At 38.0% G+C, this 103,904-nt stretch overlaps 2 protein-coding genes across 2 annotated transcripts; both read left to right on the top strand.

Annotated features, from left to right (window-relative positions):
• Positions 1 to 46,004: 46,004 nt before the first annotated feature.
• UFL1 (UFM1 specific ligase 1) lies at positions 46,005 to 69,485 on the top strand. Its single transcript, XM_067293969.1, has 19 exons — positions 46,005 to 46,081; positions 46,903 to 47,048; positions 48,136 to 48,164; positions 49,044 to 49,141; positions 49,992 to 50,106; positions 51,327 to 51,457; positions 52,098 to 52,156; positions 55,538 to 55,684; positions 56,851 to 57,026; positions 57,735 to 57,914; positions 58,301 to 58,421; positions 61,077 to 61,199; positions 62,534 to 62,654; positions 63,530 to 63,696; positions 64,823 to 64,953; positions 65,089 to 65,169; positions 65,947 to 66,032; positions 66,506 to 66,686; positions 67,309 to 69,485. The coding sequence occupies exons 1-19, from the start codon at positions 46,005 to 46,007 to the stop codon at positions 67,519 to 67,521; spliced, it is 2,382 nt and encodes a 793-aa protein (XP_067150070.1). The 3' UTR covers positions 67,522 to 69,485.
• Positions 69,486 to 73,195: 3,710 nt separating this feature from the next.
• On the top strand, positions 73,196 to 102,335 carry FHL5 (four and a half LIM domains 5). The gene is made up of 6 exons (XM_013949008.2): positions 73,196 to 73,272; positions 89,114 to 89,295; positions 92,928 to 93,102; positions 95,230 to 95,399; positions 98,601 to 98,787; positions 99,798 to 102,335. The coding sequence occupies exons 2-6, from the start codon at positions 89,137 to 89,139 to the stop codon at positions 99,947 to 99,949; spliced, it is 843 nt and encodes a 280-aa protein (XP_013804462.1). The 5' UTR covers positions 73,196 to 73,272; positions 89,114 to 89,136; the 3' UTR covers positions 99,950 to 102,335.
• Positions 102,336 to 103,904: the final 1,569 nt, after the last annotated feature.

Raw genomic sequence — 103,904 nt, 5'->3', positions numbered from 1 at the left:
CTGCCCACTGTGCTGAGCCCCTGTGGGGCTGTGCCTCATCAGTACAGGCCAGCGCTGGGTTACTTCTGGCTCCTGGCTCATCCTTCCTTTGGAGGACACCCACAGGATAGAACAGAAAACATCATCAGTTTATGTATCTATTCATTCTTTTTACAAAAATTTTTACTTTTCTGTTTTCAGTTACTCTACATGAGTAGGGTGACTAAGCAAGGCCTTCTAAGGATACAAGCTTAACTCAGTCTGAGAAGGACTCGATATACTTAATGGAGCACAAAGGCACAAAAGAGGACTTAGATTTCAGATAATGTTTTTTCCTTTTGAAACAGAAAATTCACAATTCAGTGCATTTAGCAACAGATCCTCAGCTTTGGAGTTGTGTATTATTTGGGAGGAATCATGCACCAAAGCTCAGGAGGCTGGGAAACAGAGTCCATCAGGGAACCCCTCATTGTGCCAGGCAAGCAAACTGGCAAAAACTTTGGCAAATTTCCAGCTGAAAATTATCTATCAAGAAAGATTTATTAGGTCTATACCTCAGTTTCATCAGAACTTCAACCAAAAAAAAAAAAAGAGAGAAACATTTAGATTTCACTAAATCAGGATGTATTGTCAAAAAAAATTTCCATCTGGTCCATATCTTGAATCAGCTCTTTTTTTTTTCTATTGTTTACCACAAAGAGAAGAGGCCAGCATCACTGTAAAGCCATCATCTGGCAATAAAGCACCGTTTCTGGATCCGAATTGGAAAGAAAAGACACCAAGTTAGATGCCAAAAAGGAATGAGCTAAATGGTCAAGGGAGAAAGAAAGGAAGAAAACAGAGAAAGAAGGAGTGACACAGCCTCCAGATAATGCTAACATTCAGAATGTCATGAACTAAGCTTGAATGGAAGACATGTTAAGTGCATCTTTCTAGTTTATATTAAACCACCATATTATGAAGCCTGTAAAACTTGACTTTTCTGCCCCTGAAGTTACAGATACTCATCTGTTTAAACATCTGGAAAGCTGTTTTCAAAAACACTTAAACAGAATCCAGATGAAGGCATACAACTTGAGATGAATATATTAGGAATAAAGATTCATCTCACTATTCGCAATACTGCTTCCTCTGATCATGAATGGCAAATCAAATTTGCTTCTTCAAAGCTAATTTCTCATGGCTGGATGTAGATTACAAAATCATGATCTTTAGTTCATACCATGCTTGACACTTTAGTGAGAATATCACTAGAATATATTATTAAATATCTACCTTAATACTGTATTGAATTTAGTGTTATTAGCAATGACAAATTCAATAAAAGACAAACTGAAAATTTGCAAAACATCAAACACTTTAGCTTCAAAGAGAATGAGACAACATGTTCTTTGTTGCTGTTAATCATCATTTTGCCTTGTCAATCTTTAATGGCAATCTGTCACTGGCAATATTTGGCATAGAAAAGCACACCACACATTTGCAAGTAAGTCTGACTGTGCATATGCATATATCAGCATGCAGGCATGTGCCCCTTCCCTCCACCCCAACACACACACATACACATATACAGCAAATCTGAAGTGGTCTGAGAAGACTGTAAATAGAGAAAGTAGCATTTTAACTTTCTTCTCAGGAAAAAAGAAAGAGAGCCAACCTCAACAGACTCTCTCTCGCTATATTTTGCTTTTGCTGTGAAAATCTACCAGAAAATGAGTGGTATTATACTTTCATATGCTTCTCATTTGCCTTTATCTCAGAACATGCTTTGAAACTTGGACTAGCCCATCCTCAGATTTCTCCTCTTTAGGCAGGTACTATCAGTTCCTTCCTGTCAAAGTTATCCTGCTATTCATTACATTGCTATTAGGATTATACTAGTCCTAAGGATCAGCCTCTAAGAGTGGCTTTTCCTTCGAACCAAGACACATCCATTTTTAGATTGGTTTTCTGATGTAAAGAGGCCTATGGGATCTTGTCTGTGTGTTTATACCTATATATTTGCGTTGATCTACATGTCTATCTTTGAAAGTATTAGAAGTCAGAAGCCGGGTTCTACCAAACTTGATATAAATGTAAAAGCTTAAAGATATTCACTTTTGACATGATGGGGGGGGGGGGGGGGAGAAGCCATGTAGAGGACACATCTCCCATTTGTGTCTCCACTGCAGTGAAGTTCACCTCTTATTAGACATCAAAAGATCCTCATGAATTCTTAAGAAATAAGAATAGGAAATCATGACTTTGCTCCCATCAGTGATGCTTCTGTCAGTAGCAGAACAGAATTCATTTTATTCACCACAGAGCAGGGGCCGGGACAATTTAGCAGAGTTCATAACAAAATGGATGTGAGAGATTGTATTCTTTCTCTTCATGGTAATAAAACCTTTGTTTACATTTGCCAACCTGTGCAACAGGAACTTCTTGTGTCACAGAATTCAGAACATGTATTCTGCAAAAAACGAGGGTCCTGCAGTAAAATTCAAGTCCAGCTTGCTGCAGAGTAGGCAGGGCTTTGTTTTGTGAAGGTACAGAAGACAAAATAAAGAAGTAGCTAGAAGATTTACAAGTGAGGGCACTGCTGATGCCTTTGAGAGCTAACTTATTTCCTGGCTACCTGTTAGTACTAGTCAAACAATGCAAAAAAACATATTGTGAGTAATGTATTTGACAAAATAGTAATAAAATTGTATATTGTGTTGCATTAGAGCTTGTTTCTATACATAGACAAGGTCAAGGTCAGCTGGATGCAGAAAGCTCAGAGGCAGCTGAAGAAATGAGAGACCTATTTCATTCTCTGTACTGAGTCTACAATGACAGTTTCTAAGAAATACTATGACTGGCTTTTACATCATGTGTCAGCTTCCCTGTCTGCTCAATCTTTACCAGTGGCAAAATCTTATTGTTCAGACTGACATACAACTGAACTTGACTTTAAAGCATTAGGGCATTGTATTTGAGGGCAGTTCTAGCCAATTTAAGTCAGTGAGTTGCAGCACCCCTAATTCCCCTGACCCTGTTGTTTCCCCCACCCTTACACTGGCATTTATGAAACCAAGCAGCCAGATCAGGGAACAGATCTGGCTAGGAACTCAGGCTATATTTATATATGTATATATTGTGGAGTCAAATCAGCTATATAGTCAGTTTTCTACACAGCTCCCCAAGCACAAGTGGCACAGGAGGGGGAAGCGGGAACCACATGACTGGGGGGAGAAGGTAGGACCCTGGCATCCCTATTATGGCTGGTTTAAAACATAGTGGTAGCACATCCTGAGAGCATGTTCCAGCATAGCTAAACTGAACAGAGGAAAAGAATTTAGCACACAAGCACAATATTCAGGTACACAAGAAAGTATGCTAAACAGTGTTCATGTCCACTGTTCATGTTTGGAGAATAGTTGCTTTCCATCACAAACTTCTTTGAAGGGTATCTTATCCTTTGCATCATTCACATCAGCCATGTTCCTGGTTGTACTACTGAGGTCTTTCCCTAAGAAGAAAGCCCATGCAATAGACATGCTTGTTCTTTTGTGCTTTCTTTGCGTGGTCAAAAAATCTGGAAAAGAGAAAAGAGTGGTGCTCTTTGAGTGCCAGTCACACTCAGAATCTCAGTAAAAAAGTTTTTGCTTATGTTTAAATAAAATTTCTTGTATTTCAGCTTGTGCCCATTGCCTTTTGTCCCATCACTGGGCACCACTGAGAAGAGTCTGTCCTGTCTTTTTTATATGCCCACCCATTAGGTATTTATACACATTAATAAATATCTCCCCCTGAGCCTTTTCTTCTCCAGGCTAAACAGTCCAGCTCTCTCAGCCTCTCCTATTATGAGAGATGCTCTGATCCTTTAATCTTCTTTGTGGTCCTTCACTGGACTCGCTCTGGTATGTCCCTTTCTCTCTTGTACTGGGGCATCCGGAACTAGACCCACAACTCCAGATGTGGGCTTATCAGTGCTAGAGTAGAGGAGAAGGATCACCTCCCTCTACCTACTGGCAATGCTCTGCCTAATTCTGCCCACCGTTGGCCTTAGCCACAAGGGCATGGTCAAGTTGTCCACTAGGAACACCAGGTCCTTTTCTGCCAAGCTGCTTTCCAGATGGTTGGCCCCCAGCATACACTGGTGCGTGGGGTTATTACTCCACAGATGCAGGACTTTGCATTTCCCTTCAAGGCATTAACATGTAAAAGAATACTAGACAGGAAAGTCACTCATAAAGCTGCATCATATACCTCAGAGTTTTAGGTACTTGAAAGGGGACAAGCTGTCTGACCATATGGATAGAGTTTTCTGACTGTAAATAAGCATAGAGTTAAGTCTCTATGTGTCAGGATATAGTTGGCAAGAGTAAAGAATTGGCAGACTCTGCAAATATCTTTTCTCCTCTTGTCTTGCATAAAGGGAAGGAACTATGGGGTTATAAAAGGGAAGGAATTATGGGTTTCTAAATAATGCCAAGAAGGAGAAGAAATCAGAAGAAAGTGATAAAGAAGGTGGTAAAATATTGCCTGTCCAGACTGTAAACAAAGTCGGAGCTCTATTGCTACCTTAATGTAAACCTGAAGTGGGAAAAAAAAATAAGAAAAATGTGCTGTGTGCCCCAGTTTAATTCCACAGGGGAAAAATGTGAGAATAGTTGAAAACTAAGAAAAAAAATCAAATTCTATTGATTGAGAATTTCAATTTCCAAGACTTTCCTTTTAATGGAGCTAAATGAGAAGATGAAATCATTTTTTCTGTTTCACCTTCCTGGGGGAAAATGCTGAAGCAGAACCAAACACCTATTCACTGAGATGGTGCATGTTCTCAACCCTCCCTAAAATGAGCTTCTTACTAGACAGTGTCCTAATTGTTTTATATAGAATACCAGAGAGGAAAGCTTAATGCACCTTTCTTTCCATATGGGAATACACAGATGGGACACCAGAAGAATATGATGTACAGGAATTCATATATTTTTGTCAGAAAAAGGATACGCTCTCTCACTCTTTGTGGCTAAGATGCGCAGATAGTTGCATTTTCTGGAGGAGGACTTTAATTTCATCTCTATTTGCATTTGTGGTGCTTGATAGAGAAATGATATACCCACAGCTCAATTCCATAAAGATGTGTGGTGCATAAAGACAATAGATAAGAGAAGATAGATGGGATAAAAAACCTTGAAGGCTTTTCACTTTCATGTTGATGCTTTTATGTTGAGCCTCAAAAACTCTTAACTCTGGGAGGCTGGTGCAGCCACAGGGAGCACCTGAGACTCTAGTTGCTGAGCAACCATCATCCTCTCAGGCGGCTGGCATAAAAGAAACCAGCTGGTGCCAAACAGACCTTCACTTCCCTCTTTACAGTAAAAATTAAAGTGAAAGAGTTACCCAGAAGAGGTTAAAAGTCACTGAGCTTAATCAGTCTTTTAAAATGACGAGCATGAGAAAATTTTTTATCATCATGAGGACCCTTTACAGAGTGGTGTTATTGCTGCGATGACTCATTCCTCTTTCCCTTGCTGCTTCCCCAGGTAATATCAAGTCACTGGATGGCCAGTGACACTGGGAAATGCTTCCTGCCTCTCTGCTCAGCTTTGCAACACAGTGGAAAAGAAACTAGGATAACTTTGTACATTGAGTTTCTAGTTCTGTCCTGGAAGTCCGAGTCTGAGTTTTCCTGAGCAGAGTCTACTCCCTAGTTCTTTCCATGTGATGGACCTACCTAAAGGCAGAATGAGTAGATCTAAGTAAGGTGGAAGTTACGGCACCTGGCTTCCCAGGACTCTGTGCCCTGTTCTTGAATGAGCCAACATTTATTGAAAATGTGAATTTTGGTAAAAGTTTTTCCTGCAGTTAATTCCTACTTCCTTCTCCCATGTAGATTCTTTGGTGTCTTTAATATAATTCATCTTTGGCTTCAACCTTTCCTTCAGTGGAGAACTACTCTGGTTCAGTTTCTTCTTGGCTTTCTATTTCATAACATGTATAGGAAATTAATATCTTCCAGACCTTTACCTGTCTGTCAAATTTAATTAAAATTGGCCACAATTACAAATCTTTGGGGGAGGGTGGGAGGGGAGGGCCAAGAGCAGCTGACAAATAAGCATTTTCTGTATAGAATCTGGATAAAAGCTTTTAAAAATACACAATACTCTCAGGAACTCTAAAGTATTACATATGCAAGATGATGGAATCAACTAATTTCTGATATTTTAAAGGACATAAGGAAAAAAACCTGCTCCAAATTCCATAAGAAAATATCATTTCATTTATTTGATGCCTGAAACTTTGGAGTGAAACCACAATGGCAGGTTCATTTTTTCCCTTTCTTAACCCAAATCATAGAAAACCACCATTGTCAGAAACCTTTATCCTTTTAATTTTAAGGCCTGAGTGGCAGTCAAAACTGCAAATTGCAGTCTGGATGCAAAAACAGAACTGTAGACTGTGCATTTTCTGATGCAAGTTTTAAGCATTTTAATCTCTGCAGTGCACTGTTCTAGTTCATGTTACTTTTCATTAAACAGGAGTTGGTAATGTCATTTGTTGACAGCAATAGTTATCACTATTTGACAGTCATTATCCTGCAGCAAGGCTCCTCAGACCTTTTTTGGACCCTTTCCCTGTGATTATGCTGTACTAAATTTTTTCTACTACAGCAGCTGATTTATCATTCCAGTTGGGAATTACCACAGAGGCCCAATTTCCCATTATGAGTTATTGGTTAGGAAGCAAAAGGAAAGTAGCAGTTTTGAATGAAGTTTGGTCCTTCATATCTTTCAAATGGCAAAAATACAATAGTCTCCATGCAGACTGGTAATTTCCCTTAACAGTGTTTCAACAATGGTCACATTGCTTTCAAGGTGTACCAACCAAATGTTTTTTGGCATGGGCGGAGAAGGAAAGAAAGAAAGGCATGACTCCTGACATCTGCAAAATTCATCACCTGAGTAGTAGGGCGAAGACAACACAGAAATGATTTATTGGGATGGTGGAGAAGGAGGGAATAAAATGATCTAAGAATCTGTGAGTCAGGCTGCCCTTTCAGTAGGATTTTGTAGCCCTTAGATTATCACATTATACTGCCAAAATACTGTGAGAATTTCTAATCCATGGAAATGCATCTTTTCATTCCAAATCAATGTCATAATATTGAGGTTTTTGCTCATCAGAAAGTTCAGAAAAACTCTGATTCAGAAATACCCAAATATTTTATTATGAGTCAGTTTGACATTAAGTTGGATTATCTACCATCCCACATGGTCTCATAGGAGCTGTAGCATCACCAGCTCATAATTTACTTCTTCATAAGCAGTGCTCAGTGTCAGAACTTCATCTATCACAATGCACTGACACTTAGGATTTTTCACATGCTTCAATCAAATGGCTATGCTACGGCATCATGAGAGTTATAATCCAGCTGGGGAACATAGATTATAGGCAGACTAGAAGCAGGAAGCACCTAATCTACAGATGTGATGAGACTCTTCAGTCACAGAAGGAGATTCAGGTTAATCCTGAACTGAAGCTAGCACTTCAAGTTTGGAAAAAGAAGTATTTAAGTATTTATTCCTAATGGAAATTAAAAAAAAAAAAAAAGGCAAGAAATAAAAAATGCTTTTACATAAAATTTCTATCATTTAGAAGTTGGTCTTCTCTATTAAAAAGAAATAAAACAAAAATTTCCCGTCCAGCTCTTGGTGTGATTCAAGCTGATGATTTTATAATATGCAGGAAAGTGGGTGATAGTTATGAAGAATCAAAGAACTTTATTCCCTTTGATTCTGGCAGGAAATAATTGTCTAGAATCTCTATTTGAGGCTCTGCTTCAGAAAGGTAATACAAAGACAAGGTTAATAGCTGGAACATTAAAGAAAGTCAGATGGCAGGACGTAAGGCAACATGGCTGAAGTATTCTGACACTTGATAACTCTGTGTAACTGGAATTACCAATTTCACATTGGATTATTGACTGATTTAAAGCAGCCTATCTCAGTCAATTTATCTGAGCTACATTGAGTCACATCAAGGAAAGAATTTTAGGCATCAAAGCACAATAAAATTGAGTGTATGTTGAGAACCCAGGATCACTGAGGTGTTGCTTTACATTTTGTCCCTGCTTAGCAAAGAAAAGGCTAGGAAAGATAATTTTCTAATCAGTCCAATATGAAAACTGGGCATGAGAGGTCTTACGCTCTTTGATACATTTCCTATGTATTTTCATTTTCAACAGAATTCACTCTCAAAATCAAGACGATTCCTGAAAACTTTCATCAATGTTCTGATTATAAAAAGGTATACTTAATAGAATAATTTTCTTGCTTATGTTTTTTTGTTTGTGTTTTGGAAACCATATGGAAGACAACATGAAAGAGTCATGTCTCTTTTGTCACAGTACATTCTTCTAAAGAATTTCATCCTCTCCTGTATCATGTTTCCAATCTGATGTAAAAAAGTAACTCAGCATTTCTTAATCATCACCCTTGCCTCTGCTGTTATGGAAATGTCGGAACAAGATGCAGCTAATAAGAAATTAAAGGATAAGACTACAATTGAATTAAAGGATAAGAGTACAATTAACACCAGTCAGTGCAGTTTGAAGGAAAATAGGTCTTGTCAAACACATAAGATGTGTTTATTTTTAACTTGTTTACAATCTCTAAAAGAAAGTCCCAGTTATTTTAAGGTAACTAACACTCAAAGTTTTTGAAGATTTTTTGTTTTGAGATATCAGAATTATCTATTGGAAAAATTGTGAATAAAAAGTTTTTCCCAATCTCTAGCAGATTTTTTATATGAGCTTCTTATTGATATCTTTCTTTGTCCATGGCATTTATAAATAGCAACAGCACATCATCGTATTTTTCTAAGCTGACATTACCACTTGTCATTATTGCCGAGATGATGTTACAGCTGGCTGAACCGTCTAAAAAATCTAACTGATCACTGAGCTTATGGTACAGTCTTAAATATGTCAGTAGAATTGCTGGCAGCAAAGTTTGTGCGCTGAGAACCTATAGATCTGCTAGACACACACTTCTGTTTATTATAAAGCTCTGCATTTCAGTCAGTGTACACAGCTGCTTATTTATCCTTGGGCTACCTGCAGTTTGGGATCAAACCTGGATTTTTGTGCTACCCCCTATAAGATAGCCCAAAGGCTAGTCTTTTTTCTTCCTGAATTTTTGTGGCTCTGTTGCTCTTTCCAGCACAGTAACCTACAAGGTTTATTTTCTGTTATTCTTTCTTGGTCTTATTTCCTGTCTTCCTTTAGCCTGATATACTTGTTCTACTTTAATGAAGTCCCTGAAAAATTCAATAGGAGACATCTTTATAGAGATAAAGCTGCCCCTCTCATAAATCTCCCTAGTAAGCTGAATTTACACTCCACAAAAGTTTCAGCCTTTGATTAGGGATTCCTTTCTCCAAAATTATATGGGAATGGAAAACTTCTTAACTATGTAAGTTTTAGAATGTTTTTTGATCTGCAGTCTTTGTCTGGGGTCATAGAAATTCATTAGATTACTGTCTCCTGTGTTCAGACACTGTTTTTAACAACAGGGTCCCATTTATTTGTTTTCCTTTTTCTTCCATCAAAATAGTTAAAAGGTATTTTCTACATTTTTTAAATCTTTGTTTCTCATGAGGAGCTCTGTATGCAGACTGATCTCTTGCATCCATTGCTTTCATGAACAGATCTTTGGTGGTTTGCCCTGAAGCTGTTTGATTTGTTTCTCAGGACTGTAGCATTCACCTGTTAATCACAGTCTATTCCTTGACATGAGCCTCACCAAACTAACTATTGCTACTGTGTTTCTTGCATCATATGTTAAGCAATATATAAGAAGATTCCTTTTTTTGATGGCCCACTGTCCATTTATTAAGACTTAGATTCTACAGCTGTAGCTAGTAATCTAGCCCTAGGCTGGCTTCTTAATCTCCCTTTCAAAAGCTTGCTCCTACTAGCTGGATTCTTTCTCTAAGAATTTTCCATACTAGTAGTTCTTCATTCATGCAAAGTTTACCACAGGGTAAAAGCAAAGAATAAATAAATTGGAAAACTCCTTTAAAAAAAAAATTTTTTTTCAAGGTTTTCTCACTGGGGAGCAGAGTTGGCAACTTTTACTGGCTTTGGTTTCCCTTATGGATCAATAATTTAGTAATCCCCTACATAGCCAGTACAAGATCTTCCCTCTGCAGCAGCAACTGAATAACAGCTGAAAGGGAAAACTTCTGTTGAGCCTTCCTAGGAATGCCACAAACCTGCCTGGAACTATGAATCTCTGTAGTAAAATATCCACAAAATTTATAGATGTGAGGACCTACCAAAAAATCAATCTCATATTGCCAGTTAGTGAAATTACATCTTCTTTTACTCTCTCTGCATTTGGGGCACAGATATTATGGAACAAATGACTGATCTCATAAAACAGCTCTGCATCGCAGAACTAGAAAAAGACATGAAAGTACAATGATATCTGATTACAGCGAACACTTGTGAGGTAGTTATGCACCAATTAATTATTGTACGAGTGCTTGAAACTGCCAGCACTTTGAAAGTTCGCTATTTGTAGTATTAACTAATAATTTTAAAATACTTCAAGGCACTACAGATAAGTGCAAAGCCTCTTCACTACTTTCCCAGTCCCTGTCCCAAACTGACAAAACAGAACATACCTCAGATACTTGAAGAACATAAATAGTAAGCACACATGATTAGTAGTATAAAAATCTAACAGTACCATGGAGGAGTGAGAAAAGGTAAAATACTGGGCACCTAAGAATTGCCTAGGAATGGAGTGTTAATTTTTTTGCAGAAGCAGGATCTAAGCTAAGGTCAGAAAATTGTGCTCACAGTGAGGAGGAATGTGAAGATCCTGTTGGCAAAAGATGTTTCAAGGAATGCAACAAGCAATCACACATGCAAATCGCTGCTTCAGCCTGTCACCATCCTTTTTCAAGCTGATGCTGCCCATTTGGGTGTACAGCTGTAAGACATGCACATTTCCTTATAAAATACACATCTTTAAATTACTTACCAAACTGAAAACAGTAATGCAGCGAGTCAACGCCTCAGCTGGCATGAGCTAGTGAAGCTCCTTCTCTGAGAAACTGAGATGCTGGTTTCAAACTAGTGTCTGGAAGCCCTGAAACTCCCTCATGGCCAGAAGTTGCAAAATGTTGTGCTTCTTTTCCATACTTCAACTTTATACACTTTTTCGTTTGAAGGTAGGCAGAGCTGAGGGAGTGGTAAAACCTTGCCCTACCTCTTTTCTTTCTGCCTCTGTTCTCTTTTGTTTTGCTTGACAATTATTTTTTTTTGTTCTGTAAGTGAAACCATGACGATGACCTTTGTTCGACAATGACCGCTAAACCTATTAGCATCGGAACAGAAACAGAGCCTGAGATATAGGCCTTAGAAAACAATCAAGGTGTATATTTGTTCTGTTTCTCTTCACTCTGTTTTTTATCATAAAATTGTCACATCATATGTCTTTCCTTAAAAATATTGCTTTTTGCCTTCAGCAACCCGCAAATCACAAACATAGATTGCTAATGATAATTCTGTCTTCCTTTCTTCCTCTCAGAAATAAACTTTTTATGTCTGATATCCTTTCCTCAAGAGAAATGATCCTTTAACAACCATTTAATCTCATAATTCCAAGATAGTCTTGTCTTGTCACACACCTCACCCATGACTGATTCTCCATTTTGTTGACTTTGCTTTTTCTGTCTTGTAGGATGTCAGAAAGCTTATGGTAGGCAGCAGGACTTGCATGAGCACAGCAGATTCAGATGGCACAAATTACATTTAAGTCCCCGAGCCTAGCGTTTCCCATTCCCTGATGCTAGGTCTTCACAGCTGAGTGGCTAATAGGAAGCACTATACAATGAGACTGAAGTGGAATTCAGGTTGCCAGAACCTGCATCATTATCCTTATAAACTTGAAATCTCAAGGACGCTCTTTCTTCTGCCAGAACTGAGAGGGCTTTATATTGATATATAATAGCTAGCACCCTTCATATCTACAGTTAGCTCTAAATGAGTTAGTAATCTTTATTAGACTGTTCTCCTTTCCAGGTTTCTCAGGGCAAATTAGCAAGGAGTAGTATGCTAGATCATTATTGCTTGACTGCCTTCTGTATCTTAATTGACTCATTAAAGGCCAGTTCCCTTACCACCACCTAATCCTGTGTGGAGCACGCTAAACTCTTATTATCAAGCAGACATTTTGCATGCATTCATTTAGTAATATCAAATGTAAATGTAGTGCAAGTAAACCAGGAGTAAGAATTTTTGTTTACTGATTTTGTGCTCCTGATTAGAATTACCGTGATTTATGCAATTCAGATTATGAATCCAGCCACATTTTTGGTTATCGAATCATCCCTAGCAGTTGTGTCACCGAAAGGGCCTTTGGTAGCAGTTGGACAACTTGTGTTGTGCAAGGGCTCTCAGCAAACCAGTTTAACCTTTAAACAGGGTTTAAAGGATATCAGACTCACTGCAGCTGTTAGACTCTTTGATACGGATGGACTTTGCAGCTCAGGAAGCTTCCAACACTAATGGGTGATAGAAGGCAGGAAGAAGGAACAGTTTCTGAAAATTTTTGTTTTAGTCGTAGCCCACCACATAATGGAAACAGGACCTCCAGCTGTCTGGTCCTTTGGTTTGGTCAGTATTTCCATTCTTACTGTGAGCTACATCTGCACTTGGGTATTATTTCAGCTCCTTAAAATTTTCAAAGTATGAACAATGATAAAGATATTCTGATATAAATTAGTTTAGTCAGGTTACTGACTATTATATGAATTATCTGGGCAGGGTTAAGAAATGAGAAGGAACGGGCAAATCTTGATAGAAGAGTGCCACTTCTGTCAGCTGGAAGTGATTACACAGTGGGTGGTCGAATTTATTTTTAATAGAAAGCAGGAGACTCGTTGGGATTTTTACTTTTCCTTCCTTGATCAGTGAAACAGAAGAGAATAAACAGAAGACTCTCAATTAATGACAGGACATAGCATGAATGAGCACTTGTGGTAAAATTCATAAAATCTGTGGGATCTGCAAGACTTTTCACACAAACTGGACAGTCCTCATTTTTTGCAAATATTTAACCTGCAAAGCCACACCTAACGTATTATTCTTTGAGGTATTTGTGTCTTTTTTTCATTTATTGATAGATGTGGTAGTAGTCATTTCTAATATTTAAAAAGCTGTATTCAAACCGATGATATTTTTGAACTCTGGGAGCTCAGCTTTTCCTTCAAATAGCAGAGGAGCCAGACCCACATACCCTGTTCTGTTAGAGGAATTCTAGCATGTACATTTATCATTTCCAGGTAGAAATCTGTTCTAACTCTTCTGAAGTTCCATCCTCAGCAATGCCACTCCAGCTTAATGCCCATACTGAATAATACAAGCAGTGAATAAAGTCTTTATGTTTTCTCCATGGAATACAAACTGTTAGGCACTTAAATCTTCTTATAAATAAAGACGCACCAAGAAAAAACAGCTCCTCAGTGGTCGTTACAAGTGAATTAATCTCCTTTATCATCATCCATAAATATTGTTAATGCATTAGTGTTTCACACATTGAACTCAGAGATGAGAAAACATAAATCATGAATACATCCTGCATTTTCCAGCCAACTCATAACTCAGTGGTCTGATATCTCTGTACAGTACCCTGGAAAAACTGAGACACTGCATATTCTATAGGACTGAGACCTATGTAAGGTTATTTGCAGACAGGCAGCTGGTTGTAGGAGGACTTCCTAGTAAACTAAGTTCACAAAAGCACATATTCTTCAGTGTTTGTTAGCCAGCTGGCATGAAAAGTAGGCCAGCTTGATCCTTTGTACATGGTATAAATCTGAGACGCATTCTCAGGCATGGTATTACACAGGTGTGAAGAGTAGTTGTACTGTGCTTAAGGGGGCTGCATTTCTCAGTCCTCCAGCAATGCCATACGGCTATGTGGTTTTTGCTTCCATCTGAGGCCTCATTCTGCTTTTGCTTATTGCAACCCTTTGATGTTCATCCTATTCCCTTCCATATGCTTTTCCATAAAGTATGTCCTAATGGAGAACTCCCCTCTTCCTGGGAATTCTCTGTTGCTCCTTTTGAGTGGCCTTCTGCTGGCTTTTGCTGCTGATGGATGAGACAAATTCAGCAGTCAAAGATCTGGCTCTCTCCTTTCGCTATAAGCAATATGCCAAAGGTCTGGAATTTATAAGAAATGAAACTTTAACTAGAAACGACTGCATGTATTTCATATATATCCATAGTAACAGAGCTCACAGCAGACTTTTTCGCTTGGTCAGACACCCTGACGGTTGTTGCTATGGATGTTTTGATGGTTTCTCTCTGACTACTTGGCAATTAAAAGGTTTTGTAGAAACTGATTTCTTTGACAGTATATAATTTCCCTGAGGTGAATTTACCATTTGACTACATGCTATTCTGGCATTCCTGTAAGTACCACAGTAATCATTACACATACACACATACCTAGGCACAAATCGAATAGCAGAAGATGCTTATTTCAGTCAGGATGTTTCCAGCAAATAGCTAATGAAAACACTCCACATGCAGATAATAACTGAAAGTGAATATGGGCAGTCTAGTTCAATATAATTGCCACCCATCTTCACTATAATAACTGTCTGCATGGCAACAAGGCATCACACAGCCCTGAAGCAGGTCAGAACCAAAACCATGCCTCTAGAAATGAAAAAAAGAAAAAATATATGAAAATGTTTATAGCATCTGATATCATTTTCACATTGTTGTATAGCACAATGGGACATTTTGTGGCTTTTCATTCCAGCACAGGAATTAAATTGGAGAAAGTACCAAGTGATGTGATGCAGATTTGGGGCACATACAGATAAAAAATATCCTGTAGGGTTTTTGGATAAAATGAGTAACTCCTAAGCTGCAGATGACTATCATGAAAAGGTTGGTACACTAACAAATTAATTAAAATCTGACTTTATTGGACAGATAACTTTTATTAGTTGAAATCTCACCTGATTTGATTCATTCCTTTCTAAGTATCTAATTAAAATAATATGAGCAATTAATATTAATCAGATAAAAGATTTGAATAATTCAATCAAATAAATCTTCCACAGTTTTTCTCCTCCTAATAAGCTCTTTATATTGTAGGTGTTCCATCTGAAGAGCACAAGAACCATTCTGCATGTAACCTTTGTCTCATTTAAATGTCAGGAGAAATTTTTTTTTAAATAATGAATAAAAAATCATTAGCATTCATAGAGATCCAAAAAACAACAATCAGTCAGTCATGTTATTGTGCAAATCAGATTATTTCCTTCCCATTTTTATTATAATCATCCAGAAATAATTATAAACATATAGCATACTGAATACTCTGGCCACAGAAGAGATTTGGGTGCAGCAAAAAATAGCAATTTCATCATCATTTGTGGTCGTAAACTAAAAATGAAGATAAATTCATGACTGATAACTGCTATTGTTGGCTTCTATTATTTCCACTCATTTTGCTGCCTGGCTAGAGTGCAAATAGGTATTTGTATACTAGCTACAGAAGCCAGAGAAAATATAAATCCCCCCTCAGTGATGAAACTGAAACGTACTCTATACTGTCTACAGCTCATATTAGAAGACTGATTTAGAGGCATGATGCTGATTTCAGCAGACAGGTATGGAAGGGCTGGCTTCATTCATACTTGGAAATGAGCAGGAATATGGGAAAAAGAGTTAAACTGAAATTGCTTTGAGAAATCATTCAAATGGGATAGAGTAGAAATGGCTATCAGGTGGGTTAACAGAAGCAAAACAGATGCAAAAGGAAATAGTCTACTGACTGGCTTTGGAGATCAGTTAGTGCTGGTTTCAGTTAGCTCTTCAGGGATGATCAGGTAGATAAAATGAACAAGACAGGAACTTGAAAATGGTCTTGTTGAATGGAGCTGTGAACACTAATGAGTTTGATGACGTGACACAAAGAGACTTAGAGAGATTAGAAACCTGAGTCAAAAGGATCAAAATGAGTTTTCTCTTCAAAAAAAATGCAACCTAATATATCTGGGGAAATCCAATTAAAAACACAGACAAAAATGTTCAGTCTGGTGGAGAGGTCTGGGCAGGATTAATGATATAGGAGGCCCAAGGGTGAAAGCTAAAAGTGAATGAGACAGGGGCTGGCAATGTGATATGGCTGCAAAATAGATTTATACAATTTAGGGTTGTATTCATGAATGCAGCACATCATGGAACGAGGTGGCACGGGCCCTTCTCTCTGCTGATCTGCTTTAACAGCACATGGTGTATTCCATGCTCGTTTCCCAAGACAGCATTACTAAAAAAAGAGATATTGACAAATTTGAAGGAGTTCATAGAAAAGCAAGCACATTTCCAAGTAAATTAAAGATTTAAAGAGCATAAGGTATGTTGCTGGAGAAACATAAAACTGCAAAGACCCTTTACAGGCCTGAGTTTAAAGGGAAACAGTGGTAATTCTTTCATATTAAAGGAGTAGTAACTTAACCTAGGAGAATTACATGCAGAACTTATCACCACTAGGAGACAATGTGAATAACACAGTTCCTTTTTATGACAGTTCTGGAGTCAGCTTTAGTAACAAAATTAATTCATGAACTTTTCCTGAGAAATAACTTGATATGTAACAGGAAAGAACATTAGCATTGCTCAAATTTATGTATGTCTATACGTGTACCTCATACAAACATGCAATACATACTTCTTGTATAACAGAAGATAAGATTTTTCGGCAATGTCTTGTGACAAAAATTCTCTGCACACATTCTTTGCAAATATAGCCCATGAAGGGGCAGTATATTCTTAACTGATACGCAGTTTTGTTATACATCTATCAGCTGAAGCCATTTAAGAATTCAAGTCATATTACATCTGAATTGTCATGCTATTATCAAGATCTAATCAATATTTCATGCCAAGAGAAACTAAAATCACATCAGCGCGTTCCCCAGCGGCTGTTGGAGTTACTGTGTCAGAGGCTTGGACCCAGACTGACCCTCTGACAGTAGATGTGGCTCTACAGGTCTCAGGCTGCAGGGAGTGCTTGGGGCCTCTCCGGGAGGCCTGGGCTGGCAGCCAGCTCTCCTGCAGGAGGTGTGCTGCTGTTGATGAGCTGTGTCGTCAGGTAAGGGAGTTACGGGAGGAGGTCAGTAGGCTGCGCAGCATCCGAGAAGCAGAGCAAGAGATAGACAGGGTATTCTCGGAGACTGTGCAGCTCCAGGAGTCCCAACCCCCCACAGCAGTGGAGTTGCCAGAGGGCTCTGTGCCGTGTGAAACGGTACATCATAACATCGTAGAAGAAGGCTGGAAACTGGTCACTGCTCGTGGGAGGAGAAAGGCTCCTACTCCTCCTGAAGACCTGAAGCTGAAGAACAGGTTTAGTGCCCTCCAGGATGAGGAGGAGATGGGCATGGCTGCAAGGGAAGTACCTGGGACAACACACCCTGTGCCCTGCCGGAACGCCCGGAAAAAGCGGCGGGTGATTGTTGTGGGGGACTCCCTGCTGCAGGGGATGGAGGCATCTATCTGCCGACCTGACCTCTTGTCTAGAGAGGTTTGTGGCCTGCCAGGGGCTCGTGTGAGAGATGTCATGCAAAGACTGCCTAGGCTCGTCCATTCTTCGGACTATTACCCACTGCTGCTCTTCCATGTGGGCGCCAATGACACCAAGGGCAAACTGGAGACCATCAAGCAGGATTTCAGAGCTCTGGGGATGGTGGTCAAGGGTCTGGGAGCCCAGCCAGTGAGGGGGATGGATGAGAGGAGGAGGAGACGGACTTCCCAAGTTAAGGACTGGCTGTGCCGCTGGTGTTGGCAACAGGGTTTTGGTTTCTACGACCATGGGACCCTGTTTGAAGATCGACAACTGATGGCAAGAGATGGGATCCACCTCACGAGGCGGGGCACGCGTGTCTTTGCCAACAGGTTGGCCAACCTGGTAAGGAGGGCTTTAAACTAGGAAGGATGGGGGAAGGGGAGAGTTATAGTGACAGGGCAGTTGGCAAAAGACTGCTCAAGTCAGGATGCCTCCAACAGGTGAATGCAGCCAGGGAAGTGCGCATGGGATGTGGCTATGGAGGACCCTCTTTTACCCCTCCTGGGAAACCTGCATGCTCGATCACCTCCCTGAAATGCCTGTACACCAATGCACGCAGCTTGGGGAACAAACAGGAAGAACTAGAGATATGTGTGCGGTCACAGGGCCATGATCTCATTGCCATCACAGAGACATGGTGGGATAGCTCGCATGACTGGAGTGCTGTCATGGATGGCTACGTGCTTTTTAGGAAAGACAGGCCAGGCAAGCGAGGTGGTGGAGTTGCTCTTTATGTGAGAGAGCAACTGGAATGTATTGAGCTGTGCCTAGGGGTGGATGAAGAGCGAGTCGAGAGCTTATGGGTAAGGATCAAAGGGCAGGCTAGCATGGGTGACACTGTTGTGGGTGTTCACTACAGGTCACCTGATCAGGATGAGGAAGTCGATGAGGCCTTCTACAGACAGCTGGAAGTAGCCTCACGATCCCAGGCCCTGGTTCTCATGGGGGACTTCAACCACCCCGATATCTGCTGGAAAGACAACACAGCTAGGCACAAACAGTCCTGGAGGTTCCTGCAGAGCATTGGTGACAACTTCTTGACCCAGGTGGTGGAGGAGCCAACAAGGAGAGGTGTGCTGCTGGACCTCGTACTAACAAACAAAGAAGGACTGGTTGAAGATGTGAAGGTCGGGGGCTGCCTTGGCTGCAGTGACCATGAGATGGTGGAGTTCAGGATCCTGCGAGGAGGCAGCAGGGCACTAAGCAGGATTGCAACCCTGGACTTCAGGAGAGCAAACTTTGTCCTCTTCAGGGACCTACTTGGAGTAATCCCATGGGTGAGGGCCCTAGAAGGAAGGGGTGTTCAAGAGAGCTGGTTAATATTCAAACATCCACTCCTCCAGGCTCAAGAGCGGTGCATCCCTATGAGTAGGAAGTCAAGCAAAGGAGGCAGGAGACCTGCATGGATGAGCAAGGAGCTCCTGGCAAAACTCAACCAGAAGAAGGAAGTATACAGAAAGTGGAAAGGGGACAGGCCACTTGGGAGGAATATAGGAACGTTGTCAGAGTATGCAGGGATGCGACGAGGAAGGCTAAGGCCCGTTTGCAATTAAATCTGTCAAGAGATATCAAGGACAGCAAGAAGGGCTTCTTCAAATACATCAGCAGCAAGAGGAAGACTAGGGAAAATGTGGGCCCTTTGCTGAATGGGGTGGGTGCCCTGGTGACGAAGGATGCAGAGAAGGCAGAGTTACTGAATGCCTTCTTTGCTTCAGTCTTTACTGCTCAGGCCAGCCCTCAGGAACCCCAGACCCTGGAGACAAGAGAGAAAGTCTGGAGAGAGGAAGACTTTCCCTTGGTGGAGGAGGAGTGGGTTAGAGATCATTTAAGCAAACTTGACACCCACAAATCCATGGGCCCTGATGGGATGCACCCACGAGTGCTGAGGGAGCTGGCGGACATTATTGCTAAGCCACTCTCCATCATCTTTGAAAGGTCATGGAGAACAGGAGAGGTGCCTGAAGACTGGAAGAAAGCCAATGTCACCCCAGTCTTCAAGAAGGGCAAGAAGGAGGACCCAGGGAACTACAGGCCAGTCAGCCTCACCTGCATCCCTGGAAAGGTGATGGAGCAGCTCATCCTGGAGGCCATCTCCAAGCATGTGGAGGACAAGAAGGTGATCAGGAGTAGTCAGCATGGCTTCACCAAGGGGAAATCATGCCTAACCAATCTGATAGCCTTCTATGATGGAATGACTGGCTGAGGGAGAGCAGTGGATGTTGTCTACCTTGACTTCAGCAAGGCTTTTGACACTGTCTCCCATAGCATCCTCATAGACAAGCTCAGGAAGTGTGGGTTAGATGAGTGGACAGTGAGGTGGATTGAGAACTGGCTGAATGGCAGAGCTCAGAGAGTTGTGATCAGCGGCGCAGAGTCTAGTTGGAGGCCTGTAGCTAGCGGTGTCCCCCAGGGGTCAGTACTGGGTCCAGTCTTGTTCAACTTCTTCATCAATGACCTGGATGAAGGCACAGAGTGCACCCTCAGCAAGTTTGCTGACAATACAAAACTGGGAGGAGTGGCTGATACGCCAGAGGGCTGTGCTGCCATTCAAAGAGACTTGGACAGGCTGGAGAGGTGGGCAGAGAGGAACCTCATGAAGTTCAACAAAGGCAAGTGCAGGGTCCTGCACCTGGGGAGGAATAACCCCAGGCACCAGTACAGGTTGGGGGTTGACCTGCTGGAAAGCAGCTCTGCCGAGAAGGACCTGGGAGTGCTGGTGGACACCAAGTTAAGCATGAGGCAGCAATGTGCCCTTGTGGCCAAGAAGGCCAATGGTGTCCTGGGGTGCATCAGGAAGAGTGTTGCCAGCAGGTGGAGGGAGGTGATTCTCCCCCTCTACTCAGCCCTGGTGAGGCCACATCTGCAGTACTGCGTCCAGTTCTGGGCTCCCCAGTACAAGAGGGATGTGGCACTACTGGAGCGAGTCCAGCGAAGGGCCACAAAGATGATGAGGGGACTGGAGCATCTCTCTTATGAGGAAAGACTGAGAGAGCTGGGCCTGTTTAGCTTGGAGAAGAGAAGGCTGAGAGGAGATCTTATCAACGTGTACAAGTATCTGAAGGGAGGGTGTCGAGAGGATGGGACCAGACTCTTTTCAGTGGTGCCGAGCGACAGGACGCGAGGCAATGGGCACAAACTGAAACACAGATGCTTCCATCTGAACATGAGGAAAAACTTTTTCACTGTGAGGGTGACAGAGCACTGGAACAGGTTGCCCAGAGAGGTTGTGGAGTCTCCTTCTCTGGAGATATTCAAAACGCGCCTGGATGCAATCCTGTGCAATGTGCTCTAGGTGACCCTGCTTGAGCAGGGGGGTTGGACTAGATGATCTCCAGAGGTCCCTTCCAACCTCAGCGATTCTGTGATTCTGTGATTATATATTACTATATGAGCATAATTAGTGCAATAATTATTCCCCATCTTATAAATTAAGAATTTACATCAATTTTGATTACTAAGCCTTTTATATTAACAGAATATAGGTAATTCAATTGTACAAGGTTATACTGATCTTTGGGAAAAGTTCAGGATCAAAATTGAATGTAGAAAAGTCAGGAAATCATTTTGCCACTTTTCTTATAATTATAATAGTAATCTGTGCAAAAAGCGTTTCACAAACATTGTTCAATAAATTAAAATAAAGAAAACAAATTTTCTGGATGCAATCATTGCTAATAAAAAGCAGCTTAAGTTTTATTCTCCAAGCAGTTCATGTAATACATATTGTAAATCTTTGCTATCAAGTGAATAAATGTGCCACAGTGATATCGAATATTAATAAAAATGTTGAAACATTTTAGAAGGTGAAACAAAATACAGTTGTAGTTTGCTTCCATGAATGATGATTCAATACATAGCCAATTTTTACTGTTATATCTATTTTGTGATGAAATCACAACTAAAATTTAAAGTATGATTTCAAAAAAACTATGAAAGCTTCAGATTGTCTTACTTGTTTCACAGGTGCTTGATCCAGCTTACAAGTAAAGAAAATCTTTGAGACAAGCAAGGACACAGATACCTGGTAAATTAGCTTTCATTTTCATCTGAGAATCCTAAAATAGGATGATTTGGAAATGTAGTATAGAGGAAAGATATTAAGTGTTCCCAGTTTTCAACGACAATAGTGCAGGTTTCTCTTGTCAGCCTGAACTAGCTTTCTTCAGGTAAATGATGAAGTATTTTTCTTTCTTTTCCTGTACCTGTCAGCAAAGAAAAATCAACTCTGTCTCATCACAGGTGAGAATTTACACACCCTGTATAGTATCTGCAAGTAATCTACAATTACAATTCTGTAATTCAGAAAACCCTACTTGCTCAAAATAATAACCTCTGCAGGAAGTTAACACCTCCTCAGAGGAATAACATGCATGAAAATGTGCAGGCATCTGAACAAGTTATGCAAGCTTAGGCATGGGTGAAATGACAATGAATTTACCATTTGGAAGGAACCTCACTGTGGCTGAAATACTGACTTCCTTAAGATTCTAGCAGTGGACTATTGCACCTGAAGACAGGAAGATTATATTTTGAAGAAATCTGAATGGATGGGGAAAGAGATGGGGAAAGGGAGGCAGGAAAAGGGACAATATTCTTTGTTTTAATTGTCTCTATTCTCACAAAGATTTTGAACAAAAATCCCACTGACACTACTAAAGTGTCCTGCCTAGGGATCCAAATATCCAGATAGATCCAAATAGTCAAATATTCCCATAGGCAAACCAATCCTCCCTCAGCTATTAATATAGTTAGTCTTTCTTAATCTCCCTGCATGTTCAGGTTGTATTTCTCCCTTCACACTGGTCAAATCTTCAGACAACAACTGAGGAGCAGTTGCAGCACAGTCTTACCTGCTCCTACCAAGAGAGAACAGGAAAGGGCAAAGATCTTTCCTATCTGGGAAGGGGCTAGACACGAGTGTGTCCATTCAGTCACCTTCCTACCTGTACCATTTGCTGCAGAGAAGGAGCGGCACAAAACAAACTCCTTCTGCAGGCTTTGCTCTGTGCCTGATACCTGAAATCTCCACAGCTCCTGCTGTGGCACACCTGGCCTGCCCTGAGCTGGACCAGAGTTTGCAACATACAGCTGATGTTAGGTCCAAGTCCCAGCCCCTTCCCCTGGGAAAACTAGTTTTTTCAGATACTTATAACCTTGCCATTTTTTTAATCTGGTTTCAACAGAGATTCTTTCTAGCTTGTTTTGTTCTAATGTGTATGTATCATTCATAGGTCTCATTTTGTAACTTTGCTTCACACTTTGGAATCTCATGAAATTCAGTGTGAGTAAGTGAACAGTCTCTAACACAAATAAACCTAAACCATTCCTTCAATAAAATTTTAACAGAATATTTTCCATGTCATTGATTTTATCTAATGGCTGACAGAGAAAGATTATTTAAACATGCCATACAGCGCTGGCAACAGTCACTGTCCAATCCATAAGTCTCTCATAAGCTTCATAATACTCAAGACACTTCAACAAAATATGACATTCTAGTTAGTTATGTAGCAAAAGAATAAAAATTTAATGTGAATACTATTAAATATATTGCTTAAACACAGCAAAATACTTTGTATAACATTATTTCTATGAAATTCAGAAGGAAAGAAAATATTTGTGTCATTTTTACTCCACCAGAAACTCATCCCCTCAAGTCAAATTGAAAATATCATAGATTCAGATTTATGAATACTTAAACTGGTTCTGTACAGATAGCCCTAGAGGTTTGGGCTATCCTAGAGATGTTAGGCTATTGAATTTAACTTTCTGGGAGTTAAATGAGAAGTGGCATTAACTAGTAATTTGACAATGGGAAATCATTCATAAGCAGATAATGAAACAAAAAGAAAACAGGTGTTTTATTGTAAGAAAAAATATTCTGCATACTTCTCTACCCATATATCAAGGAGCAAGAAGTATGTATATTATTCAAAAATCGGTATCACTTTCAACATCTCAGATGTTGATGTTGATGTGTCAGAGAACACACACTGGCTAGGTGGTAGGGTAGGTTAACAAATAGGTACACATAAAAGATAAAAACAAAACAGAGAGCTCCAGCTGAAAGAGTCCGGAAAGGGGCTGCCAACAGAAAGTGTGATCTCTGAAGAGATCTCTATAGAAATTTTTGTCTGGGCAAAGGTTGGACTTCCCTGCCATATGCTCTATCTATTTTTAGGGTTATGGTTGGGGTTGAGACAAAGAGAAAGCTCAGGGCTACATTTGTAAGCAAATGATCTTCCAAAGGAAGAGTTGAGGCTGAATGGACAGAACAGCCCTCAAATGAATATAGCGCCTGTGATGGGACTGGTATCCTTTGCCATAAAATTAAGCCCTGGCTACAAGCTGAGGTCAAGACCATAGTCAAGGGTTAAGGTAATAGTTAGGAAAGGGACAAAGCCTACAAATGCAGTTGGAGTGGGGCTGCAAAAGGGCTACAAAAGGAAGGTGTGGGCTCCAGAAAACTATAGTCCCCTGAAAACTCATTCAGCTGGGTTGTGGCACTGGGACATGAACTAATGCTCAGCTGAGGGCAAGGTCTAGGCTTATGGTTAGGCATAGGGTTAGGAAAGAGAGAAAGCCTATAGTTGCAGTTGGAGTGGGGATGCAAAGAGACTACCAAAGCCAGGTGAAGGCTGCCAGAAGAATTCTCCCTGGAAGCTTGCTCATCTTTGCCATAGCCTGGCGGATGTTGAGCCAAGGCTCAGCTGAAGCTAGGGTTAGGGTTAGGTTTGGAAAGAAAGCAAGCTGAGAACAGCAGTTGGAGTGGAGCTGCAAAGGAACTGCCAAAGCAAGGTGTAGGCTGCAAAAAGAATTCTCCCCTGAGGACTTGTTCACCTGGGCCATTGCCTGGGGGACACTGGGTGAAGGCTCAGTGGATGCTACAGGTGGGATTAGGACAGACCCTAACACTAACCTTGGCATCAGATGAACCTTCACCTAAGTTCCCCCAGGCTGTGGCCCACATTAACCTGTTCTCTGGGGACAATTCTTTTAGGAGCCCAAACCTTGATTTGGCAGCCCTTTTGCAACCCCCCTCTGACTGGATTTCTGTGATTCTTTTTTCTTGAACCCTAAGAAACCCTAACGATAGCCTGACTTCCTTGGCCATGGTTCCTACTTCAATCAATATTCCAGATTGGAAAATTCAAGTTTCAGCTCTTCTTTTTCTTAGAGGGTTTTCCAGACTCCTAACCACAGTCACCCAATACTTTCTCTGCGTTTTTCTCTTAATTGTAATTTTGTTCCTAAATGTAATCCTAACCATAGGCTAAACCTAAACGCTGCCCTCCTCCTTACCCAGAAAAAACTTTACTCAAGGGGTAAATCTAGCCTACAGTTTTTCTGACAGCTCTTTCCTGCACCATTCAAGTTGTAGCTCTAGGCTGTTTTTCTCAATCATTAAAGAGCTGTTAAAGGAAACCTAGTGGTAAAAAAATAATCATTTCCTTAGGAATTTTTCATCTTCACTAGCATGTTTTGTCTTAGTTTCATTTTAGGGTTTGGGTTACGATTATTTCTGACTGAAAGAGAAAGCCCAGAGCTAAAGTGTGATTGCATCTGGACAACAGCTGAAAAAGAAACCCAAGGGCTGACTCTAATATTCTCTTCTGAAGAATACTGAATCTTTGGATGGAGCACTGTCTTTGGCATATATGTCAGAGAAGCATTTGGGTTAGGGTTAAAGTAGACTTAGAGACAGAGCTCAGAGATGAATTTGTAGTGGGGCTGCAACATATCCTCCACTGTTAAGTAAGAGCTGATGCTACAGCTGGGGAATTGCATCATATTTCTGAAAGCATATGTAATGGATGGATAGGGTTTCCTTTCTTATGGGTCAGCTTAGGCTTAGGGTGTAGGGTTAGGGTTAGGTCTGTTGAGGAAAATAAGAAGCCCAGAGCTTCAGGTGCAATGGGACTTGAAAAGGGCTGCCAAAGGGATCTGGGAGTTGCAAAAAGAATTTTCTCCCGGGGAATTTTCAGTATGGGCGAAGTCTATCTGGCCTTTTGTGATACTCATCCCGGGATTAGGATTTGGTGTTAGGGTTTTGGTTACTGTTACAAGAAAGAAATCCTAGAACAATATTTTGGAGGCATGTTTTAAAGTTAAGTAAAGACATTAACATTCTTTTCTTAGGAATATTGATTCCTTTGTTGAAACATGGTCCCTGTCCTAGGCTTATGCCTAGGGTTAGGGTTGGGAGAAAGAGAAATCTCAGAGTTGCACTTGTAAGGGGACAGCAAATGGACTGCCAAAGGAAACTGAAAACTCTCCTGTAAGGAACTTTCTGTCGTGATTGGGCTGGGATGCTTTTTTCTGAGGCTCTCCTTAGCATTAGGGTTTGGGTTGAAAGAAACAAAACAATTTGCTTGAACATATAAGATGCTTCCATACATACATTTTTTTACTAGCCTTAATGCATTCATGTGTCTGGATAATAATTACCAGTAAGGATTACTTGTGCTATCCACAGACTTGCAGAACAGGCATGCATTAACTTAGGCTAAGTACAAAAACGGATGTGGAGGAGAAAGTTACAAGGTCCTCTACAAAGGAATGGACATTTTGCTTTGTTTTCCAACTTGCAGCAACTAAATTTTTTCCTCTTTTCAGGATTATTTTGGCAATGAAAAAATATACTGTTCTTGGTTTGTATGATATTCTTTTCTTAATCCTCTGTATGTCTGCTCACGCACACACACATGCACACAAGTCTACTCCAGAATTTTGTGCTGAGATCTCTATCAGCTAAAAAGGACTAGAACTGCCACTGGTGGTATCTAGTACAATCCCAAATTTCATCCTAATAGTGTTTCTACTAAATCTAGGGCAGAAATAATGATTGACCAAGTTTTCAGCTGGAACACTTGGGCCTAAGACTGAAGGTAATAAAGTTACAGCAACTGAAAGTATAGCCCAGCATATTGGCAAATTTGTGAACAGTAAGGGTTGAATGGGGCTAGAAAATGAGAAAAATAAACAATTAAAACACTGTCTGAACTGCATCTGGCTTTTCTCCTCGCTAGAAGCATGTTACAATACCCATCAGAAGTCATCGAAAGTGTTTTCAGTGACTTCCAAGGAAATATGATATTCTGTATAATTATTCTACATAATTATTTCATACTATAGTTTCTCTCATGCACATCATCCCAGCATCTATGTGTTTGTGTGCGCTATTTGCTACAGCAAAGTATCAAGCCAACAGCTTCAAGACTGTAAATCAAGCACACACACAGCATAGCTTATATTTGAGAGAACATAAATATAACTTTTTTTTCCTCCTGGATAATCTTTCATAAACAAATTGAGGATGACTGAGCAATGTAAGCCTGAGTCTATCTATTTAGGAGGTCTTTAGTATAAAAACCTCTTCTCTCAGAAAGAGAGACACTTATGTCTTTGGCTCTCCTCAGCAAGAACCAGAATCAAATTTTCATAACTTGAGGGAGTTCATATTCTGGTTTTTAGTTTAGTTCATTAAGAGCAACAAAGACTCACATCCAAATGTCACCAAGGGGTTAGCGCACTCAAACTGGAACTTGATCGAGACCAATTTCACCTTCTTGTCTAGGAATGAGTAAATTAGTGTACGTGAAATAAGGAGCCTCTCTGTAAGGCTCTGACAGAAATAAGGATGTTTATAGGAATAATGGCTATGGGAATAATCTTAACAGTATTTCACTGACAGCTCACATTTAGTTTGCTTCTTTGGACTAGCCTCTTCCCATGAAGCTGACCCAGTTTATGCCTACACAGCTTACTGCTTCCTTGAGCGTGACATCCATTTATCAAGTCAGAATTCAGACCACTGTTTTGCATTCTGCTGATCAGGCACCAGTTGAAATCCTCTTCTAGCTTGTACATGCCAATTTTTAGAGCTTGAAAGTAAAAAATATATGAGCCTGTTTCTTCCCAAGAAATGGTTGTTGTTACCTTTCCCATTTAATCATTTTTTCTATTATTTAAATATATATAGGTGTATGTATGAAATATTTTACATCCTTATATTAAGTATCGTATATATTCAAATGACAGTATATATGTATAGACTGTGCTAACAAAATAAATCCTAGAAAAGAGTTTTTCTGCTTGTTTTATAAACATGCAACACATCCAGGACTATAAGTCAGTTCTAGGCTGTTAATTGCCCAGAGCAGAAGGCTAAAACAAAAGTAGGTATATGCTACGTTTTGTTGCTCTTCCTGCTTAGGAACAGTGAAAATTCTAGTCTGTAAATCTACAGATGCCCAGCCATGTGTTAATGACTGAAGCAAGAGTATCACAAGGAAAAGTCTAAACAGAAGTTAACAGCTGGAAAAAAAAGCATCTGTGCCACCTCCAAACCCTTGCTTGTTTGGTAGTGATAAGAAGGACAGAGCTCCTGAAAAAAAGCACAGTTTTTAAGGACAAATGTGAATTTTAGCATATTCTATATTTCATATTTTATAGGTTATACAGAGTAACTTTCTATTTATATAGATGTAGAGTTAGGTGAGCAGGAATGTTAGCTGAAGATAATCGAAGTTTAATAGATTTTGTTCACATATCAAGCTCACTCCTCTCTCAGTGCCCACTCTAGCACGTCAAGCAAGTAAATTTCATAATTTGTTTTATTTTAAGTTACTGTATATATGTGCACACATGTGTGGATAGAGGTTTGGACTGGTATCCCTATCCACATAATTTTTTCCTGTCTTTTTTTCTGAGTGCCAGTAGACCTACTACTGCTGCTGTGTAGCACTGTAACATCAAATTGTTACAGCAAAACTATTTTGAGTCTGTGCTCATTGCACCCATGGATCCAATTGTCCAGGCAGAAGGGAATAAAATTGAAATCCCTACAAGTGCTCTAAGGAAGCAATTTAATCGCTGCAAGATATCACTGGAGCCAACAGTCCAAAAGAGATTTACCTGGGCAGTGAAAGTGGTCGTGTCTATACTGTACCAGGGCCCAGGCTTGTCCATGCATCTGCCCTGTGTCAGTAGGGTTATAATCAGAGCTACAGCTCCTGGAGTAAGAGATGCTGTTTACATTCAAAATCTTGTTATGGGCAAAAGGGAACATACCATATAAATGGAGCTAAGAATTTATTGTTATTCCAGTTAAATATTTTAATATCTCAGGCCTCCTTAAGTGGAAGCGGAATGTGTTATAACATTTTCAGCATCCTGAGGCCTCTGCTGAGAGGAGAGTGATACTTATGGCTGGGGCAGGAGGGTCTTCTTCTTCAGTCTTGGGTATTTGTGGGTTCATTTTTAAACACTTTCTTAACAGTCTGCTTACTTCTTATATGTTCCCAGCTGTAGTTTAGTGCATTAGCCTAGGACATTGCCAGCTTTTATAGGATAAAAATACAGAATAGAAAGAGTGAAAAATGGAGTGCTTTTAAGTAAGACTAGTCTACAATGGCTATCAATTCAGACATGTTTGAAATGAGTTAGTAGTTTAGCACAAACATCCAATATTCACTCACATATGCTGCCACCTAGAGTCCAACACTGTGGCATTATGGAAACAGGGGTAACAGGCTGTCTTTCAAGCAAAATTATTGTATTTGTGTGGTTATTTTAGGAAGGGTGGTGGAGGTGTTGATATTAGGAGCAGTATGTGTCAGGAAAAAGTGAAAGAGAAAACAAGCAAGCTAGATAAACTTGAATTTTGTAAGTGTCTTGCTTACAAAATCTTCAATGGACAAACAAATTCAGATCTTACATTTGAAGGTTGAATTGAGTATAGGAAAGCAAGTCAGAGATACTATTCCATACATTTTAAAAATATATGCATTCCAGTTCAATTTCCGGGTCTGCAAAATAATGGTCAGCAGACTAAGAGATGTTCTACCTCAGCAGCCTTGCCATCATTTTTTATGAAAAAGCCTGCCAGTTTTCAAGGAAGTCTTAAAGACAGTATACTTAAGCTTCTCTGCACCACTAGAATATTGCAGAAGACAAAATATCCCCATGTGTTAGCCTAGCTGGAAATCCACAGCAACCTGGAAAATGAGCTATCCTATGCTTTAGAAATTGCAAGCAGCAGCAACACGGTTTCTCAGCTAACCTAAAGGAGCTGGCAGCATTTGCTACAAGATGCCTAAAGCAGCGCCTGGACTTTCACAGTGTGTGTAATTTGTTTAGAAATGAGATATGAACTTGGATCTCAATTTGCACAACAGGATATGGTTTGATTAAATGTGTCTGGATGCATCTGTAAAGGGATTATAGATTTCAATTAGGAGTAAGCAACAATCATTACAAGGTAATACTTTTTCATGCATGTCTTAACAGGCTGATTTGGGGCAAGAAATAGGAATGTGATGGAAAAGTCTTTTGTCTCTTTCTCCCCTCCACATCTTTCTTACTGCTTCCTCACCTCAAGTACTTTTTTTCCAACCTAACCTTACAGGTCTTTCCTTTCCCTGTGCTGGACTGCTGTCGAAGCAATGGTTTCTAGTTCCACTGAGATCTGAATGCTGCTGTGACCTCAGTAACAGTCTAACCTGCAGCTCTTCTGCCTGTTAATGAATGACAGTGACTAGATCTTTACTATATTTGATTGCTGAGCCAAGAGGATTAAGCCAATGTGTCCATACCATCAGTAGGGGTAGTACTTGACTGTACTAGCCACTCCTTTACCTGGGCTTGTGTCCATACTGCAAAGTGGACAGCAGGCTTCAGAAGAAAGTTTACGTTCACTGAGACCTGCCATATTGGGTGCTTTCAATCCTCACAGCCAGTGGTAGCTCAAGAAGCGCTAACTCCAAATACTTCCAGCTCAGTGGGTGATTAAGCCTCACTTATACCTACTCTGTCCTGACCACATGTAAAAAAGTATGGGTCATATTGCTGAACCATGCATACTCACGTTCTCTCTTCACCAGGAAACTCTAGAGCTTGGACTGGTCTGACTTCTTAATGTACAATTGAGGCTTCACAGTAGGGTAATTTCTCTTCTAGAGAATGGACTCAAACATCTGTTGCCTGGACTAGAGAGAGAATACCCTGTCACAGAAGGCATGTGCCAAAGCACAACTTGCAGCTGTGCAGCTAAATTTTCCTTACACCAGACAAGATGGCCTCACTCAAAATGCTTACTGGAAACACTCCCTGGCCTGTGCTTTTCTCCAAATCATGTCCACAAAGTCTGAAAAGATGTTATCTGACATGGGCCAAAACCATGCCAGAAAGCATGTTAACAATGCTGGACATTGCTTGGATCTGTGCCTTGCTCCTATGTAGTTGTGTCCTCAGAGAGCACTAACTTAAGACAGTGGCGAAAGTAGAAGTACAGCTTCTTCTGACTAGGATGCTCGTCCTTTGGGTAAGAAATACTGTTAGTTAACCGTGCTTTAAGTGTCCTGATTCTTTCTGTGGAAAAATAGGAATCATGGATGGAGACGGCGAAAATAGGGCAAAGTAGATTATTCTGCATGTTTCTTTCTAGGGCTTTATAAATAACCGTTACTATAATAACCTCTTGTGACAAGGCAGAAGAGTAAGTTGCTAGCATATGTTTAAAAGCCATGCTGTCAGGAAATCCATTCAGTCCTATCCAATATCCTCCAGGGGCTGCTAGGAATGGGATAAGGAGAGTAGGTATATATGTTAATAAACTGTCAACAACTTTCCTGACACATTCCTTGTGGGAACTGGGTGAAGATGGGATGTCATGCATAGCAATTATTCCTTTACCCTTCTCCATCCCACCTAATCACTTGAACTTTAAAACTACTAAACGTACTAAATCATTAGGGTTGAGATAAGAACTTACACACCTAACAAAACCTATATTGCCACTACTTATTTCAGGCAGTACCACCCCACCTTGAGAGGTACATAAGCACTGAGGTGGAACAAATGGGTTTGCTCAGTTATGTCACAAACCTGACCGACTCTTCTCCTCACCACCTAATGGTGAGCAGCACTGTAGCATGCACTACAGTACACACTTTGTTTTCTCATGAAGTGTGTGAATGCACACAAGGAACTTTACAGAACATGGCAAAGAGTCCTACTTTAGCAGACTTTTTATTCTAAATAACAGCTACCCAAGAAAACGGAGAAGAGACAAAGTTTGACTGTGCAATGATTAATGCACATATCTAGGTAGAGTTATCTTTTTTCCTCATGTACTATTGCAGTTGTTGGGGTGTTTATTATATAGACATCTGGCCTGGTCATAGCAGAATCAGTGAATGGATTGCACATGCTTAGACTCTATTCCAACCTAAAGAACCAGTCCGCATCAGTTAGCACTGTACTGAAAAACCTTGTTTGTGTACACTGCCAACACACTGGCTCAAACAGTTTGGAAATGACTCACAGGCAATGCACTAAACTTACATTTTTGCCAAATGGGGCAATGGAGCTACAATTTTATTGCATTCTGCTACAATATTCAGGCTATAATATTCTTCTTTTGCAGAAGAAAGCATATGGTCTTCTAGTCCAGCTGAATTTAAAAGGAAATGTGACAAATTCTGCCCATTCATCCCATTCTCATATTTCTATTCACTAGTTACAGTATGTTCATCAGTATTTTATTTATATCCTGCAGAGTTAAAGGAGTAAGCGAAAATCTGGTGCATCTTTTGCACCAGTGTTCTGGATAGCTATTACTAGCACATAGAATTAAGCAGACTACTAAGATCAAACCTTTTTTCTACAAGAATAGCATCAAAATATGCAATAACTCTGGGCTGATCATCTAGTCACTTGCTAATCCCTTACTTGACGAAGTCTCAGCCTGAGTGTGCATTTCATTCTTTGAAATATACAGAAAAATATGGAAATAAATTGGAGTTTAGAGCACAGATAGAGAAATGGAAAGCCAAGGGAGAAAAGAAGGACAAGAAAGAGCGAGAATACACGTGTGACATTTCCAAAGCCTCCTAGCAGATTCACCTGTGGAATTATCATTAACTATAGTATGAAGGAATTAACCATACCCAAAGACATCTCTGACTATTTCAGTAAATGAAAGGGTGGGAGGACAAAGAGCTGAAGGGCTGCAGTGACAAGAGTGGGGCGAGATGAACTTAGTCTGAAAACCAGCCCACAAAGGAAAGATATTTTAAAAGACACAGGGTGTATTTCTGAAAAGCACCTGTCTCCCATCTTCCAGAATCACAAAGCACATAAAGTTAGTGGTATTCTAGCCATGATTGTTAGAGGACATAAGCAAAACAAGAGTTATATAAATCTTAGGGTTATCAGGACAGATGATATCACTGAAGAAAGGGTATCACTGCTGGTTATTTTCCTTATGTCTGAAACTGAGACGTTACCTACAGATCCTCCATTCTACCCAACTTCCTAACCCTCACTCTATTACTCTCTGCTTCCTGTTTACCACTCATGGAAACCCTCCAGGAGAAGGATGTCAAAGACCCAAAGATCAAAGGCAAGCTTGAGTGTCTCATATGTAGTGTGGCCAATAAGTTCAGAGGAACTCCAGCAACCAGCAGACTGACAAGGAATGCCTTCAATGGCCCGTGTGATTCTTCCACTCAATTTATGCGAAGCTGTTTGACTCAGCACTGACACACAATCAGGGAAAGATGAGAGGCAGCGGAGACAATGAGAGAGCTTTGACAAAGACAGCTCTTACCCTCCCCTTCCTCTTCTTCCACATGCCAACCCTCCAAACTGATAGTTCCAACCTAGTATTTTCCTAAGACTTCCATTTATATTGCAGTACTGTTTATAACAGATGCTCTGTACTCAATGCTTTTCTTCACTGAGTTAAAACTAAGAGACAAGGAAGTCTGAATATGATGGGATTCATACAGTAATGGGATTAATGTGTAATATCCAAAGGGTAGATGCCTGGAAGAGTTAAATGCCAGCAGTCAAGAGCAGCAGTAAGTTCTTATCACAGTATGTAGAAAAGCTTTTTTAATGTTTTAAACTGGAGTATGTTCAAGTTTGAGAAGTAATACTTTTTAGTTTAGAGAAAACAGAATGAGTTTAGAAGATTGCACACTAAAAGGAATATTCATTTTTCTCCATCGTACTCAATCAGAGAAGAGACCATTGGGTCTATGTTCCCAATAACCCTTGTCTGCTTCCCCTGAGCAATTCCAGTACTGCTGTATTCCACGTGACAGTGCAATGAAATGAAGTTCTTCAGAAACTCAGATGGCCCCCATTTACTTCAGTGTACCATTTCCTAGTGCTGTTCCAGATAACAGTTTTGATCTATAATTCCCTGTGTGCTTAAAAGCAGTTGCTGTTCTTGTGTCTTACTCCATCAGTTGAAATCAGCTAAATAAACGGCCATTCAGGTGTGTTCGTCCGGATGCAGGGCTGGGGTTTTTCAGCAATCAGCCTCTGAAACTTACCCTTGATTCCATGAAGCTGAAAGAGGCTTGATTTTCAGTTAATAGGGTGAGGCACAGAACATTTTTTATGGGATTGGAAGGCAATTTCAGTGGGATTGCAGACACAGAAAACATTGTTGTGTTTTCTTAGGAAAGATAATTAACACATAAATGTGAGTTAGGACATTTCAGGCACATACATTCCCTCTGTACCCTCACCTCAAGGAAAGGGCTCGGCAGCTATATGGCCAGCAGAGCAGAGGCAAATCCTAGTGTGGTTTTACAGAGGCATTAGCTCCCCAATAAGTCTACATCCAGAAGACTGTGCTTAATGTGTCCATGCATGGGCATATTTAAACTATGTACAAAAGGGCACAAAGTTAATAGCTATTTTCTAAACTTGCACTTAATAAAGCATCTGAATTGCTCTTTGCCTTGCATGCTAGCTACTTCCAAAGGTTAAAAAATTTTAGCACGCTTATTCTTCATATTCATATTCTTCATGCTCATCTTTGTTTTGATTCTTTATTCAGCAGAGGAATTGGAGTACAGCAGAGCATTGTTAGTGCCCTTTGGGCCTGCTTTAAGGGAAATTGAGATGATCAGTTTAATATTCCTGATAAGCACTCTATCAAGAACTGAAATAAATAGAAAAAGATTACCAACTTTCTACTCCAAGCCAACTATGCCTGTTCAACACTCACAGTTTTATGGTTACTGACAATGCTGTGCTAACAGGAAACACACAGTGCTTAAATGAAGAGCATCTCTTATGGATCTTGGGTAACTTGAGACTGCATGATCCAAATCAATTCTCTCCCAGTGGGAACCATGGACAAAATAAACAGCTGCAGGACTTGGGGATTCTGGCTTCTGAGGTACAGGAACTTGGTTTACTCTATGACACATCTTGCATTTTAGAAGATTTAAGAAAATATGCATCTGTTCTCTGGGGATGCAGATCATTCCATCATATTAAGGTATGATCTTGCACAAAGTCTTTGGTCTCAGATTTCCCTTTCTATTCCTCTTACACAATGTCTGTTCCTTTCATTGGCAGTCTTACTATCCAGGTCTTATATGATTCTACTAAAGCAGCTAACTGGCCTAGTAAAACATTAAAAAAATAAAAACAAAAAAAAATAGATGGAAACATATTCCCTACCTCAGGGACCTTTCATTCTAAATAAATAGGCAATGTGATTTAGATTCATGGAATGTAAGAATCCAAGCATTTTGGCTTCAGTTTACAGAGATTACTTCATCCAGAAAAGTGAACGTGCTTAAGTGGTAACTCCTTTGATTACAGAATTAACTGCACAGGCAACTCATAAATTTATAAATAGCATCATTTTTCCTCTACTTTTAAACAGTGAGACATAAGGGAAACTTTTCTCTTGTGAATTAATTTATATTTTTTATATATTTTTTTATATATATATACACACACACACATACACACATACACACACAATTTATATATATACATACATATACAATTTATATATATATATATTCACACATATACATATATACATATACATATATATGAGTTTCTTAAAAATTTGGGGATGAAAAGCCATAATATAAGTGTTAAACTGCAGTTACTCAAAATCTTTGGCATTTAAATTACAGCTTTCTTCTGTGCAAAATCCAAGGATAAAATAGTGGAACTTAATGTGCATTCCGCTATCACTTGGATGGGCATAAACCATGCCTTTGATTTCTGTGTATTTTGCTTTCTAGTCTATTAAAAGATTATTGCCTCAGCTACCTGCAAGCTGCATTCTTGTCATGTAACCTACAGATCTCATAGCCCACTTCAGAATAATCAGAGTTTTATAAAAGCATATTGAACCCACTGGCACACACATTTTGCTTCATTTGGTATTTCATACCTCATGCCACGAGGGTTTTTTTATTATATGGAACTAGATTGCCAGTCATCTTAATAAATATCCAGGTCCCTGAATTCATTAAATAAACTTTGTTACATGGAAGGGAAAAAAGGTTTGAAGAAGTGACAGCTGATTTCTGAAATTTCAAAGGAGCAGCACACAAATCTTGGTGCACACAAATCTTGGTTTGCTGGATACATATGAATTGAAATATCAGATTTTGTCTCTACATGTAGTTTGGTTATGGATTCTTATGGCTGAGTAATGGACAAACTTGAATCATTTCCTGTGATACCTACTTTGGAAACAATACCAGAAGACGAAGTCTTCTTTTAGAAGAAGATCTACCATCTGGAAGTTAAATGTGAGCATTCAGTGTCAATGCAGCTTTGATGAAAAGCCTTAGATCTTGTTAGCACATCTCAGTTGCACACATTCCAATTACAAAAAGGAAGACTAATATCATTAAATTCAGTCACCTTAAAGTTAGTTGACTACTTCAAAATGAGTAACCTTAAGCTCTCCATATATCAAGGGAATGAATGAGGCACCTCCAGAGGGTAATTCATCTCACTCTAAAACTGGTGTTTTAGACAAGATGAATCTTTTTCTGCAGACACTTGATTCATTTCACTGACTACAAAGCTCAGAGTTTAAACTTAGACAACTTCCAAGATTCTAAGTAAAATAGGATAAAGCCTAAACAAAATGTTTATTATCTGAGCTCTGTTATACCAGACTTTTACCCAGGCATTTTCTTTGGGAATGTATGGAAAAGTAGGTTCCTTAGTGATAGATAGGTCCTGGGTGTAAATCTTTCCAAATGCAGCACAGTTAGTATACAGCCGGTAGTTACTGATCTCTGAAGGCATTATATAATGCAAAACAGAACATATGAGCCTTCAGGAAACAAATCCAATTTTGCAGAATTCTGCTCATGGATTTTTCAGATATCCTATCTCAGACATTGCAAAATGAGCAAACAGAAATTTGCAGGAGAGGAACTGTTGATAATGCTGCAGTAGTTAGAGGAACTAAACAAAGCGCAAACTCAAAATTTTAAGTGCCCAATTTATTTGTGCTTTTACTATTTAAAATGTATTCCTCATTTTTGTATCACCGTGGCAATGCTTGGAATTTTGCAACTACAAGGTTAAACAAGGTAATTTCTCCTTCCTTAGGTAGCTGAATCAAGTCCTAGCTCTCCATTGACTATAGAAGCAGCTTAGACAACTATGCCTGCAGCTCCCTACATATGGATTGCAAATCTAGGTATATTATTCTCAGACCAAATTCCATGCAAGGTTTCTTACCTAATACTTACAATTAAGGACTTCAAAGGCTGTTACGAAGAAAAAATATGTATTAGGTGCTCAGGGACTTTCAGTTGGAGGGCATTTTTCAAGAACACTGCATTGCATTGTTATAGAAAGAAGAGGAAAATTTGGACTTAGGTTATGAGATACAATGTAACGCACAGAGCTACACTTGCACACCTGTGTGTCTTTTGGCTCTTTCTTAGACAACAGTGCAACCCTCCATTTCTAAAAAGCAAATAACATTGTTTTATTTCTTTGTGTCATCACAGCTATTAGGTACTCTTTTCCCAAACTGAATCTTCATTTTGTTATGTAATATATATAGCCAACAAAAGGATAAATCTCTGCCCAAGGAGCTTGCAATCTAATTGTAAGACAAGACATAGCAGATAGAGATTGACTGGCACTCAAAGAAAGCACAGTGAAACCATGACACAGTATTGAACTTCATGACATCAAGTGCTGTCAGCATACCAGCAGTCTAACTATTAAGGAACTCTAACCCTTACTCTAAGGAAACATAATTTATCTGAGAAGGCTAAGTTCCTAAGTTCCTAAATGCATCTGAAAGCTTTTTGCCTAAAGGAAATTTTAAAAGCCTACCTCAGAAACAAAGACATGGAGTTATACAGATTTAAACAAATTAACAAATTTTAAACCCTAAATTGGTACCAGAAAACACACAACTCTTGACATGATTCCTCACTCTGGAATAGAGGGATAGGAACATGAATTCATGAATTTTATATATATATATACATATATATATATGGCTTTTAATCCTCTTATCACCCTCCAGCAGTAGTTTCCCCTGTGCTCTTTCATTAGTCTGATACTATATTAAACCAGGATGATTGCCATAACAAAAGAGTTAATTGTGTCATATCCAACATACTGGGAGGATATGACATGCAGAGAAAACAGAAGAGGAAAATCTTTATGATTTTCTGAGATTCAAAGTTTACAACAGTGAGATAACAGATATAATACCACACAGAAGGCAAATCTAAGGGATATTTTTCCTACCTAAATACGTGATTCATTAGCTTGATTAGTTAGCACTTCAGCACTTGGGAAGAATTTTTTTGTCAAATCTAATATTTGCAGATGCAAATTTAGCAGAAGAAGGTTTGAATGTATTTTTATTTTCTTTTCTGCTGTGTTTGCTTCTAACAGAAGGATGCATTTGCTTCTCAGCATGCATTGGCATTTCATACAGACCCATCTGAAAAATACTGAAGTTTTTTTATCCTAGCACATCTGTGCTATTTGCAGTGTGTGCAACATGAAGGCACCCTTTAACAAAATGATACAGAATGGAGTGGATTAAAATGTTGAGCTAAAATAGAACACAGTTGTTCTGCTTGAGCATTCCTATAATTTCAGAGAATTGGTGCAGAACTGAAATGTAACAAAAAAACATAAAATTCACTTTAACCCTTTAAATGCTGCCTTCATAAACACACTTCTTTGTGTCCATTTAACTAGTGACCTAGAAAGATGTTAAGATTAACTTTAAAAAAAAAAAAAACTGTTCAGTTCATAAAATAAAAGTAAACCTAATTTTTGGTTTATTTAGCTTATAAATGTAAAAGAAATTTTGCTAACTGTAGTCACAAATGACTTAGCAAACTGTATGTAAGAGTACAGTCAGAGGCATTTGGGCTACTGCAGCTTGGCAAGTTACCACTCATTAGCTGAGATGTGATGATTAACCATCGCAAGCTTTTAGCTTGTCCCATTTGTATCATAAAATATAGTTGCTCAGACCTTGAGTTTACATTATTTCACAGTTGGAGAGGGTCAGAGGACACCCATCCACAGACATTATCATGCTTTTTGACTGTGTCTCCATTCACAGAACCTGATTAGATGAAACCACGTAACATATTAATGTCATTAGATTGATTTACTAGAGAATTCAGACTTGCAGCACTTTTCAAATAATCACATTAGATTGCACCTTGAAATGTGCTGATCATCCTCAATTTCTGCTGCTCAAGTTTACAAAATTATCAGATCTCTGAATCATATGAACTTTGAATCAGATTGTTTTTCCTGCAAAACCATCTAACCAAATATAAGGCTGATAAAGATCTCCTACAGTGATTCAGACCCTGGATATTTTAGACAACTGAATCTCATAATTCTCTATTAGAAAATCTCAATATATAACCAGTTCAGTTGTTTGCCACATAACTCACATCCTGAAGTAGTTCCAGAACCTCATTGTTCTGGTTTTAGAAATGTTTTTTTCTCTAGCTTCAACCTAAATGTATTCATACCTCGTTCATATTAATTCATTTTGCGGCCAAATTTGCCTACAACTTAATTATAGCTTTTCCCTAGATATCAGTTGTTTATTTTCTCATTTAAGGATCAATCATATTTCAGCCTTTTTTAAAAAATAAAACAAGACAGACGCTTCTCATAAAACAGACTTTCCATTCCCCTTTCTTCATAAATCATCCCCACAGATCTTATCAGTTTTTTTCTTTTTAACTTGGACACTTAGAATTGTACCCAATTCTGATAAAGTCTAACCAGTGTCTTTTACAGTGGCATTAACACTCCCCTGTGTGAATATCAGAAATAGCTTACCCTTACATCATATTGGTCTTTTTCACCAAGATTACACATTTCTAGGTCATACTTACTCTGTGATTGACTAATAAATCCTTTCTTGTATAAACAGTGGTAAAATAATTCAACTAAAGCACAAAGGTGACACAAACACAAATGCTCATGAATTAAAATTCAGGCTGGAAATTAGATGACTTCTAATCATCTAGATAGACTGACTCCAGGGCAGTCTTCCAAATGTAAGAGAGCACAGGGGAACAACCCAACTACTATTCATGTTTTGAAATGAGAAACATGTAACATGGTCACCTGTGACATGAGACAAGCAGAGCTTACGATCCAGAAGTCCCTGTTCTGGTTCAGGGCTGAAAGCAGCCCAAGGAGGCTGGGAGAGAAACGGAGAAACAGCCAAAAGTCTGCTCCCTTGCAAGGTGATGGAAACCACATGGGGTTCAAAGGGGCAAGTGAGATGGGAGGAGGTGAGAGGAAGGCTTGGGACTTGGCTCTTTCCTTCCCATTAAAATTCTTCCCTTAATGAAATACAGAATGCTGCCTACTTAGGTTTTATCTATTGCAAACCACAAATAAAAAAAACCACACACACACAGATGATCTCATACAATAAACATTGCATTTATAGTTGGGTGTCTAATTCCCTAATACTGGGTAGCAATAAACCATTTCATCCACTCTTCCATTTTAAGGTGATGAGCCTCTGGCACCTTTAGTACTTAAACCCACACTGTGCCGTGAGCTCGCACCTCTGCTGATAATTCAGTCATGCATGTCAAGACTATGCAAAACCTCAGTTTACTGCTGCTCTAAGATAGGCTCAATGACATTTCAACTGCAACATAAACTTAATATAGAAGAAACATCATGAAAAACTATAGGAAAATATATCACTGTGGGAGAAGTATTCCAGGGATAAAAATATCTGGTTTTCTTTGTATCTGCCTGTTTGTTAATATAATTGCATTTTGAAATTATATCAGAAATAAATATGCAATTGCGTTCTATCTTTAAGTGCTTTTATTTTACTTCTCTGGTCTCAAATGCTGCTCAAGTCTTTGGCATCGGATTTTGAGAATTTTGTTGAAAAACCTCTTAAAAATTGTTTTTTGCCTTCAATAGTATAAATGTGTGTTTATGCAACAGCATATATTTTATAGTTTGCAATATTTTACAAGTGCTTCTGGTTTATTATGAATAAAAATTATACTACTTCAGTGTTGTGTTCCATGACAGCTCAGAATATCAGTAAGATGTATTTGATCTTTGCAGTATCTCACTATAATGATGTTATGTCATAAATGATATACTAGTCTTCTATTTAGCATTAGTCAAGATATTCAGTTGAATGGCAAAATATGGGTGGTTAAGGCAGCTTTTGTTTTTTCAATTTGTTCTGGAAACACAGCAGTACATTTGATTTTGAACTGGGCATGTGCCGAAAGCCTGCACAAATATGTCACTCTTCCCCTAAACAGTCTGTATTATGTTCAAAGATCAGGTGAAACAAATGTTTATTGTAAATTCTGTATATTATGTTAAACCATTCCTCAAAAAAGATGAGAGGAAATTTGCTCATTTATATACTTCTGTACTTTTAGTCTTCTAATTCAAATAGAGAAAACAACCTTGTCAAACAAGGATATAAATTGGACTTAGTATTTTGAAGCAGAGAAGAATTCACTAGCTCTGTTATATAAACCAGCAAATATAGATGAGTTACTTAAAACAATAAAAATGATATCTATGCAAATATAATTTGCTGAATACGTCTGCATTGGATGCAAAGAACATATGAACAATGCAGCTGCTCATACATTTAATATTCATTGTTACTTGTAAAATTATCCACATGCCTGTGTTGTTTCATGTGCTGTATATTTATTAGTATTTCAGTCATGAAAGGCTTTGTTATTGATATGAACATTCACTGCAAAGGAAGAATCAAATAAATACCAATTATTTAGTAAAATTCTAATTTATACTTCAATTCATCTACTTTACATACTATTTTTAGACCGAGTATGTTTATATGTCCCACATCCTGTTGGTAAGTATTTACTCATTTCTACTTGCATCATTTCTACTTCAACATCATTACAATTGTTACACTGTTATTTCCTGACTTTGCAGGTAACTTAACAAAATGTCCCATATAAAAACATACAATCTGCACATAGTCCAGTCTACCAAATAATCATGTCTTTATGCTTTATCTCCCTGTTAATATCAGATCAATTTCTATTCCCAAATGAACACTACTCTTTCTGGGTAAAAGAAAAATATTCTGTGCATATCATAATACCTCTAATTCATTTTTACGCCACAAAGGTTTCTAATAAACCATGCCTCTTAGAAATGTTATTCTTTCCTATTTCGTATTGCTCATTCTTTTTTATGTATTTTCTATATATTGCTATAAGTCCTTTATACGCTCAAAACAATACCCTACACTATTATCAGCATGGTTTGTTTACACATGGCATTTATCATATCCTTTACACATTAATTTGACATTGTAGCATTGTCCTCTTGTCCTGTGGATTGTCCTTCATCAATAGATTCATTTCCTAATCAATCTTGAGATGAACAGCAGCTACACAAAGCGACACAGAAGTCATTTAACATATATTCCCTAGCTATTCAGATTTCAATGGCATTAATAACAACACTTTTTGCTGTGACAGGTTCAACATGTGAGGCCTGACTACATCTTTACATTCTCTTCTTATCTGAATAATTACTAGCAATTTCAGAAAAGAATGGCAGGGCAGACTGAAATTGGTGGGCCTACAAGTGAGTCTGTATGATTTAGTTATCGTGTGTAGGACAGTAACTGTTATTAACACTGTCTTCAGAGTACACATTCTGCAAAGCAGGGTAAATACATTCATGGTCTCGCCTGCAAGATTCAGAATCTTGCCTCTTCAATATTTCATGAGTGTGATCTGCAGCAAAGAAGGATGCGCTGAGTGGCATTCTTGCTAGACTACTAATTACCTCAAGCAGGCATTGCATCAATGCCTTATTTCAATTAAGTTTTTATTAATTAAACCCTATTCCAGGATAATGCTATAAAGCAACAAACAAATACCATAAAACGTTCAACCAGAGTATGTTTGAACACAGAGAAGAGAATGGAAAATAGAAGAACACAGATTTCTTAGAGCTTCACTTCCTTCCAGAAAGGCTACCAGAGTTGTGATAGGTGAATTCTCAAAAATTAAAGGCCTTTCGAGCCAATCTGCCAGAACGTGGAAACACAGGTGCCCTGAGTCACAACTCGGAAGCAGAAGTAGGTGTTTCTACACAAAGAATAGAGAAGTGTGTGTACCTGAGTGTCATATTTCACTGTCCCTGTCTCTTGCTCTAAATGTTGTAATGACTGTACTTTCTGATGTTTTAGCTAAAAGACAGTATCCTCACTTGGCTGGGATGGGGGACCACTAGTTACAACTTTTTATAATATATAGCAGCCAACAGTGACTCCATCCAGTTCTACAAGTATTGCTCTTTTGGTGGCTAATGCATTGCATCTGCAAGTAGGAGCAACTGCAGAAGTGACATCCTGTTCCTTTAACTCTTGCTCTTTCAATGGACTGGGAGAAATTCCAGGTCCCCTGAGAACACAGTTCAGAATAGTGTGTATGAGAACATATCCGGATATTACAACATGAACTTTTATAGTGCACTTCATGTCATGCATACAGCATTGATTCACTTTGACACGATTAATATCCTCAGCATTTTCTTTTATTGTCCCTGATTAAGACAGGGAATTGATGCTCCCAGAGTGTATCAATGCAATATTGTGCATGGCCTTCATAAGACATTATAGCATTTCCTTTGTTTTGTGTCAATGAAACGTGACCATCAATCCATATTATCATCTTTATGTAAAGATTCATTTAATCATTTGCTGCATTAAAGCTATATAAATCTTCACACTTAGTTTATATACCTAAAATGATGAAACAAGAACATTTCTTTTACCATCATGGCTCTGGAATCAGTAAAATTCAGAGCACTCTAGTAAAATAAATCCTATGAACTTTATTTTTAAGGAATGAAGCTACTGCAAATACACAAATCTCAAATAGCTGCTAATAATGTTAGAGATTAGATAACTGCAAGAGATTTGTGCGTATATAGTAAAAATTAATCTGTTATTGTATTTTAAACAACAGAAGATTTAACTTAATTTATAAACTGTCTAAATAAAACCTCGATTTCTACAGCAAAAAATATCTGAATTGTTACTTGAATAACAAATAGGCATAGAAAATCTTAAGGGACATGTTATGCACGTATACATAAATCTGGAAAATAAGGTTTTTATAGTCTCTTTGATTGCAGACTCAAAGTTAAATGTACAGTTTGGAAGTACCAAAACACTTATAACCATTGTGTGTTTATATGATTCATCTCCCCTCCTTTGCATGATGGAAAAACATGAGAACCCTAAACTTAAAAAACAAACAAACAAAAAAAACCCAGACATATTTACAGATGACCACTTCCACAGATTTTGCAGTTGTGGCTTGAATTCAAGTCATATATACACAAGTGAAGGTCCAATTCATTGCACTTAACTTTAGGATCTTAACTGTGATGCCTAATTTGGTCAGTCCAGAGAGAGGCGGGATTCTCCATAGACTGCAGACCTTGCTGGCAATTAAAGCACTTCAGATGTGTGTTTAAAGTTAGGTAGAAGAAATCCTGTTCTAAGTTCCTCGTTCTTTTTCCAGATGTTTCTTATGACAGTCTATGTTTCTATGTAATCGTCATAAAAGTTGCCCCCATGATTACTACCACTTTTTTTTCCTACCCTCCCAATACACTGTTAACTCCAACTAAATATTGATGTCTAGATCAAGGATCTGGCTCTAAGGAAATTTCCTTGCTGACTTCTTTCGCAAAGGAGAAAAGCAGGCATTTCCAGTGAGCAATTAATCTAGTTTATATCAGATGTATATTTTATGAAGAGCTGAATGACCCTGTGGGGTGCCTGTCTCACTGTCTATGAAGGGCTCCTGGACTATTTAGACTTTGACAGCTAAATTTAGATGCCTAAGCTGAATGAATCCTGCCCCTAGTTTCTCATCAAAAAGAAAATGACCAGTAAAACTGAAGCCACATACTTATCCTGCTATAAACATGCCATTATAGCTTACTGTGTCAGTGCCATCTTGCAAAGTATTTTCTCCATACTACTAAAAAAGGCTTAGCTTACATTTTAGCTAAAATTTTAGCCCTCCCATTTGACTAAAATTTACACCCTCCATGCTCAAAGAGCAGAAAGCACGCCCAGGAAGCATATGGCAGGCTGCCAATTTCTGAAACACCCTCATCTGAGAGGCCTGAACTCACCCCGTCCTTAGCATTTGTACTAGCAGGGACGGGACATTTCAAAAACACTGCATTTTGTTTGGCTTTGCTGCAGGCAGCGCAGTTTTATCTGCTCTCATGACCACCTCCTCCGTTCCCACCAGGTTCCAGCGGCTGGAAGCAGGGCTCAAGGGGGAATCTCGTTTGTTTTTTGTTTTTTGTTTTTTAATTATAATGATTGCAGAGAAACACCTTAAACTTCAAGGGAACTTCTTGCGCTGGAACCATAAAATAAAAGATATATTTTGAATCTCCTAAATTCAGAAGCAAACCTCAATCTGGGGGGGAAGGGAGATCGGGATGTATTTATTTTTTAGGGCAAGACTGACAAGTCAAGGCTCGCAGAAGAGATGCTATCTTTTAAAACAGACGGCAGATCTAGGGAAAAAAAGATTTAAAGCCACAAAGGGGGAGCATTGTGGCCACAACGGCTTGTGTATATGAACAAGGCACGGCGCTCAGTGGTCTCACAGGAGAAATAACCCTTCCACCACTGGGGCAAGGCCTGGCGCTCAACACAGGCCACACGGGCCTTCCCGCGCACCTAGCAACGCTCCGCGCCCCCCCCCCCCCCCCCAGCCATTAACTTGCGCCCCGAGGCGCGAAGCCGCCCCAACCGCCACCCTGGGGCTGCGGGAGCCTGGCCTGGCGTTGCCTGGCGACGGGCCCCGCCGAGCCCCGCTCACAAGGGGGCGTGGCCTCGGCGAGCGAGGGCTCGGCGGCGCCGGGGCGGCTCCCGTCCTGCAGGTGGCGCTGTGGAGAGGCGGCCGCGGTCGGGCGGCAGCGCTGGGTCGGGTGCGGCGAGGAGGTTTGTCCCCGCTCGCCGCCCGTTGCTGGACCAGCGGGGCTGACGTGTAGTGCGCGGCGGCGATGGCGGCCGCCTGGGAGGAGATTCGGCGCCTGGCGGCTGATTTCCAGCGGGCGCAGTTTGCCGAGGTGGCCCAGAGGTGAGCGGGGCGGCGCCGGCACCCGCCCGGGGCGCTGGGCACCCCCGCCCGGGGCTGCGGGCAGCCTCCCCGCGCCCCCCGGCCGGCAGCCCGACCCTCCCCCGCTCAACGGCAGCGCCGGGGGGGGGGGCGAATTGCGCAGCGCCGAGCTCCGCGGCGCCCCTCCCCCCGGCACAGCCCCCGTGGGGCCCTGGCGCCGGGCAGGGGGGACGGGGCGTGACAGCGGCTGCTTTTCAACCTGGCAGTGTCCCTCTGACTGATGCTGGCCTGCCGGTCGCTGCTCGTGAGCCCCGAAAGAGCAGTTAGGGCCCCAGAAGAGTTTTGGGGTGCACAAGAGTACACGTTTTTGCCGTTAAATTCAGTAGTGCTCAAGCTGCTAAATATGTTTGAGGCTTTACTGCTCTGTTTCTTTATCTGTGTTGCTGAACAACTGAGGTTGGTGCCCAGACCTTCTTTTTATTAAAGAAACTTAAATAAGAAGGCATAATAGGATCAGAGGCTGAAAATTTGTAAGCATGACCATTCTTAAATTGACAGGCAGGTGCAGTCCTGCTGCAGAATGGGCTGACAGCTGCTCAGGAAAAGAGTAGAAATTGTTTTAGAGAGATGACTCACGTAAGTGGAGGTATATGGATCATGTTTCTTGGAACGAGAAAAGTAGGATCTTGAAATGAGTTTTTTGTCATTAAAAGCAATTTGCACACAATGGCAAGTAATCTTCATTGTATATCCTGTGTTTAGTATTTTTAAAGCATCAATTTTAAGATGAAGTTAGCAAGCCTTTGTATACCATAATGGATTATTCTTTATATTATTGACAGGTTGTCAGAACGGAACTGTATAGAGATTGTCACTAAATTGATTGCTGAAAAGCAGTTGGAAGTGGTGCACACGCTTGATGGAAAAGAGTATATCACTCCAGCACAAATTACTAGGGAGATCCGGGATGAGCTTCATGTTTGTGGTGGTAAGTGTGGCATTTGCTTTCTTCTGGATTGGGAAATCAATTCCAAAGACTACAGAAGGAATTTGAAAGTTATATTCAATAATCTTAATATTCAAAAAAGTCACCATACTCCTTTTGCTTCATCTACAAATGAATCTGCTTACTATAATTTTATTTTAACTTCACGTCTGTATTAGGTTTTTATGTAAGCATATCAATGTATATTACTTGATTGATTTTCACCCATGCAGGATTTTTGATTTAGAAATGACCCAAGAAACTTTTGAAGGGAATTTGACATTCAAGTGTTTTTGAGCATCTGGGCCCAAATGTTCAGCCTTGACTCAGAATTTCAAAATCGTTCTCCTTTCGTGTCATTAGTAGTAGTAATAATAATGTTTTAAAATTGCCATTGACAGATTCTAACATCTTTTATTATACCACAGAGTGAACAGCCATCTGCTTTGTCAGCTACGACTTAGATATATAACAAAGCAAATATGCTTTAAACTACTTTGTTAATGGTTTAAATCAAAAGACAGTATAATCTACTTTCAGTTACGTTTATGGCTGAATTTCACAGCATTGTGTGTTTTGGAAAGCAAATTCCCTTACTGTGTTCATGCAGAGTTTTCTCTATATGGTGTTTCTCACCACCCCAAGTATACCTCAGTTTGTGATATTCATTGTATATCACATCATTGTGAAAGCTTGAATTGAATTTAAAGTTGTTGATATTTGAGAGTAGCTGCATGCAAAGGTAGAAAGCTTTGGCAGTCTCCATTTTGATACTCATAGACTAGTGGTCAAATCCTGATTGGCAACAAGGTGAAGACCAGTTGGAAGGGAGTTTAAATAGTGATTTTTACTGCCAAAATTTCTATATTGCATTGTCAACAAGGACACAGTTCAGGTTGACAGGGGATATCTCACACTGACTGCCTGTGTGCTTTTCCTATCTTTTGACAATATTAAAGGTGGATTTGTTTAATTTGTCTATGAAAAAATAATGAAGAAGTATTTCATACACAATGGACTGTGCTGTATTCTAAATCTGCTCAAACATACTTTAGTATACTAAAAGTATATATTTTTTGTTTTTTTGAAGGTCGAGTAAACATTGTTGACTTACAACAGGTAGGTTTGGGGGAATAAAAAAGTATATTTTTGTTTATTTTTCTTTACCACATATACGGTAAATATGGAGCTCATCAGTTAGACTCCAGCTAAGTTATTTTTTAAAAAAGACAGTAGAGTTTATGAAAAGCTGGTAGCTCTTGTGAGAATAACACAGATTGCTTGAGCTATCCATTTATTGCTTTATTGATTTCAGAAATGTTTGGTATGTTAATGGTTGCTATGATTTAGAGATAAATATAATTGTTCTTATTTGAAAGCTTTTCTATGTTTAACAATATTCTGGGATCTCTGAAATCACCACTAAAAAGCACAATTTTTCTTGATGCACTTTTCTTTTGTTAGCTGAGGAGGGCAGATGGATAAGACTTACATATTTCTCATTTAAGTTTAAAGTTGCAGGAGCAAGCATAATTAACTCTGCATGCCTCTTTGGGTCTTCCTTCTTCCTTCATTAATCTCTTGTCTCCAATAACCTTTATGCTCCAGTAATCTTCTTCTGTGACTAATTTTCCCTTCTGGCTTTAGCAAAAGTACTTGGAATCAGAAAACCTTTCTGTAAGACAATTTAATATTTTCTGTTCATAGCTTTCCCAAAATTCTTATTTTATAGGTTTCTTTTAACCTTGTCACAACTGCAGAGAGATTTTTATTTCTTCTAAAGCACTGATGTTTTATTCCAAATCACAGATTTACTGTATATGTATGCAATCATAGAAAAAATAAACATTTTCCTTGAGATATATGAATGTGCAAGTATAATATCTCAATGTTTGAGAATTAATTTCAATTTAAAGTTATGATAAGACTGTGGGGGGTTTTTTTCTTTTTCCTGGGTGTGTGGTTTTTTGGTTTTTGTTTTGTTTGTTTGTTTTTTAGGTAATAAACGTGGACCTTTTGCACATTGAAAACAGAGCTAACGACATTGTTAAATCAGACAAAACAGTTCAGCTTGTGCTGGGACAGCTTATAGATGAGTGAGTACATTCGGAAGCAACATGTATAATTCACACCTCTTCTATTTTTTTAAAACGCAGACTAACAGTGATGGCCAGCCTTTGTGGCTTCTGGGGCAAAGTACATTCTTCTTGATTGGCATGAGGACTGCTTGGTAGTCAGTGCTGCTTTTCCACATGGCCAGCAAGGCCCATCTCAGCAGAACATCCAGGGATCCATGGAACAAAGGCATTATTGAGTGTCTCTGTCCAGTATCCTGCACTTAAGAAGCTTCCTATCCTTACCCAGTGTCTTTGTGTGCAGCACCTCAATCTCGTGCTCTGTAGCCTCGCTGTCTCAGCTGTAGGCAAACCCTCTCATTTTTACCCACCTCTTGCTTCACCTCACAAGCCTAAGATGTATGAGTAAGTTATTTCATGACAGTCAGTGCACTGACAACCACAGAAATAATACTTTTATGGAGTTGCCTCTGTTACCAACTGTGTTGCAGGATTTATTCTTGGAAAAGAAGATGAAGTTCCTAACTCTTTTAAGATAATTAACACCTTCCTTGCTCACTAAAGCATTTTTCTAAGTCTCATTGACATATTTTCCTGTTCTTATTTTTTGACACTTTCATAAAAGCAAGTAAACGACCAATTTTAATATTAGCTACCTGGTTAGCAGGCTTTCAAAAACACACATTTGCACTGACATTGTTTTCCTTATTCATTTAAAATAATTTTTAGTATATTACTGAAAATATGCAATAGGAACAACTATAGTACCAGATCAATTAATAATGCTGCAGGGGAAGTGCATGTGGATGAATGCAGGTTGATTCTGAATTTCATGCTTAATCCTTTTTTTTTCTCCTTGATTTCAATTAAGGAATTACCTAGATCAATTAGCCGAAGAAATAAACGATAAACTACAGGAAACTGGCCAGGTGACAATATCAGAACTCTGTAAGGCATATGACCTTCCAGGAGACTTCTTGATACAGGTGATGCAAACCACCAACCCAGCAAATGTAGAATTGATTGTGAAGAAATGCTCACCTTTTTTGACATCTTTGTGATATCTATGGCTTTAATTATGATGGGCTAGTTGTTTTTCTAAGCAGAACGGTATTAGAAACATAAGGGTTGCAGTGTAACAGCAATTAACAGATTTAGGTTGATATTTACCTTTTCAGTATTGGGCAAAATTTGTTCAGTGTCTTTATGACTGCTGGGAACAGGAGGAGGCATTAGATGAGTGGAAGATCCAAAGATTTCTCCATTTGATGTATTAGAGAGAAGATGTAGGGTTAACCTCATCAGTCTCATTAGCTATCCAGGAAGTAGAAATACAATAGTAGAGACACTTTCAGATTATCCAGAAAAGGTAAAATAAATTCAGTTTCTAGAAGCTGAAGCCAGATATTCAGAATAGAAACAAAAAACTACTTAGCTCTCTGAGTAACGAGTATGAGTGTTTAAAAGGACTACGGAGGAGTCTCATGTTATTGGTGACTTTCAGTCAAAGTTGGATGTTTCTTTGGAAAATAACATTTTTCAAATGGAAATCCTGTGGCTTGTGTTAGGTGAGCAGTCATACTTGGTATCACAGTCATCCCTCTTGGCTCTCTTGATTTATGAACAGAATTACTCTATTTGTTGCATGATCAGCTTCTGGAAAAACTCTTCTAGGATATAAAAATTATTATACAGTTTTTTTCTCTTTCCTGGGTAACGTTGATGTTTTAGTTCACTTTGCTAGGATGCACATTTGTAAAGTATTTGCACCTTTTTCTCTTTCATGTTTATCATTTCATAATTTTCGTCTTGACTGTTTGAAAAATGGGTAGTGAATTTCCCTGCCACTTGTTCATAGAGAATTAATACAAAGGTTTCCTAGTTTTGATTATGCATCTCCAAACCATACAGATTTCTTTCACAAAGTTTTCTTTCTTCATTGGACACACATATTACAATCCCTTTAAGACTGATAGAGGAGAGTATTATTAGGGAAGCCGAATTCCCTGGGGTATGGATCATAATGTCAAGAGTACATATTTAGTAAGACACATTTTCAATATACCTAACTAATAGCTTTCAAATTTAATTCTCATTTCTGAGTATATTGTCTTTTTTAGGAAAACTAATTTACTGATCAGTTAATACAGATTTTTGTTTTTGTATATAATACAATTTTAGCTACCATCCCAGCTTTTATTTACAGGCATTATCCAGGCGTCTGGGTAAAATTATTCGTGGACAACTAGACCAGAACAACCGTGGGGTGATCTATACAGAAGCCTTTGTTTCCCGGCATCGAGCACGCATTCGTGGTCTCTTCTCTGCAATTACTCGGTAAATTGCAACACCTATACCTACATATTAAAATATTTTTCCCGTAGGTCTTTATGGACCAAATTCACTTGTGATTGAAAAAGAAAACAAAGCGAAGACCTATGGATAAGATTTCTTCAAGTATAGTTCAATTTATTGGGGAAAAGAATTGTGCGCACCTTTGAGTGTGCTCGCCAAAGTACTCAGTTACATTAGACTCACTTTTTTTGAAATGGGAGCCAGGTGAACAAGGAAAATATAACTGACACACATTTAAGTTTTTTGGCTGAGGAAGATGTTAGTCAGTAGTTCATTCATTTGTTTGGATAGTATCTATCCTAACCATCATTCCACTGCTCCCCAATCAATTATATATTGGCATCTACCCACCACACTTGATTATAAAGAAGTCTTTGTTACCAGATCAATAACCTTCTGTGTCAGCAAAAGTTTATGTATGATAATTATGGTAGCTGTGTTTTAGGATATGTATAACTTCATTGTGACTTAAAACTTTCTAGGTTGTGTTAAAGTTCAGTGTAGCACCTTGGGGCTAAAATATGATGTAGTTTTGTCCATCAGGAGCAACATCTCGTATCTAGTTTGTCCATGTCAGTTTTAGTTTATTAACTTACATCATTTTGTTTTTCTTTTTTCCAAGGCCTACCCCTGTAAGTAACTTGATCACTCGTTATGGATTTCAGGAGCATTTACTTTACTGTGAGTTTCATTCAGACTGTTTTGTGTTTTTGCTAGTTAATTAATGGATTCTTCATTACTGGAAGTTCGCGTTCAAAGAAGCATTTTAGTATATAGCACCAATTCTGAAATAAAGAGCAGTATATTTCTCTCTAGCTTAAAGTGCTATTCACTGCTGAAGAGATGTTTCTGTTTATCTAAAGCAATGAAAGCGTGCATTGATGATATGCCTCTGGGGGCAGAATGATCCAAGAAGTATAGTACTTGGTTTTGTCATCTGTTTCCTTTTTTGCCCTTAGCTACTGGCAGTTTTATCAGTGAAGCACACAAAAGGGGACAGATTTCATGTAGCCAAATGGCATTAACTGCTCTGGATTTTGTTTATTGACTTTGCTCTGTGATAGCAGAGGCAGAGCTTTTGTTACTCTTAGTTAAATGTCTTTATACGCTGAGAGATAAAGCATACTCTTAGACTGTTTACTTTTATTTTCTGCAACTTTCTTTTAAATAGAAATCCATAACAATTTCCTATCCAACTGCTGAAACTTTAGGCAGGACTTAATTGTTTCTCATTTCTAATATTGCAGCTTTTCTTTGACTACCAGGAATCTTCTTGTGTCTGTCCAAAATGCTGCTTCAAGCATCGTTAGTTTTGTATGCTGGCTGACCAAGTACTGCTGCTCTTCAGAATCCTTTAATGGCTTTGCATCTCTTCTCATGAAAGTTAATATCTTTTTTTTTTTTTTGGTTGGTTGGCTTTTTGCCTTCAAGGCATTGCACGCTTGAGCTCTATTATATCTCTGCTTACCTTCTTGTTCTTTATTGCAAGCTCATTCATTAAAATTGAAAATCTTAGCATTTAAATCATAGCAGCACTCTGCTTTCACATAATCAGTGTAAGATTTGGGTTTTTCCAGGAATGTATCATCCAGGTACTCATAGGTTAAAAGGAAAATCTGCTAAACTGCTTTGTAGTAATGTTATATTAGCCAGCAAATTTCAACATACAGTTACAATCTTTTTTAATCTGATCCTACAAGAACATGTTCTTGCATTGCTCATGTACAACTTCAGCCTGAATTGAAGTTCTAGTGTTAGTGAAGGTGTTTTTCTATCACTAACAATCAGCACAATGGGTAAATGAGTTTTTAGTACTTTCTTGTTTTTTCAGTAAGTGTTCCGTCTTTTTCTATAGTTTGTCTTACTGTATTTTATTCCCTTTACAGTTTCATTAATTTCAAAGAGCTTTTTGTTTCAGAGCATTTTTTATTTTATTCTGTCTTTTTTTTGCGATACATTTTTAATTCCACAAATGTTGGAATACTTAAAAAAAGATATTTTTAATTATGTTATTTTAAGTCTTCACTTTTTATGCTCATCATTATTAGCAGTGTTTGTCAGTTTTGTGCCTCTTCCAGAAAAAACTCTGAGAATATTTTATTTGTAAGTTGAGCATATTGCTTTATAATTTATGAACAGCTAATTACTTAATCAGCACTTAGTGTTAGACGAGAGAAACAACTGTCTTTGGGTCTGTCACATAGCCATGCTGTTTTTCATATTAAGATGACCTTAAGTTATGATAGACAATAACTAATTTTAGAAAGAAGAAACCATTTAAGTTAAAACACTAATTACTAAGCATAATGAAAGCACAAATTTTCCTCATTCCCAGGTATTGTATCTGACCTAGGATAGGCATGGAAGGATGCTTATTGTCTTTTTCAGACTTTGAAGGAGAACTAACAGGACGTTACAAACTACTCAGTCACCTTTAAATATAAGTGTGAGATTATTGTAGTTCTGCAAATGTTCTATTGCTTTATTTTAAAACCAAAGACTATCTAGGCATGATTGCAGTAGAGTCTGTGAAATCTCCTATGAAAGCACTTTCATGGGATTTTAGAATGATACTTAAAATGATGCAAAAATTATTTGGCACCTTCATTTCTTCACTTTTTGCTAAAGACTCTGCTAGTGTTCTGCAAAATCATTTGAGATACCTATTTAAATTTTACTCTTTTTCCCCAAAACTTTGAATTAACAATAAGTTGAGATTGCCAACAGAGAGCCAAACTGTATTGTCTGGATATTGTTTAAGTAAGATAGGTGTGTTTTCCAGTGTGATTAAACTATTTGTAAATAAAAACCTAGTTTTATTTTCAGAAGTTGCTTTATAAGCTACATTTTATACTAGGTAACTGAAGCATGGCAGAATATGATTTCCAGCACTAGTCTTAGATTAGGTAAAACTGTATCTTGTTTAAATCAGTTCTTTCTCTTATGTTTTTTGAGTGTAACTGCTGCTCAGCTTCTTAAGTGGCAGTCATGTCCAATAGCTGCTAGAATACAGAGGCTTATCTATACTGGGCATATCTGGAAAAAAAAGTCATGATATAGAATGCAGTGTTTGTTCTGGAATCAGGTTTTCAGGTAAATTTTCCTGAGAAGGTGAGCTAAACCTTCATGTGCTGTACTAACCATATTGAAGTGTTGCTCACTACTTATATGTTACGAGTAAGGAGCCATACCATTTGATGTCATTGCATGTTCAGCTACAGGGTAGCAGTATCAACACGTTCCATGCAGTTAAACTGAGGGCAAAAAGCCAATAACAAGGTTGTAGGAAGCAGCAGAGCTTGGCAGTTGATGTCACTGTTTTGTTTTTTGGGTTTTTTTTTTTGGGGGGGGGGGGCAGAAGTAGAACATAGGAGGCAAATCAGACATTCCTGTGCACCTTTAGTGGATTGAAAATATCTTATTTAGCATCAAAATAGCCTTAGTACTTTGGTACTAAGTTACCCATATGTCCTTTGCCAGCAATATTTGTGCATTACCAGAGGGTTACTATTGGTAACAGTGTGACTGTTGAAAACCATGAAGACAGTGACCATTAGGTTATGTGCTCACATTTATGAGAGTTAAGTAGCAGTTTTTCATGTCTTCCAGTGTGTTCAGATCTGTTTTTCATCATGTTAACATCCATCCAGGGAATTGAAAGAGAACACTTTTAATAAAATGCTCATATACTTTATTCTCTGGCCAGAGAAAGATACTTTTATGGCTACAGTTTATAAATTAAAAGCTAAAACTTTCTAGGTAAGTGTTAAATAAAAAGTGGTTTGATCCTGCCAATGTAGTTTGCTCTTTTGGAACATGTACAATTTCCAGAGCTTTTATCAAAACATTCTCAGAAGTGTTAAAAATAATTGATAGAACTCATGAATGTTTTGCTGGAAAAAGCACTTGTAGTTTGGCTTTTAGTTTTCTTCAATTAGTAGTAAAAAGAGAAACAACTAATGAAGAAAAAGAGAAGGAACAAAAAGGGGAAAATAATTGCTATGTTTTGAATGATGGTTACATCTAAGTGAAAAATGTTTCTTCATATATTTTTTCTTTTAGCTATGCTAGAAGAACTTGTTAACACTGGTCGTCTAAAAGGCACTGTGGTTGGTGGGAGACAGGATAAGGCTGTGTTTGTTCCAGACATCTATGCCAGAACACAGAGCAACTGGGTGGATTCCTTTTTCAAGCAGAATGGTTACTTAGGTAATTGATCTTAATTCTTATGGATAAAATATCTTTAAAACTGCTTTAGGTAATTAGTCTTACCCTAATATAGCTCCTGTCTAGAGTCAAGTCTCACAGGAATAAGTGAAAATCAATATGGTAGTTGATATTCCTGTGGTAAAAGACTGTCTTGCTTTAGTCATGTGTATTATTTCAGCACATGTGTATTATTTCAGCACAAAGAACCGTAGTGCTAAACAGTAACTTTGTTTCTCAGAGAGTTAAAATGCTGCTTGTATTGTGCTGAAAACATTTCTTAAGTAGACTGCTGATTGTGGACTTTTCAGATGGTCGTGTTTGAACCACGTAGTTAAAGTTTCAGGTCAGGCATCCAGATTACAACAAAACTTAAACTGTTAGTAGTCCCATCAGCCAAGCATGCAGTGCACAGGAAGAACCTTTTCCAAAATAAGGTTTTGCAGAACTGGAGTGGGCACAGCACTAGAGCTGATTTGAGTCTAAACAAGTCTATCTGATTTAAAACTGAGCAGTGCTGATGCTGGTGTTTTAAAACAGTAGCTATGGGAAAATATAGACCTGTATAAACAGGGGGATGTACTCTTATGGTCCCAAAGGGCCAGAGGCAGGCTCACATTCTGAAAAGTCTCAGCATACTTTAATGTAGTACTATTAAGTGTTTCCATAATATTGCTTGACTGATAGAGTATCTGTCAAAGTCTTTGAATGTTTTCAGAATGTCTAAGTATAAACCAAATACTTGAGATGCTTTGCTTGTGAAGCATTGCATGATCCTGCAACTGTATCTGAGTAGCTTTAAAAAACAAAATGTTTTGACATTATTGTAAATAATTGTTCATGTTGCATTAGAATACCTTGGAAAGATGTTCTTGCAAAAGCAAATCTAATGCATTAAGAATCTGATAAAAGCAGATTTTTCCAAAATTTAAGCCAAAGTCATGTCCATAAATTAATCTTCATATTTCTATTAACTATATATAACTGTACCACCTCTGTAACTTGTACTGAACCAAGTTTTAGGTCATCATCAGCTTGAAGTTGCACTTGTATTGTTTATAAAACCTGTTTAGAATACTTCTGTTCCTGCTTTCAGGAAAGTTTACCAGTTAAGATCCCATATGTATTTGAAGATACTTAAATTTAACAGATTTCTCACTATTTTACAGAATTTGATGCATTGTACAGACTTGGCATCCCAGATCCGGCAGGCTACATTAAAAAAAGATACAAGTCTACACAGCTCTTATTTCTGAGAGCAGTTTGTGTTGGTCAAGAAATTGTGGATCAAGTAGAAGCTTCTGTAGAGGAAGCCATCAGCTCTGGGAACTGGATAGATGTAGCAGTAAGCTATCTTATCTATTTATTTTGCCAAATTTTTGTGTCAAATGATATCTTATTGGAAATACATGTATATGTAATATAATTCCTATGTTGTCAAAGAAGAATATTCAGCTTAAATAAGGTATCATAACAACAAATAAAAAGACTCAGTTTGCTTTTAAGCTGGTCTGAACAAAAACAGGTGAAGGCCATGTCGGTATTTGGTTGATAAGATACCTGAGACAAATTTTCATTTTAAAATTAGTGCTCATGTGTTCTGCTAGAGAGCAGTATATTTTTATGGCATTTTTCAGAAAAAAATTTAATCTGAACACTTAGGGTAGTTTCAGTAAGTAGAGGGATATTAGCCATTTCATCCTGGATAAATCCTAATTTTAGGCCTTAGAGGCCTGCTGTTCTTTTACAGAATTTCTGTATCTTTTGAGTGTATTTGTATATTTTGAAGGTGTTCTTGTGCTTTGTTCCAGAAATAGCCTTCATATTCCTGATCAGTGTTGATCACTTTGCATGAACCCATTTGGGCAGTTAGAAGATTAAAAATAGTGTTTACTTCTAAGTTACTAATTTAATTTTAGAAGTGCAATATATTTTGAATAGCTAATAGGTGTTGAATGGAATATCTGTGGATCCTATTTATGCACATACAAGTATGTCTCTCTATTCTAGAATAGTTATTGTATGTAAATGATTTTGATTTTCTTTACCTTAGACTCTTCTGCCCAGTTCATTGTCAGTGGAAGATGCTGGTATTTTGCTTCAGCAAGCGATGAGATCTTTAAATAAGCATTCTTCAGGTTTAGTCTTCAGTGACACCGTTGTGGTCAGTGAGAAATTTCTAAGCAGCTGTATTGATCTGTTTTCTGATTTGATGCAACAGAAAGCTGAAAAGGTACTTTTTTTTTTTTTTGAACTATATGTGATATATGTTGAGTGTTGGAGTACAGTTTATCTGGCTTTGTTTGCTGTTACCAACTCTTTACACCTCATCTGAAGTGCAGCTCCAGAAGAAGGACAGAAATGAAAAAAGGAATATGTTTAGGTAGTATATGACATTTAATGTATATTAAATTATTGCTCATGGAACACCATCACACTAACAGTTTGAGCAAATGTTGAATTTGGAAGAGAAAAATATATGTCACTTCCTGTTGCACTTGGAAAACATCATATTAGATTAGTATACTTCAAAATGGCCAAGTGGCATGAATGTTCCTATATGTATCTTTTGTTGCTGTGTATGTCTTTTTGCTATTAAGTGAATGATCTTCATTTTAGGAAATGAAAAATAACCCTGTTAATTTAATCACTGAGGAAGATTTAAAACAGGCATCTGTTTTAGAAAATTCGTATGCTAATAAAAAAGACAAAAAAGATGAAAGAAGAAAGAAAGCAGCAGGTAAGGTATCAGTATTTAGTTTGATTCACGGGGGGAAAAATGGATTGTTTAACCTTGGAAATATTTGAACATAAAGTTACTCTATTTTAAAGTCCACTAGTTTCTTCCAGTCCATTGCAGAAGATAGGTAAGAAATAATCAAGCTGCTTCTCATGTTTATATTGTAGGTATAGATATATCTGAGCTATGTCCGTGAGAACTAACTTCAGATCTAGAAGTGCAAAAGAGGTAGCACAAAGATATCTTAAGTTAGTCCAACACAAGCCAGCTGGCTCTAGAAGCAGGGAATCTCTGTTCATTTATTAATGTGAGCACAGCAGCCACATTTATATGGTTTTAGTGTGTCTGGATTTGGCGTGGTATGTTCACGTTCCATTGAGTTGTGCTGCATGGACTGACTGAGGCAGTGTTAGCTCAGGCACCTCTTCAGCTCTGCACCATTTTTTATTACACAGTGTAGATATGCTCTTATTTTCTCCATTTTCCAAAGGTCCAGGAAAATTAAAATAATTATAATTTTTTTTCCTGAGTACTTTGTATATTTCTTCTGAGAATCCCATGCCAGACAATTTTTTATTGTTTGCATGCTTAACAGTAATACGGAGATTCATACAGTTTTCTTTGAAGTATATTTTGGGACACATTCATCCCATGCCTTGTTCTGTTTGCATAGTGGCTATTTGGAATAGACTTAAATTTGAGACAGAATATAAATTTATATTTTTAACCCTTTCAAATCTTTTCAGTTTTTAAATATATTATTTGGACTAAGTATTTTCAGTCCCAAAGAAGACTTTTTATAGCTGTTGTGTTGCTACAGCACAGCTGAGCAATCTATGTTGAACCCACATGCAGAGTTTTATGTGCTATTGAAAATAACAGAATTAGAGCACTGATGCATCTAGCTTAATTGAATATACTCATCTGAAAAATAAAACATGAGATTCTGCTCTTAAAAAGACCATGACTGAGTTGGCATGGAAACTGAACTTGTTCTTGCCACAAGAGATAGCAGACTTTTCTAGGCCATAGCTGAAGCTTGAACTTTAATTGAACTGTCAGAAATAGAATGACTTCAGTTTCCAGCCTTCTGCAGAGTAAGACTCTATTAAGCATATACCAGCTGTATATGGATACATTCACATCCGCAGATAGTGTATGCTGCACCACCAGGAAATGCTATCCTGATATATTTTCTGTATTGGTTGTTAGGTATATTACCTCAAAATGATCTACATCGTGGTTTAAACATTGGGTGCCATTATTGCGTAATGGCAAAAAGTGGCAGATGTCACATTGCCCATCTTAAGATATGTGCAGCTGTGCAAGTCTCTTCTATTTAAGTGTAACCTGACATCAGATAGTGTTAATGCTGTTGATTTATTAAAAGAAAAAATCTATTGCAATCAAGTATATGCAGAGGCATAATTCCTGAAATGATCCTTCCTGTGAGCTGCAGTCTATGTATCCTCTTGTCCTAAATCAAGGCTTTTCTGACAGTAGTCTCTCTTGCTTGATCTCTCTGTGGATAAGATCTTGACTGCAGATTGCAGCTTGTCCTGAAGGCTATTTGAGTGAAGTGCAGAATAAAAAGAGCTTGTTTTCAAATTAACTAATATATTGCACAGTTAACAAACAACTCGTATCTGCTCAGCTGAATACAGTCATGTTTCAAATAAGCTTGTGAAAAACACCAGCTTTTTCTGGAGAGGTCACAAACTCAGGTCTCACAAATACACAATCTGCTGCTAACTGCAGCTGAATTTTGCTGTTGCTGCAGAGTAATACTTAGAAGTGTCATCTCTAGCACTTGACAGATAGTCAGCTTTGTGAGTAGTAGCATCTTGCCTTCGTTTACTTTTCTTAAATGATGACAGTAGTGTTGCTCAAGGTAGTTACTTGAAACCTTGGACCTTATATTTAAATATAAAAATAATTGCTTTTTCAAGACTTAGTGTATGTGTAGTCCCAATTATTCTGGAGTTCAGATTTCTTCCAAGTGAAGAGAAGGGAACAAGCAGCAGAGCAGCTACCTTGTGAAGAGGAACTATATTGTAAATTGAAATGCGATTGGCAGCATTAATACATTGTACATGGATTACTGCATCTAGGGACTAAATAATTTGTTGTGTTTGTCAGAACTGGATCACATCATTGCTTTACAGTCATGTAGGAGTAGCTGAACAGGAGTTGGTGTTCTAGTTAATCGAGTGCATACTTGCAAGAATATTTTTGGATAAATGTTTACTATGTAGGATTATTTCCCTTATGCTGCACCAAATTATTTTATCTGAAATATTTTTGAGTAACATTCAGCATTACTGAACTACCTTATTAAAACACTATTTTCAACCAGCAGAAAAATCTCCATTTACAATGTGGACACTGGTATATCTTTTTTTTTTTTTCTGCTGGGAAAAGATTTTACTGATTTTTTTTTCCCTTTTTTTTTTTTTTTTCCTCTTGAGGACATGCATCTTTTATATGATTAGTATTTGTGTTTATTAATGACATTAGCTTAAATGAAGCTTTAACTCTGTATGTGTATTTTCTTAAGTATAAACGGTCATAACTCTAGGACTCTGGAATGTGTATTGTAGGTTGGGGGGGTTCAATTCTGCTTTACTGTTTTCTAACTAAATAATTCTCCACTAGAGGGCAGTGGAAGCGTGCGAGGAGGAGGAGGTGGTAATGCTAGAGAGATCAAGATTAAGAAAACAAAAAAGAAAGGAAGAAAAGATGCCGACAGCGATGAAGAATCACAAACAACTAGCACAAGTTTGTAATTTATTTGAGCACTATCTTCTCAGTGGCTTGCTTTTATCAATTGCTTTTGCGCATCTCTGAAACACGATCACAATTAAATGTAATTTTTTGTTATTTGATGGAATACCAAGACTGTACTTTATCTTTATAACTAGACTCTAATAATGACAGAAAAATACTTTTAAATGAGATCTTTGAAGTTATGAAGTATAGTATCTTAATTTTCTGTGATGCCACTCTGAAAGATCCATGTAATTTGCATTTAAATGAAGTTATTTTTCAAGATTGCTCAGCTACTACATAGAAACTTTTTTTTTTTTTGGTATAGCCTTACATGATTTACAGTTGTTGTTGCTAATATTGCTATGTTGTAATAACTAGACTGAACTGAATAGTATTTGAAGAACGCTGTTTGACAAACTTCACTTTTGAATTATTTCTTTGGCAGGAAAAAATACTCAGTCATCAGATTTATGAACCAAAAATCCCACAATAAATCAGATATAACTATTCAAATATTAATTACAACCTTCCAAAAACCTGATCTAAGCCCCCTGCGTACCTGCTTGGCTAGTCTTATAGTTCATTGTTACTGTGGCACAACTGGGATCATCATTGATTTCCATTCATTCAGTTACTTTATGTGCAGAATACTGCTTTCATATGCTGCACTTGGAACATGGAATGCCTGTCCTTTTCTGGTTCCCAGCTATCATCCTGAACTCACTCCTATATGTAAAAACCTTTTCTGCAACATCCAGATAAACTTCATATTTTTCCCCAAAACAAAACATAGATACACCAATTTGTATGCATTCATAAGATGTTGATCTTACTGCTTGGAAGTTCTCATGAGGTTCAATATTCTTGGATTATCTCATCCTAAATTTTATATTGTCACCTGAAGTTGAGGACGTTCTCTTTTAAGTGACAGTGTACCTCACTGAATGGGATAAAAAAAAGAAAAAGTGTGAAATCCCACAAATAAGTTTCTGTTCAGTTTGGCATTAAAAAAAAACCCCACAGTGCTTATCATCATCATTTCTGAACTAATGAATGGGGCCAGACAGTTTGAAATCTCTCAACAAAAGCCCATGTCCTGGTATATTTCCTAAGTTGTCTGCAACAAAAAATTTTTAAATGATCAAAGCAGAAACTATGTATAAAATTAACTATCATTAGCTTTAGTCATTCTTTTTTTTTCTTTTAGTTGTTGTTTATGCATTTCTTTTATGGAGTTTTCAACTTTGAGGCATTTCAGTATCTCATGCCACAATCTCATGCATCTCATGCAGCAATATTAAATACAATGTTTTGTCAATGAATGTTTCTCATGACCACTACAGGCAGGAATAAACAGCCGGAGTTCCCTTTCCTGTCACGAGAAGAAATTGAGGATGTTTTGAAGACCCACATAGAGGATTGCCCTGAGGAGCTTATTACAGAACTTGCTGAACATCTAATAAGGTAAGTGCAGCAATTAATCTAGGCTAATATTAGAGGGTCTGTGATTCATTTCAAATGCATCTTCGCAACTCCATATTACATATATCCATATATATCAGAAAGCTGTGCTGGCACAGTAATGAGAAATAATACTTCCGTCTTAACAGCAGGTGGTTGTGTGTCCTTTGTCAGCAAACATTTTCTGGTTCATGGGTGTATTTCCACTGAAGTTTATGCGGATCCGTGTTGGGGTTTCCCCAGTCTCATCTTTTGTACAGTGCCTGGTACATGTTCCACTGGCACGTGTGTCACTGGGTAGTAAGATAGGTCAGCAAACTGATCGCCAAAGATGAATAACTTTTTTTAAAAGACATTTCATGCAAGAAACAGGATGGGAGTATGTGTTTGGGGCTAAAAGGATGCATGACAGGACCATAATGGCCCCAGCCTGGATACACTCGGAGTGTAATGGTAACTGAACCTTTAGAAGGACCTGAGTTTTTTGAATCTTAACTTTTCCTCTCTTAAAGCTTTTATTTATCTGAAATTTGTCCACAAAGCTTTGAAAGAGTTTTTGAATAGCATCTGGAAATATTTTATCTTTTATCTTGTTCACATTTAAGAACTGTTATGAAATTAAAGCCCTGCCAAACACCATACATAGTGTAACCAATCATACTTTTGCAATTGCCAAAAGTATATTTTAATTTCCTAGTGGTTTTGTTGTGGTTTTAATTGTGCTTTTCATTTATCTCATCAATCTGTGGCATTCATGTCCCACTCATTTATTATGTAATGAGGCAGCTTTCTCTAATACTAATGTATTTGGAAAAGCCTTGTACAGTTTTACACTTTGTTTAACATCTCCTCTTTTCTCCCTTCTTCCCTCTTGTAAGACCTCTAACAAAAAGTTACCAGGAAGTTGTACGTTCTGTTTTTACATCTTCAACATCATCTTCCTCTGGAGCTAGCAGAAGACAGACTATGAAGGACATGCAGGAAGAATTCTCAAACCTGTATAATAATATTCGGTTATTTGAAAAGGGAACAAAACATTTCACAGGTATGATAAATATATACTTTAAAAAAATGTACCCCATCAAGGATGTTGAATTTATTCCAGAATCAACATTCAAGGTCAAAGAAGAGCAACAGCTTATGAAAGATGAACAACTTAGGGATGTGTTCACATTGGGTAACTCTAACCAGTAGATAGTGCTGGAGTGCGTAACTTTGCACCTATACTGAATTACATTTTTTATTTCATACCCATAATCTTCATTCTGTCAGGATGATTGTGAGTTCTTGTCCTTTCTTCCAAACTGTTTGCCTCCCCTCCCAGTTTTTGTATTGTCTGTAAAATTAGGTAAGCTTACTTCATTGTCACCTGTCTCACTAATGAGAATATAGAATATTGCACAACCCTAAGAAGCCCCATTCAAAACCTTCTTTCAGTTTGATAGTGAAACATTAGTAACTGCTTTTTGAGGATAGTTTCTCAAATAGGTGTAGACTTACTTTGTAGTGGGTTACTCTGTTGGAGGGTCCTCTTCAGCTACGTACGTTTTGTAAACAAAACAAATAGTATTAGGAAAATATTGTAGATATTTCCAAGATTCTGTGCTGTATTCAGCTTTCTTCCAGAATTTTCACTGTGGAAAATGTGTAGCAAAAGGAAATATTAACCAAAAATATGTTCCTGTGTTTTGGAATAAATGGAATTATTTCCCATTAGCCTCTGTTCTTGTACATGTGTTCTGCCACCTCTTTTTCCTAAAATTCTACTATTTAGGTCTTAAGTGAGCTGCCCACTTGTTTATTTAACTGCTTGTCCTTTCGATTCTTTTCCTTCAAGTACTTTTTACTTGTTGATGGATAGCAGTATTTGTTCATTAGTGGTGCGTGCAGAGACTACTTTACTGCTTTTACAGATGCATCTGTGAAGTACTAACCATGTGCTCAAATGCACTTGCAGGCCTGAAAGCTCTTATTTTCACTGAAGAGTGCTCTATAAGCAACTGCAAATGAGGGATGTTAGCTTCATGCATCCAGATGACTTTCTTGTACTATCCATGATTTATAGTCTGCGTCTTGGGAAACACTAAGATGTCCCTTCCTGTGAAATCAGATAACTGTAAGAAGCTATTTTCCTCCTTTTAATCACAGTTTTTTATTTTCTTTTTCAACAGATGAGACTCAGACTAACCTTGCCAAACATCTGCTGAGGACTGTCTGTACAGACATTACAAATCTTGTTTTCAACTTCCTAGCATCTGATTCAATGATGACAACAGAAAATTCTTCTGCCATCACAAGTGAGGTACGCAGATATCAGTTCCTTTTTAATAATCTCAAGTAGATCAGTGATGTTCATCAAATATATTTAATTATCTTCTGTTTAAATATTCATACTGATAAGATATTACAGATCATTTCTACTCTTTCCCCATAATAGGTCAGGACCAAGATTTTAGGTAAATTACCAGAAGACACCAAAGGTCCTTTAACTAAACTGCATACTTCTCTGAATGGCAAGGTAAAGTGTTTCAGAATCTTTGAGTTCAGATTTTCCTTTCTGCGAATGCAATACTAATAAACAGATGATTTGTATAGTGTAGTAGGTTGCTGCTGCTGTTGTGAAGGCTGAACCCAAAGTCATCATTTGAATTTGTTTAAGTCAGTAAGAGTAAACACATTTTCATATCCACAAATTTTAAAAGGCAGAAAGCTGATCTTATATTTGATATTGATAGGCACCTAGCGCTTTGCTTCCAGGTGGATCCAGTGTATCTTTTATATGTAAATGAGAATAAACTGCAGATTCTCAGCTTTTATTTAAGTGGCTTGTATTTTCTTGCTGAAACTCCTGATCATTCTCCCATGTATTCAGTAACTGGTAAAATCCTAGCTATTAAAAAAAAAAAAAAAAACAGACCATAACCATGTAAATATAAAGGAAGGCAGTTTACTTTTTTATGCAAAAAGCCATATTCATATGTTTCATAAGAAAAAATATCTCTAAAGAACTTGTAGAACATGTATTCCTCTTTTGATATTTCATTTTTAAGACTTATGAATCATAGCATGTTTTAATGTTTAAATATGTAAACTTTTGAAAGATGAACAAAATTAATTTTTATTAATATCTTTTTTCTCTCTGCTTTTACTGGTTTATTCAAAATGTATTCACTGTCATCTGTTTGGGTGATAAATTGTGGACCGTTTTCTGTTTTGGGGGGGGGGGTTGGTTGTTTGTTTATTTAAAACCTGCTAACATAGATCAGATATTTATATCAGTCTGGGTTTTTTATAGAGTTTAGAAGATTTTCTTTCCTACCTTGATTCTGCAGCGGATGTTTGTGATATTATGGTGAAAAAAGGGGACAAAAAGAAGGAAAGGTACCTTTAATTTTATTTACTCTCTGTACAGTATGTGGCTGTAGCACTGTTGCTGCTCAAACTCCAGATGGCTAGTTCGGGAGCAATCGCACAGAATGTATGCATGTGTGTTTGTGATCAGGGGCTGTCTTTCTTCCCAAACCAGTTATCTGGAAAATGCAAAGGCAGGTAGTCCTAATTTGTTGGGAAAAGAGGGAGTGTTCTTACATAGCTGATTTGCTTAACAGACTGGTTACTGCAACATGTTGCTTCAAAAGTTCTCAAGGGGTTTTTCAAAATCTCTGAACTACACCAGTGCTAGCATTTTTTTTTTCAACCTCAAATTTCACATCAACAACCAGTCAATCAGACAGGTTCAAAAGTTATCTTTATTTATTTAGGTTTTCATTAATGTTATGTTTTAGAGCCTATTATGAGTTATTATCGGACAGAATAAGAAATGCATTTTTACATAATACATTGCTTTTCCTTAGGCAAGTCCTGTTCCAGCATAGACAAGCTCTGACTGAACAGCTAAAAGTCACAGAGGATCCAGCTCTTGTTCTGCACTTGACATCCGTCCTGTTATTTCAGTTTTCAACCCACTGCATGCTTCATGCACCAGGAAGATCCGTACCACAGATCATTAATTTCCTTAGTAGCAAGATCCCAGAGGTATTCCTTTTTGTTTTTTTAAGGGGAGAGTACCTTTTTTTTTTTTCTGTGTGTGTGTGACAGAACATAAGAATAGTGCTTTATGTTGACTATTTCTGCTGTGTAAGGCTGGCATCTCTGTGTTTTTGTAACCATTGCTTTATGTGCAGAATATACAGGTTCTCTGATCTGTGTTGTATTTCAAACCTATTGTTTTAGGGATCTGTTTTCAATATATTTTTAGATCTGTCATTAGTACTGTAGCTTTTGCCTTTATCCATGGAGCCAGCTGTGCATTATCAGGTGTTACAAACCACTGAAAATTCTTATGCCTCTTTTTTCGCAGCTAGAATGTGTTTGCGTTTGAACTTTTATAACTCAGTTTTAAAGGCAGATGTACCTCTTCAAAAATAAAAAGGCTCAAATTCTATATTCTAGTGTGCTAAAAGTGATGCTGCTTATCTTGCTCAGAATTTAGGTTGTAAAATACCTTGATGGAAATATTTATGTATCATTAATTCTGTTTAGGCAAGAATGTGAGGGCTTTTTATAATTTGAAATCTTTAATTTGCCTGTGTAGCTTGTCTGCATACCTTTTCTGTAACATTGGCACTTCTTTGCTTTGTTCTGCTTTTTCCCTTAGGATCAGCATTCTCTTCTAGTCAAATACCAGGGATTAGTGGTGAAACAACTGATTAGTCACAGTAAGAAAACTGAACAGGGAGATGGTGACACAGCAGATAACCTAGAAGAGGAGGAACAAGCAGATACCATTCGAAAAGAGCTCCAGGAAATCACTACCTCTATCAAAGATCTCGTTCTCAGACCTAGAAAATCTTCCGTAACAGAGGAATAAAATCATAATTCAATGTATCCAGGTCCATGGCACAGTCGGGGGGGGGTGTTTTTTTTTTTTTTTTTTTTTTTTTAACCTGAAGGGAAGGATCACAGAAAATGCTTGACAAAAATTTGGCTTTTTACAATTGCAAATTACAGCCAGGGAACATAGTTGTTGAATGATGGTGATAAATGGAGTTTGGCTAAATACTACTACAACATATATAACACATTGTAATGCATTAAATGTAAATGTGACAGAGCATGGTTGTGAACACTTTGGGTATGAAATCAATGGTTTTAAACGGGCATCTTTATGTGAGGCCTCAAGAAATGGTTACTGTTGAAATAACCGTGTATTCTTTTACATAGAGGCACAGACTTACAGTTTTGCTTTTCTGGTGTGGATTTATAAGAATTGCAGCACTGCGTATAAGCCTATGTATCTCAGTTTCAAAGACTAGTTTTGAAACTATAATACTGGTATCTAATAGTCTACAAATGAAAGGCCATCTTTACTTTTCTATAGAAGTAGTTGATATTTTCAGCTTTTGTATGAACAACAGAGAAATTCAAAATTGTTCACTAGACCACAACAGTAAAAACAATGAGTACGAGTAAAAATCCCTAAATCTAAGAGAAGAGACCCAGTATTACTGTGATTTTCTAAATGTGCTGTAATCTTGTGAAAATCAGCAAACCCACGCTACTAATATATCGTGTTAATGTCCGTAATAGCAGCTCATTTGAAAACTGGTAATGGGGACAGAGGAGGAGATATCCTTTAGCATGGATATTTTGTAGGTGGAGAAATACTGTTATGCCTGCCATGTTTACCATCCTCTGTGTTCATTCAGTAGACTGGTTGAGTTCTCAATCCAGTTCACACAGTGGTTAGAGGCACGTGTTTGCATTCTGTGATCTGCTCTATTTGAGAGAACTTGTGGTATTATCCTGAGTTTCTTGAAAATAATTTAAATGTTAACTTTTAAGATCTTTTTACATAAACTTTATATGCTGAAATCTGTTTGTCTAATCTGAAGAAGCTAAATATGGTTACAGTGTTTCCCTCAAGTTTTTACCAGCCTTATTTATACATGAGTTGTACTGAATGTCTTGGGGAAAGTGGAAAAGGTAAAGTACATCAGAGTTCTGCCAGTGTTAATTGACATATGAGAATTATGTCATTATTTCTAACTTATTTTTAAGAGAAGATCATTTTCAAACATGAACTACTTTAGTATTACTTAACCTTGTTTTACTTCCATAATGCCCAGTGACTTTGTGTGTAATTTCAGGTTTTTGCATAAAACTAAGTTTCAGTAGTAAAATAAGAAATACAGCTGTTCACTGAAAATCATTCACCCATTATGCCAAAATTCTTTGATACCAAAAGAAAATAAATAGTTTGGATTCTCTGCAAGTTTTACTTTGTTTAAATATTTCTCTTTTCCAGCAGTATACATATTCTATAAACTTGACCAAAAATATCTCCAAGCCTGAAATTGCAGCAAACGGAGTTGACATGTCCAAATACGGAAACTCGGTAACAATTTAACTGAGGTTGAATTAATAAGGTAAAAAAAATGAATTATATACATGTATAAAAATCACTACTGTTTAACAATGTTTACATTGAAATGCTGATCTTTACCAATTGTAAGGCAAAAGAGTAGTTTGAATTCCTTTGGAGGCAGAAGCAAATGTAGGTGCTACTCTTTCTCTGCCTGGAGGCTATCATAGCTGACAATAAAGGACATTGAGGAGTGAGAGGTGAAAAGTACTGTGGCTGTTTAAGTTTATTTAAGAAATAAAATTTGCATATAGTGAAAAAGTTTGATTTCTTGTTAATTAGCCAGAGTAACTATAATGTTCCTATACTGAATGTAAATGACTTTATATGACACTGATCTATTTTTTAAATAATAATATGCCATATGACATTCTGTATACAAATATGAAATAATTTTAATAATATTAAATGATGACGTATTTAAAATACCTTCTGTTGACTTAACCAGTGATTGATGGTCTTGCACTTGCAGCTTTCAGATGGCATTTGGTAATATGCATCATTTGATTTAACATGACACCTTGAGTGTCCCTGTGTTTTTGTTTGATACTGTGTGACAGAATAATAATGAACATATAGCAAAATCTACTACATAATGCATTAGACTTTCTATAATGTAGGCAACAATATGAATGATTAAAAAAATATATCCTTCCAAGTTAAGAAGGAAGCGCTAAGATTCAGAAGTGTCCTTTGGCTGCTGACAGAATTCTAGGAGGCATTGGTTCAGAAACCTTCCCAGGTATTTTTTTTGTCTCTTAGATGTAGAAAATCAGTCTTAGTTTATCAAATAAAGTGTTCTGAGAGAGAAAGAAAGGGAATACACATAATTTCCTGAATATTTTGTTAATTGGTATTTTTTCTCTCCCTGGAATGTGGGAGGAAGAGTGGTCTTACCTTAGAAATCAGGCGTTCAATTCACAAAGTAAAACTGCCTATTGGCATATCTAGGAAAATGAGATGCAATGCACAATGTACAAGTCAACACTTTTACCCTGACTTTAAGTAATAGTCTCTCTCCTTCTATCCTTTAGTATTTGAAAAACAGCTTTTATATTTTTACAGGCTCATACTGCTGATACTGAGATACAGATACATATATCTGTATATGTATGTATATACACACAAATATTTATAAATATGCTTCTCATAGTTTTATTTGCTGCTACTCTCAACAAATTGAAGTTGTTATCTTAAGCATAGGTAGAAAGATACCTTCCTCAGCAGCAGCCTTTCCTTTGCCTGTTTGTAATTAGCAAAATGGGACTTTGCAAGTCTGCTGGAAATAAGAAAAGTGCTGGTCTGTTAGAACTCGCAGCCTTCTTTGTATTTCTCTGCTTTTGCAGTTTCTTTAACAATCTTTTGGCACAAGTTTCCAAGAAATAGCTTTGGGGTTTGTTGTCTGGATAAATCCATCCTGCAGCTTACTCAGTTGCAGCTACAGTACTTCCACTCTCTGCATAGATCCGTGAGCAGGTTACTCATGTAGCTGTTGCTACTTGACAAACCTTTTATAGATATATAGATATAGATAAAATATATAAAAGATTTTATATATTTGTGTGTGTGTGTACATACACACATACTTTATACATATATATATATGTGTGCGTGTGTTTGTACAGTTATGTTTTCCTTAGATCAGGATCTACAAAACAGGGTAGACTATTGGGTTGGGATTTGGGGGGGGAGGGGGTGGTGGTTTGTTTAATAGGAAGTTTAGTTCTTTTGCAGAAAACATAAGACTAGCTGTACTGGATAAGACCAAAGGTCTATCAAGCCTAGTATTCTGTCTCCAGCAGTGGGCAAAAGTGGATGCCTAGGGAGGAATATAAGAACAAGGCATGTTGTGATGTTTCCCTTGAGTGCTGTTCAAGGCTCCAAATATGTGCTGCTCAAACTTTTTGAACGATGGTTGTACTTTAAACATAAAAATGGCGATGATCTGAAACTTTTGGATAAACAGTGCTTGAGAGCTGAATTCCTTCTCTCTGCTCACCTGAATAACTGAGAACATATTCAGCAAAGGCTGAAGATGTTTTCTCAGGAAAAACAGTATTTTTTTTTTTGAATTGTTGAGGAATTGCACTTTTTTTTTTTTTTTTTTTTTAAGTGGAAAGACCACTTTGAAAAGTTTAAAGAGGATCTCCATGCTGATTATTTGGTTGTTGAACTCCCAAATCTTCAATGAGAAGAGGAAGCTTAGGTCAAGACAGGTCAGGTTTGGGGACAGATGAGATAGGCAGCTTTCTACTTCAGGAAGTTCAGGAGGCAATGTGAGAGTTGTATGAGACAATGTCTAACTGGTATACTGAAGAAGCAGCAGAATTTATTTTCCTCCTCTTCAACTGTACTGTAATTTGCACCAGTTAGCGAAAATATTAACTTTGTTTTAAATGCACATAAATGTGTCTTATATTAACAAAGTTATCTCTAATATGCACTTCAGAAAATTTTGGAAAAGTCTTTCAAATTTAAGGAAGATAATATACTAGAGCAATACTAGATAATATACTAAGGAAGATAATATACTATATCTGTATCTTTAGTCCCCTCTCTGGAAAGAACATATTGTATTAGAACTTTAAGTGTCATGAACTCTTGACAGATCCATTTGGATAATATTTTTGGCTTGTTTTCACTTGTCAGCTTCAAAAGATACTTGGTTAAGAACTGTGCTTTCAGATTTTTCTGTTTGGAAGTAAAGGCAAGAGGAAGCTATTCCTGATTCTCATTCTGGATTCAGATTCAAATATGTCTGTTGTCCTGTCTTCTCAATCTGCAATATCTCAGGCTTGAAAAATCAGCAAAGTGCTTGGTCTAAATAGAGCTAATGGTTCAGATAACAAATAGGAGGAAAAAATTCAATATAGTTTGTATAGAGGAAAATAAGTGTCTGCAGAGATTTAATAAACCAATCAGCCACAACTAGAGATGATGAATTCTCGGCAATAACAATCAAATGATTATAGTCTTAATTGCAAGACATTACCTAGACACAGATAAGCTCCAGAACGCGTTTTCCAGATAGGGCAATTTTATCGAAGGCTTCACATGACATAGTACTTATTTAAACTGTTTAAATGTTTACTTGGCTGTGATAAAAAACAGTTTCCACCCACTTGACATTATAGACTAAATTACTCGGATATATTGGCTCTTAGTGGTGGAAAAATCTGCCTGGAGGTCAGCAGTGGTTTAAACCACAACCAGCCATCCTTCTTCTCAGTCTGCTTAACTTCAGCCTGCAACTTGTTCAAATGAACACAATATCCTTACTTCCAGCTAAAATTGGTTAAAGGTCTGCACAGAGTCCTATGCAAAGTATAAGCTCTTCTGCGTGCTTTGTGTGTGCCATAGGCTGTGTGTGGAAGTTAGCTGGCCCCTCTTCTGTCCAAACACACAGGAGGAGATGACTGCAATTCAGTCTCGGCCAGAACTGAGGAAAACTGGGAGAGGACCTACAAGAGGCCAGTAGTACCTCATGGGTGAAATACAATATGAACAGCTTCCTGTGTGCTGCAAGAGGGGCAAACCTTCCAGCCCGCCAATTGCATTAGTAGTACCAGAGGAGCTCTTCTGGGTCCCCCAAAATCTTTCCTTAAATTGGAGAAAAGCTTCTCCCTATACCCCCCACTCATCTCCAGTATGTGACACTCAGACATTAGTCATGAGGATTTTTCTGTTTCTTTCCTAAATTACAAATCCAAAGCAGGTCTTTTGGACACCCTTTGGTCCATGCACAATCAATCTGAGGATGAACGATGACCCATCTCCCCCTCCTGCCCACCCCCCACCTTGTACTAAACTGTTTGGGGTTTGAGGGGAGGGATTCTTTAGGGGGGGTTGTTTTTTTCAACAGAAGTGCCTTTTGCCTTTTGACAACTGTCTGAAATATGCTCCTTTAAGAACCTCCTACGTGGTATGTATTTGTAATTTGTAAACACAAGATGTCAAAGAATGGTTTGACTCAGTGGTGAGGCAGCCAGCTATTTGCATGTCATGAGGTCTAAGGGAAACAAACTGACCCTCAGCCTTCCTCCAGGCAGCCAAATTCTGATGGGACCTTCAAATAGCTCTGGCAAAGTGTTCTGTTTCTTTTGGACTTACTGAATGCTTGTTTCTGCGAAGACGTCCAATTATTTCTTCCTTTATTTTGCTACACAAGTTTCCAGGAGAAGCAGCTTGAAACCAAGTGTGAGTATTGAGTATTTCCATTTCTCCTTTTTGTGATGTTTAAATGTGGTAGTGTAGCAGGTAACTAATTGAGTATTTTAAGCACTTAAGCAGGAGCTTTTTTCTTCACATGCAAAACTGCTAATTCCCATGGCTACAGTTTCTTTAAATTATTTGCAGAATTCCACACTTATATTAAATTTTTTAGTTTTGTGTGTCAAAGAGATGCTACATTTTCTCAGATGCAGTTGTTTTCTTTTTATTCATTATCACTAATTAATCTAGGGGAAGATTGTTTGAGTCTGGGATTTCTTTTTCCCTATGTAATGATATGAGGATTAATATTGTTTACTCCAAAACACAAGCCATCAAAATATATATGCTATTTCCTGTGACATTCAAATCATCATTTTTTTTCTCATGGCAAGCTTTCATAGCTATTTGATATTGAAAGAAAACTCTCTAAACAATGTCTTTTCTGATATGGTAAGTCACTAGTGTCTAGTACAGTTAATTTCACTGCCTAGCATGGATTGTTCTTGCTTTTTCTTTGAAGCCAAAGCAGTTTCCAAGCTGGTGTTTATAGCAAAATTTTGCCTTGTTATCAAATCAAGTATCATTTCAAGATTCTGCCTCCATAAGATATTTTGTCATATCTTTTATCTATCACATTTTTAGGATCCTGCTCTTGGTTTGGGGTTTGAAAGGATGAAAGTAGAATTGAAAGGATGAACCTCTGTTCACTAAAATTGTTCTAGAAATGTGTACCTATATGGCAGAATTTAAAAAGTATGCGTAACAGGGTGGAAATAGTCTAAAATTTAAAGTCTATATATGTAAATTGCATTGATACCTGATTTCTTAAAGGCAATCTTCCTGAGAATAAGGTTAAAATTAAACTTGGATTAAACTATCAAATACAATTTATATTTCAATAATATAATTTTTTTTAAATACCATTTTTTTTCTTAACTTTCTCTAGTTTCAAAAGATCTTTATAGGTACTGGAACTTGACACAAAATCTCTTATATTTAAAGAAAAGTTTCAGATGTCTGTCTTATTTGTGTCCAATATTTTCACCCATATTTTTCTTCTGTTTGTGTCATGAGTTGACATTTCTAGAGTACTTTAACAGAACAGGCTGTAACAGAATTAATATACTAATGTTATAACACGTTGCTGATGGTCTTGCCATGTAATTTATTGCAGTGTCACAAAAGTCACTCTGATTTAAAGTTGCATAATTGGTAGGTACTTAAGATGACATATTAACCTTCTTGTAATACAAGAGCAAAATGAAATCAGAAGCTGTTTGAAAGAGTTCCTGATCAATTATGACATAGAGTGTCTGAAGGTTATTTGCAGGCAGTCATATTTTAGGAAATGTATGTGTTTGGTTGACATGATAACACATAAGTTCTGTGGGCCATATACAAATAAGCCCAGCTTTCTTTTCATCATTTTTTTTCATGTCTGAGTGTTACTTATCAAAAAAATAAATTTAAAAAAAGTTGAAATCTATTAGGATTGCCTAACCATGGATAGACAGGAAGAAATCTAAAATCTCAACCAGCAGGCTTCTAAATGTCAAACCTAAAATCAGAGGGTGAAATTCTGACCCTGTTCAAGTGAAAATCCCTCCCGTTGACTAAACCAGACCTGGATTCTGCTCAAGCCTTTAGATCACCTAAAGCCTAACTTTTTCTGTATGTTTCCCTGCCAGTTAACTGTAGGATGATGTCTTATGTTTAATTCCAGGATGTTCTTAAAATTAACAATTTCCAGTTCAGCTTTCCTATTAAAATTTCTAGAGCCCCGAAGTTTGGAAATGGGAATGATGAAATGCTGCTCTTATTCCAAGTGTGCTCCTACAGTGGAATTCACTTTGCTGAGAGCAGGGCGAGCGGTTCTGTTTAGGAAGCTGTGAACTCATTTCATATGTTTATATTTTCCTATGAAATGGGTACCATTTCATAGAATTACATAGACATTTCTACAGAAACACTAAACTGATGTATTAAAAATAAGTTAATAATATTAAAACCCTACAACATGAAATTTTGCAGCAGAGATACTATGAGGGGCAGGACTTCACAACAGCTAGCTAATCTCCCTTTGTTCTCTCTTCAATAATAGCTAAATTACATTTCTACTATGAATCACCCTCAAGAGGAATTTATCTCTCTCCTTTAACTATAAAGAGCGCGTTAGTGAATTAACCTCAGTAGACTTAAGTTAGTTTTTGTGAATAGCCCCTGTTTGTCTCTGATATTGCACAGTATACATCAACTATCCCTTCTCCTGGTTTTCTTTTCTTAGACTGTTTTCTTTGATTCTGCTTCATTACTTTCACATTAGTAGGTCACTTTCTTCTCAACCAGAGTTGTCTTGAGCTTGAACTTGTTCTAGGTATATAAAGACTAGTAAATTCTGCACATTTTGAAATATTATGAATAGTGGATCTGAATGGGCTTCCCTTGTTCACTGCTGGCCTCACACTTATTTACTTTTATAAACCAGAATAATATTCATTTCTCTATAACCTGTCTTTATGCATAGATAACAGAATTGATAGAAAGAATCAGAGCATAAAAAGAATTAGAGACAGAGCATAGCATAAATTAGTGACAGAACACACGCAGAGGAGACCTGAATTTAGTTCAAAGTGACCTTCAAAGTTCAAAGGCTGGTTGTTCTTGTGCCTCAGTTCCCCATCTGTAAAACCGGGTTTATTAAACTGAGGAGAAAAAAATGAATTCAAAACCGCATTATCCAAGACTGACTGGAGACAGCCCAGGTTCACTGGAAAATCCTTAATGATTAGGAACTGTCTCAACTGCTGCGGCCTTAAGAGGTTTAACACAAAACTGGACAAACTTCCCTCAGAATGTCTTGGGTAAGTATTAGTCATAACCCCAGAGTCATTAAGGGCGATTGTAAAGTTCGCAACTGGAGCATTTTATTGCTTCAGCTAATTTTAGTAGTGCTTTCTTTCCAGCAGTGCTTCAGTTGGAAGTTGTCCACTGGGCAACCTTCACAACCTGCAGTACTTGTAACTCTCCGTTGCCATGTCCATGACTGCAGTCTGATGAACAAAATCCTCTAAAGGCAAAGGCATAACAACTGCATGCTTCTCTTCCCACTCCTCCAGGTTTGCTCTCTGACCTTGGGCTAATCAGTTATTTTATTTTGACAGGCATTAACCTTTCCTGTAGACAAGTAACTCTCAACTGTGTTTCAGGATTACTTTATTATTGTTAGAAAAGTTGCTTGAGATCTTAGAAAGGAAGGCTGTATAAATACCTCAGAGTATTAAGCTACAAGTCTGTTTATCAGGAGCCCAGTCTTCCTCAAGTGAGCTCCCCAAGCTAATAATTCAGCAACATCCATATTCATTTATGTATTATAACATGAAAAATTGTGCCATCATTTGAGTTCTTTGAATAGCTGGGTTTGTTTTCTATTTGCATGCAAAAAAAAAATAGAGAAAATCTTTCATGTTGAACAGATCTTCTAATTGTGAAAGTTTGTTTAGTTTGGTGCTCCAAAATGGAGGAGCATTGAGAAACATTTCAAATTAAAAGCACGGAACACTTTCTTATTTAAAATGCAGTAGCAGAATTCTTAGATTTCTGTTTAATTGCTTGCTTTTGCTTTTTCCTGAAAACATTTACCAAATTTAATATAAATTAGCAAAAAGGACTTGAACTGTATTTTTATCTTAACATAGTTTCTGCTGTTGCTTACCACTTTCCTCCCACTCAGACAAATCTCATCCCACAGCTAATTAGAGTTATGGGCTCTGAGGGTCACCCCTTACTAAAAGTGGTCAATTCCATTCTAGACTTGCCAGAGTAATTCCTTTCCATTGCTAAGTGTCAGGGTTCACGTTATCACTTGAATAGATTTCATTGGTACCCAATATCCTTGAATTATATTATCTGTTTTTAAAACAATCCTAAATGTAAGAAAGGCATTTCTTCATTATCACTTAAGTGATGATTTTTTTAACCTTTATGATTTGTCAGAATTAAATGTTGCCTGTTTTGGGTGTTCAGATAATCTTTAGCCTTAATTTTCTGTCCATCAGAACAGGGCAATCACACACTGAACCCAGCTTTTGGATAATATGTATTTATAATCATAGAAAGAATTCCACTTTGAAAGTAATATAGTGCCAAAACCCGAAAAACAACCTTTTCACATGCCAGGATATTACAAAAATCCCAGCAGAGCAGTAATTGAAGGGTCAGTAACCTCGCCTCACAATAAAGTAAGACAGAATACTGAGAGCTATTCATTTCAGTGTCTAATTTTAATTCATAGCCACTTTTAGGAAGATAGACTATGTTAAAATAGTAAGAAGCATGTTTAAGGTCTGGTACCAAGATTTTAAGAATTAAGGGAAAAGTTGAGATACCCAGTCACGTAATTGTTCTGAAGACCTTATCACCCAAGGCAGGCCCAACAGAAAAAGAGGAGAAGTAAAAGAGGCACAGAGATTTCAAGTGACTTGGCAAAAGTCATATAGCAAGTCTCTGGCAGGACATGAGAAGAACCCAGAGCTGAGTCTAAGGACCAGTCGATGTTGCTACTCACACAACATGAGGAGTGAAGCTAAAACAGAGTCAACGCAATGATATATTTTGTCTTGTGGGGAAATAGGACATTATTTACTCACCTGTTTGGGACAAGAAAAATCTTCAGTTAAGATTTTTATTCAATGAAAATGCTGATGCACAAAAGCTTATGTTAAAAAAATCAATTTTTTCTACACCCAGTCCTAGCAACACTCCCTTATTTTCCTTCTCTGCTAAAGGAGGAACAAAAGTAAAAGATCTCCATTCCTGCCTTTCCTCCCATCAACCTCTCCTAAATGGGTTTATGGCCTTCAAAAGTCATCTAGTGAGCTCTCTTCTAGAATTGAGTTTTTACATTCAGAGTCATATATCTGTTTGCTATGTTGGAATGAAATGTGCTGGATTACTATCAACAGTGAAAACAGGTCATCTGTCATGAATAAGTGTGTATGTCTGAATATTTTACCTTTTTTTCCCAGCCCAAAGAGCAGCAGCCTGCCCTTGATGCGTCTGCGTAGTTAAACTAGTAAGGTATTCCAGCCTTATAGTACATTTAAAACAAATGTAGGACAAAGGATGAAAGCAAAATATCATCCTGCCATAATTCCATCTATTTAGTGAAATGCACATATGGCCAAATTGTACCAGTTTGTTTCGACAACCTTGATGCAAATGTTGAGACTTGGTAACTGAATTGTGCCTAGTGCTTTCCCAATAAGTATGAGTTCACCAACCCTAACATGCAGAGTTAAAATCTTCATTTCTAAACCAGCAATTACTAAACTGCCTGATATGACATCCATGCATTGAGTGATATTATTCAGCTGCATTAACTTACATACACATGTAAGTGTTTCTGGCATCATGGTCCAAGAGAAGAGGAAGCACATGTTTTGTTTCCTCCTAAGTGTTACATGAACAAGTTATATAAGACTACTTAAGATCATCCACAGTGTATTTTCATGGCGGCTGGCTGTTTGGTATTCTCCTGAAAACCTTTTTTGCCCTCAGTCTCGGTTATATTCTATAAGCGATTACTATTGTAAATGCAGGAGAATACAAAGAGCGTGACATCTTTCAGGATTTCTCCAATGGAATAGACCTTCACTGGTTTACCTGCCTAGCAGATACATATGCATGTATATATATTTTATTAAGACTGTGTTGTTATTGAATCTTTGTATTCCAAAGAGGTAGCAGTTGTAGAGGATAATTGCAGCTAGTTCTGCTAGCAATGCCTACTGAGCTACTTGTCAGTAGAAATCCAGAATACATAGGCAGTCCTTGCTTTGGCATCAGGCTACTGTGGGCTCTACTCAATACTCTGTACAGCATTTCTTAGACTATACAAAGCAGTGACTTCCCAGACTGATTCCTGTGGCCACAAATTGTCTGCAGAACTGTTGTCTGTGTTTTTCATGTAAAGCTTGGTAAAAAGGTAGCAAGTGATGGATGGAGCCCTACAAGCAACAGAGCTGACTGTTCGTTGGGCCTAAAAATCTGAATACCCGGGATCAGGGAGAACTGAGGTAGGGATCTTACATACCAATACTCCTTACATCAGCCTTTTTTTTTTCCTAAGCTGTAATGCCACCTAGCTAGTGACAAGCTTTGAACAGGTTTGAGATCAGAAACCTTTAGATTTGGTTCATTTTGATAAGGTTTCATATTGTTATTAAAGTGCTGCAGCTGGGTTTATTTTTTCCTCAGAAAACTAGGTCAGGTTGGCACAGTACAGTTAGGAGAGAAAAGTAAAAGTCTGTGCTGCTGCAGGAGATGCTGTATTACCACTTGGGGGTATTATGTTTGGTTTGGTGTTGTGGGGGGTGTTTTTAACTGGGTAATGAAAGTCCTTTCCAATTTTAGCTTGCTATAAAGCATATATGCTGCTGCTGCTCATCTTTTTCTTACTGCTCATTTTATTTCTTAAAGCAGTTCTAAAGTAGGTCACAGGCTTTTAAAGAACCCAGGTAGAAAAAGTTGTATTACACAGTGGGTTGTTGTTATTTTTTTAATAGGATTTTAATTCACGTAGTGTACGCATTCTCAAGAAACATGGTACTCTTCATCCTCCTTTCTCTGCCTGAAATAAAATGTAAGGGTGGGAGAAATCCAGTCTCTGCAGCTGGAGGCATATAATAAAGGCATAGCCTATTTTTTATTAAGATCTTAAAGCTTGCAGTCAGCATCAATGTTGCGTATTGAAGCTCTGTTAGCTCTTGTTAGTGGTAAGGCTGTTTTGTTTCATGGCCTTTAAGCACCTTACTCCTCACTGTATCTGAGACATCATTTCCCATTGCTTTTGTTTTCCCCGAGAAAGCTTTCCGTACTGAAGGCAAGCTTGTTTCTCTATCAGGGAGATGTGTTCTTGCCCAGTGGTGTTAGTGTCTTGCTAAGATGCTGCTGTTTTCTTGGTGGACTTTTGTGCAGCTGTGCAGGCATGTTGGCCTCTCCTGGGGTCATCAGTGCCTTGTACAAAGGAGATCCAGGAGGAGGATTTTTGATATGCAGATGCTGTCATAGCAGAGATCTTAGTGCTGCCCTGATCTGCACGCTGAGGATGAATTCATGGGCCAAACTCTCAGATCAGGACTTCACCACATCTTCATTTTTAACTTCCGTTTTCCTTTTATTTAAGCACTTTTAAGTATTTTCCATGATTAGGGGATTGTAGGTGAGGGTGGAGGCAGGAAAGGGGGCAGGAGGAAGCCAGGCAGAAGGGGAAGAAGTAGTTGGGGGAAAATTTCTGTTCGTCACCAAAGTTCAGCTGTGGCCTCAGAAATCAATCTCATCTTGAACAAATCAGCCCAGAATTATTAATGTCTCTTTTCCTCTTTTGAAAATATGTAGTACTTTCTAGGGCTTAGTTTGATAGCAGTAAAAAATACATTAATATTTCCATGCAAGTACAATATGTTATTCTCTGCCTTCCCACCATTTTAATTGAGGCAACTGTATCCCAGCATAAACATCCTTTTGCTAATGATCTCAAAATGAGATGATTCTTTAACTCAGAATCCCGTCCTTTTTCCTAGACTAAAATGTATAGCTAGTTAGAAAATTGCTTCTCTCAATGAACATTTTAACTATATATCAAAAACAAAACTTAGTTTTTTACTAAAACAGTTTTCTGTCAAAAATTTAAGATCTATTTTTAGACTAACGTTTTTCTTTGGTTGCGCTTTTGTGAGTCCTACTTTTCTAAAGCATAATGACATTTTTCCCTGGAGTTTTGTTTATTCAAAAATGTTTTTGATTAAAATACATCAAAATTTTAAAACTAAAACTGCTAAAGTAGTTTGGATCAAGCTTATGCAAAACTCCTTTTCTTCCGAGAACACCCTGATGCAGTAACTTCTTTTAATTTATATTAGTTTTGGAAGCTTATAAATCCTCATGTTTCAGAGCATGAATCTAATCCCCTAAATGGGATTAGGAAACTTTCCTCATGAGCAGGTTGTCTCCTAGGCTTCTTGTGCAGGGTTCCTTTCACCTTCCTTAAGATGGTTTTGCCTGCTGAACTGAAATGATATGTACAACTATAGTCATGTTCCTTCACACAGTCTTTAAATCATTGCTAAATCATTTTTAGATCTGCTTTCCCTCCTGAGTTCTGGTCAGGAGTATATTTAGTGTAGACTGTCAGTGCCCAAAACACATTTTTATTCCTCATTGTTCCATATACGGCAACGCTGAGCAATGGAGCAAAGCGCTGCCTGCGCTTCCTTCCAAGCCAAGTCACCAGAATAGTCAAGATTACTGAAGGCATCCGAACCTGCATATCTCTTCTGTAGCCTCATCTGTGACAATTAGCACCAGCTTAAAATTCAGTATTATCAATGAAGAAAAGGAGTTTTAACTTGCACCAACCTGCAACAACAGCAGAAACAAAATATTCTTTATTGGGGAAAGCCACATAGCACAGATAAGCCAGAAACTCCTTTCCATCAAAAAGGCCTCAGCTTCTGGGCAGTAGTCATATCTAAATCAGGCTGGTTGACAAAGGACATGTGGATGATACTTCACCCTCCATGACAATGCAGAAAATATTGTCAGTGGAACTGGCATTCTCTCTTAATTTCACACATGGCTGGGACTTGAGATTGTTGGAAGTGATTTTTCCCTGTGGAAATGCTGACTCTGCTGAAACTGTTCTGTTCTTTGACAGAAATTGGCTAAAATCACTAGTTTCCTTTGCTTTTTCCTCCTGTAACCAGATTTGCGCACTTTCACTGAATGTACTTTCACTGAGAAGGATTTAGAGACCATGTTTACCAGACATTAAGTATCAGGAAACATTGAAATTAATGATAATGAATCTCCTCATTGTTTACGTATTTTTGAAAAATCTCACCTCTTGCTTATCTTTGAAAATATCTTTCAAAATCTGTGCTTTGTTGGACTCTCTCCAGCAGCTCCATGTCTCTCGTGCTGGGGAGCCCAGAACTGGGCCCAGCACTCCAGGTGTGGCCTCACCGGGGCTGAGCAGAGGGGGAGAATCATCTCCCTCGACCTGTTGGCAGTGCTCTTCCTAACGCAGCCCAGGAGGCTGTTGGCCGCCTTTGCTGCCAGGGCACATTGCTGGCTCACGGTCAACTCAGTGTTCACTGGGACCCCCAAGGCCTTTTCTGCCAAGCTGCTTTCCAGCAGGTCAACCCCCAACCTGTACTGGTGCATGGGGCTATTCCTCCCCAGGGGCAGGACCCTGCACTTGCCTTTGTTGAACTTCATGAGGTTCCTCTCTGCCCACCTCTCCAGCCTGTCCAGGTCTCTTTGAATGGCAGCACAGCCCTCTGGGATATCTGCCGCTCCTCCCAGTTTTGTATCGTCAGCAAACTTGCTGAGGGTGCACTCTGTCCTTCATCCAGGTCATTGATGAAGAAGTTAAATGGTCTTGGCCCCAGTATCGGCCCCTGGGGAAATCACTGGTGACAATACTTTAAATTCCTTCAGAATTCTACCTGGCATTCACCAATGATTTCTCAGCCATGTCTTAGGCCTATGACTGCTTCACTTTCAGGACCTGATGCGTTTTTGAACTTGGGCACCTGAAGCTAGTCCATTTAAAACAGCCTAAATGTCTTTTAGGTATTTAACTCATCAGCTAATTCAGGTGTAGTTTTTCACATGGGACTTTTGTGCCAGATGTAATCCTCAAACCTGTGAAATAGCTAAAAGTATATAATATGACAGAGAATACTGATAGGTTTTTACATGAAAAGGTACACCAGCGCAGGAGTGATATATTTCATAGGTTCATTTGGTTCTATAAATCTGACAGTAATCATAAAGTAATATGAGCTCTGTAATGAACATGTTAGGAGGAGGATATTCTGGCTGCTCCAGAATATGTAAAAAACGGTAAAAGATGCAGGTAAGAATGACTTGAGAAAAATAAAAGCAATGATCTAAGTCTTAGCATTAACCCTATTTTTTTCTTGTACTGCTGCTGTTGAAGATATTGACAGCACCCAGGAATCAGAACAGATGAAAAGGGTTCATGGTTCTGGGTAATAAATAGTTTGGGAGAGACCTGAATCGATCCAGAACACTCCACAGACTGTTCATCTATGCTTAAATACTGAACAGCAATACTGATGATCAGCCAAGCTTTTTGTGTGCAGAATAAGAGTGTCAATTCTGATTGGAAACTGTGCATCAGTGTAATATTTTTATTAAATAATCAATTACAGTCCCTGACTCTCACATGCTGATTAGTTTAAAAATTTCCAGCAAGTCATCTGGATTTAATTCTGTACCCAGTCAGCAACTTTTCTGGCTCCTTCTTCTGAAAAACAGCTTTCAGCTGTTACATGTGATATGCTTATTTCTGACCTCTAATTTCTCTGTACAGTGGATTTACTGTGATGGTAGTTCTTGAGCTTCAATAGTAAAACTCACAATATTCATTAGGAGAGGTATACATTAATTTAAATATTGCCAGCTAAATCCCTCAGTATGACCTCGGTAGCAAGTGGACAAGCTAGATGCTGCTGGTGAAAGTTGTATAGATTAATTTAAAGGAAAAATCTAGATGGCCATAGAAGTAATGGGGCCAGGAGATTCCAGCTCACTCTGTAGTTAGTAAAGAGAGTTTGAGGGACATTTTGGCTAGTCAGGTCTTGTCTGCGGCAAGATTTCTGTATATCTGCACCACTGCAAACCCTTAGTACATGTATTTTCATCAGTTTGAAGTCTCAGCAAGTAGTAAATTATGTTGCACTGGGATAAAGGAAGTGAATTTAGATGATGACAACAATGTTTGAGTTTATGTGGAGTAAGCAAAGCTCACTGCGATACCAATTAAGGAGAAAGAGAATTCCTGGGATGCTAAATCCCCTATTTGAGCCAGAGCTGCTTCCCTTTTTACTCATAGTTGTAGGGTATGTAAACACAGTACAATGCAGTATGGTGCAGTTACCAGATCAACCCTTGTATGAGCTGCTTTGCCTAGACAGTCCACTAAAATGGTGTCACTTCTGGACCTTGAAGTGTTAAAATCATATTTTTATAGCCCAGTCTCAGTTAGCATGGCTGTCCTGGCTACTTAAAAACAGAACTTTATTAGTGAGAGCTCTGTACCCACCCAAATGTTTGCAAGGATATTGCCAGTGTTTTGAAAAAGCAGCAAATGCTCAAATGTCCTGTGTTTTTTGGTTTTTTCCCCCCCCTCCTTTGTTAGGTCTAGTCACAATAAAATACCAAATTTCTAGGGGATAGCAGGCCTCCAGAGGAAAAAAAGAAACTGTGATCTCTGAAATGAGAAAAATTTCCTTGCAGAGCATTCTTAGAAATTTTTATTTATAAAATAATGATACTGTTAGCTGTAGAATGCAGTTCTAACCTTGCGTTGCTAATGTATTTTGCAAATGTATTGGCGATGAATAGTTCAGCAGCTTTCACAAAAACAAAAGAATAGGGAAAAGGAAATCAGCAAATTTATGCAAATGAGCAAAACCATGTTCAGAGAAGAAAACATACTTAACTGAAAATAAACAACTGCCTGGGGTGGCTTACAGGGGTGTGTCCCTCATAATAGATTGATTTGTTTTTCTTCTCCTTCAGTGTTATTGCAATGATTTATTTTGCCATCATTTTTCTTTCATTATGCCTGTTTCAGAGTCTAATGGAGAGCCTTGTTCCATTTATCACATGTTCTTAAGGAAAAAGATGAGGTAGTTCATGGCAGGATTATTTAGATCAGGAAATAGTCCATGAGAATGCCATAAACCAAAAGATATATTTTTACATGTGCATATATGTATAATTGTGTACATATATATGTCTATTCATTCTGAGTGGAATTAATTTATCTGGGCTTTGTATATTTATATAATCTAAAGACGATCAACATACATTTATAGAAAATATCAAGATAATTTATTAAGAGAGATATTAAAATTCCAGCTGTGCTTTTTAAGCACAGTGAGAAAACAAGCATTCGTTTCCTGTTGGTTCCACATTTGTCAGGTTTGGACAGACTTCACAACCATTTTCTTACAGCTTTCTTCTCTGGAAGCCTTTTAGCACTTTACATCTTACAGGAAAGAATTTGACTCTAGAGCAAGTCCTCTCCTAATTTGTGTTAGCTGTGTTTCATCTTGCTCTGCTGGAACAGCAGGCAGAAAAAACAGCTCTGTGTTGCTTTATTTTCATCTGCCTCATAATTTATACCATGAGACTGCTGCATTCTCGAATCTGACCCCAGGGACATCAGTGCAATATCCTCACAGCCCTGGCAACATCCCTCTGCACCCTTTGGAGTGCTCTAACATCTACGAATCACACATCTGTGCCTACTATACACATTAAAATCAACTGTACTTTACCTTTGCTCCAATTTAGATAACAAAATAATCTTTTCCCAAGGAATGCAGAAGTCTGAGTGTTTCCCTTTGCCTAGGACACAAGCTAGCAGCTGGGATGCCAGAGTCAGCGTTTCATTCCATGAGAGCTAATAGCATCAGACCCCCAGAGATTTCCTAACTGACCTCCAAAACACGAAGTCCAGCTTCCAGAAAACTTAAAGTAAACATATTTCTCCAGAGATTAGGATCAAAGCACAAGAAAAATATTCTACTTAACTGCACGATGCTCGTGACATTATTTATTTACTGGGACAAGGGTAAGTGGTGCTGGGGGAGATGTGATTCGCTTATTTTGTTGTGTTGCCTAACGGTAAAAGTAGTTCACAAAGATTACCCAGATCTTTGCCAAGAAATTTGAAAAAAATCATTCTTTTTCATGCCATCTCTGCTTCATACCCAAACATGGTCTTATTTCATCATGGCCAAACTCTGAACACTTCTTATGAAAAAGAGCCTTGTAGAACCCAAGTGCTTTACTAAAGCAGCAGGTTCAAGGGTCCCCCCCCACCCTTGACCCTGGTCCGGTGGATCCTCACTTTTAAAGTTCTCCAGCAGCTGTTCTTGGCTGTAAAACAGGAGTAATAGCACTTTATTCCCACATAGGTTTTTAGGAGAACTGTATTAAAGATTCCGAAGTTGCTGGGTATTGTAATAGCGTGTCTCATATGAGCACATAACCCAGACTTTCTGGAACGGATTGGCCTGGGGGGGAAAAAAAAAAAAGTGAACTACTTTCTGAAGAAAAATGTTGGGAATGCAGAGTTTTCTTTTCAATAGCTTAATAGCTTATTGCCATTCACTAAAATGAACAAACAGAGATGCATCTGCAGGCATCTGAAGCTATTTGCTGGTGAGCTTTGTGCTAAAAAAGCCACTGTAAGTATACACAAATAAGTTCTTCATGCATGCTCTGTTAGTATTTTTCTGTAGCTACTGTTATGCTGCAACGGAACTTTTGGGGGAAGCTGAGGTCTTGGTTCAGCAGGGAGGAAATCAGAAAGGTAGTCTAATCAGGGTTATCCTCAGAGGCTGTTTAAAACTATAATGCCCACAAAAAGAGGAATGAAAATTCCTCTGAAATCCAGTTTCAAGCCTCTCCTATGACCTTGAATATGGAGCCCAGTCAGCCACAAACGTTCCTTCTTGACTATCTCCCTAACCACCAATTTATACTGCTTTCTCATTGTAGAAGAAAATGAACAAAAGTTAACCTTGATATTAGTGATGACTGTGTAGCACTCCTGCGCTGAATTCCTGCGCTATGCATGTCTTTTTTATATGTCACGTCATGTAAAAATACAGCCTGATGGATGTCATTTTGTTAGACATGGATGTCATTTTGTTAGACATGGGTTCATTCTTTGCACATTCAAATCCCTGATACTGAGGAGATGGAAGTCCAGATTCAAGCACTATTATCCCAAGGATAGGACATAAAATGCATTTGTAATATTTTTAAGCAAGCACATGTTTCCCACTGATCTGAGTTGCAGATTATTTGACTTCTTTACTGCACTCTGTCTTGGCTAGCACAAAGATTTAGGGCAATCAGAAAAATAGTAAATCAATTCAACCCAAAAGAATTTCAATTTACAGAAATAAAAAGTTTTACATAGCTTGTGCCAAATGATCACTACTTTTGGTCTAAGATAAGCAACCTAGCCTCTCTACCTGCCCCTTTTTCACAGTGTTACTACAACCGCTCCAGGAACAGATTAAAAACTCTTAGCCTTAAGCATTTGTGCTAGTGGAAACCTGCAGTAATTGTTCTTTCCCATAGTTTAAACTATCATTTTGGATTACATCTTAGGGTTCACAGAGTAAAAACCCAGAAAAAGACAAAATATCTCTTTAAAATTGTCCTGTGGTTATGCGATAGGCAGTTAATGTATAAAAATAAGTATTTGAGTGAGTACTTTTAAATGGGCTAAATGTAAGCTCTGTTATGATAAGTGCTCCCTCAAACCTTGTTCCTCATATGCTTCTCTTCTTTATTCTCATTCTTTGCATCTGGTTGAGATAAACTGACTTGCACCATTTTTCAAAGTGCAAAGATTTCAGCTGAGCAGGCACTGATCTGTAAATATTTTAAGAGACCTTCAGCAGTTTTCTTAAATCTTCTAAATTTATGATTTCTGGCACTGATTGCAGTGATTAATTTGATGACTTTAATGAAGATTGCAATCCGATGAGTCCAGCAGATGTTTCTGGGTTCACTTCACTGGGAACTTTCTCGATTCTTCTTCCTCCATTCCCAGGAACCAAGACCCAATTTTAGCAAAGTACTGATGAGCGAACCAGCAACAGCAAGGCTGAAATAAGTCTCCATCTCCACGGTCCTTAAAATGTTCAGCATTGCATACATATAAGCAGCTGAAGTTTGGATGCTTATCCAAGCCTCTTTAGCCTGGAAAAATGAAGGATGGGAAACATACAATTGGCTCTCAATAGATTTGTGGTATTTCCTGCACAGAAATATCATCTCTCTCGCAGTATTTTGGCACTGCCAAGATGGAACCTGGCAAAAAAGCAATCATCTTTTGCAGTGACAACAAAAGGGAAAATTGCTTTGAGTTTGGATTTTTTAAGTTTATTTCTCTTTACATTTTGCTCTTCCACTATCCAGGACTGTTTGCATCACTTTACATTGCCACCAAATGTTAGCGCTACAACTGAGATTATCATGCAAAAGCCAACTATGTAACTTGGAGTCCCTTGTCTTCCTCCAGTTTATTCAGGTAGAGGTGGGGGTTTTTTGAAAAGGAAGGAATGAGTAGAAAGACAGGAATGGCAAGGGAAAGCCAGGAACCCACTAAAAAGTGCTTGACACTTCTCTTTGTCCTTTCATTTCTACTCTTTGATTTTTAATGTCCATTATATGGACATTATATGTCCACTATAATCTCCATTCCCTGACTTCTGGATAAGCTTTTCCTCACAGTCCAGTACATAATGCTCACACTGATATATTTCAGTAACTCGTGCATAGAGAATGTGAAGACAACTTCGTTTTCAGGTACCAAACTCTCAGTGTAAGTACCACTGGACTAAGCTGAAGCAACCTTCTTACTCCCCATTATGTAATTAAGCAACCTTCTTGCTCCCCATTATGTAGTTAACACAATACATAGTATATGTTGTTTAAGACTACTCATTATATGCTATACTATCATAAATCCTACTACCATTGTTAAGGACTACCATTATATATATATTATATATTAGATGTTAAAGACTACCACTGTGTGTTAAGACTACCATTTCATTATGGAACAGCCCTGCATTAAAAATTCGGTGTTCTGCAAATATCAAGAAACACCTGTTCTAACTTTAATCGGTAAAGCAACATTTTTTTATTATTTGGGCAAGGAAATTGTCATCCACTGAATTACATGATTTTTCCATTTTTCCAGATCACAGGTAGAACCCCACCAGAATGACTAGTAATCACACAGACTGTCATTACTGCCTGCAGTCTCTTTGTGGAAGGAAATATGCATTAAGAGAGGAAAATGCTTATTGTGTTACATGTTACGACAGCTTATTTGCCAACTCCTGTGAAGAGTGCAAGCAACCTATTGAGTGTGATTCCAAGGTAAGGATGTAGCTTTGTCTTGCTGCTGCTTGTTAAATTACAGACAAATCCTATCTATCTCTTTAATGACAGGTTCTGTATCAGGTCCTCCGCATATCCCTGTGCTGGTGAAGAGACCCAAGCACAGCCATTGCGCTGTTGTGCACCCATGCACAGCAGGGAGGAACATTCAGTGCTGACTTGAGACAGGAAAGCTCAGGGCCAAACACTAGGGAAATCTACACTTACGTGCACCTGATAAACACAAATATAGGGTGAGAACCATATAGCAGTTTTGGTTTACATGCTGGATTCCATCCTTCACCTCCACTTACTTCCTAGCTGCAAAGACCGCACAATGCTTGAGATGTAGCAGGGCTGCTGATACACCATGGAAAAACTAGAATTATTTAATTCATATCCATAGTACTTCTAAGTATTTCTGGTGGGAAATGGCACTTATCAAGGTTTATATACCTGGTCAGGTGTGAGACAGAGGACTTCAAGCACATGCTTCCAGTATTTGGCATTTATTACATACTAATCTGCTTGAGAATACAGAGAAATTAGGATTTACCTAAATCCTGTGATTGTCAGAGATCAGTGGCTTACATTCAAGCCCTGGCACGATTCCCACACAACGTATTTCCTACGCTTATTTGCCTCAGGGGCCCCTGGATTCTCTAAGTGTACTTTAATAAGTAAGTCTACTTCAACACATCTCCCATCTCCCAATTGCTAGATCAGAAAGTTTTCATTAAGCTTGTTATATTCTTTGAATTTCATTCAGTGACGTACATGGATGTGTTTTTGAAGTCTGCCTGTTATGTCCCCCATTATATTAAAAAACCTATGGGTTAGAGGAATTTTCTGGCCTACGGAAAATCCACGCTTGAATGTTTTACCTAAGTTCAACCAAGTATTCCTACTCGTTCACATGTTCGATACCCTAACTGCTAGGCCTGAGGGGGCTCTGAATTGACTCTCCTTCTGTCTCTCTGTGCGCTGTCCTCTGCACTTTAATGTAGTTAAATGTTCTTGAGTGAAAGCCAAGGAAACAGACTGATCTGTCCTGTGTTGAGGACATGCATTTGGATATGGGAGATCTGGATTCAAGGTCAGATAGGTCCAGATTCAAGGTTAGAAACACCACACCTTGTGGAGAGGTAAATTGGAATCCGTATTCTTTTTTACCCTCTTTATCATACAGAAGGCTTGTCTTAGCACTGGATCTCAAGAAAGGATTTCCTGGTGAAAATCATGAGTGGAAATAAGCACCTCCCTGTGGCCCAGAGTTAGGTAGTTAGATATTTCTGAAGTGCCAAGGTATCATTCCCCTCTCCGCTAGCACTTGCCATTTCCAGTGGCTGCACTGCACAGCTTCCCTGGAGGGCAAGCACATACTGTGGATCCCCCTGAATACCTGCCATTGAAAACTGATGTGTGGTGATTAGGTCCTAAATAGACAATATATCTGCGGTCTCTGGTTGTTCCCCAGCTGCAGGTGTGGAGTGATATGTTTCACTGAGCAGAGGGATTCTAACCCCTTCTTTACATTGCCATCCTGCTTTTTGGGGGGTTTTTTGTTTTTTTGTTTTTTTTTCCTTTGGAGGGTGGTTCTTGCAACAGCAGAAAAGAAATTATAGAAAGTTTTGATTTGTTTAATTTTCTCTTTACTGTCCTGCATAGTTGTAACTTTTCTTTTTGCTTCTCTGTTGGTAATTCAGTGGATTAGGTTGAATGAAACTTTAGAAATTGAGAAATGTCCACTGAAAATGATTTTAACTATATTGTATAATTTACTTCTACTGCAGGTATTCACATACAGAAGACAAGCTGAAAAGAAACCATATTTATAATTATTTTATGTTATACCTTCTATCTTTTGGATAGATTTTAATTTTAATTTTAATTTAATTCCTTGCTTACCTTGCTTGTCTCATAGGTGACATGTTAGTGGCGGTCTTTCTGGGCTTTGCTTTCCTTTCACTTCTCCCCTTTTTTAAAAACATTAAATATTAATGAGAGTTCCTCTGTGCTTTTTGTCAGGGTTTCCCCCACCGTTTAGTTCAATTTACAGCCTGTACATTTGACTTTAAATTTTAGGTTCAGATGAATACTGTACAAACACTTTTATTTTACTGAGTTCAGTATGTACCTTCTCCCCATGCTTGCTTTGCCTATGTTCATTTGGAATAAAAGGTCATAAAGTTATTAAAATAAGCCTCTCAGGAAGTCTCTCCAGCCAACGCACCTCATGGTGCTCAAAGGACATGCTGTGAGCACAGCTCAGGGCTGTAAAGGAATCTTCAAAGCAAAATGCTGATTTGGATGTAAATTGTCCTCAAACTCTGACCAGCCATTTCCATGGTAAACTTGTGTAGGTAGCCCCAGACAGGGTCATCTGGAGAACATAAGCCTTGAGTTGACTAATTCCACTTCTAAAATTTAAAATTAAATGGTAGGAACAGCAATCATTAATAAAAAATCAAGTCTTTGAACTGAATGGAAGGAAAAATTGGGACAAAAATACTGCAGGAGTAACATAAAAGGTGTGCAACAGGCCAGGGTCAGCTAGAAAAACGGCCCAGAGATCCATCAGTGGTCATCCCTTCCAGTACCAGGGTGCTAGAGCTTTGCTCTCTTCCTCCCCTTTCTTTTGCCTCAGGCTGCTCTGTGGTGATAGCCTGTTTTTTAAAAGGTACTAACTAAAGCAAACAAAAGTGGTAAGTGCTCAGCACCTCCTAAAATGCAGCCTGGTATGTATTTCACTTCTTGTTTCAGTACTTTAAAGGGAGGGGTATTGACAAAGGAGAAAAATTAGATTGGATTTGTGCCCTTTTGTGCTTCGTTCCTTATTTATAAAGAAGACCTGGAAGAGTCTGGTTTATTTTTAAGGGTTTTTTTTTTTTTTTTTTGGTGGTGGCAGTGGTGATGTGCATTTTTCCCCTGTTTTTTTAACCTTGGAAAAATAAAATCTGCTATTTGCTCTTTTTTTGAATTCTTAGTGGAGGTCTCATACATACACTGTTAGCTTTCTTGGCCCTTAAGCCTGCTGAGTCTTAAACAAACAGCTTCCGGCCAACTTTTTATGGGGAGTTATATTAGGTGTAAACAAAAGCAATGTTTTTTTTTAATAATCTTCATAAGAATCATTTCTTTCTCAAATAATGAGGTTTTAAATGCTTGTTCTCTGCAATAATATGACCTTCCTTTAGTCTTCTATAGTGTCAACTGGAAGAAAAAGTAGTGATGTTAAAAAGTACATGAAGTTCTGTTTAGAAGTCTATGGAGTATGCACTTCTTGTCAGGTGGTCTGTGCACATTAAAAAAGGTTAACTATTTTTTCCTCTTGAAAGCCAACTTTGAAATATAAAATGTTTCTTACAATAAAAACTTATCATCTCTGATGTTAAATACAAAAAGAGTTGCCTGTGCCAAAGCAGGTCTTAATGGTCTATACAAGAGATCTACAAAATATCCTGACACTGTGACTTTGAGTACTTACCTTTGCCCGTGCTTTCTGCCAGATACACATGTAAATGCTCCAGTTGCTATTCAAGTGCTCTTCATTTTGCACTTTTTCTCTAGGAGGAGCTGGGGGGAAAGAACACTGTAAAGAAATGCCCTCACTAATGCCCTTTTTTTCCAAGGACTTGGCCTACAAAGGCCGCCACTGGCATGAGGCTTGCTTCAAGTGTGCCAAATGCAATTGCTCTCTGGTGGAGAAGCCGTTCGCTGCCAAGAATGAGCTCTTGCTGTGTACTGAATGCTACTCGGATGAGTACTCATCTAAGTGTTTCCACTGCCAGAAGACCATTATGCCAGGTAAGACACCAGGGACCCTTTAGTGAAAAATGAAGTTATACTTTTAATTAAAAGCTCATCCTTGAATAACCAAGCTACAAAGTCCCTGACATTCAGAGCAGCTTTCAGGTGACTACTTCTCCTTCAGACAGTAAATGGACTACTTAAATACCCTCCTAGCAGTAAGTGGAGGGAAGACAGATATCTCTGGTCCAGCACTGATGAGGCTTATAAATCTTTACAAAGAATATTTAGAGTTTAAAAAAAACATCAGAAATGCTCATGTTGAATTCTTGATTCTGCTTGCAGTTTTTAGGAAGCATATCCCACTGTCAGTGTAGGTAGGCAAACAGAGCTATCTTTAGTGGGAGCGCCAGACTAGACAAGACATCTGCATTTTGTCTGTCACGTTGTCCACATTTTGAATATCAGACCTGGCTCACAGTTTTTATAAAACATTTCTTTCACTCAGAAATATTTTTTGCTTAAATTGTCAAAGCATGACATTCTGTGTTCAAATCATTATCAACATTTTTGCTAAAAAGAACGCATGTACAGATGTGTTTATGATATAGGATTATTTCCTGCCATAAGCAACTTTTTGAAAATTCCACACTTTTCACTAAACTGCTTCTCAGCTTTTGATCATGTCTGTTCAGGACATCCTCTAGCACTTTCATTGTTTCCACATCAGTAATGCAGCAAAGAGATTGCATAAAAGCTGCCTCTTCAGAGCCGTCTAAGGGAAGCTACAGCAGCCAAATGCGCAAAATGAAGTCGCTGGTCTAGGCAAGTGAGTCCCAGACACTTGGAACAGTGAACTAGTCTGTGCTTAAACTTTTTTACAGATCACCAGCATACCCTTAAGGAGCTAACCAATTCATAAACTAAATGCTTGAGTATAGTTCCAAATACCAGCTGCAAACTATCTGTCATGGCCTCATAATCATTTGGGAACCTCTAGCCAAGGACATCAGTAAATGCAGCAACAACATAGGAAGTTTATTTTTCAGTAGATCTTCGTGCCAAACAATAAGGTTTGGTCTGCACAGTTTATTTACAGTTTATTTCCTTTTTATTGTCAGCATAGACAAATGTTGTTGCAATATCGTTGTGTTCAGTTCAGGTGTGATATACTGCTTAGTTTTGATATAGTTAAAGCAATGTTATCTAATAGATGTGCCTTACTAGATGTGACCAGAATAACATCAGAAGACAGTGGTTTTTGCATTGCTGTCCCCTAACCTCCTCTAACCCCACAGTCCAGGAAGCAGGTGTTTCTGGGTCGATCAATCAGTTGTATCAACAATTCTCTTTTTCCTATGGAAAGGATTGTATAGCACCTGTCTCCTTCCTCTGCAGTCTGATGCTACCAAAGGGGGAGGAAGCTGCAGTGAGCGTCACTGAAAGAATCATTCTCAGACATACGTGCATATATCTTATAAGTACACATTTCCGTTAAAGTGCACGGTGCACCTGTATACAAAGTAAAGAGCTCTGAACCTCCTCTAGCAGACATTTAAGTAAGTGACATTCTTTTGAGATCGCATCTAACTTTACAATGGAACAAAACATCCAGTTGAATAGGATAAAAAAGAACTGTTCATCTAGAATGGAAATGATGAACTGTAAGAAGAGGCAGCATAGTCTGCTTTATCACAGAAGATAATTACTTAAAAAAAAAAAAACACATTGCCAGCTTAAGATGAATAAGATAAATAATGTATTTATAGATGAATGAGACTTAGTTTAAGGAAGGCAAGAGACAGGAGATTAATAGATGTACTAAACATCTAAGTAAATTCATCCTTAATTTAGGTGCTGTGTACCTGAACATTATCACTGGGTTGACTGGCCTGAGAGAAACTCTGGGCCACTGAAGCATATCATAGAGAAGTTATCCTAAAACATTTTTATAATTAAGTATTCTAAAATCACAGCTTAGGCAAATCAGCATGGCTTTTTCCAGATGAACATACAGCACTACATGTGTTCTTGCAGTTAAGCACATGCTTAGAAACTCTATTAAGTGCTTTCTTGTTTAATACAACTAATAGTGAGATAGAAGATTAAAAACAAGAGTCTTCTCACCTTATAAAACACATTACAAGGCTGTATTTGAGGGCGTTGTTTGCTTGGTTTCTGCAGGTTCTCGTAAAATGGAATTTAAAGGGAGCTCCTGGCATGAATCCTGTTTTGTTTGCCAGTATTGCCGGCAACTGTTGGGAACAAAACCGTTGATCACCAAAGACAACAAGAATTACTGTGTTCCCTGTTTTGAGAAGCAATTTGCTCACCATTGCTACTCTTGCAAAAAGGTAATTAAATATACAATGGAAAAATTAAAGCATTTCAAAGTACTACCATGTTATTTTTATTCAAGTCAAAGCCAGGTTGCCCAACAGCAAAAATGGTGCCCATGAGGACTGTATCTGTAATCTTTAGCATGCATACTTAAAATAACCTCTGCAAATCCATACTTCCATGCTCAACTAGAGATTTAAAATCTAGGTCTCCATCAAGGAACAGGGAGCAAAGAGAATATCAACAGAGCACATGAATTCTTCAATTCATTCTTTTTGGATAGTCTGTAAAAAGGCCATAGATAAACATGAAATTGCATGTTAGAGCTTATGAGGACAGGTCAGAAAGCTGAATAAAAGTTCAGACTGTATCCTTAACAAGCTTTAACTAAGTAAGAGCATAATTAACTTATTTTTTGTTTGTTGTTTGTGACTTATTTTACTGTTAACTTTCTTTTTGTCAATATACAATATTTTTAGTGGCTTAAAATGTTTTTCTAAAAGCAGGTAAGGAGCAGGAGAAAATGATCTTGAAATCAACAGAACTCACTTATTGCCTAAATTTATAGTATCTATTCATAATTGCTGATAGCTGCTTCACAGGAGTGCCTGGACATATCTTAATCTCTCTAAAACAGGTAGTATGAATACTTGTTAAAGTATTTAATGTAGATGCTTAAATTAGAAGGCTGTAGTCTCTTTTTTTGTCAACGGAGCTCTCAAAATGTTTGAGAGAGCACCTGGGAGGATGTGGGGAATGTAAACTCCCCAGTCTGACCCCCAAGTCGTACGGCTAAAGCTGGAGATGTCGCTTGTTCAGTTATCTGGGATATCTGTAAAATCTGAGAGTCCAGGTCTGTTGGTAAGAGTGTTGTATTTGTAACTAATACCTACCTTTATGGAAGCCAGCAACCCTTTTTCTGAGAGCAAAGCTAGATCAAAATGGTAGGTTTGCTGACACTGAGGACTGGATACAATGAGGGAAAGTCACACTATCTAACTTTAGATACCTAACATAGATGCCTGTTCTTCCTAACTAGGCAATATTGCTTGTGAAGTGGGGGTGGATCATCTAAATTGCCTGGTGAACTAACAGTACGAGCAGGACGGGCAGCTTTCCTTTTGACATCTATGTTGGACACCAAAAGCTAAGAGTGGCAGTGTTTACTGTCCCCTTCTAATTAATATTGATATAAGACTGATTATATTTGAAATAAATTCATTGATCAAAACAAATACTTTAGGATTCTTTTATTATTGATTACAATTTTTAACAGAGGTTAAATTTTACACTTGTAGGTTGTGAAAAAGCCATCTGTCCAGGTAACAGTTTATCTGCTCAGATAAACATCTACTTTGCATTTATCAATCAGATATATTTGCATGCACAATCAAACTACCTAAGTGGAGGAAAGCATTCACATTCTTACCTGTTTTGTTCTTGAAATGTATCAGGCAATAATCAGATTAAGTAATATTCAGTTGTGATAATAAAAGTCAAATAGTGTCCCACTGTTTCAATATATGATGCTTCTCCTGTGGGTACCAGAAAATTGGATTTCATATGTATTTTCTTTTTTTCCCCACTTATACAGACAAATCAATTCAGACCTCCCTTGATTTCTCACGATTTAAAACTGCCTCTGATTGATGAAAACTCTCAAAGCAACACACTATTCTAGTTTAGGAAGATGTTTTAAGCTGCTGTCTATGGCATAATTTCACTTATTCTTTAGTACTGCTATCATTTTGGAGGCAAACGTGATTTTTTTTCACTTCATAAAATAATTTATAATTTCTAAAATTACTTAATATTTAGCTGTAAACCTCTACCTTTAACAAAAGCTTTTAATTTAAGCAAAATCTATTGATTATTTTTTCCCTCAATAATTAGCCTTTAGAAAGTACCTCTAAATATTCCTGTATCTCTACATCTAGTCTTCAGTTTGGACTAAATGATCACATGACAAATGTAGTCATTCTGCTCTATATTTATTAGAGGAAATGAGGTCAGCAACATTTATGTGAAATAATCAGGATTTGCTTCTTAAAAATTCTAGGGCTGCAAATAGTTTTAACAAATAGAAACAATTTTGCTACGTAAACTTTCATCAGTTCCCATAAATAAGAACTGAACCTGAAGAGATTAAATTGCTAAACTGGAGTCTTGAATTTGGTGCCAGAGAAAGAACATTTCAGATTTTGAGATGTTATTGTAAAGGCAAATAAGAGTTAGAAGTAGCCCAATACTGGAATACCAAGGAGATTTGGAACCATTTAAGTTTTTTGTTGGCTGACATCATCCAGTATTGTTCATTCTTTATTTCTTTGAAACTGCATTTCCCAAGGAAACTCTACAGTTCCTTTATTTTTACTTATACAAGTTTCTCCAACTTTATCTCCTCCTATTCCAACTATGTATTCATTCATATGCTGTCATACATGACTTGACAGGGGAAACACCACGTTACAGCTCATCTTTATTTACAGATAAACTTCTCTATGCAATCTCTCACAAGCTCTGTGAAACCTACTTTTCACCACACATACAGATGCCATAGAGCAATTGGAAATTTCATTCTTCAGAAATAACCAGTGGAGAGCTCTGTGTGAGCTGCAGGGAATGAGAACTTTGATGACATCATTGATAAATATCTTTTCTTCTTCTGACAGCAGAGATCTCTTTCCTGTTTCACTTCAGCTTCTCTACCGGCTCTTTCCTCATTCTTAAAATAGGAATCAGTTTCAGTTTCCAGCAATTTGCCAATTCCAATATGAGATCAGCCATAATCTCAACATCAATTCTATCATCCACTGTCCATCACTGAGAATTGTTCTTCTGAGAGTATGCCTGATGCTAAGCCTTCCTGCACGCGTGTAATAGAAGAATTTCATAACAAGCTAATCTGTTTACCACAAATAGTGAGGTTGTTTTGTGATGGAAAATCAAGAATAACAAGACAGTGGTGTGTACAGCTCAGCTGGAGTTAGCCAAAGTTGATATTCCAGATGAAGAAAATTGAGATGACCAGACTCCTCCTCTTTTTTTTGTGCGCATCGGAAAAGAAAAAACAAGAAGGATTTAAGAAAGCCTAAATAATCCTTCATTCAGGCTGAAGTTTAATAGCTACCTGAACTGCTGAAACAATGACAGGTTGAATAGCTCATGATTCGTGCCTTTGTTTCATTGCGGTTTGCTTTTTGTTAATGCATTAGGTGATAACTTCCGGGGGAATGACCTACCATCACCAGCCTTGGCATAAAGAATGTTTTTTGTGTGCTGGATGTAAAACTCAGCTGTCTGGACAAAGGTTTATTTCCAAAGATGAGTATCCATACTGTGAAGATTGTTTTGGCAAATTATACGCAAAGAAGTGCGCTGCTTGCAAGAAACCCATTACAGGTGAGTCTTACCTTTTAGAATGGACCAGACACTGAGCTGTCTTCAGTCTTCTGTCAAATCAGGTCTTTACTTCAGAAAACAGCCTGAAAAATAGTTCCCTCATAATGAAGGAAGTTAACTCTATGAAGTGAAGGAGTTAACTATTAGAGAGATCCCCTGTTACATGGAACATGCATTTCTAGGGCACACTGATCACATGGGTCTCCTTCCTACTGAGAATTATTTTATGTACTGAAAGGAGTTTTGCCATGATGTATTTTAGTGTCTTGTACAGTCTTAAAGGGGAAGACCTTCAGATGACATTAAAAATCATCCCTAAGAATATAAGAGAAGGCGTTTCTTGGCTTCTCCCTGGACAGTGAACACAAGCCCCTCTTGTACCTGTAGTTGGTTTGGCTCTGTTTTTAAATACAAAAATGATAAGACTGGAGGTGAATTTGATTAACTGTCTGTTGGTAAGGCACCTATATCAAATTAGAGAGTTTGACAAGATAATGATGAATGCCCAATCAAATTGGTATAATTTTACTAAAATATATAAAAAAGCAATGCTTTATTTCAGATACTCATGCTAGGAATTCCATAATCTGGTAATTTTCCAAATCCCCCACCTTGAATAAACTTAGTTGAAATAATTAAATTTCACTCAGTGCTGTATAGAAACTATATGCATCTACACATTGCAAATGACTTTCATGAGAGTTTGTTGGGAAGATCTGCAAACCTTAATGAGCATTCTGATAAACCTGCTCTGTTCAGAGTTCATAATGGGATATGAAAAGAGGCAAATGACTTGTGGCTTTACTTAAAATATTTCTCACTAGCTTAAATTTTAACTTTTTTTCTACTCTGCTGATAAACAAAAAATATTTTAACCTATGGATTTTTGTTTGTTCATTTGCTTGCTATATGAATACCAACATGATCATGCATTAGAAAACAGTCTTTTTCTTTTCTGAACCACATCCAGAAATATTGGATTCACATCTTCTTTCTCATTTCTCTTTCAGCTCTCGGAGGTGCCAAATTTATCTCATTTGAAGAGCGCCAGTGGCACGGGGAATGTTTTAACTGTGCAAAATGCTCTGTCTCGCTGGTGGGCTTAGGATTCCTCACTCAGCAGGATGATATCCTTTGTCACAAATGTGGCTCTGCTACATAGTTCTATAGAGAGCTATACAGATATCTTATTCTCACTCTATAACCATGTACTTCATTACCATGCAGTAAGAAAATCAGCTAAAATGCATAATAGTTATTTAGTCATTCAAGTAACTTTCGAACAGCAGTTTAATTCTATCATAGTTCTCAGCTGCTTATAAAAAAACCTAAACAGCTCCATACTAAGAAAACAATTCAGAAATGATTAGTAAATATTTTAAAATCTAACTGCAGTATGCTTCTCCTTGTAACACACTGCACTCTGCTGTTAGAAGCTTAATTTACATTTCATCCTCCATGAACTAAGGAGGAATATAAAAAGTCTATATGGTATATGACTGATGATGAAGCATGAGCACTGCTCCACTGATGCAGAATTTGGTGTGGAAAGCCAGGCACATGGGTTTTCCAATTGGACCACAGTATTTATCAGAACAATGCCTCATCTCCTTCCAAACTTCAGACAAGGAAGCTGCTGGCAAAGCACTTCTCCCAGTATGAGCAGAAGGCAGGAGGAGGGGATACCGGTACACAACAGGACATCACAGGATTTCTTCCATGTCAGAGGAAGTTCATTCCAGGACTAGATGAAGGGATAAAAGGTCATTTTCCTCTCATTACTAAGATTACTCCTCAGAAAAAATTGTTTCCCATGGTTCTAGTCATCCAAAAGACTGAATGACAGGTCCTTTCCCAAAATTGGTTGGCTGTACTTAATTTTACATTCTAAAACAGTTATGCCTCAAAGAAAATACATAAACCCATACTTTGATCTACTGTGAGAGGTGAGGATCACCCGAGATTGGATAGTGCTAATGTACAGTTTCCCTCAGCTAATATGCCTTAAGACTCCATCTCCATAGTCTTCACTAGACCTTCAATACCTGCTAAAATACACTTTCTTATAAGTAGAGGCAAGAGAGGACTCACCCTTGTCCCTTTAACCTTGTACCTTTCCTCCCCTCAAAACCCATTTGCCAGCAACCAAGCCACTGTTGATGACCTTACCATTTCCACACTGTTATGTCTTTGACTCACACTTTATTGCCTTTCTCATAAATATGTGCTTAACTATAGCAGGCTATAAGCTCTTTAGAACCAATACTTGACTCATTTTATCATGTGCCATATGCATTTGCCAGTATTATGTCATGAATTTGTAATATTGTCACTGCAAGCTAGGCAGTCCTCACTTGTGATAGTAGTACAAGGTGTTAGTTTCCAGGCAGTTGGCTTTGAGAGGATTATATCTGCTTGCTGAGCTTTGGAGCTCAAGAGCTATTACTAAAGTTCATCTAGAGCAGAGTTAGTTACCAGCATTTTTTTCCTCTTCCTTCCTCCATGCTTGTTACACTTGTATTAAGCCGCTGTGGATGGTACAGATTCTGTGCCACTCAGCACTATTTCAGTACTAATCTTGCATGTCTTCAAATCATACAGTCTCTTTTAGACTCTGATCGTAAGTGCATAGAGTTATTTTGCAGAATTGAGTAGGCTTTATTTGTAATAGACAGCCATTGCATTAAGTAGAAAAGTGGGGAAAAAAAGAAAGAACATGTGAGAATAGCTAAGGCAGAGCTGAACTGCAGTGGCATAAAATCAATATGGATAATGACTGACCAACAAGTATATAGCACTCTGTTTTCCAGTCAATAAAATATTGATCTTTTGATCTATGTGGCATTCATTTTTGTTTTTCAGTCTCTCCTGTCATGGCAGCTTTTATTGGAGTTTGATTAGTTTATGCCTTTTCATTTTATCCCAGCTGCTTCCTTTTCTATTCTCACATGGCTGATACAGGCTCTTAGTAAGATTTAGATTCCCATAGATAGCATTAGGTTGCACCACCAAAAAAAAAAAAAAAATTGTGGTCCACAGTTATGCACGTTGCTCTAAAAATGTGCACTGAGCTATTAGAAATCAGCCTATTAGTAAATGTCAATTGACTTTGATTTTTAAAATCAAAATGATGAATTGCCAGAAGTAGCCATGGCTGTGGGGTGTACCTTTCATTTTTGCTGCGTGATATAACATTCAGCAAGTTGCAAGAATGTGGTTTGGGCCCTTTTTTCAATCTTGTCCAAATAGGGTTCTAGCTTAATTACAAACTGATGCAAGAATTAGAGGACAGAATCCTAAGACATGACATAGGCACAGATCAGACTCTCTGATCACAATAATCCCATCCTTCCAGCCTTAACATTTAGGAAAATTAAATTCTGCTCTGACTCATCAACTAATTATAGTTTTAGAAATACCAACTGAATTATTTACTTCTGCATTAAATACACTACAGTCAAATCTGAAACTGAGTATTTTCACTTCAGAATAATAGTATGAAATAAATGTGATTGCTATAAATAGTTTGAATAAAAGGTTGTATCAGACATCAGGTTGTGATTTTCTTGTCTCTATCACCGGCTACTGATGTCTAGACATAAACACAGTAATACTCTGCCATTTGGGTCACCCTTGCTCATGATAGATGAAATTCAACTTTAATAGGTGCAAAGAAGGGCTACAAGGAATTAAGTGGAGGAGTGTAGATCATGGAGAGGGTGAGTGCTATAAGCCAAGAGACTATGTTTGGTTTAGGAACAAGAGAAATCAAATTTTTCATGAATAGAAATTGGAAATTAGAAGGCTGCTTTTACAGAGTAATGAGGTTGTAGGGCAGCCTCTCTCCAGAACCGAGAGGGGAACAACTCTGTGGTCAGTCTCAAAGTGATGCTCAATCGGTTTATTAAGTGGAATATATTTCCATTTAATCCAACATGATTGCCTGTGATAGCAAAGCACTGGGCAAAATGAACCAGATGGTTAGTTTCAGTCCTGGTTACTAACATTAAATTTACTGTAGGATAATTAGGGTGCAGACTCCAATGCAATTCAATTTCATCTAATAAGTCTCAGAGAATGGAAGTTTGAGGGATTTATTTTTTGGTAAAACATTTTTTTTTTACATGTCATGTGCTTTTAACACTGTATTGTTTTATTTTCAAATTTTTCTAGTTCTTTCCCTTCCATGAGCTGCCCAACTCTAAGACCATTGCATTTTTTTTGTTATGATGAAACTAAACACGGTGATCCCTCTAATGCCCTGATCACCCCTCCATTATACTTATAATTATCCCAGTGGACTGGGAAAAAGGCTGCCATCTGGGACTAATTTCAGACAAGTGAAGTAGGTGCCTTATTACCACTTTCAACGCTTAAGACTGAAGTTTTTCTCGGATCTCTGCCTAATCCCGAGAGAACTTCCAAAAAGAACATTCTTAAAACATGGAGACAAGCCCTTCAGCATTATTACCAAGTGACCTTTCTCTAAACGTTTTTGAACTTCTCTTAATGAGAAATGTGACTTTCATACAGCAAAAGAAAGATATCAGCCTTTTCCTGGGCTTTTTCTTTTAAAAGCCAGGAATGATTTCAGTAGAATTAGCAGGCAACAGATAAGGTATAGCTTACCTGTGGGACCCAGGAGCATTTCCCAGCCTTTCACAGGCCTAGACACATGCTCTCAACCCATGACTGACTTATATACAGTATCACAGAATCACTGAGGTTGGAAGGGACCTCTGGAGATCATCTAGCCCAACCCCCCTGCTCAAGCAGGGTCACCTAGAGCACATTGCACAGGATCGCGTCCAGGTGGGTTTTGAATATCTCCAGAGAAGGAGACTCCACAACCTCTCTGGGCAACCTGCTCCAGGGCTCTGTCACCCTCACAGTGAAAAAGTTTTTCCTCATGTTCAGATGGAACTGCCTGTGTTTCAGTTTGTGCCCATTGCCTCGCGTCCTGTCGCTGGGCACCACTGAGGAGAGTCTGGTCCCATCCTCTCCACACCCTCCCTTCAGAGTCTTGTACAAATTGATAAGATCTCCTCTCAGCCTTCTCTTCTCTAGGCTAAACAGGCCCAGCTCTCTCAGCCTTTCCTCATAAGAGAGATGCTCCA

Source organism: Apteryx mantelli, chromosome 3 (genome assembly GCF_036417845.1).
Source record: "Apteryx mantelli isolate bAptMan1 chromosome 3, bAptMan1.hap1, whole genome shotgun sequence".
In the NCBI taxonomy this organism is placed as follows: Eukaryota; Metazoa; Chordata; class Aves; order Apterygiformes; family Apterygidae; genus Apteryx; species Apteryx mantelli.
Note: the sequence above shows the minus strand (reverse complement) of the source record. Positions and strands in the feature narration are given on the sequence as shown.

Bases quoted from the DNA above. Each gene is read 5' to 3' on its own strand.
- UFL1 (XM_067293969.1), top strand. From the start codon at position 46,005: ATGGCGGCCGCCTGGGAGGAGATTCGGCGCCTGGCGGCTGATTTCCAG. The intron at 52,157-55,537 runs GTGAGTTTCATT...TTTTTCTTTTAG, and splicing joins TCAGGAGCATTTACTTTACT to CTATGCTAGAAGAACTTGTT. The intron at 63,697-64,822 runs GTATGATAAATA...CTTTTTCAACAG, and splicing joins GGGAACAAAACATTTCACAG to ATGAGACTCAGACTAACCTT.
- FHL5 (XM_013949008.2), top strand. From the start codon at position 89,137: ATGACTAGTAATCACACAGACTGTCATTACTGCCTGCAGTCTCTTTGT. The intron at 93,103-95,229 runs GTAAGACACCAG...TGGTTTCTGCAG, and splicing joins CCAGAAGACCATTATGCCAG to GTTCTCGTAAAATGGAATTT. The intron at 98,788-99,797 runs GTGAGTCTTACC...TTTCTCTTTCAG, and splicing joins TTGCAAGAAACCCATTACAG to CTCTCGGAGGTGCCAAATTT.